General features: G+C 34.2%; 1 pseudogene; it reads right to left on the bottom strand.

Annotated features, from left to right (window-relative positions):
• Positions 1–6,427: 6,427 nt before the first annotated feature.
• LOC149565311 (uncharacterized) lies at positions 6,428–107,342 on the bottom strand (annotated as a pseudogene).
• Positions 107,343–144,179: the final 36,837 nt, after the last annotated feature.

The following is a 144,179-nucleotide window of genomic DNA, read 5'->3' on the forward strand; positions in this document are numbered from 1 at the left end:
TGAATGGGGAGCAGCAGTCGTCGAAAGGCTAAATGCAAAAGGAAGATATCCAGTGAAGACATTGCAACATATAGGGAAAGGGACAAAATGGAATACCAAAGAAAAATACAAGGTATGCTAAATATCAGTCAGGTTGACGATGAATTAGTCGAAGGTGAAATCATAGAGTCAAATAATGAATATGTACAATTGAGGAATGATAATGCGGAAATTGAAAATTTAGAATATGAAAATTTTGAGGACAAAATGCTACCAAGTCATAATCCAAATTGCATAATTGACCATGTCGAACATGACAATGCATAGGAACCTAATGCACAAGAACCTTACATATCTCCTAATTATAATCAAAATTAAGGTTCTAAAACACCAAAATGGATAATTGAAATTGATAGTGGTAGAGAAATTTCAGCTTTTCATGTACTTATTAAAAATGCAAAAGATGAGACTTATGATTTCCAAATTGAAGATTCGTGTCAATAAAAAGTTGGAAAAAAGTGCCATTATTGTGAAAAATCTTTTCAGTGCTCTCAATAGCATTGGAAAAAATAGCAGGGCGAAGGATAATAGAGCTACTCAAAGGCTTATTACAACCTCTTTGGTAAGTCATCATTTGAGCAAGGGTAGATATATGAGACAAACTTGTATTGATTTGAATCTAAATCGTATTACTTTGAGAAGAGAACTTAGTCGATGAGAGAAAATTGATGATCCTCGTCAAAATGAAATATGGGCATTTGGTGGGAGACTTCCATGTTTTGATAAGAAGCTATCTGATGATGTGAAGGAAGAAATTACACAATTTTGGTACTCTAACCCACGAGTATCACAAAATTTTGGCACTCTAACTCTTTTTTGTAATGGAGATTAATACTATCAAAATTTCATAATAAATACCTCTTTCGTCAATTTCTTGCATCGGTCAGGAGTCCTCTGGTATGCTCTTGGCAATGCTGGCACCTCTCTAATTGTGGATTGTATATGTTCAAATACTTTTGTTAGATGAATCTACAATTTAAACTATAACATTATAATTCATAGCATGCTAAATTTATAACATATTTAATCATGAATTCAAACTGCAACTTACTATTGTAGGCTCCTCCTCAAGAGTGAGTGGCTGCGTCATCAAATCTACGTAACTCTCTCGTTGAACCTCACGTGTACTAGGAGTCTCCTATGAGATACAAAATAGTAGTTTTTAATATCACAGAAATCAGTTTTGAATTTGTTTATAAAGATAAGGATAATAAAAAATAAATGATACTTATACATACAATGGGGCTCTTAGTGCGAATGGAAATCCTTGATGGTCTATGACGTAGAATCTGTACAGGCTCATCACTAGTAGCAATGCCTTATATACAATAAAGAATGTAATTAAATGGGATTACCACAAACATTTTACAAGAACACATCGATATGTAATCAAATAGAAAGCACCTAATTACCTTTCCTTTGTCAATGTGTGCTGGCTCACCCCCCGCACTTTGTCCCCCTGGGACAGGTGCTACCTATAATATAAAAGAAATATTAGCAACCATATATGCTACAATATCAAATAGAAAAAAATGCGAACACAACATAATGTACCATAGATGTCTTAAGGCCAAATGAAATGGCTGAGAGCATGGCATCACCAATCTGTCTGAGCTCCTCCTCGGTCATCAACTAAACGTGAATGAAGATCACATACATATAAAAATCAATATGGCTTAAAAATTAAAATTACTTTATTATAAAAATTAACTTTAAATCACATATGTCATAACAAAAACATATATACACATACCGACACCAAAGGAGTCCATGCCTTTGCATTCCCCTCCTGTCTCGCATCAGGGTCTATAGCCTCTGCACGTGTGTCTAGTATATCCTCGTCTAATACAAAATGATACTCAGGAAGATCACCTATGGGACCCAGGCAAATATTCTTGCAAATAATGCAAGTGTGAGGCACACAGATGTGTGATGAGCTAGGTGATGATGAACTGGCACCAACATCATCAACATGAGGAGCCAGGATTGACTTAGCTTGAGATATCATTAGGCTACTCAGCCTATGAATGGCTCTGATGGTTTGAGATCTAGTCTCTATCATAATATATGAATGCTGCACTTGAGGAGGAGGGGAGATATCAGTGGGGGGACAAAAGCGCCAGCTTTCTTCCGCTGGGAAGAGGGTCTATCCTAAGGAGCTCCTAGTCTTAAGCCCATTTTGGGCTTCATGCTCCAATAGTTCACTTTAAGTTTCAACAAAAATTCAGCATATAATTTTCTAAGGAAATAAAATGGTATGTCTAAATTGCCATGTGGAGAGATATCAAAGACCATCCATGAATGATCCCAAAAGTTTGCACGTATGGTGTCATTTGTGCACCATTTAATCGATAGTTTGGATTTTTTTGGGTCAACTAGTAAACCTGTTTTTGGGTTTGCAAAAGGGCTGGCCAAATCATCTTTGCTTATGTTGAGGGCCGTAACCTCATCATAATCCAAACCATCATCAAACATCTTGTGCATTTGATCACGCTAATGAAGAGCGACATTTTGTTAGTTTGTAAGGGTTTTAATGTTATCCACTATGGTGTTTAACATGGATAACATAGGAGCTAATGCAGGTACATTATTATATGTTCTATGCAAACCTCTTAACTTGATGAGATTTTCATTTATCAAATCCTCGATTCGAGGAAGGTTTTGAGGGGGTAGAGGATTGTTTGGTGGATGGTTTTGTGGGGGTACTGGATCATTTGGTGGGGGGTTACGAGGAATATTATTTTCTGCCTCAGTGTCATCATTTTGATCAACCATTCCTATTGAATTGCAAAACGTAATATATATTTTAAAAAAACCTTAATTTTAACCTTTTGTTTCAAAAAAACCTTAGATTCAACTAAAACAAACAAAATCATGCTAAAATCTATTGAATTTAGATTTAAAATGAGTTTTAAAATTTTAAAAAAACATACCTTAATATCTGATACCTGTTCCTATATTTGATATTTGATCGCGCGATATTAGATATCCGATATTATATAAATTGGATATCTGATCCATTGCATATCTTATATTTTGTATATAAGATATAACATATATTTTATATTTTATATGATATTTTATATATAAGATATTACATTATATTATATTTTATATTATAATATAATATTATTATTATATTATATTTTTATAATTTATAACATATTATACTTTTTTATTATATATTATATTATATTATATATATATATATTATATTACATTACTATATATTATAATATTAAATATTATATTATATTATATTATTATAATATTATCCATTATAATATAATAATATAATATTATTATAATATAATAATATTATTATAGTATAATTATTATTATAACATAATATTTTTATATTATTATAATATAATAATAATATTATATGATTATCGGATATCTGATATCAGATTGGATATCCGATAAGGCTCGACCTTTCCTTCTAGGTTTGGTACTTGGATAGGTGGAAAAAAGTCAGAGCAAATTTTGAAGCGCTTTTAGATGTGTTCAAACTCTATTTTTTTCACATCGCTACTTTTTGGCACACCATGATCCTGCACATACCCTCATGTTAGATTATATCATAATGGTTAATATCTTCTAATCAAAGATATCCTTAAAACTTGTCATTCTTGATCTTCTGACGAGGTTATATCTACTTTTGTGTTTATCCTCCCTAACTAAGAGGGAAAGTAGATGTTATTGTAGTTACAATTGGACAAACCCATTGAAGATCTCTCTCTCTCTCTCTCTCTCTCTCTCTCTCTCTCTTTATATATATATATATATATATATAAAAGTAATTCCTATTATATATTAATTAAATTGCATTTTAATAGAACCAACTGCATAATAATAATATGATCGACCCAGTAAGTCTATTATTTGACTGATGATATCATGAAAGTCTTAACAAATTATAATAGCGTGTACATTGGAAAGTCATGACCATGACGAGGTGTGATTCCACAATGGAGTCACAATCCATCGTGGACATGACTCATCCACCGATATATCACCACAAGGAACTTGTGATGATTTTACGATCATAAAACACATAAATTAATTATTCTTCAAATGCATGTGATCTAAATCAGAGTTCAATGTGAAAGTCAAACGATTACAGTGAAGATATGTATACTGTGAAATATATATAATATGAAATATCTATATTAGTTACTACAGTCTATAATTATACTTATAATTAAGATGAACAAAAGTGTATCAACTTTATATAGAAAATAATATATACTAATCTAATCATAAATTTAACACTAAATAAATGAGTAAAATAGATAGATCTAATCTATTTTAAACAAGATCTCTAAGAGAGCTTGAGTCCCTGCCTTGTGATATTAGCAATTCATATGTGAAAATAAAGATTGAGTAGAGGTTTTGGTTGCAAAAAGGCACACAATTATTTGTTTTATCATCTTTAATGGATTAATATAGGGAAAAAATATGTATTGAATTTGGTGGAGAGTGAAAAATAATATGATTATCTCTTGCTATTTAGAAAAAATATGTATTGAATTTGATGGAGGTTAAAATTAATATGATTATCTCCTGCAGTTTGCAAATTGCAAGAACAACTTCTTTGTTTAACTTAAAGATAAAAATAGAATTTTTTTTGATACAAATTCTATTATTTCTTGACAAAAGGACAATGTTGTTAGTTTAATTTTGTGTGTATTATTTGTCTAAATGTTTTTTCATCTATCATCTAGATTTTGAACAGTACAAGGAGTAGAAACATTGGATCACCTATGATAATAGATCAATCAGCATCACATTATGGTAACAAAATTATGGAATATGCCAAAAATTAACAATAAGAATCATTATGAATTGAAAAACACTACTAAATGTATAATTAATTAATTAATTATATATATATATATAATTAATTTAATTAATCCATGTACATGTGATTGTAACTTTAAAACAAATTTCAATACAAGAAGTCCTAAATATCACCCACAGAATAATCAAATTTATGATAAGTAGATTTAGGAAAAAGAGAAAAAGTCAACAATGTTTATACTACTAATAGAAATTATCTAATTAGACCAAAACATGTATTTATTAATTTAAAAAGTTCATAATTTTATATTTGATTAATAATTTTTTTTATTTTTTAAAATAAATTTTAATATGATTAATACAAAATTAATTTTTAAAGAAAGATAACAATCTTTGAACAAAGTTTATGAGCTGATTAATCAATTAATTTAACCAAAACTTAACTCTAGTTCATTTTTTTTCAAAATTACAAAGTAGAGTGTCATGGGCAGTGTGATGATCATTGCAACGCATAGGGGTTGGATGATTTCGGTTGCAGTGACAATGTGATGGTCACAGAAAACATGTTCCAATCCCCCTCTTGTATTTGGCAATCTCTCTAGGAAGACGAATCATCTAGTCGAATTTCACCAGACTAGTGTCTATTATGCGATACAAGACCATACCACATGGTATTAGTATGATAGTTGTGTTTCCCAAATTCATATCGCGTCTAATTATTAGAGCTCTTCCAATGCCACATTATTGCTTGCACAAATCTGTTTGTGTTGGCATTGCGATTTAGATTGTTGCAAATCATGTAGAATAACTGCTTAGCTTCGCCCTAAAGAGATGATGGATCAAATAAAACAAAATATGACCAGCTCCAACTTGGGATTCATGAGAAATTTGCAGGAGGAGGGATTTGACTGCTGTGGATGGCGATTGAATGTGCTAGTTTGTCACTAATCGATTTGGCTCTAAACTTAGTTCTACAGAATACAATGGACTTGTTCAGACCTAAGCTGAAGAAATAGTGTATGATGATGTCCTAAGGTTGGGCTTTGCTGCTGGTGCAATAAAAATTTGTTTAAAAAGACCATTTGTTACCGTGGTGACTTCATCTAAGAAGGGATTGAACCCATATGATTCATCTTTGCAATTAGGATAATCCAACTGAGAATCGAGGTTGCTAGGCTGCACATTTGTAAAGCAGCTTGAAATGTTAGATTTGTAATTGGAGTCAAACCTAGATACAAAACCAGATCCAAACCTACGGGTTCATTTGGCTATATGAATAAGAATATGGGAATAGGAATGCATATTTTGTAATTGTTAATTTAGAATAGAAAATAAGAATACATATTCTTATTCTTGTTTGGTTCAGTCAGAATTTGATGGGGAATTCATAGACCTAAAAATTAATGTTTTCTAGAATAAATAAAATAGGAATAGGAATATGTATTCCAATTCCATCTATTCAGGTGGAATTGTAAATGCTCATTTTTGGGCCAAAATTGGAATATGCATTCCTATTCACAATTCCAATTTGGTGCACCCAAACAGAGAATTTGGAATTTTAAGAATTTACATATGCCTATTATACTCATATTCCTGCTGCCAAACAAACCCTAAATGAATCTGAGTGTGGATGATATTTGTTAGAGGTTGGTAATCCTTGCATATTGTTAGAAATCTCACTTTGGAGTCCATGAGAATTCTGTTTACCTAGAGTTGTCAATGGGGATGGAAATTTGTATACTTCACTATGAAATTTATCATTGTCAGCATATGATACATTGTAAGAAGCCATGTTGATATTGCACTTTGATGGTGAAATGACATGTCATAAAACCAGACCATTCTTGGGCTTAGTAGACTCATATGAGTAAGGAGCTTGACCATCTAGTTCACAAATGCATAGATTTTGTAATATTTTGGGTTACAATAGACCAAGGATCGAATCTCTTCCTAAGCTTAGCATACGAGGCTAAAAATTGAACTCGATAGAGCATTTTGAATCCATGTCATGTCATTCTTGGTCAAATCTTGAATACTATTTTTATTGGAAACATGCATATCTTTGAGCTTTGAATTGATGCTCTTGTGGTGTACACCTTTACGGTCCAATTTCTTGCTCCAATGAATATTCTAGAAGTTCTATCGTGGGAAGCTTACAGAACCAGAGGAAGCTTCTAGATGAAGGTAGAAGTATTTTTTAAATTTTTTTATGTGATCAAAAGCTAAATATATCCTTAGCTAAATTAGAAACAACCAATAAGAAAAAAGAAATTAATGTTAAGAAATTAATTAAAAAATAAATTAGTTTCTAAATTTTAGAATTTAATGATTTTGATTGAAAAAATTAATAGTCAATGGTCTAATGAAAACATTAGTTCCCTCCCTATATATAGGCAGGGACTAACAAAACAAATTTGCCTTCTCAAAATACTAGAACCCTTATGCATATTTCCTTACTAATTCAGAAAGGAGAGCCTCATATAACTAACTTTATAAATGCATAGGCTAAATAATTTGTTATATTTGGACAATGTGAGTAGTGTGATGGATGGATTCAAATTTTCTTTTACTTGTTTCATTGAATATGTTGTGGTCTCTATGGCAAGAATTTTTTGAGAGTAAATTCACTAATAATGTCCCCTCTTTAGATTGAAGAATGGAACAGTAAATTCCATCATACTCAAGAATTTTGTTGACTCAAGAGAACAATGACATCTTTAGGACTATGCTTGAGAGATTATATATGGCGAAGGGCAGACACATGCATGATATCACTAGCCAATCTTTATTAAATCTCATTCATATGGCTCTCTCAAGTGCAAAAGATCTAAGAAAAGAAAATATGAAACTAACTCTTTTCTAGTAAAGGCCTGGTTCAATCGAGAATGCAAAGTGGCTAGGAGAAAGCTAAGGGAGTCTAATAAAACTAGCCTTGACATTAACGTTTACGAGAGTATCCTAAAGAAGAAGAAAAATGATTTTATGGTCACAAGTGTTAGAGTAAATAATTAATTAATTATTAATTATTTATTCTATTTACTTAAGCTTACTTAGGTTAATTCATTTATTTAATATTTAGTATTTAATTCATGTAGTGATGAATTGTTGACAACACGGGAGTTTGTTCCTTTCTAGCATGTTCCACTTTTTTGGATGCTTGGTTGTCAACCTTATCTTCTACCTCCTTCCAGCTTGGTCTACAAGCTTCCTTGAGGCCTTTATAAGCGGTCTCTCTCTCATTGTAAATTCCATTTTCACATAGCAATTCTAATTTACTATTGTGAATTATTCTTGTGCGGCTTTTGCTTCAAGCTCTTTGCTCTCTAGGTTTCTCTTCAGCAAGCTATTTGCATTGCAGGTGATCTTGGCGCATTATTGGAGTCAAATTCTCAACTCTTGCATGGTATCAGAGCCTCCCTGCTGCTTCTTGTGTCGAAAGATCTTGAAGCCATAATTTGGAGTCACAAACCCTAGTTTGTTTGTGCAATTTTTCTTCAAATCAGGGGTAGAGCAAATTTTTGGAGCACTTTCACCGCAAACAGACACCACCATTGGATTCAGAAGGCTGTTTGCAGTCAAGATTCATATAAAGCTTTTCAATTTTGTACACAGGGAATTTTGGAAATTTTTTTGAAGCCTCCAGGTCATTGTCGTACGGACTGTACGAGCGAAAAAGAAAATTTTTTTTATAAAAAAACTGCCATCGTAGTAGCGCCGAAGCGCCACCCAGTGGCCACCTAACAACTTTCCCACCATTGAGGACTTCTTGATGAAGTTCAAATCTCTGCGTACACTTTTACAGGGATGTGGGAAAACCAAGACAGATGATGAGTGTATCTTTTTGATACTCTCAAAGTTGAGGGGACAGTATCAAATCTTCTCTTCCACTTTCTACTCCACTATGGATGCCTTGGGTGATAGACATAGGATGCCTTCATTTGAGATATTTTGTGATCGGTTAACCCATGATAAATCCAAGATTACTCAAATGGATTCACTTTCAGGTTCACAGTCACATGCATTGCTTACACAAGAGTAGAAGTTAAAGCAAATATCAGATCCCTCTTCTGTTGGTTCATCATCTTCTAAGAAGAAGGAGAAAAAGAAGACTGAGACTCCTACCTGTTCCTACTATGGGAAAGGATCTCATGATGAGGCACATTGTTTTCAGAAGAGATTTGATGGCTATGAGAAACAAATTGCAGATTTGCAAGCTCTTCTTCAGAAGAACATTGTTTCTTTTCCATCCACTTCTACCTCACAGGGGTCTTCCTTTTAGTCCTCTTCCACATCTTCGCCATCTACATTGGATCTTGGAAAGGGTCATGCATTATAGGCTACCATTACATCTCCTTCACAAGTTCCTTGGATACTGGATTCAGGTGCTTCTCACCATATGACATCTTCTCAAGGTGTCTTCTCTACTCTTGAGGCTTCTCCTATTCCTCATATTCTCATGGGGAATAACACTGCACTACCTGTCTAAGGGAAAGGTTTAGTTCACATCTAGGATGGTATATTCAATGATGTATTGTATGTTCCATCTTTGTTTGCCAACCTTCTCTCGATTTCTCATATTACAAGAGTGGATCAGGGAAGACAGTTGAGTTCACTACTGATTCAGTCTTCATTCAAGATCGTGCTATAGGAGATCTTATTGCTATAGGGGCAATTGATCCTTCCACTCTCCTCTACACCTTCTTGCACTTTGGTCCACCATCTCCATTGTTGGAGCACACTACTTCTCTTTCATAGGAGCATCATGTGGTGCAGTCAAGATACTTGAACCTTTGTATTGTTCTTGAGATCCCTATTTTGGCTGCTACACCACATCCAGTTGAGGGCTTTTATCCTCTGTAGGATTCTTCTTCTGCTCTACCTAATCCTCCAACTTCATTCATTGAGACTCCAGGTACACTTGTTGCAGATACTATAGTGGACATTCATGACAGTGTCATCACACCTGCCTTGGGGATTCCCTTTCTAGTTCCTCATACATTCTCCTCTGGGCATCAACTAGGCTTTCTAGTTTTGCCTCTCATTTAGGGATTCCCTTGTTATGTACCCTTGTTTCTTCCACATTGGAGTTGCATTGGTTCAATCATTTTTACAGGAGCTCCATCATTCTGGGGGGGCTTTGGTGTCTATTCTCATAGGGGGGCTGGTTGTACTTATGGTTTTGAGAGAGTCTCTTGAAACATTTTCGGTGGAACTTGTCCTTGGGGGGTCTTGTTGAGGCCTTCCTTCCTTTCTTCCTTTCTTTATTTTTCAGCATGTTTGTACTTACCTCTTTTTGGGGGAGGGTTTTTCCCACATGGTTTTCTCTCTTTCCCCATTTATAGAGGTTGCATCTTCTTGCATTGTACATGGGTACCTAACATGGCCTTGTTGCCAGGACCCATTCTGCATTTTCATCTTAGTTTTGCGAACTTAAGGCATTCCCCTAAGTTGCAATTAAATAATTAATTATTTATTTATTATTTATTCTATTTACTTAAGCTTACTTAGGTTAATGCATTTATTTAATATTTAGTATTTAATGCATGTAGTGATGAGTTGTTGACAACATGGGAGTTTGTTCCCTTCTAGCATGTTCCACTTTTTTGGATGCTTGGTTGTCAACCTTATCTTCTACCTCCTTCCATCTTGGTCTACAAGCTTCTTTGAGGCCTTTATAAGCGGTCTCTCTCTCATTGTAAATTCCATTTTCACATAGCAATTCTAATTTCCTATTATGAATTATTCTTGTGCGGCTTTTGCTTCAAGCTCTTTGCTCTCTAGGTTTCTCTTCAACAAGCTATTTGCATTGCAGGTGATCTTGGCGCATTATCGGAGTCAAATTCTCAACTCCTACAACAAGGAGAGAAGAGTTAATCTTTCTTAGCAAAAATAACAACAAACTTTTTTGGAGAGCACTTTTGCCACAAAAGAAACAAACTAAAAATAATATCACTGTCGCTCAATATTTTGAGTATGCCAAACAACTTTATAAGAAGGATGATGACATGGACCCATCACCTTTGGTAAACAACACAAAAAACCTTTTTATTATGCAAGAGGTTGAAAGGAGTATTAAGAAGTTAGGCCCCAGTAAGGCAAAAGACATGGAGGAACTTCAAGTGGAGTATCTCAAGTGGGGAACAAAAACACTTTCACCCCTCATTATGAGAATTTTTAACATTATCAGTCAACACATATTTCCTTGTGATTGGACGATTAGCCTCACTATACCTCCATACAAGAGCAGTGATGTTAATAGCCCCTCTAATTACAGGACCATAATGATCAACCCTCTATTTGCAAAAATTTTTGGCAGCTTGATAGGAAACAAAATTAGCAAATGGACAAAAGTTGCTACCTTCATAAGGCCAAGGGTGTTAGCCATGCCTATGTTCTTTGAATTATTCATTTATTGCCATGCAAGCATCATAAGGATACGTAAAAACCTTATTCATTTCTTTTATATTCCTAAGTCTTTAAATTCTTCATATTGCATGACATATCCTCAAGATTTCAAGTCATGATCATACAACTATCTTTCATCACCTTGTCACTTCAGTTTAACGCTTAACCATCAGATGAGTTGCAAAGGTGTGACACAATCTAGATAATCATCAATATGATTTCATAGCTATTAGTTTTAGCATTCGATTTCATGTTGTGAAAGAGAGAGAGCTATGATTGCATGATCGCACAACATTTCTGCCTTAAGGGATTTTATGTTGTGAAGCTACAATGGAGAGCAACCGTTAAGTTAAATGGTTGTCGCATCTTCACACACACTCAAGGTCAACCCAGAGTTAAGGTGGTGACGATGAAAAATGTTTTGGTTGCACTTTTGTAGGGTTAAATGCTAAACCCTAGTTCAGGTAATGAGGAAGTGATGAGTTAACACCTGTCTTAGTGAGCCCCTCTATGTTTTCCAAGCAATATAAATTGATGCATCTTCCCAACCGTCAGATTAGAAGTAGATCAATGGATGTCACTTTCTTTCTTTTCAAAGATGCATGAAGAATAGCCCTAGTGGGAAAATGATGTAGTGGTACATGACTTTGTGGGCCTAATTCTTATGAGATCCTCATGGCATCATCATAGGGGTGTTTAGGAGACAACTAATATGATCAGTTTTAAAAGAGTTGTTCATTAAATGAAAGTAGATTAATTGAGTCGATACCACTCCATTGAAAAGCTTTAGTGATTTAAGTTGTGATGATGCAACTCTAAACAACTATAGTCAAGTTACGGGGCTTCATATCTTCACACGTGGTTGAGGTTAACCAAGGGTCAATATGGCAAGGTTGTACATTTTATTGTTCGCACTGTCACAAAAAGTTAAAAGTGAACCTGATTAAAGTTGCGAAGTTGTGAATTCTTTTGTTTTCACTATTGTAGGGTTACTTATAGGGTTAGTGAACTAGGGTGCAAAGGTGCGATAGCAGTTAGTCAGACAATTATCATCATTTTGTAGCAGTTAGTGGAAAGAAGATGCAAGAATTTGCGATAGTGCAATCGATAGTTAAAAATGCTCTTCACAGCTTCACAAGTATTTACTCGCAGTTATAGTTTTTAGTTGCAAAGCTGTGAAATAAGAGGTGGAAATCATCAAAAAAGTGATTGTGACATCACATGACATCAGGGTGTTTCATGTTTGGCAGTTCTGATGAAGCGACAAAGGCAAGGATGATTGCAGCGTAGCTTTGCACAGTTAAAGGGTTGTTAAGTCCAAATTGCGATGAGGCAGTGCATTTTATGTTGTTTACAAGGTTGCAACAGTTTATGTGCTAAACTGTTTTCAAGCTATGAAGCAGTGATAAAGGTATAAAATTCACATTGCAGTTTTGCATGGTTAAACAATTAAAGAGGAAAATTGGTTGCGAAACCATAAATAGAGGTAATCAATAGGTCAACAGTTATGTAACGACATTGTAATCGATATGTTATAATCATGAGAATAGTCTGTCCATGCCATTCATAATTGATGGTTTATGAAATTAATATTGTTCAACATTTAATTTTATGCATGCATGCATGCGCTCATGCACACACACACAACCATTCACCCTTGGACTGTCATGTCCCCTATTCAAATAATTAAAAAAAAAAAAACTTTGTTAAGGTAGGCAGGCTCCAAAAAGGTGAAATTTTGGAAAAAGAGGCTAATCTTTGGAAACCAATAGACTAATAAATAAAAATTACTATTAAATTATATTTTATTAACCCCTCTTGGACGTGAGTTAGGGTTATGCCCTCTTTAAAAGGGGTTTGGAGGCATTTTGGGCTCATTCTACAACTTGATTCTTGCTAATTTTCTTGTTGTTCTTCAAAGGCTGCCAAACCTATGGAGAAGGAGACCCAAGAACGAGAGTTTTCAGGTTTCCAGGAAGGCTAAGGATGGGAGTTTGAAGCCATTCCATGTGCATGCTCATACAGAGTTTGCCTTTGTGCTGAATAGTGCCGATTTGGGTGTTTTCGGGGTTGTTTTTGGTTTGAGTTTGGGTTTTCAGTTGAGTGTTTCATATCAGTTTGGTTTGCTGCTGTATTTCAGACTTTATGATGTTAAAATAGAGCTGAATATATGTATGGGGTTGTGATTAAACTTCTGAGATAGTTTATGAGTGTTTTTGTGGTATTTTCGGGCATTTTTGTGTTAATTTCGGGAGCCCGATTGAGCATAGTTTTGCCCTACATTTGTGAGCTGTTGTGTAAAGGCTATACGGATCTGAAAATGTCAATTTGTAGGCTGTTATGCCACTGAAAGTTCTGTAAAAATTTCTATTTTCAGATTTATTAATAATTTGTGAAGTTGTGAAGTTTTTGGCACTAATTTGGACATACCCGATTTGGGTTTTATTGGGAAATTGGCAGATCTTTATAATATTGGTTGTTTGATTTTAAAGTTCTGATTTGAGGCTGGAAATATTATACAAAATCAGTAAAGGGACATTTCAGTGGTATCAGAGCCATGATCTTGCCAGCCTGAGGGTTTGTAGAAGTTGCATGTCAGTTTTAACAACTACCCAGATCTTGCATGTCAAGTTTTGACAACTACCCAGATCTTGCATGTCATATTTTATGATTGCATGCAACTAAGTGAAAGAGAAAAAAGATATTTGCAGCGAGAAAAGAATAAAGAAATTTTGATCAAACCCCCAGTTGAAAGCAAAAGTACAAAATCCAAGGAAGAAAAAAGTATGGCTGATCCAGATGAGATGGCAAAGAAATTCTTCCAAGACATCCAAAATACTCAGAAGCAAACAGTGGATGGTTTGGCGAAAACTAGAGAGGCTTTGCGAATATTGATAGAAAAATTACAAGGAATTGCATCTATTAATGAGAAAGGGAGCACTTCAGAGGAGCCAAGAAATGGGAGATCCACACTATCTAAATCAACCAAATCTATTTTCTTGCCTGCAGATGAGCCACCAGTACCAAATCCAGCCATTAATCCAGTGGAAGAGGTTACAGGTAATTTGATTACATTAAGAGCTACTTACAATGGCTTAGATGATGACTTTCATAGTTCAGTTCCTTTTAGAGAATATGTGGATATGATGAACGCTTTGATGCCCAAGAAAGAGAATAGGAGGGACCATGACACAAGTGGAAGAGAGCTCAAAAATAAAATAAGCAAGTTTACAGCACCTACTTTTGATGGAACAAATAAAATTTCAGCTAGAGCATGGCTACAAAAATTACAAACTTTCTTCACACTTAACCCCATAAAAGAGAGTGATGCTATTCAATTTGCAAGTCTACACTTGGAAGATGCAGCCTATGATTGGTGGTATCATGGAATGACTACTCAAAGTCATGATCAGGTAACTACATTTGAAGATTTTAGTCAAAGAGTGATAGATAGATTTGACCTCAAAGATGATGAAGAGTACTTTAAAGAATTGTCAAAGTTGAAGCAAACCAAATCAGTTAATGAGTATATAGAAGAATTTCAAAAAGTGGCTGTTATGGTACCTGATATGAGTGAAAAGAGGATCGTTTATCTTTTTCTTGATGGTTTAGAAGATTCTGTTAAGGGTTTGGTTAAGGCTTTCTCACCCTCAACCTTACAGGAAGCTATCAAAAGAAGCTTGCAACTTGAAACTTGCGTGCCTATGAAATCAATCACTAATCAAAAACCCCCAAATCTTTGGCAACATAAGAGAAATTTTCAGAAAAAGACTTTCCCAACACTACCACCAAAAGATGTGACAAATGTGGCAAAAAAGAAGGTAGATGAAGAGACTAGGAGTGAATTATGAAGGAAAAAGCTTTGTTTTACTTGTAGAGAACCATGGGTTCCAGGAGACAGATGTTTGGGGAAAGGTCAAGTGCACTATATTGAAGTTGCTTCAGAATCTGATTCAGATGAGCATGAGGAATTTCATGATACTAAGGAGGAGGTAGAAGAAGAGAAAGTAAAAGAAATCAGCAAGGATGGCACTTTAGCAGCATTATCAGGAGTCCCAAGATACCATCCCTTCCAAATTCGAGGGGTACTAGCAGGGCAAAGGTTGACTATTCTTCTTGATAGTGGGGCAACTCACAATTTTATTGATGAGGGATTTGTCATGAAAAGAGGGCTTAAACCAGAAGATTTTGAGGGATTCAATGTTACTGTAGCTGATGGATTCACTATGCCTTGCACACAGGTGGTGAAACAACTCAAGATGACCTTAAGAGATTATGAGTTATGTGATGACTTCTATGTGGTTGGTATTGGGGAGACAGATCTTGTATTGGGTGTTCAATGGTTGCACTCTATCAGAGGCTATTACATGAACCATCAAACTATGGAGTTTAAATTTCATTCCAATGGGAAAGAAGTCATATTGAGAGGGTTATCGAATGGAGCACCTAAGGTGGTCTCTGCAAAGAGGATGGAGAGGACTTTTCGAAGAGGACAAGTAACATGGGCAACAGGAGTCATAATCCAACCAATAAGCTCTCCAAAGAATCAAGGTAATTTCCATTTTGAAATTCAAAATATTCTTGATAAGCATAGTATAGTTTTCAATGATTTGCCTCCAGGATTACCACCAGATAGAGGTTTTGAGCATGTTATAGAGTTAGAACAGGGTGCCAAACTAGTTATAACAACCCCATACCGCCATCCAAGAGGTTATAAGGAAGAAATTGAAAAAACTATTAAAGAACTCCTGGACATGGGATTCATAAGGCCTAGCTCTAGTCCATTTGCATCATCTGTGGTACTTGTCAAGAAAAAGGATGGTACAATGAGAATGTGTATAGACTACAGGGCTCTAAACAAGAAGACCATAAAAAATAGGTATCCCATACCATGCATAGATGAACTCATTGATGAATTACATGGTGCTGTATATTTCTCAAAAATTGACTTAAGATCAGGCTACCATCAAATCCGAATGAGGAGTGAAGATGTGGAAAAGACTGCTTTCTGATGTCACTATGGGCACTTTGAATTTCTTCTTATGCCGTTTGGACTCACTAATGCACCTAAAACATTCCAATCTTGTATGAATAAGGTATTCAGTCAGCATCTTCGAAAATTTGTTTTGGTATTTTTCGATGATATCTTGATATACAGTAAAACATGGGAAGAGCATCTAAAGCACATAGACACTGTTTTGGGAATCTTGGAGCAGCAATCCTTCTATGCTAAGCTATCTAAATGTGAGTTTGGTTTGACAAAGATCCTATATTTGGGACATATTATAAGCTCTAAAGGAGTACAGGTTGTTGATGAATTGATTTATTACAAGAACAGGATCTTCTTAGTGCCGGGGTCAAAAACTAAGGAGAGGATATTGAGGGCCTTTCATGACACACCTTTGGCTGGTCACCAGGGATACTTCAAGACATACAGGCAAATTCGAGAGAGGTTTTCATGGAAGGGTATGAAGGAGGATGTCCTTAAACACATTAAGGAATGTATGGTATGCCAACAAAGCAAGAGTGAGCAAAATTTTCCTGCAGGGTTGTTGTAGCCACTTCCTATTCCCGAACAAAAATGGGAAAGTATTTCCATGGATTTCGTCACTGGGTTGCCCAAGGTTCAAGGTAAGGATTGCATATATGTGGTGGTAGATAGACTAACTAAGTATGCACATTTCTTTCCTATCACATCTGATTTCAAGGCATCACAAGTGGCCGAATTGTTCTTCAAGGAAATTTTTAGATTACATGGTTTGCCTAGAAACATTGTTAGTGACCGGGACAGTAGATTCCTCAGCTCTTTTTGGAAGGAGCTCTTTCATTTGGCAGGAACTGAACTCACTCCCAGTACTAGCTATCACCCTCAAACAGATGGACAAACAAAGATAGTTAATTAAAGGAATGAAGGATATTTGAGGAACTATGTTTCAAATCAACAACATGCTTGGGTGAAATGGTTACACCTAGGGGAGTATTGTTACAATACATCTCATCACATGTCTATTGGTATGCCTCCTTTTCATGCTCTTTATGGTTATGATGCCCTTTCCTTTGTTGATCTAATACTTTTCGATAGCAGAGTACCCGCAGCAAGTGATTTCATCAAGCAAAGCCAAGACATAATAAGGTCCCTCAAGGATAATCTACAACATGCACAAAACCAACAAAAGATATATGCTAACAGGAAAAGGATTGAAAGATCTTTTGAGGTGGGAGATTTGGTATTTGTTAGGTTGCAGCCATATAAGCAAAGCACCTTGAAGAGGAGTGGGGCAGAGAAACTCAAGCCAAGGTTCTATGGGCCTTATAAAATCATCAAGAAGGTAGGAGAGGTAGCTTATGAATTGGAGCTCCCACCAAACAGCAAAATACATAATATTTTTCATGTATCTTGCTTAAAGAAGGTTCCAGGCCAGAAAACCATAGTATCTACAGAATTACCACCTCTTGATGATGAAGGGAAATTAGTTTTGATACCAGAAGAGATTTTGGATAGAAGAGAGAAAAGGTTGAGAAATAGGAGCATCATAGAGCATTTGGTCAAATGGAAAGGATTACCACTAGAGGATGCAACTTGGGAAGGAGAACATATTCTTGAGAATTCCAACCTTCATTTCTTGAGGAAAAGCAATATTTGGGAGGGGAGGACTTGTCATGTCCCCTATTCAAATAATTAAAAAAAAAAAACTTTGTTAAGGCAGGCAGGCTCCAAAAAGGTGAAATTTTGGAAAAAGAGGCTAATCTTTGGAAACCAATAGACTAATAAATAAAAATTATTATTAAATTATATTTTATTAATCCCTCTTGGACGTGAGTTAGGGTTATGCCCTCTTTAAAAGGGGTTTGGAGGCATTTTGGGCTCATTCTACAACTTGATTCTTGCTAATTTTCTTGTTGTTCTTCAGAGGCTGCCAAACCTGTGGAGAAGGAGACCCAAGAACAAGAGTTTGCAGGTTTCTAGGAAGGCTAAGGATGGGAGTTTGAAGCCATTCCATGTGCATGCTCATACAGAGTTTTCCTTTGTGCTGAATAGTGCCGATTTGGGTGTTTTCGGGGTTGTTTTTGGTTTGAGTTTGGGTTTTCAGTTGAGTGTTTCATATCAGTTTGGTTTGCTGCTGTATTTCAGACTTTATGATGTTAAAATAGAGTTGAATATATGTATGGGGTTGTGATTAAACTTCTGAGATAGTTTATGAGTGTTTTTGTGGTGTTTCCGGGCATTTTTGTGTTAATTTCGGGAGCCCGATTGAGCATAGTTTTGCCCTACATTTGTGAGCTGTTGTGTAAAGGCTATACGGATCTGGAAATGTCAATTTGTAGGCTTTTATGCTGCTGAAAGTTCTGTAAAAATTTCCATTTTCAGATTTATTAATAATTTGTGAAGTTGTGAAGTTTTTGGCACTAATTTGGACATACCCGATTTGGGTTTTATTGGGAAATTGGCAGATCTTTATAATATTGGTTGTTTGATTTTAAAGTTATGATTTGAGGCTGGAAATATCATACAAAATCAGTAAAGGGAAATTTCATGGACATTTGTATTCTCAATATGTAAAACATGCTCAATTAGTTCTTTGCAAGATTCATAACTTTTGACATATGCACAATTTTGTATTGCCACTGAATCGTGCCTTCTATTCATCAAGTTTGGACATATCTTATGACCACATGTTGTCATGTTTCTTTTGTAATTATTGTCATTGAAGGAGTTTTTAGTCATATCTTCTAGATTCATTAACATACCTCTTAGTGAGTCCTCTTACATTGTGTCATTAGATATACAACTCCCTACTTCACAAGATGCATCCTGCTGAAAATCATCTTCCTTCCTATCAGATTTGTAATTGCTTTTACCAAGATTGCTTCTTGAACACCTCTTTTGTATAGTGTATCTTTCAACTTCAGCTTGGATATCATTTGTTTTACCAACAATAAGTAATTTAACTTTGTAGGACATCTACTCATAGTTTTGAGAGATATTATTGTCTAGATGATCTAAAAAATCTGGAATATGATAATCTAGGACAATGTTTTCTTCATCAAACATTATTTGGTCATGCATTGATATAGTAGATTATCCACACTATAATATTAACGAAAATATATGGCCATTTTTCTTAATGCTTTTCTAGTATTCAATGTCCAGTAGGTCTGAAATTTCATCTTTACTAGGGGAGTCATCCTTTTTACTTATTAATTTATCAAAATTCATATTGATATAGCCTTGGATGGGTTTTTCTTTAATCTAGTTTTGTACTTTGTTAAGGTTATGTTTCTCCTTCATGGAATCTTCCCTGTACACATCTTCTTGTATCATTGCACCTTGCAAATAGTCAATGAAAATCATTAACTTAACATCTCCAACAATATTTAATTCATGACTTTTGTTCAAATATTCATTATGTTTGACCTTCATATCTAAGGGTATTTCATGATAAACCTTTTCTATTCTCACATGTAAGTGGACTGTAGATTCTCCTTCATTTCTTTTCATATTAAAAAATGCATACAAAGGAGATATGTATGATTCTCTTTCCATGAGGTAATTTTGACTATCCTCTTGTTCATAATATATACTTTCCCCACACTCTCCATTATTATGAAAAGCATAAAGAAACTATTTTTCAAATTGCATCCAAGATGAAGGGCTTCCTAAAAGTAATGATTCATATTCTTTCCTTACATTACCTTTGAGAGTCTTGACAAAAAGTCTCATCACACAATCTTCTACACATACTTGATTTTCATCCATAAAAGTGTAAAAATTATCCAAATGGTGATGTATTGATTCCTCCTACCTTCCATAGAACTTAGGCACAAGATTGAAAAGCTTTGAGCATACCTTATTAGGTTTGCAATTAAATATTTTGAGATCTAATGGCCTGATGACATTTGGAGTAAAAGATCTCCTTTGAAATCATTGAGTCATCTTATAAGACAAAATTTTCTTCCTTTTCTAAAGGGAAAGATATCATATCCTTATGAGTCTTCTCCCTCAGTAGTATCGCTGATCATTATTTGAATATAGTTGCCACCTCATTCAAAGAATATCTTGATTGTTGGGTCATTTGGGCTCTTCCCTCCAACAAAGTGCAAATATTTTCTAATTTTGGTTTGATTTGCTAAACTGGAATCTCCAGGTAACTTCACAATAGAAATTATGAGAAAATTTCCCTATTAGAGTTGCCAATCTGTTGGTGCCCAAATTGACTAGTTATCCTATGAGCTTTCCTACTAAATGCTAGGATCTTCCAACTCAATTTGGTCAACTAACACAAATGATCCTAAACCATCAAATTCCTTGACACTTCAGGCTTTGCAAGACCTAGGTAGATAAACCTACACCTTTCCTTCAATCACTTGGGTAAATGATTTTTATAGAAGATAGTTTTAAGAGAAAACTTTATGAATGCTCTCAAGATGGCAAGAGATTCTCAGGAAAGACCAAAATTGTGAATTTGAATCTTTAAAGTGAAATGAATATAAGAAAATTAAGTCTAGATGAGTAGAAGATGAGTAAGGCAATGAACTTGACAAACTACAAAAGTATATCAACCCAAATAAAGTAAGTATTTCAAGAGCAGTCCCTTGTTCTAATCTTGGGTGAATAGAGTCAAGATGACCCCATTTTTTTTAATCATCAAACCCTCTAGAGACAATCATGCATAAACCTTCAACTACTGTATGAAGAACTTAAAACACAAACCCTAGTATGATTGAATTTAACTTCAACAAGGAAGACCAATCTAGACAAAAATTACATAAAAGATTTACATATGCAACTTTGATGATCAAGAATCATGTACTAAGTTCAATCTATCAAACAATAGTAACAAATCCAAGAGGGAAATACTGATGAAGGTACTAGAACATTAAATTCTCCAAATTAGAATAGAAAACAATATCTTTGATATTAATTTTAAAAAGAGGACATACAATTGAGTTGTATTTCAAGTGCACATGCCTACTCAAAACAACAAAATAATCTATCTTATCATTGTATATTTTCTACTGTATATCCTATAAGGTCTTGGTACCCTTTCTTATAGAAAATGAAAGGGTAAAAGAAAGCTTCAAACCTTTTCATAATTATAACTAACCTAAAAGTAATGCAATAGAAACATAATTTAATTACAATCAAAAGATTTATAATGCTAACACACTATTAAATTATCCTAATATCTATAAGAAGATCTAGGACCTAATTTTTTCCTTTGCAATTTCCTCTTCCCAATATGTTAACCATCTCCCAAAGCTATACTCCATCTTCTTCCTTTTCAATTTCCATGCAATTGCTCTAAAGTTTGGCAAAGCTTTTGTGTAACTTCTAGACTATCACATATAAACTATTCATTATATCAAGTTGATCCTCCTGCATGCCCATTAAGTCTAGCTATGCTACTAGCCTTGGTTCTTCACTTGCTAGATGATTCTAGATAGGTAGCCCCATGTATGTAAATTCTTTAAAAAAATGTGGTTTGCTAATTGAAATATTTCAAATTCTATGCTTTGATGCATATATTGGCAACAATTTTGGGCTACTTTGTGTTAATATAAAAGATGCATTAAATACCCATTAAATTCAAATATTTTTTTGACAATGTTCCTTGTACGTAAGATCTTTTCGTAGCCTAATCTTGTTACATTTATTCTAGCAATTACTTATTACCTTTTATACTTTTAAGACATTTTAACAGAACATTAAATCACCATTTTGTATCCTTTAAAGTCTACTAACTACAAAGTAGCAAAAAATGTGTCTTCACATCTTAATGTTAAACCTTTTCATTGATTCCCACCCTTCATTCTTCCTACCAACGATCCTACAAAAAAATGCTATTTCATAGGTCCCTTTTGAGTTAAGGCTACTAAATAGAGGAATATTAGAATTTTCTAACTTATCTTGTTTCTTCTTGCAAATTGGTGAAATATCACCAATTCATGGGATCTTGTTGCATTGTAGGAGAAACAAAAACATACCTTAACATCTACTATAGATCATTGAATAGGGTTTCATTCTCAAAAGAGTGTCTAAAATTCTCTAACTAGGCCACTCCAAATAGGATATAAGGCTTTAATAGGTCTCCAAGGAAATCCCTTAAGCATGTATCATTCAACAATGCTTTTGTAACCCTTAACTAGGCATGATCCTAGCCAAGTGTATTCCAGAAGAGTATAAGTATTTGTGGGAACCAATATCACACCATGATTTTCACCCTAATTAGGTTTCCATGAGATAAATACTAGTGTTATTATTGTGTGAATGTTTTAAATGCGTTGCATTGATGTAGGAGCATCCTAGGGTAGGTGGAAATATTGTTTGTTGGAGTGGCTTTTGATCCTGGAGTTGGTGAACTTAGTTGAAATTTGGTGATGCTCGGTCACTTAGTGGAGGTTCTCAATTGGAAGATGTGGCTTCAACTATGAACTTGGTGACTGAATGGACTTAGTGATCTAGTTGATGCTCGGTTGGTGTTATGCTCAGTGGAATTTGTGATTAGTGACCATGAAACTTGATGGATGAACTTTCTCAGTATGTTTAGTGTATACTTGACATAATTAGATGTTGTTGCTATTGCTCAGTGCTTTGGTTCACCGACCAGGCATTCTTGATTTTTTGACCAGCCAACTTATGCATTTCATTTGTGTTGCATTTGATCGTGATATAGATTGATCATGGAATATGTGAGAACATAATTTTAGTCTTGGTTCTTTCTCCTTGTTGTATTTAATGATTTTTTTAAGCCAAATTAAGGGATATTGAGTTGCTATGAATTCTAGAAGTTTCCATTTATAATAGGCCAACTTGTGGCCGTGCATGTATAAAAGAAGACTTTGGGGTAGTGGGGTAGTGTTGGAAAGGGGAAATGAGTCATCTAGAGAGGAGTAGATATAAGGAGAGAAGTTTAGGAGAAGTAGTAGCTAAGTGTGAGCTTAGGAAAATAAGAAGGTTACTTGGTGGCTTGTGAGCATGAGTTTAGATCTTTCTTGGGGTTTCTACTAGATTGTTACGGTATTATAGATCTGGGCTATCTAGGGTGTGCTTAGATCTTGTAGAATTATTGCTATGATTGCTTATGTATTTGGTCATAATCAAGAAGGCCTTACAATCTGAAACATTGCATGTAATCAATTATTGATGAATAAAGAGTTGGATTTCTATCAAATCTTGTGTTGTCTTGTTATTCCACTAAGATTGTTTAGCAACTTGGCTAGATAGTCTATTTTCAAACCCTCCAACCTAGTGGGTGTTGTATCATGAATGAATGTTTTCATAACCAATAATGTTGTTATAGGTTAAATAAGCTTTAACCAGTAAAAATGTTTTAGGAAGAATTGGGACAATCAATTTATTTAGGTTGGTGATTAGTGATTCACCCCCTCCCTCTTAGTAATCTTTCTTACACTTACATGTTACATTTGGTATCTTAACTATGGATTATGTGCTAGGGATTTGAGTTTGCTAAATTAAGCTATGAAATTTGATTGCATGAATAACTAATCAAATAATGCTTAGTACATGTGTTCATGAGTAATTGGGAATTGAGTTATAAGTTGAATAATTCTTGATCAACTTGTTTAGCAATAGAGAGATCCTCCTACCTTTTTTTAGGTATGACATGGAGAGAAGGTGTACCTCATGAATCCCTTATTAGAAGTGACAATAAATTCTTTTATATATATATATACAATTGTGACTACTTGATTTCTATTAATTTTTTTAGCTTAAAAAATAGTTAGAATTTTGAAGTGCTTGGTTATAATTGTGCTCATTATTGATTGGTATTATCACACAACTTTGTTATAAAGTGAATTTGCATAGATGATGATTTAAAAATATTAATTAGTGTATCATCTTAAAATGAAAGCGCCATCATTTTAGACCTTTTAGCTCCCCCACTTTAATGATTTTATGGAACATGAATGCATTTGTGCTCAATTAGCTTTTTCTCCCACCTAGTTTAGATTCATTTCCATTTTTTCAGTGTGGTTTCAAAGACCTCAATGTTGCCTCTTCTTAGGATAACCTTGGTATAGATCGATCTAGTTGACCTATATTGGTATAGGTTTGCTAGGTCAACCTGTACCTTAGACAATATTGGTCCCAGGCCATTTTTTCTCAAGAATTCAAATTTGAAAATCAGGCGACCCCATCAACTTTCTTTGATTTCAAGCCCAAAAAATAGTATAAAAGGAAGCTTTGGAACCTCATTACTACATGAACTAGATATATACAAGAAATCATAAGGCTTGCATTCACATAAATTCAAGGTTTTTTTACAACAAGCAAAGATATTCAAGGCAATTTGCATCAAGTATTCAAGGAATTTTCAAGATTCAAGGATCCTTCATGAGAATTTACTCTTCAATATCTCGCATTTTGTTTGCCATCAATCTAGGAAGAATATATATGGATAACATTACTATTAGAAGAACTCATAGACTCATGAGATATTTTGACATGATTCCTCTTTCTTTCCTAGGACCCACGTAATAAAACAAACATTTTCACTTCTGACCTTAATCCTACCATGAAAAATAACCCTTTTCAATCTTCCTATGATGAAGATGAAGTCACAATGGTTATTCTTTGTAATGTCCCCTTTCTAGCATTCATAGCATGATATTGTCATTAGCCTATTTCCCCACAGTCCCGTAGGCTAACTAGGACATTAAAGGGGCTTAGAGGCCATTTGGCCTAGATAGTTTCAGTTGCAGGTCTTTCTGAGGGGTTTTGGGGCAACTTTGGGCATACTTACTATTTATAGTAAGTCATCTTGGACATGGCCGGACATTCAGTCATAGTGGTATGTCAATGGTAATTGTTTAAAATCGACAGGAAAACTTATTTATCATTGATAAGATTTGTTATGCATTGATAAAGCCATTTTATAAAGTTAAATTTAAATATTTAACTTTATTAATGCATAGACTATAGTTTGTGGGAAATATTTAAATTAAAAGAGTTCCCTTTATTTTTATAACACATTGGAGACATAAGGTACTGTTAGGAACCTGTGTGTTCCTTCTGTTTATTTTGTTACAGTAGAGTTGTTGGACGCATATGCTTTGTAAGTCGTCCCGTGAGTTTATTTTATTATCCCACATGCATAGGTAGTATTACTTTTCTAGATCGTACCCAGTATATAAGAATAGGTTGAGGCCCTTGATGGGCACGGACGAATTTATTGTATTGAGCTTGCTCAAAGGAGGTTACCCCCTCGAAGTGGCCTGCGATCAGTAGATTTATTCTGAGTTCTGCTATCACTTTGTATTCTGTTATTTCGAGCATTCTCACGATATTGCTATAAGGAGGTTCTTCTCATTTGGTATCAGAGCACTCTCTTGGGCTCGCTGGGTGGAAATTACATCAAATTTTTTTTTCTGTCGTGGCCTTCAGGTTCCTCTCACTTCTAATATCTCTTGTTATTGCAATAACTCTTTTCCGTTGCTCTGTCTGTGAGTGAATTTTTCTAAGTCGACAGTTCAAAAAAAAAAAAAAAAAAAAAAAAAAAAAAGAGTAAAAATTTTTCTGTTTTTTAGTCGTAGCTTCCTTGTTTGCTTTCTGTTTCTGCTCATACTTCCGCAGAACGTCTGCAATATCATTTCGCATACTTCCTTCCTTGGCGACCCAACCCCAAATTTTACATATCAAAGCCCTAAATCCCTCATTTATCTAATTTTAGGGTTTGCCCTATCTTTTTCACCTCTCATCCAATCGCCACCAAACTGAGCCACAAGATTCAATTCCTCATTTTGCTCCCTTATCCCTCTTGGACTGTTCGCCTCATTTCGCCTCCCTACCCTTGAAACCCTCATTTTTCTTTTCCCCTTGTCCCCAGATAGTCTCCCACCACCCGTCGAACACCCATTTCCTATATGAGTTTTACCCAAATCCAAGTTTGCCGTAACTAAAAAAGTTTTTGTTTCTCGTCTTCTACCCATTTCAAAAAAAAAAAAAAAAAAAAAAACCTTGTTTTATGGTTGTTACGCGTACAGGAGCAAAAATCATGGAAGAGGAAATTGCATCCCTCAAAACCAAACTTCAAGATCTGGATGACAAAATTCTGGGTCTTAACTTTCAGCAGTCAGCCATGAGTCGAAACCATTCAGGAGATACTGGGTCCTCTTTTGGCAATTTCCATGGACCAAAGCTTGATTTTCCACGCTTCGATGGTTCTTATCCGACTGGATGGATCTATAGGGCAGAGCAGTATTTCAGCTTGCATAATGCTTTGGATAACCACAAAGTCTCCCTTGCATCTTTTCATTTGGAACATGAAGCTCTTCAATGGTTCCGTTGGTACATCAAGGCTAATGTAGGCCCAACGTGGAGCGAATTGTGCACCCTCATTTTGGAGCGCTTTGGCCCTAGTTCCTTTGATGATTTCACAGGAGCACTCACTAAACTGCGTCAAACAGGCACTGTAAGAGAATACCAGACAGAGTTTGAAAAATTAGCTAATCACACAGAGGGCTTGTCTGATGAATTCTTCCGTAGTTGTTTTGTCAGTGGTCTGAAGGATGCACTTCGCTCAGAAGTCAAAATGTTTCGACCTACTACAATGATGGAAGCCCTTGGGTTGGCTAAGTTAGCGGAAGACAAGATTAGTGCTCTACAACGCTCCAGATCTAATTTTGTTCCATTCAGAAATACAGGTTCTCACAACCCTCCAGCCATACCAGCTCCCAGAACTACTCCGATCAAGCACTTGTCTGAAACAGAGATGCGAGTTAGGCGAGACAAAGGGCTTTGTTATAATTGTGATGAGAAATGGTCTCGGGGCCATAGATGTGTTCAGCAAAAGCTCTATCTCTTGGATGTGGATTCTCCACCGGAACTGGAAGAATATGTAGATGCTCAGGAAACAGTGGATGCTGAGGTTGAGCCTCACCAGCCTGAACCTCCTTCCCCAGAAGCTCCACCAGAGATATCTGTCCATGCTTTGGCAGGAGTCACTACTCCACAAACCATGCGGGTCCAGGGTTTCTTCAAGAAGATCCCTCTTACTATACTCATTGATTCTGGTAGCACTCATAACTTCATTGATCCACGAATAGCCAAACAGGCTGATTGCTTTATCCATCCCTGCTCTAGCTTTGAAGTCATGATTGCCAATGGGGGCACTTTACCTTGTAAAGGGAAATGTCGCAATGTGCGTCTCTCTATTGGAGCTTATAACATGCGCTCTGACATGTTTGCCTTACCCTTAGGTGGTTGTGATGTGGTTTTGGGTGCCCAATGGTTACGCACTCTTGGCCCCATTCTCTGGGATTTTGCTGAACTTTGGATGCAGTTTTCAGCCGAGGGGCACCAACACACTTTGAAAGGCTTACAACCAGGGTCTCTTAGCATCATCAGTTCACACCGTATGGAAAAACTTCTTAAGAAGAATTCACATGGTGTCATCGCTCAGCTCCATTCCATTCAGATGCAGCCATCAGCAGTCTCTAGCACTCCTGCCGATCTCCAACACATTTTGGACAAGTATTCTGGTATATTTGTTGAACCTGTGGGATTACCTCCTTCTCGTCCAAAGGACCACCGTATTCAGCTCCTTCCTGGCAGTGTTCTGCCCAACATCAGGCCCTACCGCTACCCATTTCATCAGAAGACCGAAATCGAGATACTTGTCCGTGACTTACTGAAGCAAGGTATTATTCGCCCTAGTACCAGTTCCTTTTCTTCTCCAGTTCTGCTTGTTCGCAAAAAAGATGGGTCATGGTGACTCTGCATTGATTTCCGAGCACTTAATCATCTCACTATAAAGGACAAGTTTCCCATTCCAGTTGTTGATGAACTTCTTGATGAACTTCATGGGGCTCATTTTTTCTCCAAGTTAGATCTTCGTTCTGGGTATCATCAAATTCGGGTTAATGAGGAGGATATACCTAAAACTGCCTTCCGCACACATGATGGTCACTATGAATTTTTAGTCATGCCCTTTGGCCTCACGAATGCTCCTTCAACATTTCAGGCAGTGATGAATAACATATTTCGACCATACCTCCGGAAATTCATTCTGGTCTTCTTTGATGATATCCTCATATATAGCAAAACTTGGGCTGAGCATCTCCATCATCTGGAGCTTGTCTTGCAACTTCTCTCTGATCATCAACTCTGTGCAAAACTATCTAAATGTGTGTTTGGCCAGGAGGAAGTGGAGTATCTCGGGCATATTGTTGCACACCATGGAGTGCGGGTGGATCCTACAAAAATAGATGCCATGAAAACTTGGCCGCATCCTAAAACTCTCAAGAGCCTTCGGGGTTTTTTGGGGTTGACTGGCTACTACCGCAAGTTTGTCAAAGATTACGGGAAAATTGCAGCACCATTGACAACTCTGTTAAAAAAGGATGCCTTCTCCTGGACCCCTGTTGCTGAGACTGCATTTGAACAACTGAAACAGGCTATGTGCAGTACACCTGTTCTCGCGATGCCAGATTTTTCCAAACCCTTCACTATTGAGAGTGATGCTTGCGGTACTGGATTGGGTGCTGTTCTCCTGCAAGATGACCATCCTATTGCGTTCACTAGCAAAGCCCTCTCTGGTAAGAATCTAGCCCTCTCTACTTATGAAAAAGAAATGATGGCTATTTTGCATGCTGTACAGCAGTGGCGGCCATACCTCTTAGGGAGTCATTTTTGCATCAGAACCGATCACCAAAGTCTGAAATACTTCCTGGAACAACGGGTATCCTCTCCTACACAACAAAAATGGGTCAGCAAACTCATGGGGTATGATTATGAGATCACCTACAAGAAGGGTAAGGAGAATATTGTGGCAGATGCTCTTTCTCGCACATTTGATAATCAAGCTTCCCTTTCTGCTATTTCTAAGCCCATTCCCAATTGGTTAGCGTCTGTTCAGCAGGGCTATGACAGTGACTCTTCTTTATCTCAAATCATTCACCAGCTAGCCAATAATCCTTCTGCTATACCACATTACTCTTGGGATGGTGCTTCTCTTCGATACAAGGGTCGGCTAGTGCTTCCTCAGAACCCAGCTCTACATCAGGCTATTTTTTATGAACTCCATGCTTCTCCTTCAGCAGGGCACTCAGGCTTCCTCAAAACTTATGAGCGAGCAAGGAGAAACTTCTTTTGGAAAGGGATGAAACAGACGATTCAACAGATGGTGGTTGAATGTGATACTTGCCAACGCCACAAGGGTGAAACGACCCTCCTTCCTGGCTTGCTCGAACCATTGCCCATCCCTACACGGATTTGGACTGATATTTCTATGGATTTCATTGAAGGGCTTCCTAAATCCGGTGGCAAGACAGTGATCTTGGTTGTGGTTGATCGTCTCTCGAAATATAGTCATTTTTGTGCCCTCAGCCACCCCTATACTGCCTCCTCTGTTGCACAAATCTTCATGGACCAGATATTTCGTCTTCATGGACTCCCTTCTTCCATTGTCTCTGATCGTGATGCAACTTTTACCAGTCATTTTTGGACTGAACTGTTTCAGAAAACTGGCACCAAACTGAAGATGAGTTCGGGCTATCACCCACAAACTGATGGTCAAACGGAAATTGTCAATAAATGCTTGGAAACTTATCTTCGTTGCTTCACTTCCGAACAGCAACATCAGTGGGCCAAGTGGCTCCCTTTAGCTGAATGGTGGTACAATACCTCTTACCACACTACCTCTAAAATGACTCCATATGAAGCAGTCTATGGTCAAGCACCTCCAGTGCTCCTTCCCTACACTCCCAATAGCTCACCAGTCCAGGCAGTTGACATAGTTCTCCGCAGCAGGGATCAAATTCTTCGTACCTTACAGGATAATCTTCACATGGCCCGTAATCGGATGAAACAACAAGTAGATCAACACCGTTCTGAGCGCTCATTTCAAGTTGGGGATATGGTTTTTCTTCGTCTACAGCCATACAAACAATCCTCCCTAAAGCTGAAAGGGCGTCATAAGCTGGCCCCAAAATTTTATGGGCCTTATCAGGTTCTGCAGAAGATTGGTTCAGTTGCTTATAAACTGGAACTTCCTCCTTCTTCCCGCATTCATCCAGTCTTTCATGTTTCTTGTCTAAAGAAAGTTCTGGGTACCACTGTCAGAGCACAAACTACTCTCCCTGAAATGGATACGGAAGGATCCATTATCCTGGAGCCGGTGGCAATCATTGACCAGCGCACTCGCCAGCTTCGCTCTCGCTCCATCTCTGAGGTCTTGATTCAGTGGCATGGCATGCAACCAGAGGATGCTACCTGGGAACCCCTTCTTTAGATTCAACAACAATTTCCACACCTTAAGCTTTGAGGACAAAGCTTTTTTCTAAGGGAGAGGGGATGTTAGGAACCTGTGTGTTCCTTCTGTTTATTTTGTTACAGTAGAGTTGTTGGACGCATATGCTTTGTAAGTCGTCCCGTGAGTTTATTTTATTATCCCACATGCATAGGTAGTATTACTTTTCTAGATCGTACCCAGTATATAAGAATAGGTTGAGGCCCTTGATGGGCACAGACGAATTTATTGTATTGAGCTTGCTCAAAGGAGGTTACCCCCTCGAAGTGGCCTGCGATCAGTAGATTTATTCTGAGTTCTGCTATCACTTTGTATTCTGTTATTTCGAGCATTCTCACGATATTTCTATAAGGAGGTTCTTCTCAGGTACATAAAGGGAGTTATGTTTTATCCCACATTGAGAAAACGAAGGATTGAGCTCTTGTGAGAACACTATAAAAGAAATGGAAGAGCTTTTTTTTTGTATGCTTGGATGAAGATTAATGTTATGTTGCTGGATATCTGATTATCGGGCTTGGAGGATGGAATCCCTCTTTGCTAGCATTCTCTTCGCTGTTGGAAGACACAGTCAGGAGGATCAAGGTTGTTTTCACTTCAGGAAACACACTAGGTTTCATTTGGGGCGTTTGCATAAAGAAATTTACAAGGGTTTGAGGTGCAGATTTGAAGTTAGTTATTGCTATAGTGCTGCATGAACAGTATTTTGCTACAGTCGGCATGAACAGTATTTTGCTACAGTATGGCGTGAACAGTGTTGGTATCTAGTTTACTTGTTTTTTTGGCTGATTAGAAGTTTGGAGGGCTGGCCGACTACATCTGCAAAATACTACGGCAACTAATTCTAGGTTTCTTCTGTCAAATTTTGATATTTTGCATAATAATTGTTGAATACAAGTCTGAATAGTTGTTGCAGCCTTTAAGGCAGCTGTAAGTGCACATCTACATTTAAAAATCACCCTTTATTAGCAGATTGAAAGAGTTTCCAGATTTTTCATATACTATTGAATGTGTGCCAAGTGTTTGTGAAAATGTTATGATGTGTATTATGCATTTTAATGTCACTTCATAGTTGTTCGTAAATCTACTCATTGGAAAGCAATTTATTGAGGAAATCAGCTTTATGAGTTTGCATACAAAGTGTTTGACAATATTCCTTAAGTTAAATTTCTGCAAGTCAAAGTTCAAATCAGGGGAGGATATTACAGTGGTATCAGAGCTATAAGTCCTGCCATCCTGTGGAGGTCTTATAGGAAATTTGGAACTGGCGGATAGAGGGGAAAGTGTTTGATGAAATGTCAAAACACTAAAATCAGAGCATTTATGTTTCAGCATGTGACAAGGGCCTTATAATTTCTACAATACCAGAGCAAGACAAAGTAGGAGTTTAGACTTGCAAAGCAAACAGTCTAGTTCATCCATACAGGGGGGTATAGAATCCAGTCATATAGATACAACGGAGGTATTCTTTGATCAAGACAGCAATATGGGTGACCGAGATGACAGGAATACAAGATTAGGTGGAGGCGGGAATGCCGGTCCAGAGCTTGGAGAGGAAAGATTCTTACAGTTATTAGAGACCTTGGTATAGGGTCAGCGAGTAGCAGAACAAAGGGCACAAGAACAGAATCAGAGATTGGATCTTATGATGCAGATGATGGCTTGCCAAATGGGGTTGAATGCTAACATGGGTGGAGAAAATAATCAGAATGGTAACAATCAGAATGGAAATGATCAGGATGGGACACATAATGGCGATGAACAAGTTGGGAACAATTTCGATCATGCACCCCAGCGAGCTAGGACAGTGAGTTCAAGGCCCATGATTCCTACATTTCCTCCTAGAGCTCCAGAGCAGCTCGTACCAGAGCCCCAAATTGCTGATATACAGGACCAGTTGAGGAGAGATTGGGAAGTCGGAGGGCCAGATTTTACTGTTGCAATTACCTTTAGGGAGTATATGGATGTGCGGATGAAACATATGCCACGTGGACATGACAGGAACCAGAACTATGAGCTACAGAAGAAAGTAGGGAGACTTGAGTTACCATATTATGATGGCTCAGGAAAGTCTACAGCAAGAGCTTGGGTTCAAAAGCTTGACACATACTTTCAATTGAACCCTATGCCCGAGGAAGAAGCTATTAAGTATGCATCAATTCATCTGGATGGGTTAGCACACGAGTGGTGGCATCATGGTATGGTCACTATGGGACATGCACACATTACCTCATATGTGGAGTTTACAGAGAGGTTGATTGAACGTTTTGATAGGAAGGATCTAGAACTCCATTTCAAGGAGTTAGCTCAGCTTAAACAGTGGGGATCATTGGAAACATACATTTCAGAGTTTCAGAAACTTGGAGTGTTAGTAACAGATGTATCTGAACGGAGGATACTAGTTCTATTTATGGATGGGTTAGCTGATCCGTTGAGAGGGTGGATTAAAGCTCTCAACCCTCCCACTTTGCAAGAAGCCATTAAGAAAGCTCATGACATGGATTCCTCTTCATCTTCAAAAAATAAATTCTAGGCAAATAGTTTCCCTTCAAGGAAAGATAAGGACAGGAAACCTTTTCATAAAGAGGTTCAGGCAGCTAAGGAGGAAAGTAAGAGGTTGGACAATGAGACACTTAATGATCTCAGGAAGAAGAAGCTTTTTTTTCATTGCAGGGAGCCTTGGGATTTGTCACATAAGTGTCCATTGAAAGCAAAAGCTAAGCAAATGGAGTATTGTTCAGCCGAAGAGTCAGTAGATGGAGATTTAGAGCAGTCATCCGAATCAGATGGAGATGATGATAGTTCTTCACAGGAGGAAGCACGCAGTGATAGCACGATAGCTCAGTTGTCAAGTGTACAAGAGGCCGTCACTTTTAGAGTTAGGGGAACCTTGGATGGATAGAGAGTTATGGCACTCATTGATACAGGGGCGACACATAACTTCATTGATGAGAAGTTTGTGACACGCAAAGGGCTATATATAGAGGAGCATAGGGGATTTAAGGTGATGGTTGCCGATGGCTTCAAAATTGAATGTACCAAGAAAATCTCCAACTTGCAGCTTCATTTGGGAGATTATGACATGACAGGAGATTTCTTTGTGGTCAACATTGGTGATCAGGATATGGTGCTTGGGATGAACTAGATGAAGTCTCTGGTAGAGTTTACATTTAACCTTGAGAAAATGGAAATGAGGTTTGAGGAAAATGGTAAGAAGATAGTGCTCAGAGGTTTTTCAGATGGGAGACTTCGAGTGGTGTCACTCAAGCGGATGTAGAGTTTCTTTAGACATGATCAGGTGCAGTGGGCAGCAGAGTTTAGAGTAATGCCTGAGATGACAGAGCAACATAAACAAGAGTATCCACCTGATGTACAAAAAATAATAACCAAACATACTAAGGTGTTTCGTGAGATACCTCTAGGGAGACCCCTAGATAGGGGAATCGAGCATGTTATTGAATTAGAGGAAGGGGCTAAGCCAGTTATCATCACACCTTACCGCCATCCGAAGAGATGTAAGGATGAAATAGAAAAGGCAATTAAGGAGTTGATTGACATGGGGCACATATGGCCAAGAAAAAGTCCTTTCGCTTCTTCAGTAGTATTGGTGAAGAAGAAGGATGGTACAATGAGGATGTGCATTGATTATAGGGAGCTAAACAAGAAGACAATCAAGAACCGATACCCTATCCCGCGCATCGATGAGCTTATTGATGAATTGCATGGTGCATGCTACTTCTCCAAGATTGATTTGAGATTCGGCTACCATCAGATACGGGTTATAGAGGTGGATGTGGAGAAGAAAACTTTTAGATGCCAATATGGACATTTTGAGTTCTTAGTCATGCCCTTTGGGTTGACAAATGCCCCTGCCACTTTCCAGTCCTGTATGAATAGAGTGTTCAGAGATCAGTTGAGGAAGTTTGTGTTGATATTTTTTAATGATATACTGATACACAACCATACTTGGGAGGAACATTTGAAGCATATTGATACAGTGCTCAGTATTCTAGAGAGGGAGTCATTATATGCCAAGATGAGTAAATGTGAGTTTGGGATGACAGAGTTGCTCTATCTAGGGCATATTATTAGTGCAGGAAGTGTTCGGGTTGACCCAGATCAGGGCCATTCTGGATTGGCCACCACCGTGGAACACTTCACAACTCAAGGGATTTCTCGAGCTTTTTGGGTTCTACCACAGATTTGTGAAGGGATTTTCATAGATAGCAGCACCACTTATAGATTTGACACGAAAAGATAGTTTCAAGTGGTCAGAGAGGGCTCAAGATTGTTTTGACAGGTTTAAGGAGCTGATGAGTACATGTCCTATTTTAGCCATTCCAGATTTCACTAGGCCTTTTGAGCTGCAGTGTGATGCCTCGGGAGAGGGCATAGGAGCTGTTCTCATGCAAGACAAACATCCCATCATATCTGAGAGTAGAAAATTATGAGGCGTGGAGAGAACCTACAACATCTATGACAAAGAGATGCTAGCAATCATGCACGCGCTAGCTAAGTTCAGGCAGTACTTAGTGGGAAGCCGGTTCACAGTAAAAACAGATCATAATAGCTTGAAACATTTCCTTGGACAGAAGGACCTTAATGACAGGCAACAAAAATGGGTGAGTAAATTACAGGCCTATGATTTTGACATAGCCTATGTCAAAGGGAAGAAAAATATTGTTGCAGATGCTTTATCTAGAAGGCCTCATTTGCTTGCTGTTGGGATAGTCATGGATGATTGGAGAGAGATGATCTTGGCAGAATATGCTAAGGATAGTTGGGCATCTAGCATTATTGAGGGAGCTATTCAAGATAGTCGATACATTGTCGTAAATGATCTGATCATCTACAACGAAAGGATTTATTTAGTACTCGGGTCTGCTATGAAGCAGAAGATTTTGAGGGCATTTCATGATTCACCAATGGCAGGACATCCCAGATTCTTTAAGACATATCGGCAGGTGAGAGAGCGCTTCACTTGGAAAGGACTCAAATCAGAGGTGCTTCAGTTTGTGAGGGAATGCCCTGTGTGTCAGCAGAACAAACATGAACATTCTTTTTTGGGTGGTTTACTACAGCCCCTACCCATACCAGAGAAGAAGTGAGATAGCATTTCCATGGATTTTATCATAGGCCTCCCCAAGGCACAGGGTCGGGATTGTATCTTTGTTGTGGTAGACAAATTGACAAAATTTGCACATTTCTTTGCAATTTCGTCTACATATTCAGCAGCACAAATAGCAGAACTATTTTTTCGAGAGGTATTCAGAATACATGGGATACCACGGAGCATAGTCAGTGATAGAGACAGCAGATTTATGAGCCACTTTTGGTAGGAGTTATTCAGGTTATGTGGAACAGAGCTCACTCCGAGTACCAGCTACCACCCCCAAACTGATGGGCAGACAGAGATAGTGAACAAATGGGTTGAGGGGTACCTTCAAAACTACATTGCAAGAGAGCAGAAGGCTTGGGTGAAGTGGCTACATCTAGGGGAATATCTATTCAAATGTCCCCTTTTATGGCACTGTACGGGTATGATGCTCCTAATTTTTTGGATTTGTTATTTGGGGACAGCAGGGTGCCTAAGGCCAAGGATACTTTGCAGGAGTGCTAGGACATTATGCAATCCTTGAAGGAAAATTTGCAAAAAGCACAAAATCAGCAGAAGCAATATGCTGATCAACACAGGGTTGAGAGGTCTTTTGAGGTGGGAGATATTGTGTACCTCATGTTACAGCCATATAGACAGCCCTCTCTCAAGAAGAGTGGAGCAGAGAAATTGAAACCACGCTACTATGGACCGTTCAAAGTAATCAAGAGAGTGAGCAAAGTAGCTTATGAGTTGGAGTTGCCTGCAGACAGTAAAGTGCATAATGTGTTCCATGTGTCATGCCTTAAGAAGGCATTGGGTCACAATGTGGTGCCTTCAGTAGTATTGCCACCTCTTGATGATGAGGGAAAGCTTATCTTGGTTCCCGAGGCCATACTTGACTCCAGGGAGAGGTTGCTTCGCAGGAGGACTATCAGGGAGTATCTAGTGAAGTGGAGGAACCTACCTGTCAAGGATGCTACTTGGGAAAATGAGCAGATATTGCAGCATCCAGAGCTGAAATTGCTTGAGGACAAGAAATTTTGGGAAGGGCAGACTGTAATGTCCCCTTTCTAGCATTCATAGCATGATGTTGTCCTTAAAGGGGCTTAGAGGCCATTTGGCCTAGACAGTTTTAGTTGCAGGTCTTTCTGAGGGGTTCTGGGGCAACTTTGGGCATACTTACTATTTATAGTAAGTCATCTTGGACATGGCCGTACATTCAGTCATAGTGGTATGTCGATGGTAATTGTTTAAAATCGACAGGAAAACTTATTTATCATTGATAAGATTTGTTATGCATTGATAAAGCCATTTTATAAAGTTAAATTTAAATATTTAACTTTATTAATGCATAGACTATAGTTTGTGGGAAATATTTAAATTAAAAGAGTTCCCTTTATTTTTATAACACATTGGAGACATAAGGTACATAAAGGGAGTTATGTTTTATCCCACATTGAGAAAACAAAGGATTGAGCTCTTGTGAGAACACTATAAAAGAAATGGAAGAGCTTTTTTTTTGTATGCTTGGATGAAGATTAGTGTTATGTTGCTGGATATCTGATTATCGGGCTTGGAGGACGGAATCCCTCTTTGCTAGCATTCTCTTCGCTATTGGAAGACACAGTCAGGAGGATCAAGGGTGTTTTTACTTCAGGAAACACACTAGGTTTCATTTGGGGCGTTTGCATAAAGAAATTTACAAGGGTTTGAGGTGCAGATTTGAAGTTAGTTATTGCTATAGTGCCGCATGAACAGTATTTTGCTACAGTCGGCATGAACAATATTTTGCTACAGTATGGCATGAACAGTGTTGGTATCAAGTTTACTTGTTTTTTCGGCTGATAAGAAGTTTGGAGGGCTGGCCGACTACATCTGCAAAATACTACGACAACTAATTCCAGGTTTCTTCTGTCAAATTTTGATATTTTGCATAATAATTGTTGAATACAAGTCTGAATAGTTGTTGCAGCCTTTAAGGCAGCTATAAATGCACATCTACATTTAAAAATCACCCTTTATTAGTAGATTGAAAGAGTTTCTAGATTTTTCATATACTATTGAATGTGTGCCAAGTGTTTGTGAAAATGTTATGATGTGTATTATGCATTTTAATGTCACTTCATATTGTTTGTAAATCTACTCATTGGAAAGCAATTTATTGAGGAAATCAGCTTTATGAGTTTGCATACAAAGTGTTTGACAATATTCTTTAAGTTAAATTTTTGCAAGTCAAAGTTCAAATCAGGGGAGGATATTACATTCTTTCCCAATTTGAAAACCTCACTCATAAATTTGACAATATAGAGATTGGCTTCTGCAACAGAATCAAAATCTGAATAGTATTGTTACAATTGAAGCTATAAAGAAACTTCTCAATCATAATGACAATAAAATTAATATTTTGAGTGGCATATCTCACCTTGTTAGTACTCATGCTAAGCCTTTGATGGAATGTTCTCAAGAGTTAGGATGCAATCCTCCTTCTACAATTGTTGAATCTTTCATTCCCACTTTTGATTTTCGTTCCTATCATTCCCACTTATGTGCCACCTCTTATGGTGACTTATACACAAGTCTATCATCGACTAAGTTTTGGTTTTCCTAAATGCACACTTCCCACATTTATTCCTCCTACTTCTATAGCTTCTTCATTTTCTTCATGGAATGACATGTCTTTTACATATTCCAATACTAGTTGATGAGACTAGGAAATAGTATAAGTTTATGGGTCATATAGTTATTTGCAGGGTCTCTTGTTCTTAAAAGTTCAAAGAGTTTTTAATATACATTATGTATAAACCTATAATAACTTTAATTTTCTATGGCTGAAGACATCATACGGTTTTATGGATATAATGATATAATGGATATAATAGATATAATGATACTTTCTTCCTTTAGACTTTTAATGGGTGGGTTCCTACAACCAAGTACCATGAGCATAGAATAGTCTATGTGTGCATTTAATATTTTCTATGAGTTATTGAAATGAATATGAGTTTCAATGTATTACATGTGTACTACTTTGTTGCAGGAACAAGTCAAAGAAAATTATAAGGAAGAGCACAAGCAAGTGAAGTAATGGCAAGATCATGCAACTGCCTTATACGAACAGTCAATTAAAGATCAAGTCAACACAACTGATAACTATTAACTTCTTGTGCACAAATCCAAATATTATGGTATGCTATATTTGATGAAGACCCGTTCAAATAAGAATATTGTGTTTTACGTTCATGTAACTTATTTATGATGCTACTAGATCCTCGATTGTTGAGGCTAGATTTAAGAGGTTGATTTCTTTCAGATGTTATAAATAAAGATATGAAATCACACCTCATATAGTAGAAGATAGATTGTAACATGTAACAATGTTCAATATATAGTTGTTATTTCCAGTTTGTACTATTGATGATTTTACGTCAAGAAAGATGAAACTATTATTTCTCAGCACTTCATTCTGAGTTCATAGTTGTTTACTCAACCAAGGGGGCTCACTTGGTGGAGAAAATTTTGTTAGTAGGTGAATAGAGGTAAAAATGTGTAAGGAGAAATATGATACAAGGGGGACTATAAGATCTATCCTTAACCAAAATTCCCAAAAGGAATGATCTAAATTGATTAACCACAAGGAAGTGATCAATTTACAAATGAATCAAACTATAGAGAATATGAAGAAAGGAGGAAATCCTATAATTTGATATAGAAAATAAGTACTTGAAACCTTAAATGAATAAAAGAAAAATACCAACCTCAAAGTAGGGTTAATCTGGAAAATGCTGATTTTTGATGTTTGTGTATAGTTTTGGGAAATTTTGCAACTTTCTCCGGATTGAAAATGTCGAGATGGAGAAAACCCAATTTTTTTTTGTCCTTTTGAAGGTAGGTTGACCTTGACCTAGATAGCAGGGAACAATTTTATCTAGGGCACAATCTTACCTCAGGGCACAATTGCACCTCAAAAAATTGATGTTGACCTGCATAGCTTTGACAAGAATTCTGCTCATGGATCCCGTAAGTTTGGTGAAAAGGGTATCTAAGTCTGTACTTTAATTCACTATCCTATACCTTTACCTACAAGAAAAATGATTTTTTTATTTAGATGGGGGGTTTACCTTGGTCAAACTCCAATTTTGAATCAACCTTGAAATATAATTGAAATTGCAATATGTAGAAACAAAGTAAATGGAACAATTCACCTTGCTTATATTGAAATCCTTGTGTAGGATTCAAATCCTTTGAATCCACAAGTACAAATGCTCCAAATGAATGTAGGAATGAATATGGGATACCTCAAATCAATGATATGAGATCTTCAACACCAATCTTGACTGGATCTTTGCATAGGAAAAGGCTTGAATGAATGTGGATGTGAATGAAGAAATCCTCAACAAGAGGGTTCCATAGAGATTGAATCCTTCAATGGCTAACAATGGATCTCTTTGATGAATTGAATTCTTGGATACTTGAACACTTGAATACTTAATAGATAGTAGATTTTCACTTCATAGAAAAACTGCTTATCCGATATCTCTTGTGTGTGTCAAATGAAAGAGGAAGGCTTCCTTATATAGAGATCTAGGGCACAAAATTCTAGAGAAGGACGACATTGGAGAATTAAATCCCAATTAATCTTAATCTCTAGAAATAGACCTAGATTAAATTAAATTTAAGAGTCTACCATTCTAAAACCTGAAACAACCGACTTGGAAGTGGGAAAATGAAACTTTCCAAAGCTCGATATCTTGAAATGATTAGAAGTTAAAAATTGGACTTGGGGTTAGGGATGAGGTTGTGTCATGCCCAAAATATAGGGCAAAAACACACAACAATTTTTTTTTTTTTTTTTTTAAAAATAATTTAATAATGAGGTTCACTAAGATTTAAGAGTTGATTTGCAAAAATAGATTTACTATGCTCATCTTAAGTTTATAACCATGAGAAGAAGTACATTGATAAAGTTAAATTCTCGTTATTAAATTGGTATCAACATTTGTTCGTTATTACATTAAGATTTCAACGATTTATTGAAATTATTTGAACAACAATTTAATTTGTCTTAAATTTAACTACGCAAAACAAATTACATTATCTCAATAGTCTAACATAACTTGTTATGTTTACAAAAATAATGATTAACTTTCTTGACAAATAAACTAAATTTACATTTAACCAAAATTTTACTAAACATTAATTAAGAGTGTAACATTTATCGGTTTGCAAAAAGAATATCACTAACTACATTTTACTAATATAATCATAATGCTAATAAATAAAAAAACATTAAAATTACTACCAAGATAAAACTTAATTAAACTTAAAACCTTAACTAAATTAATAAAAAAAACTAACTAATATACTTCAAGATTAAAAAGATATATATTAAAATTCTAACAAATTTAAAAAAACTTAAATTACTTGAAACATAACTTAATTAATTTAACATCATAAACAAAGTCACTAACATATAGATACCTAACTATCCTAACAAACACTAAACTAACCCACTAATCCAACATTAGCTACTAAACTATTACCAAACTTAACTAGATTAAACTAGACTATAAAAAAAACTAAACTATCCATCTATCTGTCTACACCACACCCCCCCCCCCCCCCACCACATGTCATGCGCATCCCAAGGGCATTCATGCTGCCCAAGCATTGATAGGTGTACCATTGGCAGCACTGTTCCCCCCCCACTGTGCACGACAACGCCCATCATTGACTAGGCGCTTAAGGGAATAAGGGGGAATGTTTAAAAAAACAAGTTTTCAAATCCCATCAACCAACAGTCCCATCCCAAATTAATATATGATGCCATGCACCCATTTAGCAAGAGTAAAAGGTGGGGTGATGTCACCCAATAAAAGTGTTTTCTTTTGACTTTATTTTAAAACTTTCACATGCCCTGCCTAAGAGCTGGTGCCAAGGGAAACAAGGAGTTAATGCATAAAGTAAATTTGGTAAGATAGATATTTGCTTTATGCTTTAATATTAATTAATTAATTTTTTTATTTATTTAGTTATTCAAAGTAAGTTTATTTAGTTATTCAAAGGATAATTAAAGATTCCTTTAAGATTCTTTGTCACAAGGGGGGGAGAATTTAATTTGTTTCCCATACAAAAGCCAGAGATTTTTTGCTCTCTTGGGGCAATTTTTTTTTCTTCCAAGTGTTAAAATTGCTAATAATAGAATTTGCCAATGGGGATATATATTTTTCAAATTAATCTAATAGGACTTGTTACAACCTAGATAAACCAAGATTTTGAATGATTCATTTTAACAACAATGCAAGATTGGTTTTTGTTTTAAATAATCACGAAAATGAATCTACGATCATAACATAATTTTCATCTCAACATATATGAAAATTGAATTTTTCCTAATTAAGCATCATAATTTCATATTATTTTTGATATATAGTCATATAACTGAAAAATATGAAAATCTCATGAGAAGAAATATTACTCAATCACTATTTTATTGACAACCTGATTCAAAGGCTCCGCCGGGAAAGAACTAGGAAGAAAACCCGGTGTCATTGCTATTACAACAAAGTTTTAAAATACAATTTACACAGGATTTTAATCCCAAAATTTCAACCATCAAATTTAAACTTCCTTCATGGCCCTTAACAAGGGACCCATTTCATTTTTTGTAATACATTGCTAAGGTCGTGGAGGGAATGAAAATTGACCAGGTGACAAACAAACATAACAAGGAGACAAAATCAGACATTCATATTTATACTAGGTTTTCACAATAGGATTCAACATTGAATCAAAACTAGGGAAAGGTGGATTTTTCCAATAGGAGATGTCAGACACAACACCAAAATAGGTGCCCAATCGAGGCTATAACTCAAGAACTTCTGTTCTTCCATTCTTACATGCCAAAACTCATATGTGGTTTGTGTTGACAGGTAGGGGCCCATAACACCCTACCCTCTCTCCCTCTTCTTGTCCTAAGAAGAGACTCTACACTGTTGGAGTCCAACTGAATACCTTTCCTGAAATTGGCCACTTCTTCCCTATCCAAGGGTGAGTAATGCCAAAACACCCATACAAGAAAACTTCAAAAATCAAGCAAAAAACATGAAGGGAAAAGAATTCAAGGAAAACATGTTTCAATCCTACCCAAGCATATCCAACATACATACAAGCATACCAATGAACAACATAATAACATAAGTATGAAGCAAGCAATGAAACAACATGAGCAACATGAACAACATGAACAAAGGAGATGAAAAACTCCTACCTTCACAAAGAGGTTATGGTAAAATGAGAAAATTGAGAAGAGCTTTTCCTTCCTTGCCTTCAATCTTCCAAGACTTCTCTCTAAAAGTAGAGATTGGGTAACAACCAAAAGTACTCAAAAAGGCCTCTAAATAAGATCCAAACTCAACCACCTAAAAAGGGCAATAACTTCCCCCACTTGCCTAAAAATCTAGAGGTTTCTAACTCAACCAAACCTAAGGTTAACCTCTAAGTGGAGTTTAAGTTATTCAACCCATGGTAACAACTTTCAATTTTCGCACTAAGGCAAAAGTAGACTTTTTGAGTGACCATAAAAGTCAACAAAAGGGGCTAAGGGGGTGGAAAATGCCCCCAACCCATACCCATACCCCTTGGGTATTAAGATTTCATGACTTTTAAGCCTTAAAAATTGATTTGGGACCAAACAAATGCTAGGAATATTTATGACCATCTAACAAGTCCAAAATGCAGATTAAGCACTAATTTGGATTAGGGGTAACTAAACTTGATTAAAAATAGATTAGCAAAAAGGGCACTAACATAGTCTGACTTAGGTCCATAGGTTACACAATAAACCCTAACTAGCATGCTGAAATGTAGAAACAATTCACGAGTGTCAAGCGACACTTTAAAAATACTATTACGAAACGTTAACATTTACTAAATTACAGAAAGATACATTCATACATCTCACAATACAATTAAGATATGAACAACAAGGTTTCCATAAATGGCACAAAGGGATTAGTTTCATTCCTTCGTGCACACTCATTGCACACATCAATAGCCCCATAAAATCACATGCACATATGCATATACGTATCAAGGAATCACATAAATTAAAACATACATCTTTCAATCAATCAGGGTTTCTCTTGTCCTACTCATATTCTTAATCATTACAATTTCATAATCAAAGTGTTAATCCTGCATTTACTTACTTCATCAACATACATGTTCATAAAGCATTAAGTGACGAACTCAAATATCTGAAAGTAAACATCACACAACATGAAATAATATAATATGTTCAAAGCATTAGATAGTGTCTTGACATCTCGAGTCATGAGTATCAAAATAATAACGTGTCACTATGATACGATGGGTCAGGGTGAGGCCTCACAGGTTGACCCTGCCCTAGTTTAGGGTCAAGGTTATCCTTGACCTAGGTCAAGTTCAAGGTCGACCTTGACCCTTTAGGTCATCCTTGACCCATAAAGTCAAAGTCTTTAGTTTCATAGAGAAAATTATCAAAAAGAGGTTGGAAATAGGGAGAAAGAAGCATAACAAGAGGGAAACAATGAGATCCATGCGAAGACCTATTCAAGGTGCTTGCCATGATCCCATACCACTTACTTGGAGGGATAAACACTCTTAACATGGGAGTGCTTCCATTTTAAGATGATACATTAAGCCCCCACTTTAGCAAGAGTATGGACTCGATGCAAACTCTTGGTAAAGTATATCATAATGAAAAATAATCTAATTAAAATCAAAGGGACAAAGAGATCCTCAAACCCATAGAGACTCAAGTCTTTGTCAAATCTAGGATCAGAATAAGAGAGGCATCCCTAGAAAAAGAAAAAGAGAGAAAGAGTGTGATTATCTCACCCAATGAGAACTTATGTCCCATTGCAAACCACATAAGAAAACAATGTAACTAGAAAGATTAAATTGAACTTCCTAGTGAATGTGGCTACTCACTAGTCAACCCATCAAGGATTCAACCTCAAGAATATTCTATTCCATAAGAGTAAACCCAAAACAAAAGAGATCCAGTCTTAAGGAAAACTTTGACCTTAAGGGATTAAAATTTTTGAGACTAGAGGGATCAAGATATCCTAAAATATAAATCCATGGTTTATGGATTAGTCACTAATCCAAAAAGGGAGGAAAGATATCTTGAAAATAATATATATGTATCAAAAAGTGCATGTCTGCAATAAGTGAGCAGAGTGTATGCCTCCACATTAATGTTATTACCGACACTTTAATAGGAGCAATGACTTTAACGAAAACATAAATAACTCCACTAATTATTTTTCCACTACGAGATGCCCCTAGAAAAAGACAAATCAAGGAAAATATCATATAAACATACAAACATACATAGAACACAAAAGGGATCTACCTCCTGTGGGGTCAGTATGATCATAAGATAATATATATGATATTATTGCAAATGAATTGACTTCATACCCCAAAGAAAGTAGAACTACAATAAAAAAGGAGGAAACATCACATAAGAGATATGAAGAAGAATTTTTTTGGACCATGACCTGGAGACCAAAAAGAATCAGTGCTATCAAGTTGGGAATCCAAGAAGATTACACAAGGAAACATGTACAAAAAATAACACAAGTATAACATAACATAAAACAACATATGTAAGAATAAAGATACATATAGAGGAATAGTACAATAGGTTTGATTCCTTTATCACCTTGCACCAATAGAGTAACAAGGATTGTATAAAAGAATCTAATAACAAAACACATTATAGGAGAAACACAATACAATAGACAAACAGACAAAAGGCTACAATGAAGGAGTAGCCAATCAAGCATGCTGCCTACTCTCCCAATATCATTCTATATCATTTAGGGAAGCTAGGTAACTCACAAGAGAGACTATATCCAACATAGTAGGAATGATAGCCAGTTCCAAACAAGGATCCTCTTGAGAATCATAATGTTCGGTACTAGATGTAATTGTCAATTGTGAGGAAAGTATATGAGTAAATCAATGTCAATTTCAATAGTTTCATATTCATCATTAACATCATCAAAAATCATCAAGAGTATCTTCTTCATCTAAATTAATCAAAATAGGATCTAAGATGCAAATGGAATCATCAAAATCATGTAGCTTAACATCATTATTAGCAACAACTTCTTCTAACACATCATGCATAGTTGTATCCAAAGAAGGTAAAGATTTTTGAAAAACAAAATTACAAGCTTTAGCTTGAGCATGATGCTTCTTATGTCATTCATTAGTAGATCAATTATTTTTTGTCTTGCTTGAAATGTGTTGAGAACTAGGAGGAGCAATTATTGGATCCTTCACAAGTTCTACAGGAGGATTATTAGATTATTAGCACACTGACAAGCCATAGGAGGAGCTTGATTAATAGATGTAGAAGCTGTAGATAAAGGAGGTATGGAAGGTGTAGGTAAAAGACCATGATTAAGATTTTTAGGAGGTAAACTTAACTCAATAATCTTATGATTCTTATAAGCTTGATATGAATAGAAAAGATGATCAGGCTGAGAAGAACATGAATTAGGTAATGAAGGCCTAAAGAAGTCGAGTTTAGCACAATCCTTGGGGCTAGAAGTGTGATATAAAATATGATTAACCGTCTTCACTTCTTCATCATGAATAAATTTAATAAATTTATGAATAGGTGAAGCAAAAACATGCATGTAATTTAACCATGGAAAACCGAGCTTAACTTAAAACTGATTAGAAGTAGGAACAACAAAAAAGGTAGTGTTCACATTTTTCCACAAAGTTTAACTACCAATTCAATAGAACCAAATTATGGATAAAGAAAACCATTACTCATTTGAATCCATACATCAGATGTAACATAAAAAATTGCATTACAATCTTTTCATAATTTTTTTTCTTTAGTAATAACATTGACTAAGGATGTAGGATCAACAAGACAACCACGAGTAGGTATATGAGAAACCCTAGAAATAATATAAAGGTGACCATCAGGGGCTTCAATAGTCTCAAAATTATAAAAGGTAATTAAAATTTTCGGAGGTCTTTTATGCTTAGGTTGTTGTTGAGGTTTAGGTTGAGGCTTCAATTTAGGCTTAGGTTTCAGCTAAGATTAAAATAAAAATCAAGATTGAATCTAAGGTTGAGGTTGAGGTGGAGATATATTTTGAACAACATGATGCACTTAATTAACAACATGATCAACATCATCCATCTTTGATGCTGGAACAATTGATTAATTATGTATTGTCTTTGATGTTACACAAAATGTCATATCATTGCTAGTTAGTGTATACCGAGCTCACTCAAGCATTGAAGATAGTTTTCTATGTCTACTAAGTATTCTAAAGTTTGCCTAGTTTAGAAGACATTATCTACTGAGTTTACTTAGATGTCAAAGGAAAGTTTGTGAAAGTTTAGTGTTAACCAAGCTCACTCAGTTAATGAAGGAAATATTGGATGGAACTAGTGTTAACTACGCTCACTTAGTTAACAAAGGAACATTGCAAATATGTAGTGTTAACCAAGTTCACTTGGTTAACACAAGAAAATCATTTTTGAGTCGGTGTCTACTGAGTAGGGTCAGCTAACAAAAGATTTTCTTATTTTGGCATATTAAGTTCAATTGAATTGTCTGTTGGTTCTAGCCAACTAAGGAGATGAATATTTCTTATTCTAAGTTATAATCTAGTAAGCTTGACAATATGAAAGATATAAACATAAGGTCAAGTTGAGAATCAAAAAAATGAATGGAAGGAAGATTAATGGAGGATTTAATGATGCTAAGAGGAATCAAATTAGAATGATAAGCAGAATATCCTTGTGGAGATGAAAAGATACATTTGATCAAGAAGGATTAAGTATACAAGTCAGAATTGAGATTTGTAATCAAAAATTTAGTTGCATCCAAAATTAGGTCATCTCATTGTTACTCTCTAACCATTGTCGTAGTGATCTAAATCACTTAATAGAGTTGTCTTAACAACTATTTTTAAATCTCTAACAAGGTGACATTTCTATTGAATTGTCCAAAGAACTCTAACAAGGCCACTCCTAACAAGGTGATTAAAACCTCTAATAGAGTCACACCTAATAGTCTGTTCTATAACCTTTAACAGGGTTGTCTCCTAATAGGACTCACTTTATAAGGGTGAAAATTAGTAACAAGTTGCAATTGTTGGTTTTTCCAAAATTGAGTTTCTACATTAAATCTTGCTATCAAATATGTTCATGCTATTTCTCTTATGTGTTTGCACCTAAGTTAAAGTAATAGTAATCTCAGATAACATCTTAAGTTTTTCATGTTAAGCATTTGCCAAACATTTTTAGTGTTTACTAAGTTACAACATTTTTTCGTGTGTTTTCCAAGCATCAACAGAGTTTAGTTTTTAGAGTTTACTTTGTACTAACATCTAAGGGATTTGGGATTTATTTTAGTGGTAACTGATTCAACCCTCCCATATTAGTTACTGATCTTATATTTAGAACAATTTGTATTAGATCTTTTGGTGCTTGTAGAGAAGGTTTAAAGGACCTAAGCTAAAGATCATGATCTCTTATAGAAGAGAGATTCCCAAGTTAAAGTGAGACAACTTTACAACATGGCAAGGACTTATGAGGTTACATCTGACAACTATCAATGATTCAAGTTGTAAGTATCTTGATACTGAATACAATACTCCCACTAGAACATTATCAGTTGAAGATAATGCTAAAAAGAAAAATTGTGCATCATGATGATTGACATTGCATTTGTTCTTAATTATGCTAAATTTGATGAAGTCAAAAGCTGTACTACAAATTATGATATGTGGATCAAACTAACAACTATCTATGGAGAAGATGAAATTTGAAGAAGAGCCAAAGTAGAAAGTCTTAGAGGAAAATTTGATTAGATGAAGATGAGAGATGATAAAAACATTGCAAAATATGTGGAAAGAATCAAAGAAAATGTGAGTGCAATCAAAGCATCTGGAGGAGACATTGATGATAAAATAGTTGTAAGAAAGGTACTCATAACACTTCTTCCTATCTATGTAATTAAAGTGTCTACAATTCAAGAGATGAGATGTGATCCAAATAGAAATATAACTTTGGATGCTCTAGTTGGAAGATTGACAACTTTTGAGTTGGATAACTATGACAACTATGTTCCTAGTTCCAAAAGTATTGAGTCTGTATTTGAAGCCAAGCTTTCACTCAAGAAAAGAGGTAACAAATCAAAGGAAAATTAATCAGGAAGTGAAGAAGAAGAAGAAGAAAATTCAGACAATGATCTTGAAGTTTGTGAAGCCCTACTTGCAAGGAAATATTCCAAAGGTAGAGGAAAGTAGAAAGGTAAGATTCCTCTAATTTTCTTTTCTTGTGAAGAAGTTGGTCACATTACTGCAAGGTGTCCAGACAGAGAAAACAAGGATGAAGAAAAAAAAAAAAGTACAAATGCAAGAAGGAATTCAAAAACTACAAGGACTACAAGGAGAAAGGTAAGAAATCTTGTTTTATGGCTAAAGATTCTGATAACAGTGAAGATGAAATGGTATATATTGCTGTAAAAGATGAATATGATGATGAAGGAGATAAGATGGCACTTATCTCTTATATTAGCAAAAATGATACATGGATTATTGACAGTGGCTGCTCACATCATATTACTAGAGACAAATCAAAGTTTGAACAAATGGAACATTATGATGGTGGTAGTGTGAGATTTGGAAACAATGAACTTTTTTGTATAAAAGGAAAAAGATGTATCTCATTGACCAATGAACTTATATGTAATAATGCCTATTGTGTTGAAGGACCAAAGCACAATCTACTGAGTGTGGTACAATTTAATAACATTGGATTCAAGGTAGGTTTATGAATGAGAAGGCCAAACTACTAGATGGAAAAGGAAATCTAGTTGGATCTGGAAAAAAAAAAGAAGTAACCTATTCTATCTAGATCTCAGTGAAAATTCATATTTTATTGCTCATGTAGAAGAAAGCTGGTTATGGCACAAGATTATGCCATGTAAACTTTGATAATTTGGTTAAAATAAGGAAAAAAAAAAGAATAAGAGGTATTCCTAGCTTGAGGAAACTTAATATGGGCCTATGCAAAAACTATCAAATTGGTAAGATGGAAAAAATAAGTTTCAAAAGCAAGAACTACCATTCTGAAGAAGTATCAGAGCTTGTGCATACATACTTATGTGGACCTATTGGAATAGAGAGTTACAATGGAGATAATTTTTTCATTCTTTTTGTTGATGTCTATTCTAGAATGATGACAGTAATGTATCTAAAAGAAAAATTTGAAGCTTTTGAAAAATTCAAGTGGTATCTAACAAGAGTAGAAATATAAATTGGAAAGAAGTTGAAATGTTTAAGATTAGATAGAGGTGGTAAATTCATCTCCAATTAATTCAAGGGTTTCTACATTGAAAAAGGAATTAAAAGACAACTATCAACCCCTAGTACACCTCAGTAGAATGGTATAGCTAAAAGAAGAAACAAATCCATCATGGATTATGCAAGAACACTAATGATAGAGAATAATGTTGTAATCAAATACTAGAAGGAAGTAATCAACACGGTAGTGCATACCTTGAACAAAGTACAATTGAAGAAAGACTCAAATCAAACTCCTTATAAACTATGGTATGGCTACAAACCTAATGTAAGTTACTTGAAAATATTTGGCATCAAATGTTATATCTTGAAAGAATCTAGGAAAGGTGAATTTGATGTTAAAGGTGATGAAGGCATATTCCTAAGATACTCCTACAGAAGTAAAGCATACAAATGTTTTAATTTATCTACTCGTAAAATCATAGAAATTGCACATGTAAGAATTGATAAGTTTGTATAAAAGAGTGAAGAAGAAAGCAACAAAGAGCCTAAGGATTACAAAAGATTTGTTTACTATAAACCTGATACCATACCAAATCTATCTGGTAGCTATGAGGCTTCACCTCCCGAGTTCCCAAAATCTCTAATAGCTACCAAGTTGCAATCTATGCAACCCAAGTCACAGTCAGAGGCTACCGAGCTATTACTAGAGAAAATTGAGTCTGATGGACCTAAGTCATAGATAGTGGGACCCAATATTAATACTAAAATTCATGCAAAAATTAGTAAAACAAACTCCAAATCCAAAGAACCTATGCTAGCAAGATATGTCAAAAGACATCATGCACTTAACCAGATCATTGGAGATAAATTAGATGGAACAATGAAAAGAAATAAATTGAAAGGTACATGTCTACTTATTGAATTTGAACCTAGAAATATTAAAGCCGCTTTGGGTAATGAAAGTTGGATTGCAATGAATGAGGAAATAGAAAAAATAGAGAAGACCAAATTCTAGACTCTTGTTCCTAGACCCAAGGATAAAAATGTAATTGGCACAAAGTGGATATTCAGAAATAAGCTAAATGAAGATGGAAAAAATTTCGGAAACAAAGCAAGGTTAGTATGTAAAGGCTATTCTCAAGAAGAAGGTATTGATTATGGTGAAACTTTTGCTCATGTTGCAAGATTAGAAGGTGTTAGAACTTTACTAGCATATGTAGCTCATAGAGGTTTCAAAGTTTATCAAATGGATGTAAAAGCTGCATTCTTGAATGTAATTCTTGATGAGGAAGTCTACATTAAACAAATTGAAAGTTTTGTAGATCCTATCAAAAGAGACATGGTCTACAAATTACACAAGGCATTATATGGTCTCAAGAAAGCTCCCAAAGCTTGGTATGAAATATTTCATAACTACTTGGTATAGATTGGTTTTCAAAGGAGAAATGGTAATAGTAGTCCATATATCAAAGAAGGTCTAGATAAAAAGATTGTGTTGGTAGAAATATTTGTGGATGAAACTCTAATCACAAGAAATGATGACTTGTGCAAGGCATTTTCTAAATAAATGAGAAAAGAATTTGATTGTTTATGTTTGGAGAGATAAAATTCTTTGTTGGATGGTAGATCTAGCAGAAGAAAGATGGTATCTACATTACTCAATCTAAATATATCAAGGAGATACTAAAAAAATTTGGAATGGAAGATTCAAGACCAGTTGGAACCCTTATGTCTACTAGACATAAAATTTCCAAAAATGATGATTCAAAGGAGGTATATCAGACCACATATATAACAATGATTGGAAAATTTTAGTATGTAGTGCATACAAGGCTTAATTTTGCATTAGCAGTTGGTATGGTGGCAAGATTCTTAGCAAATCCCAAAGAAATCACATGATGGAAATCAAAAGAATCATGAGATATCTGAAAGGTACTAAAGAACATGGTTTATGGTATAAAATAGGAGGCAACCTAGATTTAAAAGTATTCATAGATGTTGATTGGGCAGAAAGTATTGATGATAGAAAAAGCGCTAGTGGTGGAGCATTCTTTCTTGATAAAAGACTAGTGTCTTGGACAAGCAATAAATAGAATTGTATCTCTCAATCCATAGCAGAGGCAATATGTGGTGGTAGCAGTCAATTATTCTAATATTATTTGGTTCAAACAACTTTTGGTAGGTATGAAAATACAGATCAAGGATCTAGTAGTTATATACTGTGATAACACCAGTGCAATCAATATATCAAAGAATCTAGTGATACATACCAAAACAAAACACATTGGTATAAAATATCATTTCTTCAGAGAATCAGTACAAGATGAAAAAGTAAGATTGGAATATGTGAATACAAAAGAAAAAATTGTAGACATTCACCAAGCCATTACCTAAGGATGCATTTCTATATCTAAGAGGTAAGCTAGGGGTCATTCCCCTATATGAAGCTCACTAAATGAAGTTTAGTAATACATCAACTAGAGCATGTTGAAGATCAATTTGTTGGTGTAGTATTGACAAGGGCATATTAAAAATGAATCAGTACTTGAGGTACATTGATATTCACTGAATATCATCTTTGGCATGAGATGTGAAAGAGGGAGAAGTTTGCTATCATATCTCATAGAAATTTTGTAAAAAAAAAGAGAAAGAGATGTAAAAAGGGAGAGTGAACTTGGTTTGATATCAAAGGCAGAATTTGCTATCAAAAGAAGTTGTAGCAGATAAAATTTTTTTGACAGAGGGAGAAATTGAAGGTAGAAAGAGTTCATCGAAACTAAGGATAATTCCTTATTTTATTATTGCTCTAAAAATTTCATTGCATTATGAAATGTTGTGTTGCCAACAATGCCAAAGAGAGAGATTGTTGGAACAATTGATTAATTGTGTATAATCTTTGATGTTACACAAAATGTTATATCATTTCCAATTAGTGTATACTGAGCTCACTCAAGCATTGAAGGACATTTTCTATGTCTACTAAGCATTCCAGATTTTGCCTAGTTCAAAAGATAGTATCTATTGAGTTCAATTGAGTGTCAAAGGAAAGTTTATGAAAGTTGAGTGTCAACCAAGCTCACTTGATTAATGAAGGAAATATTGAATGGAACCAATGTTAACTGAGCTCACTTAGTTAACAAAGGAACTTTGTGAATATGCAACGTTGACCAAGTTCACTTGGTTAACATAGGAAAATCATTTCTAAGTTGGTGTCTACCAAGCAAGATCGACTAATGGATGATTTTCTTGTTTTGGCATATTAAGTTTAATTGAATTGTTTGTTGGTTCTAGCCAAGAGATGAATATTAATTATTCTATGTTATATTCTAGTTGACTTGACAATATCAAGGATATAAATATAAGGTCAAGTTAAGAATGAAAAAGATGAATGGATGGAAGATAATTGAAGATTTAATGATGCTAAGAGGAAGAAATTTAGAAGGATAAGTAGAATAGCCTTGTGGATCTGAAAAGATACATTTGATCAAGAAGGATTAAGTATACAAGCCAGAATTGAGATTTGTAGTCAGCAATTCAGTTGCATATGAAATTAGGTCATCTCATTGTTACTCTTTAACCATTGTAGCTGTGATTTATTTCTCTTAACAGAGTTGGCTTAATAACTATTTGTAAATCCTCTAACAAGGTGGAATTTATATTGAATTGTCCAAAGACCTCTAACAAGGCCACTCCTAATAGGGTGATTAAATCCTCTAACAGAGTCACACCTAACAGTGTATTTTTTAACCTTTAATAGGGTTGGCTCCTAACAGGGCTCACTTTAGAAGAGTGAAAATCAGTAACTAGTTGCAATTGGTGGTTTTTTCAAATTAGGTTTTCACATTAAATCTTGTTGTCAAATATATTCATGCTATTTCTCTTATGTGTTTTCACCTAAGTTAAAGTAATAGTAATCTTAGATAACATCTTAAGTTTTTCATGTTAAGTATTTGCCGAGCATTTTCAGTGTTTACCGACTTACAACATTTTTTTGTGTATTTTTTGAGCATCAACAAAGTTTAGCTTTTAGAGTTTATTTTGTACTGATATCTAAGGGATCAAGGATTTATTTTAGTGGTAACTGATTCACCCCTCTCCTCTCTATTACTCCGCTTATATTTCCAACACTTTGAATCATAAAAAATATCCATAGAAGATGGCTGAGCAATAGTATTAGTATCATGTTGTGGTAAAGGACTCGTATAGATTTGCAAATTTTGATTAGGAGGAGAAACAAATTTATTCCCACTACCATCAAAATTATCAATAGATAAAGCATTAGAGTTAATTAAACCCTAAACCTTATGTTTTAATGCAATCATAAATGGGAAAAGAGGTCAAATAGGAGGTAAATTAATCATATTAGAAATTAACAACCTCTTCATAATAGAGTGTAAGGATTCTAAAAGAGGAGTAAATGTATGATTTAATTGAAAAGTAGTGGATGCAGAAGTGACATTATGAGATGTAACAACAACTTGATCAACAATTGCATTTGAAAGTTTGTTTATCTTGAAATAGTTATTGAATTTTTGAGATTTATTTGGATTAGGAGCAACATCACTTTTATCAATAGGAATAGGAACCATTGGAGTGTTTTACTCAAATTGACTCACTTGTAATTGATAATGATGAAGCATTGCACACAGTTGTTGAAAAGAGGTAAATTTAGTAAGTAGAATCTTATCGAGCTAATATCCTTTTGAAAATTTGAAATAAAAATAAATTGAGTATTAATATCAGGAACAAGATAGGAAATATGAGCATGTAAATGCTTAAATCTGTCAATAAATTCAGTCAATTTTTCCTTTGAACTTTGTTTACAATACATCAAATCAGTCAAAGATACTTGTGAGCCAATGTTGTTTTGAAATTGTTAAATAAAAGAATTGGCAAGTTGTGGAAATGAATAAATAGAATAAGGAGGCAAGGAACAAAACCATTGTAAAGACTTGTCGCAAAAGGTTCTAGCAAACAACTTGGCTAAAATTTTATGGTCATAAGCATAATCACTACAAAGGATTTGAAATGTTTTAACATGATGAACAAGGTCTCCCATACCTCTGTAATTTTCAAGATGAGGCATATTGGCTTGTTGAGGAATGAGAGTATGAATGATATCTTGAGACAAAGGACTTCCCATGTCACATACTAGAATACTAAACTTGTTTTGAGTCAAGGATGCAAGTTGTTGTTGTAAAGATAACACAGTTTGAGCCAAACTAATAAGTGTTGAATCATTAGAGGAAATAGGAGGAATAATGACATTAAAAACACTAGGTAAACTGTATGAAGCTATAGAAACAAAAGACACAATGGGAGAAACATTGGGAACTATAGTTGGCAAAGGATTAGAATAAGTAAAAGGAACATTATAATAAGAAGGTTGTGATATAGGAAGGGACACATGAGGAACACTCATAGAGGGAACCATTGCAATCACCAAAGAAGGAGTATAGGTAGGCATACCAAGTAAAGGAATAGAAGAAGGTTCTACACTATTGAGAGGAGGACTCAACCCTAAATCTTAAGCTTCTTGAGCTAAATGTTTAACATTTGAATGCACAAAGTGAGTAATACCATGCAAGAGATTAACACGTTGATTACTATTACAAAGGACTTTCTTTAGAGCCTCTATAGCTTGAATTGAATTGTGTTTATAGTTTTCTTGAATAAGCTAATTACCCATTTGATAAAGTTTAGTTGAAAGTTTTTGGACTTGTTTAGGAGGAACTATTAAAGCATCATCCTCATCATGAGATGAGTGAGAAGAGTTTTTCTCCATAATAGGATTGAAATTAGGAAGAAGCAAATTCTTATACGGGATCCTAAGGAAAGGAGAAGAAGACTTAGGATAAAAGAGTACCCATAAGTCTATGACTTCATCTAACTAGAAGATTAGAAGTATGACTAGAAGTAATAAAGCTCATAAACCAATACAATGCAAATGAACTAAACTAAGAAAACATAAAGCATGATTTTTTTTTAAAAAGATTTTACAATTTTTTTTCGCATTTTTGAAATAAGAAATCTAATTAACATGCAAGATTTAACATAAAAGACAAATATAACACCAACAAGATAAGATAAAAGGAAATCTAGCACTAAAAAACACAATAGGACATCTAATTCCACAAAAGAAAAGAGGGTAAGCATGTCGGGTTCATTAAAATGAATAGAAGGTAAAAATGTGTAGGGGGGAATATAGGATCTATCCTTAACCCGAATTCCCAAAAAGAATGATCTAAATTGATTAATCACAAGGAAGTGATCAATGCACAAATGAATTAAACAATAGAGAATATGAAAAAAGAAGAAAATCCTATAATCTACTATAGAAAGTAAGCACTTGAAATCTTGAATGAATAAAAGACAAATACTAAAAGTAGGGTGAATTTGGAAAATGCTGATTTCTAGTGTCTATGCATAGTTTTGGAAAATTTTGCAACCTACTCCAGACTACAAATGTTGAGACAGATAAAACCTACAAAAATTTTGTCCTTTTGAAGGTAGGTCAACCTTGACCTAGATAGCAGGGCATAATCTTACCTTGGGGCACAATTGTACATGAAAAAGTTGACCTTGACTTACATAGCTCTAAGAAAAATTATGTTCAAGGATCTTGCAAGTTTGAAAAAAAGGATATCCAAATTTACACTTTAATTTACTATCTTTACCCATACCTATAATAAAAATAGTTTTTTTGTTTGGACGAGGGGTTTGCCTTGGTCAAACCCCAATTTGGAATCAACCTTGAAATATAATTGAAATTGCAATATGTATAAACAAAGTAAATGGAATAATTCACCTTGCTTATATATTGAAATCCTTGTGGAGGATTCAAATCCTTTGAATCCACAAGTACAGATGCTCCAAATGAATGTAGGAATGAATATAGGATGTCTGAAATCAATCTCATTAGATCTTCAACACCAATCTTGAATAGATTTTTGCATAGGAAAAGACTTGAATGAATATGGATGTGGATGGATAAATCTTCAACAAGAGGGCTCCATAAAGATTGAATCCTTCAATGGCTAACAATGGATCTCCTTGATGAATTGAATGCTTGAATACTTGAAATCTTGAATGCTTGAACACTTAATAGATAGTAGATCTTTATGTCATAGAAAAATCATTCATTTAATATCTCTTGTGTGTGTCAAATGAGAGAGGAATCTTCCTTATATACAGATATAGGGCACAAACTTCTAAAGAAGGCCGACATTGGAGAACTAATTCCCAATTAACCTTAACCCCTAGAAATGGATCTAGATTAAATTCAATTTAAGAGTCTACCATTCTAAAACCTGAAATAACTAACCTGAAAGTGGGAAAATGAAACTTTCTAAAGCCTGATACCCCAAAACCTCTTGAAATTAAAAATTAGACTTTAGGTCAAGGACAAGATCAACTTCCTTGATGTAAGTTAGGGTCAAGGTTGACCTTGAACCTTTAGATCATCCTTGACCCAAAAAGTTAAAGTCTTTAGTTTCATAGATAAAATTATCAGAAAAAGGCTAGAAATAGGGAGAGAGAAGCAAAATAGGAGGGAAACAACCAGATCCATGCAAAGACCTATTCAAGGTGCTTGACATGACCCCATACCACTTACTTGGAGGAATAAACACTTTTAACATGGAAGTGCTTCCATTTTAAAATAATATAGTAGGATTAGTTTTCATTGTTCTTAAGGTTAGATAGAACTCTATTGATCTTGCAACCATTTGTAACAAAACCATTAGTTGTTCCTATAACAAAGTAAAACAATGTAGAATCCTTTTTTTAATTCAATTTTTGTATTCTAGATTAAGTTATTTAAATCTACACTTAGAAATATAATCTCTATTCAAGATTTCTTGTCTGCATAGATTAGAATGGAAATTAAGAGGGTTTAGAGCATGTAGTTTGTAGACATAATTTCAAGTCTATGTCCTTGGTTGACAATTAAATGAGTTCAATAAAACATTTGGATGCTACTTTGGGTGCCCAATTCATGAGCATAAAGCTCTAGTTTCTAGACCAATCATTTGACCCAACATTTTTTGCGTCGTTGCTAGGGATGGTGTCAATCTAAACCTTTTTCAAGGGTCATCTTTCATATTTCAAAAGTTACCAGTTCTGTTTCTATCTTCTTTGTATGTATAGAAGAAGACACCATCTTGGGAGATTTCTTCCTTAGAATGAACCCCTAGAAATAGAAGAAATTGTGTATCCTAAGCCAGAAGACCCACAACCTAAGAACCAAGAAGAAGAAGAACCCTTTGAAGTACACCAACCTATTGTAGAAGAACCACCATTTGAAAATCCTTTTGCAACCTATCATGTAAATCTTCATTCATCATCATTTGATGAATCATTAGGTTTAAATAACCTTTTTTTGCCCCTAAATACCAAGATAATCCTTTTACTCTTGTCATCTATCAACTAGGAAAATGAGTACCACCACTCTTGCCTAGGATGACACAACCTACATTTGCATTTCCTATTCCTAACCTTCAAGGTAGTAATAATTTGAAGAATATTCCTGCCTCTACACTCCTAAAGGTTCTATGGCTTAATCACTAAAGACCATGAGACTTTTCTTTTTGAATTGACATCCTTTGTAGGAGTTATGACTATACAATAGATGCCCACAAGCTAAAGTTATTTCCATCTACTCTTAAGGAGGCAACCTTAAAATGGTTTATGGGGTTAGGGGAAAATGTTGCAAGAGATTAAGATGCAATGAAAAACTTGCTTCTTACAAATTACAAGGAGCATTGCAGAGGGTATGATATGAAAGATGATGCCATTTTTAAAATATCACAACAAGATGATGAAATACTATAAGGCTATGTCTCTAGGATTATGTTCAATCTACAAAGGAACAACCAACATTAGTTGAATGAAGAGTCACAATACCATCTTTTTCTTAGAGGTTTTAGTGACAAGAGTATGGAAGCATTAGACCTCATGGTGGGAGACAATATAACTCAAAGAACCTAGGAAGATATTAAGAAAATTTGCCTTAATTATTCAAGGTCAACTATCAAGAAAGGAAGAGGCATTAGGTCTATGCCTAGTAAGCTGAATGGTATTGGAGTATCTAAAGTAGAGCTTTCCAATCTACTATCATATTTCAAGAAGGATATTATCAATAATTTTTGTACAAAATTGGATACAATGCAAGCAAAAAGAAATCATGATGAAAATGAAGCAATGCTCACAAAATATTGTCCATACTATAGAGAGAAAAGAGGAGTTGCAAGTGCAAAAGTATGGCCAATTTGGAAGCATATCCAATGCTAACTGAATTCAAATCCATGGTTGAGAATAACAATGTCCTTTATGCTTCTCAATGATGACCTTGGGCCCAAAGACAAGGTATGCCTCAAGACCCTACACATAATTATAGTTATAATAAAGTCAGTGGCAAAACCAAAATTTTCCAACCTCGGACCTCAAGGTTCTAATTGGAATAGTAATTTCTCTAGTTAGTCTCAACATCATTGGAATAACCAATGGAAACAACCCAATTTTAACCAACAATGACAACCACGTTCTCAAAATCTGTAGAATAATCAATGACAACAACCTTCTCAAAATTGGCAATAGCCTTAGCAAACTTGGCAGCAATCCAATCAATGGTAGCCTACACAAGGTAATTGGAAAAAATCACTTTAGTGGGAATTAATCATCCTAACTAGCAAGCCATACTACCACCACCTCAGCAACATGCTATACTTCCTCCTCTTGTAGCTGATGCAAATCATCCCAAGAAAAATCAACTTCCTACCTAGCCTAATCCTAGCAGTAACCAACCTAATTAGCAATAGACCTATTTCATTACCCTTAATGATATTCACCTATGGATAGGAACAATTGTTCTTGTACCAAAGGGTCTTTTCATTACAAAGATTACTTTTCATCATTTATTTTCTAAAAAAAAGGATGAACCTATTCCAATAGATACTCCTATAGAAACTAATCCTTTTCCAAAAACTCCACCATTTCCTCAAAGGCTTGTTAACCCAACTATTCTTATTGATAATCCAGATATCATAAACCTCCTTAATTCCCTAAAGCAAATGACTATTACAATTCCATTAATGGATGCTATTAAATAAGTACTTGCATATACAAAGGCCATCAAAGAATATTATATTAAAAAACATGGTAGGAAGAAGAAAGACCCAAAACTGGTACATGTCATGGGTCAATTTCCAGATTTAATGTTAGATAAGTTGTTAATTCACAAGTATACAAATCTTGGAAGTCAAGTAGTTTCTATGTTCATTAATGGAATTCAAATTCAAAATGAATTAGTTGACTTAGGAGCATCCATCAATGTCATGATGAGGGAAGTTTTGTCTCACATTAATATCATTGGCCTTAGACAAACTCCTACAATCCTTCAACTTGATAACAAATCTACCCTAAAACCTAATGGAATGATTGAAGATATCATGGCTGTATTGAATTCCTATGAATATTTGGTTGAATATTTCATTTTATCTCCCAAGGCTACCTTAGGAGGTTATCTTATTATCCTAGGAAGGCCATGGTTTTCCACCACTGATGCTTATCTAGCTTGTAGATCTAGAAAAATGATGATCTCCAATAGGATGAACACAAAGAAATTAACTTTGTATTCCCTTACTCAATCACTCCTAGAGGATGAAAAAGCTATATGACCCAAGTTAGGGGAAAATGGAATAGACATCAACTTCATCAGTCAACTTATGGTAATTGAGATAAATCCTTTTATGGTTTAACAAGAAGATGATGATATTATAGTATCCATTTTGGCTAATGAATATGGCATTGACTCTCCCCCATGTTAAGAAATAAATTATTCCTTGCAAACCATTCTTCCACCTCCACATTTACCTCTTTATTATGAGACATCTCAATATCTTTATACATTTCTTCCCCATGAGATTCACCCATCTACCTTTTTTGACATGGCTATTTTAGATATCTAAGGTTGAAATCAATCTAGGAAGAGAATCGAATATTTGCAAAAACCTTTCCTTAGATCATCAACAAGGTCTTCTCATATTTCTATAGGAAAACCAATAGACATTTTCATGGGATTACACTAATATGAAAGTACTTGATCCTAACCTTTGTACTCATAGAATTTACATTAGTCATGAATACAAACCAGTTAGGCAACCTCAAAGAAGGATTAACCTAGTCTTAAGAGATATAGTTAAAATGGAACTACAAAAGTTGTTAAATGTAGGATTCATTTATCAAATATCTAACATTCAAAATATTTCTTCTTTAGTAATAGTTCCTAAAAGGGGAGGTAAATATAGGGATTTTTTTGATTATAGAGAACTAAATTCAGCAACTAAGAAGGACCATTTCCCTTTACCTTTCATTGGTGAAGTTTTTGATACCTTAGTTTGCAAAAAGTATTTCTCCTTCTTGCATAGTTTTAGTAGTTATAATTAGATCAAAATAACACCAAAGGATCAAGATAATACAATATTTACTTGCCCCTGGGGAAATTTTTCTTATTCAGTGCTACCATTTGGTTTATGCAATGCACCTGCAACTTTTCAAAGAGTTGTTATTAGTATATTTTCTTATATATCTATTGATTGCATAAAAATATATATGGATGATTTTACTATATATGGTTGCAATTTTAAGAAGGCTCAAGCTAACTTAGAAAAAGTTCTCAAAGATGTCAAGATTATAATATTTCTTTGAATAGTGAAAAACCTACATGATGATGGAAGGAGTTGTTTTAGGGCATTATATTTCATCAATCTCATTAGATTTCCACAATCCATTAGAAATATGATTTTTGCTTCTAGATTTGATTGTGTGTATTTTTTTTAGCATCAAATCTAGAAGAAAAAATTATATTATATTTCATCTTTGGAGATTCAAGCTAATCCAACAAAAAATGAAGTGATAAGTAATTTTCCAAGTCCTAAAAAATAGAAAGATGTTAGTTCACTTCCTTGGACGTGTTGGTTATTATAGGAGATTATTCAAAGACTTCAGACAACTTGCAACTCTATTATACAATTTTTTGAAGAAAGATGATGAATTTTCATGGGATACATAATGTGACAAGTCCTTCAAATAGTTGAAAGAAGTTTGAACTAAAACCCCTATTCTACAAGGTCCTAATTAGAATCTCCCATTCCATATCCATACATATGCTTCTGATTATGCTTTAAGAGCTATCTTAGGCAAAAAATGAGTTATTGAAGATGCCATCTACTATGTCAATAAGAACTTGTAGGGATCATAACTCAATTACAGTATCACTAAAAAAGAGTTGCTCACAGTGATCTATATCCTTAATAAATTTAAGCATTACATAACTGGGTATGAGATATTTGTATATAGAAATCATTTAGCTATTAATTATTTGATGAGTAAACATGTTATTTTTGGAATATTGGCTTGTTGGTTGTTACTTATAAAAGAATTTTATTTAACCATAATTAAAAAATCAAGGAAAGCCAACATGGTAGCTGATTTTGTATCCCGTCTGCACATTCTAGAAGATCCTACAACAATTGATGATAATTTTTCAGATGAGTATTTATTTTCCATCTCTATAAAAAATCCATGGTATGCTAATATTGTTAACTACCTTACTAAAGGAAGAACACCTATTCAGTCCTCCCCAAAGGAGCACAGGTTGTTAGCAAAGAAAAGTTTTAACTTTTCTTGGATTGCTGGTTGTATGTTCTACACTGGACTGGACCAAGTAATGAGAAGATGTGTTAGAGAGGATGAGACATATGATATCTTAAGAGCATAACACTACTGGCCTACATTATAGAGAGATTAAACAAGGCATACTAAAAAGTGTAGTGATATATGTTAATGAATTGGTAGGCCCACAATGTATAATGAAATACTCCTGCAACCACATGTAATTGTTACACCTTTTGATAAATGAGGCATATATTTTGTTAGACCCATATAAAATTCCTCAAATGGTAAATATTATATCTTAGTTTTTTTTAATTATGTCACTAAGTGGGTAGAAGAAAAAGTTATGAAACATGCTAGGGATAACAATGTTGTTGAATTCTTGTATGAAGCAATAATAACTAGGTTTGGTGTCCCTAGGGAGCTAGTAACTAATCAAGGTGCTCAATTTACCTCCAATTTGATAAGAGCAGTCATAAATGAATACAAAATCAGTCATGGAACATCTTCACCTTACCACCCACAAGCCAATGGTCAAGCCGAGATTACAAAAAGGGAAATTGAAGCCATTTTGACTAAAACCATAGCTATCCATAAGGACTAGGCATTCCATCTACTTGAAGCCATTTGGGCTTATAGACTACATGGAAGATTACAATTGACTTCACTCCATTTTAATTAGTCTATGATAAACAAGCTATGATGCTTGTTGAATTTGAGAATAAAAAATTGAATTGAACATGGGCATCACTAAAGCACAATGAGAGAGAATTTTACACTTGAATGGACTAAATGAATATTGAAAGTTTTCATTACACAACATCAAAATTATCTAGAAGTAGAGAAAAACATGGCATGATAAGTTCATAAAAGATAAGTAATTTAAAGTTGGTAACTAGGCATTGCTTTATGAATCATGTTATCAACAAAGTTTGGGAAAATTCCAAACAAGGCAGTTAAGGCCATATGGAATAATCTTAGTATTTGATAATGGTGCAATATAAATTTCTATAGTTGATCTTGTATGTTTCAAATTCTTGGTCAATTTTCACAAGCTTAAACTCTATCATAAACTTCAAAGAAAGGAGGAGTTCTTGCAACATTTCAATTTTGAGGAACCTCCTGCAACTACTACAACTAAGTCTCCTACTTAGTCTGCCTTATGTCTTTAACTTTGATCAAAGTCCCTTATAAATCACTTCATTTTTCTCCATAATAAATTCAATTCACCTTCTTTTCTTTACCACATTCCACCTCATCCTCACTTAAGGAGTACAATGTGTAGTAGCGATTACTTTATCAATTACACATCTAGGTTAGTAATATGCATTTATACACATTATTCTTTCTATTAATTTCATAGTTAATATTTTTATGCCACTAGTGTTCCTGCTCACAAGTGCATTGTGGGACCCATGCTCCACTTTAAGTTGGGGGGGAGTATATTTATCTATTCAATTTGTCTACATTTTATTTTGACATCACATAAAGATTATTTTTAATGCCTTGGCCTTTTATCATTAAAAATATATGCTATATCATATGTTTAAATTATTAATTTGTTGTGCCAATCATTCATATGAGTGGAGGGTTCAAGCAAGAATTCATTTATTGACATGAGTAAATTTCATGATGAAAATACATTATGATATGGCATGCCATCATTTTGTGCTTTTTCTTCCATCGCTTTCAAGGAAAAATTGAATAAAGTGCTCTAAAAATTTCTGCAAGCTAATTCTATTCCAAATTATGTTGTTTATCTTCTAGGTAGTAGCTTTAACTATGGCATTTTGAGGGTATAACCATGGGTGGTGAGCTGATTTGACATGAACAAATGATTCATAGCATTATTCTTGAAGATGATGTTTGTCATCCTCTATTTGAGAATCGAGGGTGGTTACAATATTTTCTAAGACTCACAGCTTGGGATGATGAAGTTGCATTCTAATTCATGAATTCTTCACAAAATGAGGTAGCCATGGTGAAGGGGCTTAGGATGGAGTACAATGATACCATCATCACTGAAGTTAATACAGGGTTTCCATAGGAAGGGAAAATGTTTGAAGAAGATTTGGATCCACATTTAACAAGGGCTCAAATTGCCTTGCATATAGATGGGCCACTACAAATAGAAAAAAAGAAAGTCACATGAAGGATATATGTGCAAGAACCCTATGATCAATGTGCTCTCTACATCATGAAGAAAATTACCTACAAAGATAGGCATCAATGAATGCATGGCATTCATTTCAAACTTTTTAGCTGCCTACGACATGAAAACAAACCAATAAATCTTTAACATTTTCTATTTAGCTTGTTGGAGAAATGAGCTACTTATGTTCAAGGAGGTATTCCCAATTCAATATCAAATCACCATTTGATTAATTTATTAGTTGAAAGGGCTTTGAATCAAAATTCTATTGTGTCATGGGAGAATTTTGTATTAATGGATGAGTGCTTCTCTAAGTTTAGAGGACCTAAAGGATTAGAAATAGGGATAAGGGCTCCCACATCATCTAGTACTATGAAAATTGTTGAATGAGCCATGCCCTCAATTGCTAAAAACCCTAGGTTGTGTAGTAAAAAGAAGAAGAAAATGGTAAAAAAATCACCATCCATTTCTACCAAAAAGAAAGGGAAGGAAACATTTATTCTTGAAGATAATCCTACAACCCTTTAACCTAAAATTGATATTTGAACTAGATCATCCTCCAAAAGAGTTGAGAGGGAGTTAGCCTAGGATCTAGGAAGAGAAAATTTGGATCAACCAAAGGATTTAGGGGATGCCAAGTGTATATTTGTCACCTCCTCACCTCCTTCTACAAGAAAGAAATCTCAAAAAGACAATCATGTAACTTCTATTGAAGGAGAATCTTTAGAGAAGAAAAAGATGTCTAAAACTTTGTTTGACACACCTATGAAGAGAATTTGATGAATAGATAAGAATCCTATTATGGCAGATACCCTTATAGAAAAAATTGATCCCATAGATACCCTTATGGTTTATGCAAAATTCCTGAAACATGAATGACAGGAAAAGATTAAGAAAATGTTCAACAAAATTTTGGTCAATATTAAAAAGATGAAAATGTTATTCACATTGAAGAGGATCATAGTCATGATGATTCCAATAAAGTTAATGGGAATGAATTTGATAATGAATAAGGAATTATGGAAAATGACATAATTTTTGTGTTTGGAAATGAACAAGAGGTACCCCTAAATACTGATCCCAAAAATCTTGATGAAGACTATCCTATAGTCAATGAAAATATTGTTAATCAGGTTATGGAATAAATGGTTAATGAGGGGTTCAAAACGTTGGCTCCAAAAGCTCAATAAATGGAAGCCAAAAATCCACCACAACAACCAACATGCGATAACCTTGAAAGAGCCTTTGTTATATGGAAAAATAATCCATTTGATGGATCTCAAGAAGATGCATCTAAAGGAGTTGAATCACATGACACTGATTGGAATGACATTAATAGTCAAGGAACAATACCTCCAACAAATTTCTCTACACCTTTGGTAGTAGGACTAATTTTATATCAACACTTTTTGATTGAGAATTCTATGTGACTAGAGGAGAAAAGGAAGATGCAACAAATTATTAACAATTAACAAAGAGTATTATTAGATCAAGAGGAAAATATTTCACTCCTTAAGGATAAGGTCACACTAATAACTACCTTAATACCCTAAATTCTTCAATGAAGTCCTCCAACACGAGTATATACTCTATTTCTTAGAAAAAAAATGTTAAATTAAAAGGTGACTGGAATTGTCCAAGGCCTTAGTCCTTCTTTGACTACACCTCATGAGTTTTACCATGCATTTGTACAATCTCTTGCAGTAATTAAGAATTTATTGTGTAAATTATACATGCACAATTTGGCTATTCTAGATAATAGGGATGTTGATATATGATTGAAAATATCATTTGAATAGAAAGATTTCTGAAAGAAGACTGTGTATCTTCAATCATTGTTTTGCCACTGATGTCAAACCTGCTACATGCTAGTAAGACAATTGCTTATATGTATTAAGCACTATTATTTAGTTGATTGACGAGGAGGTTTTGATCAACAAGATGTAACAAAAATACTTAGAGGAAAGGTTGAGTTATAATTATGTATTGGAGTGTAAGAATCAGTTAAGATAGTGAAAACATAATGTATTGACGATCTACTTTGAGGTTATGAAATGATTGGCTACACTTAGAAAGTTCAGAAGAATAAGGTCAAACAAAGTTTATTTTCTAAGCTTGACCAAGTTGATAGAAGGTGCCAAGAAAAGTTAGTGCAAGTTGAGAAAAAAGTTAATTGGAGCCGAGTGAAAGTAAATTCTAGTGGATGCCGAGCAAGGTAGTAGGTGCCAAACAAGTTAGTAGATGCCGAATGATTTTCAATTGATGCCAATCACCAGTAAAATCTAGTTGATGCCAAGTGATTTTACAATAGATGCTAAGTAATATAGTATGTGCCTACCATCAGTAAATTGATAATGCTAAGCTACTGCATTATGAAAAAGATCAAAGATTCACCAAATAAAAGCCGACAAATTTGTTTTATTAGAACTTGTAAATTAGGAGGAAGATAAGATTGATGAGGTGGAGGCATAGAATCTTATGAAAACCATTTTGGAGGTAAATTCAAATGGATTCTAGGAGAAGTTTCTAGAGAAGACAAGATATGGGGTAGATACATTGTATCCTACCTAATCCATCGAAAACCCTAATTTTTGAGATGGATAATGAGTAGGAAATAAAGTTCTAATTTCCTATATGTAGGGATGTTTGGTCATGAAGAAAAGAGATTAGAGGTTGGAGATTTTTGAATGCAAAAATTTGACAAGGAGAAGGAAGAGTGTTTGCTTCATCAAGTGACCCAAGAGAAGAAGTTTGCAATGGCAAACTAAGCAAGAAAGCTTAAAGAGGATGAATGCTTGATGGGTGAACAAGCTATTAGAACTACAAAGTTTGGAAGCCAAGTAGAGTTGAGGACTGAATAGTGATCTTAATCTGCAAATAAGGTTGTAAGTTGTATCATATTGAAGCTCTACTATTACTTTCTAACAATTGTATTAGATTAGGGTAAATCCTTTGGAGAAAGGATAACTTAACAATCATTGGAAAATCCTTTAATAGGGTGGCATTCTAAGTGAATGGCTTAAAGTCCTCTAACAAGGCTCACTTTTAATAAGGTGATTGAAATCCCTTAATCGGGTCACATTTAACAGTGTGTGTTGTAACCTTTAGCAGGGTTGGTCTTTAACAGGGCATCACTTTAGAAGAGTGAAAAAGGAGTAGCATGTTACTAGTGGTTTTTTCCAAATTGGGTTTCCACATTAAATTATTGTGTCAAGTGTGATGATGGATATGTTGTGTTTTATGCTTTACACTTCTACATGTTAACATTACAGTAACATATTAGTTTTAGTTAACAGACAATGAATTCATATTGCATGGTTAAGAATGTTTTATGGGTTTATTGAATTGTGAAAAGTTTTATTTGTACATCTGGACCTTGAATAACTGATTCACACATGCCGCCACCCCACCTTGCCCCCCCCGCGCCCCCCCCCAGTTATTCTAAAATAATTCCAACAATTGGTATTAGAGCGTAGTTGCTTAAGAGGATTAGTTTTAAGGTACTAAAAGCACAAAGTTTAAGATGTCAAAAAGAGAGGTACCCAAGCTCAACAGAGCTAATTTTCTTGCATGGAAAAGTTTGATGAAGCTACACTTTGGAGGACTTGGAGATTATGCACAATCTTTCATTTTAGTAGCACATGTTGATCTAGTAGGAGCCCTAATTGCTGAAGATTTGAAGAAAAAGAAAGAGCACAATTAGGCTATGTTGGAGATTGCCTCAGCCCTAACCTATGCTAAGTTTGATGATATCAAAGACCTTAAAAGTGAAAAGAAGATGAGGGATGTGCTAGACACCATCTATAGAGAAGACAAAAATGTTCAAAGAGCCAAGTCAGAGAGCCTCAGAGGTAAGTTTGATGACATGAGAATGGAAGAAGGTGAAAAAATTGCTCAATATGTTGCTAGAACAAAAGAAGTTGTTAGTGCAATAAAAGGTGCAACTGGTAAAATAGATGATGATACTGTGCTAAGTAAAGTCTTGAGAATATTGTTGCCTATATATGCCATTAGAATATCTACAATCCAAGAGTTAAGATGTATGTTAGGAAATGATCTAACCCTTGAAGGACTGGTAGGAAGACTCACTACTTTTTGAGTTATCTAATTTTGACAACTACAGACCAAAGAGTATTGAATTAACTTTCAAAGAAAAATTGTTACTGAAGGATTTTGAGGAGGTAAAGCCAAAGAAGAAGAAAAGAAAGATAAAATATGCATTCAGTGATAGTAGTATAGATGAGGAAGACATTGAACAGTTGGAAGCATTGCTAGCTAGAAGATTCCACAAAGAAAATGGTAAATTAAAAGGTAAGCTGCCTATCATCTATTTTAATTGCAATGAAGTTGATCATATTGCAGCAAGATGTACACAGAAGAAGAACTTTAGAGAAGGAAACAAGCACAAAAATAGAAGAGAAGATGATTGAAGAGACTACATAGATAAAGGCAAGAAGTCATGCTACATTTTTTATGAACAAAACTCTGATGAAAATGATGATAAAGTGGTATATGTTGCAATCAAGGATGAATTAGATGAGGATGAGGCTACTACACTCATGACTTGTGTGAACAAGAATGAAAAATGGATGATTGATAGTGGATGCTCACATCACATGACTAGAGATAAAAGTAAGTTCATTACCTTAACCTATTATGATGGAAATAGTGTAAGATTTGGTAATGATGCACCATGCTTGATAAAAGGAAAAGGGTCTACCAAAGTCACATACAAGATTTCATGTGATAATGCTTATTATATTGAAGGATTGAATTATAACTTGTTAAGTGTGTCACAATTGAATAATTTGGGATGCAAAGTTGAGTTTGAAAACAAATCAGCCAAGATATATGATACAAATGGAAACTTGGTTGGAAAAGGAGATCAAACTAGGAGTAATCTGTTCTATTTGGACATAGATGATGCTACTTGTCTCATTGCAAAATTTGATGATGTATGGCTTTGGCATAAGAGATTATGTCATGTTAACTTTGATAATTTGATTAGTATCAGCAACATGAAAAGAGTTAGAGGCCTGCCTAAGTTGAAGAAACTAGAAAATATAATGTGCGAACAATGTTAGCTAGGCAAGATGACAAAGTCAAGCTTTAAAAGTAAAGCTTATACCTCTAAGGAAATACTTGAAATTGTTCATATTGACTTGTGTGGATCCATTGAAGTGAAAAGCTACAAAGGAGATAGGTATATAATGCTGCTTGTTAATGATTACTCTAGAATGATGACAATAATGTTTCTAAGACAAAAATTTGGTTCTTTTCAAATGTTTAAATGGTACTTGGCAAGAGTTGAGAAAGAAACAAGGAAGAGCTTGAAATGCTTGAGATCAGACAGAGGAGGTGAATTCACTTCACATGTGTTTGAGATGTTCTGTAATGATAGAGGAATCAAGAGATAGACATCAACACCTAGTACCCCTCCACAAAATGGAATTGTTGAAAGAAGAAATAGATCTATAATGGACTGTGCCAAAACACTCATGATGGAGAAAAATGTTGCTCTAAAATACTAGAGAGAAGTTGTAAGTACTATTGTATACACCTTGAACCATGTGTAAGTAAAGAAAGGTACTCACTCAACACCTTTTGAACTATGGTATGGTCATCCACCTAATGTGAAATATTTTAAGGTATTTGGAAGAAAATGCTATATTCTTAAAGATGTTAGAAGTGGAAAGTTTGATGCAAAGAGCGAAGAAGGTATATTCCTTAGTTACTCCATAAGAAGTAAAGCTTATAAGTGTTTAAATACTAACACTAAGAAAATTGTGGAAAGTGAAAATGTGAATTTTGATGAGTTTACAAAGGCACATGAAGCTAAACCTACAAAAGAACCATAAGATTACAAGACATTTGTATACTATTATGAAGGAATGCCTACTAAAGAGTTATAGAATGAGGAAAATGCACAATTTGACTTTGAGATTGGCACATATGAAAGAGATGCTGAAACACTTGATAGAGATGCACATAGTGATACTAAAGCTGAGAGACAGAATGCAACCACAAGAACTAAGCCTAGACTATCCAAATATGTCAAGAGACACCATCCTATAGATGAAATTATTGGAGACAAAGATGCAATGCCAATGACAAGAAATAGGTTGAGAAGTGAATCATGTTTGTTAAGCATGAAGGAATCTAAGATAGTAAGAGATGCATTGGAAGATGATGATTGGTACAAGGCTATGAAAGAAAAAATTCAACAAATAGAAAAGAACAAGACTTGGAGCCTAGTTCCTAGACTAGAAGACAAGAATGTGATTGGCACAAAATGGGTATTCAGAAATAAGCTAGATGAGAATGGTGAAGTGACAATAAACAAAGCAAGACTAGTTTGCAAAGGATATGCACAAGAAGAAGGAATTGAATATGGTAAAACATTTGCCCCTATTGTAAGAATGGAAGGAGTAAGAATTATGCTTTCATATGCTGCATATAAAGGTCACAAAGTTTATTAGATGGATGTTAAGTCTACATTTCTAAATGGCATATTAGAAGAAGTGGTCTATATAGAATAGATAGAAGGATTTGTGGATAAAAATAATAAGAACATGGTATGTAGACTGCATAAAGCCATGTATAGATTGAAACAAGCACCAAGAGTATGGTATGAGAGACTTCATACTTATCTTGTTAAGATTGGATTTGAAAGGATAGATGATAACAATAATTTGTACATAAAGACAGATAAAGAAGAAGGTATACTATTATCTAAACTATTTGTTTATGACATAATATTTGGAGGACAAGATGATTTGTGTAAAGATTTTGCAAATCAGATGAAGCAAGAGTTTGAAATGTCAATGTTTGGTGAGATCAAATTCTTTGTAGGATTACAAGTCTATCAAATGAAGTATGGTGTATATATCACTCAATCAAAATATGTCAAGGAGATATTGAAGACATTTGGACTTGAGGATTCAAAACAAGTAAGTACACCTATGGTGACAACAATCAAGCTATCAAAGAATGATGATTCAACTGAGGTCAATCAAACATTATATAGATCCATGATTGGAAAATTGCAATATGTAGTACATAGTAGACCTGATATTGCATTAGCAATGGGGATAGCTACTAGATTCTCTACTAATCCTAGAGAGAATCACTTGATGGCTATGAAAAGGATAATGAGATACTTGAAAGGAACAAAAGAGTATGGTTTATACTATAAGAAGAATGAAAAGTCTAAACTGAAAGCCTACACTGATGCTAATTGGGCTAGAAATATTGATGATAGAAAGAGCACCAGTGGAGGAGCATTCTTCTTAAGTAGAAGACTTGTTACATGGACAAGAAAGAAGTAGAGTTGTACTTCCCAATCTACTGCTAAAGCAGAGTATGTTGCTACTGTTATTAATTGTACAAACATTGTATGGATCAAACAATTACTTAAGAGAATGAAGGAAGAGATCACTGAACCAATGACACTTTATTGTGATAATATAAGTGCTATAAATATATCAAAGAATCCTATAATGCATACAAAGACAAAGAAAATTGCAATAAAGTCTCATTATGTAAGGGAGTTGGTTCAAGACAAAGAGGTGAAGATGGAATATATTAACATAAAGGAGCAAATTGTTGATATATTCACCAAAGCATTACCTTAAGATGCTTATGATTATTTGAGAGGTAAATTAGGGGTGATACCCCTATCAAAGGCTATGTAAAAGATAGAGGGAGTACCCTGCATCAAACAAGCTAACACTCATTTTATACAAATTGATGTAGTGGATCTTACTTTAGAAAATTGCCTAAAGTAATTACAGAGCTAGAATTACAAATCAGTCACAAACAAGGTCACAAAGGGAGAAAATTGAAGAGCCTGCAAAAGCCTATGTCTACATATATTGAAGATGCCAAGTGTTGAGTATATTTCTTTAGCATTGTTGTCAAAGAGGGAGATGATCAAAGCCGAAATGATGATCAAAGAAGAAAATCAAGGGAGAAAGTACATTAAACTAATCAAAAGACCGAAAGAAAGAAAGATGGAGATAGTAGAAAAAAAAAGAGGGAGTTATATTTTGTTACCCAAGACGGAGTTGTTGATAGAGGGAGAAGCTTTATTCACAAACTTTCTTTTTGGTATTGCCTTACTATTTTGACCTAGCTAGTTTGATAGAACAAGATGTTTATCTTTGTTTGACTAGTTGATTAGTTTGGTTTTCCATCAATGCCAAAGAGGGAGATTGTTGATATATGATTGAAAAGATCATTTGAATAGAAAGATTGCTGAAAGAAGACTGTGTGTTTTCAATCATTGTTTTATCATTGATGTCAAACCTGCTACATGCTAGTAAGATAATTACTTATATGTTTCAAGCACTATCACTTAGTTGATTGATGAGGAGGTTTTGATCAACAAGATGTAACAAAAGTACTTAGAGGAAAGGTTGAGTTATGATTACGTATTGAAGTGCAAGAATTAGTTAAGACACTGATAACATAATGTATTGATGATCTACTCTGAGGTTACAAAATGATTGGCTAAACTTAAAAAGTTTAGAAGAATAAGGTTTAACAAAGTTCATTTTCTAAGCTTGACCAAGTTGATTAAGGTGCCGAGCAAAGTTAGTTGGAGCTGAGCAAAAAGTTAGTTGGAGCTGAGTGAAAGTAAATTCTAGTGGATGCTGAGCAATTTAGTCGGTGCTGAGCAAGTTAGTAGATACCTAGTGATTTTTAGTTGATGCCGACCACTAGTAAATCTAGTTGATGTTGAGTGATTTTATAATAGATGCCGAGTAACAAAATATGTGTCGAGCATCAATAAATTGATAATGCCGAGCTGTTGCATTATGAAGAAGATCTAAGATTTTCCAAATAAAAGTTGACAAGTTTGTTTTCCTGAAACTTGTAAATCAGGAGGAAGATAAGATTGATGAGCTAGAGGCACAAAATCTTATGTAAACTATTTTGGAGGAAAATTCAAATGGATTCTAGGAGAAGTTTTTAGAGAAGACATGATATGGGGTAGATACATTATATCCTACCTAATCCATCAGAAACCCTAATTTTTGAGATGAATAATGAGAGGCAAAAGGAGTTCTAATTTCCTATATGTAGGGATGTTCGATCATAAAGCAAAGAGGTTAGAGGTTGGAGACTTTTGAATGCAAAAAATTGACAAGGAAAAGGAAGAGGGTTTGCTTCATCACGTGACCCAAGAGAAGAAGTCTGCAATGGCAAACTAAGAAAGAAGGCTTAAAGAGGATGAATGCTTGATGGGTGAACAAGCTGTCAAAATTGAAAAGTTTGGAAGCCAAACAGAGTTGATGACTAAATAGTGAGCTGCAATATACAGTAAGGTTGAAAGTTGTATAAGATCAAAGCTCTAATGTTACTTTCTAACAATTGTATTAGATTAGGGTAAATCCTTTGGAGAAAGGTTGAATTAACAGTCATTGGAAAATCCTTTAACATGGTGGCATTCCAAGTGAATGGCCTAAAGTCCTCTAAAAAGGCTCACTTTTAATAGGGTGATTGAAATCCCTTAATCGGATCACATCAGTGTGTGTTGTAACCTTTAATAGGGCATCACTTCAAACGAGTGAAAAAGGAGTAGCATGTTATTAGTGGTTTTTCCCAAATTGGGTTTCCACGTTAAATTATTATGTCAAGTGTGCTAATGGATATGTTGTTTTTTATACTTTATACTTCTGCATGTTAATGTTACGATAAGATATCAATTTTAGTTAACACACAATGAATGCATGCATGGTTAAGAATGTTTTATGGGTTTACTAAATTATGAAAAGTTTTATTTGTACATTTGGACCTTGAATAACTAATTCAATCCCTTCCCCCCCCAAACCATCACTATTATTCTAAAAGGATTCCAACAAGGGATTGGAATCCTTTGATGTTTATTGGTGACATTCATCTTAGAGCATTCATGTCTTGGGCTCAAAATGAAATTACTAGAGAAACTCAAGATAGGCCATACAAGGAAGAAAAAGAGATGACTCCATTGTATCTAAGGTCCAAAGGAAGAGATCCCAAGACTTACTACTATGATTTTATGAAAATAGAACTTAGTGATAAAGGAAAATCAAATATTAAGCTTCTCAAGAAAGTAACATATGAAAAACTTGAAGAGTTAAAAAAAAGATTTGAGAGAAGCAAAAAGATAAGTTATTTAGAGATGGATAAGACTTCCCCATGACTTATAGGTTCGAGAGCCTCCTTCCCCACATAATTTTTTTATGGAAAGAAGAAGGGCTCCTTGGTATGTAATGTTAGGGAAAACTACAAGAAGTTTTTGGGTTTCATTTAGATTCCAACCTCCTTTATTCATGCATCCACTCTTAGGTGTTCATGAAGATGTGGATGAGCATGATTGTCAGAATGATTTAGAATAACTAAGGTTGGGGGGGGGGGGGGGGGGGGGAATTGGTTATCCTCAGGTCCAGATATATTAATTGAACTTTTAATGGCTTCAAATACATCAAATATAAATATTTATTAGCTTGTTCTCTATAGAAAATAATTATTAAGATAAACTTACCATCCATTATCTTAATAGTATCAAATTTGTTGAATGTAAAACATTAACAGTAAAACATCTTAGATAACACCCACACAAGTATGACTAGGATTTAATGTGGAAACCCAATTTGGAGAAAACCACTAGTAATATGTCACAGTTATTCACTCTTCTAAAGTGAGCTCTGTTAGGATCCAACCTTATTAAAGGTTACAAAACAGATTGTCAAATGCGACCTTGTTAAAGGATTTAATCACCTTGTTAGGAGTGACCTTGTTAGAGGGCTTAAGAACATTCCATTAGAATGCCACCTTGATTAAAGGATTTACATATGATTATTATGTCAACCTTGGTCTGAAGAAATCATAAGGGATGAGGTTGGGATCACGCCCTAGGAAAATTTGGCAGTGTGGATGTCCTTGGCTCTTAGCTAAAGAGGTTTTAGGCATGTGTGGGCCTGTATCAGTTACCTAAAACTTGTTTGTGGATGACCTCCATCAAAATAAAAATCTTGGTTAAAAGATTTCAATACTAATACAATGGTTAGAAAGTAACAACAGGTTGATGTAAAAAATACAACTCACTTTGCAAATACAAATCACAATTTGGTCCAACATTTGATTGGTCCCCACCAACATCTCCATCACTGATTCACTTGGGAATCCTTCAAGAAGTCATTCTTCACCTCATCACTTAATTATTTAGCCTTCTACTCAAGTTTGCCAACCAAAAAAATCAACAATTGCTCCAACCTTGTTAAGGTCTTCACTAGCTCTGCTAACCCTTTTAACTTTAGCCCTTGTACCTCCTTAAATAGGCAATTCTAATCATTTTTTTTTGAACATCACCATAGATCTTAGGGTTTTGATCAAATTAAACACATATAATGAATCTTTCCACCTTTTTATTTCTACTTTTCTCTTCTATAAACTTCTCCAAACTTCTCTTTGAATTCAATCATAGAAACATGCAAACATGGTTTCCCTTGAATTAAATACTCAAGGTCATCCATCCTTATCTTCAATAAGCTATCTATATCCGAAGCATTAAATCATGTCATCTAGAAATCATGATTTCCTCATAATCTATCAAATACTAACCCTTAGCCAACACAAGGTTATGTTGCTCATTCATCACAAAATTACTCAGTCACTACTAACTGTTCTATCCAACATACTTTTTGATACTTAGTCAATGCTAATGCTCAGTCGACACTATATTTTTCTTGACTTAAACTATTGCTCGATCAACTCTAGCATCACTCTATTGTGATGTGGAGCCTAATTAAACTTGAAAGTTTATTTGGTGTAGTTTTCATCGTAATGATTTCTATGGGGGTTTGGGGGCAATACCCCATGTGCACTCCCTCTCATAGTACATGGTGAGGTTGAGGGAAAATGCCCTCGCAGGTGTTTTTGGGGGCAACACCCCCAAAGCCAAAAATGACCTTATATTGTAAAAGGTGTCAGCCACTATTTTTCTATTAGATGACTTATTCTAGCCCTAATTTTGTAAGAAAAAAAAAGCTTGTATAAAATGGCTTAGGGTTAGGGAATCTAAAATGTATGGTGATATTATAGCTTCTTGCAGCAGTATTATGCTGTAAGGGATTGTAGATTGTAATAACTGGATAATAATAATATTGGACTTTCTATTGGTGGATGTAGCCTAGGGATTGGGTGAACCACGTTAAATATTTCTCTCTTGTGTTCTCTTATGTGTAATCTCTTATTTTTTGATATTGGTTATATTTGCATGTAACTATTATTTTTGTCTGTAGTTAATCCTAACAAGTGTTATCAGAGCTAGAATGGTATTAGAGTTGATGCAAACCCTAGCAATGTTGTATGAAAAGTCCTACACTTCAAGTAAGGTATTTCTCATGAAGGATTTATTTACTTTGAAGATGACAGAAGGTGGATTTGTTGAGAATCATTTAAATGTGTTTAATACTATTACTAGTTAGTTATCTTCTATGAATGCAAATTTTGATGAATAAATTAGGGCTTTCTTGATTTTGTGTTGTTTGCCTAAAAGCTAGAATAGCTTGGTAATGGTTGTGAGTAATTCTATTTCTGAATCTAATACCCTAAAATATGATAATGTGATTGGTGTTATTGTAAGTGAGGAAACTCATAGGAAAACCTTAGGTGGATCTACATCATGAATTTCTTTGAACATACAAAGAAAAGGTAGAATGATTGAGTGTGGAAGTAATTCTAGGAATGATGGGAAATCAAGAGGAAAATCAAAGATGAAGAGGTCTCAATCTAGAGGACCTAGAGATTGTTGGTATTGTGGGAAACCAGGGCATAAGAAGAAATATTGTTGGACTTGAAAGAACAATTGAGTTAAACCCAAAGGGAACAAGGAGGCAAATGTGGTAAGTAACAAATCTAAAGAGGATGCTTTGCTTCTTTCTTCAGAAAGTGTTCACAATTCTTGAGTTTTATATTTTGGGGTTTCATTCCGTGATACACCCCATAGAGGTTATTTTGTTGATTATGTTCAAGGGGATTTTGGGCTTATTTATTTGGGGAAAAATGAACCCTATTAGATTTTTAGAAAGTGAAAAGTTAAGATTAAGTTGAAGAATGAGAATCATTGGCTACTACATGAGATAAGACATGTTCCAACGCTGAGTAGGAATTTAATTTTAGTAGGAAAACTTAGTGATGAGGGTTGTGTAGTTACTTTTAATGATAAAAATTGGAAGGTTTCAAAAGGTTCCCTTGTAGTAGAAAAAGCTGTGAAAGTAGGCACCTTATATCTTTATATAGGTCATACTGTTGCTTCTACTTTAATTATTTCAGAGAAAAATGAATGTTAAGGAACAATTACTATAGTTGAGTAGGAAGAACAAACAATTGATGTAGATTATGGTACAATGCCATGGTACAATAGACTTGGACACATGAGTGAGAAAGGTATGAAATTATTGTTGACCTTTTTGCCCCCACCCTTTTTTTCCAAATAGTGCCAGATCATATGAAAACTAGGGATATCCGTATCCATGTCCTTTGAAGTATTGATTAATTGCCATGCATGATAGAGATACATAAAAACTCTATTCTTTTCTTTTATATTCCTTAGTTTTAATCTCTTACCAATTTATGGCTTTTTCTTATGAATATTCCAAGTTGCAACCACGCAACTACCTTTCATCACTTGGTCACTATAGTTTATGGCTTAACCATTAGTTGGATCATCAAGGTGTGACATAGATAAGTCTCCAGCTAGCATGACTTCGTAGTGTTTCATGATAGCATCTAGTTTTGGGTTACAATGGAGCAATTAACCTTCAATCATGTCATTGCAAGTGAATAAATAGTTCATTGAATGAGGGATGACCAATTCAACTGATATGTACTCCATTGAAGATCCTTAGAGTTTTAATTCATGAGTGTACAAAAGGTAAAAGGGCTCAGACAATTTAGTACATCACACTATCATGGAATATTAAGCTTAACTCAAAGTTAGGGCAGTAAAGTGATGACCTTCTTATTCACAACATCACTAATAGTTAATGCTAAAACTTGGTTAGAGTGGCGACATCATGATCTTTTTTTTTCTTGCATAGTTGTAGGAGGATATGGATTGACCATGGTTTAGGTTGAAAAGAAATGATTCCCCCTTGTTTGCACTATTGTATGGAGTCAAAGGAAAACCATGGTTAAGGTAGTGATGGTGCAAATGTTTTGTTTGCTTGGTTGTGTGGTTAAGTTAAGTATCCAATTCTTAGACCATGACTGAGAAAAAAGGTTGAGAAAGTGTTAAATCATGTAGTTGTGATGTTAGCTAAGTAGTAAGAGTAATAACTTACGACTCAAAAATCATTGCCTTAAAGTGTATAAGATGTATATTCACCTAGTCGAGTTATAAAAAAGGATGAGAGATATGAGGTGAATGACCTGACAAAATAGTTAGCATAAAGGAAGGATAAAATGATCGCTCATTTGTGATGCAAGAAGAAGAAAATTAAATCACATCATGACTATGCGATGCAATTAGAATAAAAGAAAAATATGGTGATAATTTAGTCGTGATGTTAAAGGAAAGTTAGTAATGACAAGTTATGATGCTATGAAGCCCTAAACAAGTTATGAAGGCCCTTTGATCATAGGGTTGCAAGCATTTTTTGCTAGCTAATAAATTTATGCTACGAAGTAGCGATCAACAGAAAATGAGGCAGTTGTTGGGTCATTGTAGTTAAGGAGATAAAGAGGAGGTGAGCTATGACACAACAATCAAACATGAAATGAAGATGGTCAGAGCTTTGTAGGGTCAAACAATTAATAAGAAAATTAGGGTTGTGAAATACTTCAAGGAAATTGGGCCATGTGGCAAGGCTTGAGGATTGACTTTAGTTGACTTGCTGATTTATCTAACTTGGCATGTTGAGAACAAAGAGAAATGGCTCATTAATGGAAATAAGATCCATTTGTTCATCTGTAACCACTCTTTGGTGTTCTCCATGCTTATCCAATGAAAATTTTATCCTCTTGCTAGTATGCTTTTCCTTCTACCTAATCAAGTGATAATGGCTGCCACTTTTGTCTGTTCGAGCCAGATTTGCATGCAAAGATCAAATCTACTATATGGAAAGGGTCATCTGATTACAATTTTCTCTGATCAATAGTTATTACTCCTCTGCAATCTCAAGTCTACCTAGTTAGAGTATGAACTCAATGTAATATTAGAGTTATGCCTGAACTCTATAAAAGGTAGTTGTAAATATGTTTTAAGGGTTCTTCCCTATCTGTATGTTGCAACAACATTATGCTCTATGATATTTCCTTACATTAACAAAATGTTTCTATTCTTACTTGTTCTTTCCATTTAATAATATGTGCATGTTATTGCCTTGTTTTGAATGTTTCTTTCCATCTTCTCAGATCTATGTGTTCTATCAAGTCTACTCATAGTTGTTGTCTAGTGAAACCCCTTTCCTTTCAGCACTTTGACCAATTCTAAACCTACATATGGTTTCTTAGAAAGTAGAATAGAGTTAAGATTAGTGTAGTTGGGTATTTCATTGATGTATAGTGCATCTACATGCAGAGTCAAAACCATTTAATCTAGGTGCATCACCCCCTTTAGATTAGGTTAGGTAGTTTGCTTTCTTCCATCTCCTTCTCCCTTTTCCTTCAAAGTGTAGTTAGGTGCATCCTGATTGTAAGGAAGCTAACCTTCTCAACCTCAGAGTGCAAGCCCCACACTTGGAGGTCATTTCCATGTTACATGAAATTTCTTGAGGGTCATACCTCAAGAAAAGGTGCAGACTTTTGTATCAACAATTTTTGGCACGCCTGATGGGACACAAAGATTCAGCTACACAAGTCCATTGGTAGCCATTACAATCTCATTCATTAAATATTTGGGTCTTATTCTTAGTGCCATCAACCTTTGGATACATTCAACCAAACACCATGAAAAATTTAGTACACATCTACTAGTTTCAAGATGAAGTAGTGCTGGTATGTTAAGACCATTCTTGATCTTTTTGTGATTTTTAGGTTTTTTATGAAAGTGTAGTTTTTATGAAACTCTAACCATGGACCCATTTCATAGAAATAACTACTATTCTCCCCATTATCATGAAAATACTACTCCTTAACCCTCATATTACCAATTCCAATCTTAGCCCCAAGTTGGCTAAACCCATTTGCTCAAAACTATTACTCTCCTCCTACTCTTTCTCCACAAATCCCAATGTCCCCATATGAAGGAATTAAAGATATGATGTTGGAGTTCCAAAGGAAGATGGATTGGAAGCTTTATGAATGATATAAGTACTTGCTAGCCTAGGATAGGTAACTTAAGGAGATTAATAAGCTAATTGATGAGGTTCCCAGGTGACAAGAGATAGAGAGATAGCAAGAGGAGATGGCATACTAAGCCTATCTCCAACAAGAAGAGGAAGAGAGGGAGAGACAAAGAAATTTTGAGGATAATCTTGCAAGGTAATTTGTTGCAACAAGAGAGGAGGAAATGAGGCTCTAGTTGGCTCATCTTCAAACCAAGGAAGTAGATGCAACCCCTTCTCCAAAATATATCATCCCAAGCTTTAAGAAGCCCCACACCCCCTCACCCCCATTACAAGATACTATTGTTGTAACCCCTACACCCCCTATGCAAGAAAATTGGCTAGGTCATGAACCTCCCAGACCTATCACCATTTCACTCTTTTAGGGTGGACTGGTTGTATGGACTCCTGATGGTCCAAATATGTAGTTATGGAGAAGTGAAATAAAGTCAAAAATGCCATGAGAATGGTTACAACCTACCAAGGAAAGTAAGGAGGTAGAAATTGATAGGAAGGAAGAGGATCCAATCCTCTTATCTAAAGAGCTTTCCTCCTTTGTTAAAGAAGAAGAAGAAGAAAAGGTTGTTCGTATTCCTGGGGAACAAGATTTAGCTTCAGAGCCTTTCAAAGAGCTTGAGGACCTACTAGATGAGGATAAGAAGAGAAAGACCACTAGCTACAACAAGATGTCTTCCATGATATGATAGAGGAGGAAGAAGCATTCCCTTTTCTACCCCAAGTTTAAGAGGTATTAGTTGCTGCCCATGAACCATCACACACTTTAGAGGGAGAAACTTTATTGTAGCAACTAGAGGTACAATAGGTACAACTTGGGGTAGATCTTTCAAGGGAACTTGAGGTAAAATTTACGACGAGGCCAGAGGCCCAACAAGAAGAGCATGAAGTAATTCTTGCAAGGGAGTTGGTTGCACAAAAGGAATGGTGTGAGAAAGAACTACAAGTGATGAGAATGTTGCCTACCAAAATAGAGATGTCAAAGGAGACACAATCATCCCACCCTCCCACATCACAAGAGCCTATACAAGTGCAAGAGGTGTAGCCCCTTGTTTGTAAGGATTCAAATGGGCAAGAGGAGAATATACTACTAGCCATACCATCAAAGCTAGCCTTAGATAGCCAAGAGGATTCAAAGGTCATAGAGCACAACAATGAGGTAAAGGATGATTCCTTTGACCCTGTATCATCAAGAGGATGCCGCATCAGGCATCTAGCTCTACAGTAGTGAAATTTTCCCCTATTCATGCTCATTCTAGAGCATGAGGAAGGTTTTCACAAAGAGGAGCAAGTATGTTTTGCTCCACAAGGCAATATCACAATGCTAGAGAGCTTCATTGTCTTCAACATTGGGAAAGAGTTTTTTCATGTAGCAACATGTTTGTTATGCTTGCTGCCATTTTTAGCTGCCCATATGCATAGGAGAAGAAATTAGCCAGTGAGGAAGGGAAGCTACTTCAACAAATCAGTCAATGAAATTTTTTAACTTCTCATCTATGTAAATCCATGTGCATAGTAGATTAGGTTTTTTTTTCTATTTTTCAAGAAGTGCACAAACACAAGCTATCTCTCTGTGAGATAGTAAAGTTTTGAAGTTTTTCTAGTTGTAAAGGTTGTATTTTTTTTGGTTATTTGCAAAGTAGGATCATTTTTTATGACTCTATAGCCCAATGGATTGCTTAAAGGTCACTGATCCATGCTTAGCAGGAAAGCATCCCCTCTGAATTGCTAGAAATGTTGACCATTCCTGCCCCCCCATAATTTCCCAAATAGTGCTAGATATTATAAAAACCAAGGTGATAGCCATGTCCACATTCTTTGAAGTATTATTAATTTCCATGCATGATAGGGATATGTAAATACTCTAATCTTTGCTTTTATATCCCTAAGTTTTAACCTCTTAGCAGTTTATGGATTTTTCTTATGAATATTCCAAGTTGTGACCATGAGACTACCTTTCATTACGTGGTCACTATAGTTTATGGCTTAACTATCAGTAGGACTATGAGGGTGTGAAACAACTAAGTTCACAGTCAGTGTGGCTTTGCAATATTTCATGCTAGCATCCAATTCTAGGTTACAATGGAGCCATTAACCTTTAGTCATGTCATTGCATGTGAAAAAATAGTTCATTGAATGAGAGCTAACCAATTCAACTAATATACACTCCATCAAAGATCCTCAGAGGTTTAAGTCCTGATTGTGTGAAAGGTAAAAGGGCTCAGTCAATTCAGTGTATCACATCATCATGGATGATTAAGTTTAACTTAGAGTTAGGATAGTGAAGTGGTGACCCTCTTATTCATAATGTCATTAGGAGTTAATGCTAAACCTTGGTTAGAGTGGCGATGTTGTGATCTCTCCTTTTTTGCACAGTCATAGGAGGATATGAAATGACCATGGTTTAGGATGTGAAGCAACAATTCCCCCTTTCTTGCACAATCACATGGAGTCAATGAAAAATTGTAGTTAAGGCAATGATGGTGTGAATGCTTTGTTTTCTTGGTTGCGTAGTTAAGTATCTAGTTCCCAGATTGCGACTATGCAAAAAGGTTAAGAAAGTGTTAAATTCCATAGTCATGGTGTTAGATAAGTAGTAAGAGTAATAAGTTGTAACCCAATGATCATTGTCATAAGGTGTATAGGATTTTTATTTTCCTATTCATACTATCAAAAAGGATGAGATCTATGAGGTCAATGACCTGGAGATATAGTTAGCATAAAGGAAGGATAGAATGATTGCTTAGTCATGATGTTAAGAAGAAGAAAATCAAACTGCATTGCAACTATGTGATGCAATCAGAATGAAAGCAGAATATGGTGATCACTCAGTCATGATGTTAAAGGAAATTTTGTAAGGACAAGATAAAATTATCAAAGCCCTCAATAGGTTATGAAGGCCCTTTGATTGAAGGGTCATGAGTATTTTATGCCAACCAAGAAATTTAGGCCACGAAGAAGTGATCAACATACAATGAGGTAGTTGTTGGGTTGCTGCAATTAAGGAGATAAAAAGGAGGCAAGTTGAAACACAACAATAAAACATGAAATGAAGATGGTCATAGATTCATAGGGTCAAAAAATTAATAAGAAAATTAGGGTGGCAAAATATTTCAAGGATATTGGGCCACATGGCAAGGTTCGAGGATTGACTTCAGTTAATTTTTTGATTTATTTGACTTGGCATGTTGAGAACAAAGAGAAACAACTTGTTAATGGCAATCGAATCTATTTAATCATTTGTAACCACTCTTTGGTCTTCTCCATGCTTATTCAATGTAGATTTTATCCTCTTGCTGCTATGCTTGTCCTTCTACCCAATCAAGTGATAATGACCCCCACTTCTATCTGTTCAAGATAGATTTACATGTAAAGATTAGATCTTCTATATGGAAAGGTGCATCTGATCGTGATTTTCTCTTATCAACACTTATTGCTCCTCTACAATTTCAACTCTACCTAGTTAGAATATGAACTCAATGTAATATCAAACTAATGCCTAAAGGCAATTGTAAACATGTTTTAAGGGTTCTTCCCTATTTGTATGTTACAACAACATTATGCTTTACAATATTGCCTTTCATTAATGAAGTATTTCTGTTCTTATCTCTTCTTGCCATTCATTAATCTGTGCATGTTATTGCCTTATTTTGAATGTTTCTTTTCATCTTCTTAGATCTATATGTTGTGCCAAGTCTTCTAGTGGTTGTTGTATAGTGAAATCCCTTTCCTTTCAATGGTTCAACTAGTTCTAAACTTGCATATGGTTTCTTAGAAGGTAGAATAGGGTTAAGATTAGTGTAGTTGGGTATTTTGTTAATGTGTAGTGCATCTACATGTAGCTCGTTGAAACCATTCAATCTAGGTGCATCACCCCCTTTAGATTAGATTAGGGAGTTATCTTTATTGCATCTGCTTCTCCTTCTTCCTTTTCCTTCAAAGTCTAGTTAGGTGCATCCTAATTGTAAGGAAGCTGGCCTTCTTTAAAGATTTGACCTCAGAGCACAAGTCCCACACTTGGAGGTCATTTCAATATTACACGAGGTCGTTTGAGGGTCATACCTCAAGAAAGGGTGCAAGCTTTTATGTTTACAATTACTTCATTTAAAGAAAGTTTTACCAGGTTTGAAATGTGTTAATATGGACCTCTATGAAAGTTATGTGTATGGAAAACAAAAGAGAGTGAGTTTTGTGAAGAGATGGAAGGAAAAGAAAAATGAGAAATTAGAGCTTGTGCATAGGGATGTATGGGGACTAGTTCAGGTATCTTCCCTTGGTGGCTCTCACTATTATGTTACATTTATTGATGATGTAACTAGAAAAGTATGGGGTTATTTTTGTAGATATAAATATGTTGTATTTCAAATTTTAATTAAGAAATGGAAATCCTTAGTTAAAAATGAGACTGGTAAGAGATTAAAATATCTCATATATGATAATCATGGTGAGTATTGTAGTCACGAATTTGAAGATTATTGCTCCACTAATAGTATTTGTAGACAAAAAATTGCTTCAAAGATTCCACAAGAAAATGGAGTGGCTAAACACATGAACACGACAATAATGGAACATGCAAGGAGTATGAGGTTGCATGTTGGGTTGTCCTTAAACATCTGGGTGGAGATAGTCAATACTACTATAAATTTGATTATTAGAGGCCCCTCTACTCTTTTGGGATGTGATATTCTAGAGGAAGCATGGACTAGTAAGAAGCTGAGTTATTCTTTTCTCAAAACCTTCGATTGTGAAGCAATTTCACATATAGATTTTGAAAGTAGAACCAAGCTAGAAGCTAAGTCAAAGAAATATATATTTTTTGGATATGGTGTTGATGAATTTGGTTATAGGCTTTGGGATATTAAAAATCATAAAATTATAAGAAGTAGGGATGTCATATTCAATGACAAAAGTGTTGTACAAAGATTTGTTGCAACAACATGAGAAGAAAGAAAATTATTATGTAGTGTTGGATAATACTCCAAAAGATGATGTTTCAACGGTTCCTCATTATCTGCAACAACTACAACAATAAATACCACATACCCTAGTGAATGTTAAACATTCAATAAGGCTAAGTAGACCTCCAAAAATATTTTCTCCCTTTTTGTACTCTATTTTACAATCTGATATTGGTGAACTTGAATGTTATGATGAAGTTGTGCAAGTGGATACAAATATTTAGTGGGAGTCTATAATGAAAGAAGAAATGGACTCTTTGCTGAAAAATAAGAATTGAGATTTATGTAAGTTACCTACAGGTAAAAGGGATTATAGAATAAATGGGTTTACAGGTTGAAATAGGAGGATGGAGGTAAGAAAATATTTAAAGTTAGGTTAGTTGTAAAAGGATTTGCATAGAAAAAGGGCATTGATTTTGATGAGATATTTTCTCTTGGTGTTAAAATGACTTCTATTCACACCATTTTAAGTATTGTGGTTACTAAAGATTTGCATTTGGAGCATCTTGATGTTAAAAAAACCTTTCTTCATGGTGATATTGGATGAAGAGATATACATATCACAACAACAAGGATTTGAGGTCAAAGGTAAGGAGAACTTAGTGTGCAGATTGTAGAAAAGTTTATATGGCTTAAGGCAAGCACCTCGGCAATGGTATTTGAAATTTGATAGTTTTATGCATGAGCATGGATATAGTAAGTGTCATTTAGATCATTGTGTTTATTTTAAGAGTTTGGATGATGAAAACAACATTATTTTATGTTTATATGTTGATGATATTCTTGTAGCCAAGTATAACATGGATCACATTAAGGGTTTAAAAAAATAGTTAGCACATTCATTTACTATGAAAGATTTGGGGGGGTAGAAAAAAAATCTTTGGTATGAAAATTTGCAGAGATAGGAAGAATGAAAAATTGACATTATCTCTAGTTGATTATATTGAGAAGCTGTTGCAACATTTCTCTATGGAGAATGCTAAAGCTATCATAACACCTTTACCTGATCATTTGAAATTGACTAAGGAGATGTGTCCAAAGATATAGGTAGAGGAGGATAATATGTCCAAGGTACCTTATGCTTCAGTTGTAGAAATCTTGAAGTATGCTATAATATGTACAAGGCTAGATATTACACATGCAATGGGAGTTGTTAGTAGGTATATGAGTCATCCTAGAATTGAGAATTGGAATATAGTCAAATGAATTCTCAAATATTTGAGAGGAACATTTAGTAAGTGTTTACGCTTTGGGGGCTATACTACTGATGTACATAGCTATGTTGACTTAGATTTCATATGGGATATTGATACCAAATGAAGTACAATAGGTTATGTATTTACTATTGATGGGACAACTATGAGCTGTGTTTCTTGATTACAAAAAGTTAATGCCTTATCCACTATAGAGGTAGAGTATGTTGCTGCTACAAAGGAAACTAGGGAGATGATATGGCTTTAGTTCTTCATGGAAGAATTGGGACACCCATAGAGGGATAATTATTTGTTTACATATAGCTGGACTGATATTCATCTTGCAAAGAATTATTCTCTACATTCAAAGACAAAACACATTCAACTATGGTACCATTTCATTCGATTAGTTTTGGATGATGGACAAGCAAAGCTGGAGAAGATACATATAGATGATAATCCAACAGATATGTTTACCAAGACAATAAAAAGGGAGATGTTGTACTCCTCTTCAAATTTGGTTGATCTTCTAGGTTGAATAGAATAAAATAATATCTAGGGTGGTTTGATATTCTAATGGGAGCTATATATTTTTCTATTCTATGATCACTCTCCAAGTGGGAGGTTATTATTATGGAGTCTGACCAGTTTCCAAGTGGGAGATTATTGTGATGTTGAACCTAATTAGAATCAAAGGTTTATTCAGTCCAATTTTCCCCCTAGATTATTTCTATAGGGGTTTGGGAGTAGTGCCCTAGGTGCAATCCATGTCACAATATAGGGTGGGTTTGAGGGACAATTCCCCCATGGGGGTTTTCAGGGGTAGTACCCTCTAATAACAAAGTTAACTTATATTGTAAAAGGTGTTGGCTACTATTTTTCTATTGAATGTCTTATTCTAGCCCTAATTTTATAAGTGACAAAAAAACTTGTATAAAATGGATTAGGGTTAGGAATTTCAAAATGTATGATGATATTGTAGCTTCTTGCGATGGTATTGAACTGTCAGAGATTATGGATTGTAACCACTAGATAATAATAATATTTGACTTGTTGTTGGTGGACGTAGCCCCAGAATTGGATGAACCACATTAAATCTATTGAGATAATGGGTGTTGCACACATTGCATAATATTGTTATACTTTATTATTTTATCTTATTATGTAACATTGTATCTAGGAGCACCTAGATGGACATGCAACATGTAGAGATTCCCATGGGATATATTTGATAAGTTGTACATTGTGATAATATTTCATGTGATTATTTAATATTAGGGAAAATAATTAAATGTCCAATATTAAATGTGAGGTCAATGAGTTAGGTAGCGCATGGTTTATGTAATACCACTTGGTGGTTTTGTGGGACTTGCTACTATATAAGCAACCACAAGGGTAGTTGTTGGTGTGTGAAGATAGAAGGCAAAAAGGAAAGAGTCGAGTGGGACAAGTCTTGATAGGTTAGCCAAGGGAGCATTTGTGAAGGTTGGAAGCATGGCATGGGATGTGTGTATTCATGCTTATTCACATGGATTGGTCAATTGTGGTTATGACTTTGAAGGCTTCTAAGGTTGTATTGCAATGGTATCTTTCGCTAAATAATACATGGTGATTGATGCTTTTGGAGGCTATGTTTTTTCCCTCAATGAGGGTTTCCTAGGGTATATCTTGGGTCACATTTTTGTGGGTATGTTGTCTATTCTCTTGCATGATTTCAATTACATGTTTATTTCAAATCTATTATGGGTTATGTGGAAATGATTATATTCTTTATTGCAAGTTTTCTTACAAGTGGTATCAGAGCTATGGTTTTATTATTGTAACCTTAGATTGAATCCATGGAAATGCATGAGATGATAAAAGAAATGGAAAGATATATGAGATGTTTCATTTAAATGAGGTTTTTAGGGTGAAGCTTGTAGAAAGGACCTCCTAGGTAAAAATAGATATCACCATTGGATCTGAGTCAATGTTTCTATAAATTTTGATATATAATATGCCCTAGCTTGGCCATATTCAGAGGAAATGAAAGGGTTTTTTAGTTTTAGCCCATGATGGTCATCAAATTTAGTCCCGTTAGAATTTTTGTCACAAAAAAAAATTGCAGTAAAAATGGTAAAAATACTGTCTTAGTAAAATAGCCATAACATTCTCTCAGGCTATTGAATTTTAGACTTCTTGTAGGGATTGGAAAGATAATTCAGAGCACTACAACTTGGTGTAGGTTTGATTCTATGATTTTGATATTTTTCTAGGTTTTAAGAGACTAAAAGTTATAAGATCTTTATTTTGAGCACATGTTAGGGCATAACTTGGGCATACAGAGTTAGATTTTAGACTTTGAGTAGTAAAAAAAAAGCTTTTGGAGAGTCCTACACATTGCTTTATATTTGGTGCAAGTTTGGCATGGTTTATTTGGTAATATATTAATTTGAATGATTTATAATATATATTGACTATGGTAACATTATGAGTCTATGACATTGTATGTTTGGAGATTTGGATTTGATGTCATCGTATACTCAGTTCATAATTCAGATTGATCTCATGATAATATGATTATCAATATTTGGTTTGGATATGTATGATGACTCATTGGTTCTACAAGTTGTGCAATGTTGTAAGTGGTCTATACTTATAGGTTACATTTATAGCTTGGCTTTGGATTGTTTATGCCCTAAGTCACATGATTCTTTGAAATTTCTTCAAGTAGAAGGGATGATATGTTGTTACTAGGTATAGTCGTAGTGGACGACTATGGTTGACTATTTTATGTTGACACATTGGACATATTGATAGTCAGATGCTCAGTTAATGGATGTGATCATGGTGCCATGGATTTTGGCATGACATGATTGGCTATAGAGGTAGATCCTTGATGTTCATTGGTTTGGATTCCTAATTTGATTATGGTGGTTTATCTTCTTAGTTGAGGATCATGGTTGTTTGGTTTCATCTTGAGGACTAATGGGGTTCTTGGTAAAGGTGTGGTTTATGCTTTCATTTGACATGTTATCCTTGGTGTTAGGATGGTTTTATTATTATATCATAGTATACTCTTGATACACATTTAGAGTTTTGACATGTTATAGTATGTTCATATGGAGCATGTTATCTCTTTGGTTGAGATGGTTTAGATCATGTTGTCATGTTTATGTTCCTGAGGCCATGGTTGGAACTTTGACATTGATCTTGGTTTAGTTTCTTGGTATTGAGTACATTGATCATAAGCTAGATACTTCATGATATTGCTATGTTGAATTTGGAGTTGGCATGGATTGATTGGTTAGAGGTGCTCATGGATACTTAGAGACAATGGTGATGTTGATTTCTCTTGGATTAGAGAAGTATTTTTTGGGACAGGTGATGGTTTCAGTAGGAATTATGAGAGGCATTCAACTAATATGGACTTCAGAGGAGATTGTTCTTATATGAGTCTTGGTTGGAGACTTGGATATTTTCATGAGCATTCTCATTCCCCACTCTTGGTCTACTCAGCGGTTCATTACTTGAGAGGTATAGCCCATTTTTTTCTCAGGCACATTATGTTTATGCTTGTCTTTCATCGATATGGATCTTGAGCTATAGTACATGAGTTAGTTCTAGAGGGTTTATTTGAGAGATGGTTTAGCATTGGTTATCTTCATTTTCATATGTTGTTATGCTAGTTGAGTTTGGGAGATGGTTTTATATTAGTCATATTCCTTGGATTAGGAATGGTTTATGAGTTTGATCTTCTTATAAGAGGCTTACATCCATGATTAGTTATATGGTATGGTTTGGGTGTTGTTGAGGCTTCTTGTTGGGGTTTTATGGATGATATCATACTTACACAATTTACATCTAGAGGTGTGTGTAGAAGGACATGATACTAGTTATAATTTGCATGGTTTCTCTTTGGTCTTGGTTATCATCCTAGATGTTCAAATTTTTCCTAGATTGGATTTGAGATTGATTAGAGATTGTGATCATTGGTTTGTGCTCATGTATGTCATGTGAGAGATGACATGGTTATTCATTTATCTCTTTTCGCTGTTGGTTGTGGAAAGCTTGGGAGACTATTGGAGATTTTTTGTGAGAGTTGTTCTCGCAGGTTATTGGTTTATGTGTTGTGGTAGTCTCACTTCTTTGAAATGTTGTGAGTGAATTGGTTATAGATTTAACATTATCTTTTGTAGTGGGAGCTTCTTGGTATATATGTGGTAGGTATTTCTCTTGAGGCTTGTGATTGCAGGTTATAGATTGGATATGTTGATGATGTGAGATTCACTTGGTATACCTCTGGAGGTATGGATAGTTGGATGGGTTTGACACTTTATCGTGGGTGTTATTTTACCTTTGGATATTTTGAGAACTATGGATACATGTGATTACCTTTGGATTAGGTTTTTTGTGCTTTGTATTTTAGTTGGTATAGGATTTTATGATCTTCTAATGTGATAGATTGGGTAGCTTTCTCTTTGGATGACTTCTATGTATGTTTAGTGGTAGTGGCATAATAGGAGGTGAGATCATTCATGTTTGAGATGTTGGATACTTTGATATTGTTGTGGGTATCAAGATGGATACAAGGGTAGTTGTTGGTGTGTGAAGACAAAAGAAAAAAAAAGGTAAGAGTCAAGCAGGACAAGGCTTGATAGGTTAGCCAAGGGAACATTTTTGAAGGTTGGAAGCATGGCATGGGATGTGTGGATTCATGCTTGTTCACATGGATTGCTCAGTTGTGGCTATGCCTTTGAAGGCTTCCATGGTTTTATTGAAATGGTATTTTTTGTTGAATAATACATGGTGATGGATGCTTTTGGAGGCTATGTTTTTTCCCCTCAATGATGGTTTCCTAGGGTATATCTTGTGTCACATTTTTTGTGGGTATGTTGTCTATTCTCTTGCCTGTGGATTTCAATTGCATGTTTATTTCAGATCTATTATGGGTTATGTGAAAACAATTATGTTCTTTGCTGCAAGTTTCCTTACTAAATCTTTGTGTTTTGTGTTCTCTTCTGTGTGATCTATTATTTTATGATATTGGTTATATTTGCATGTAACTATTATTTATATCCATGGTTAATCCTAACACACTCAACATAAATTCAAGTTCCTTAATCTTCTGATCTTTTGCTCAGTTATTTGGTCTTTCTTTGATCACTTCTTTTAGGCTTTAGTACAACTATCTACTTTATTTATGTTATGATTAAACAATCATATTATCTTGGAAAAGTCTAATTGATCAAGTGCCATTATAGTTCCTCATAACTCAACCTTTCGTCTAGGTCCTTTTGTTATGTCCTTTTCAATTTTTCTTCATCAATCATCTTGATATGACTCTACTCAAACAAAAATTGTATTACCAATAAGGTTTAACATCAATGACAACATAACAACTATTTCAAAGTAGTTTCCAACAATTTCCCTCTTTGCCATTGATGGAAACACCTTTAGTTACCATACAATTCAAAACATGTAATTGCTTCAAGAATCTCCCTCTATGTTTAGTATTAGATCATCATTAATATCCTTGGTTTCATCTTGATTCTCATCCATGTAGCTTTGATATTCAACACATAGACTCCCTCTATCATATCATATCATGAAATCAATCAACTCCCTCTTGGTTAATATATTCTCCCTCTTTGACAAAAATGCCAAAAAAAACTTCATCTTTCTCATACATCTTTACAATGTAGATATCTTCATGTTAGTAATTATAAATATTATTCTCCATCTATCATCTATTCTTATGACTAATACAAAATTTTGTTCTTCTCTCTTCACCACTTTAGATTGCACCTAAAGTACAACTTTCTACATCAACTTGTAAGATATTTTGATCAATACATTTGATGTAGAGCTCTATCTCATCTTAAGTAGCCTTAGCTAGGGGAATCGCCCCTATTTTACCTCTTAGATACTCATGTGCAACCTTGGGTAAAGTCTTAGTGAAAATATCAACTATTTTCTCTTTGTTGTTCACATGTTCCAATCTTACTTCTTTATCTTGAACCAACTCTCTCAAATAACGATACTTGACAAAAATATGCTTGGTCTTTATGTACATTATATTTGATATATTTATAAAACTTGTGTTATCACAATAGATAATAATAGGATCAATGATCTCTTCCTTCATTCCTTTCAATAATTACTTGATCCATACAATATTAGAAAAATTCAGTGCTACTGCCACATTTAGGTCTAGCTGTTGATTGTGAAATATAGTTATGCTTCTTTCTTGTCCATGAGACTAATCTTTTTTCTAGAAAGAAAACTCCACCACTTGTACTATTTCTATCATCAACATTGCCTACCCAATCAACATTTGTGTATACAGTTCAAACTTTTCTTTCTTCTTGTAAGATAAGCCATAATCCTCTATTCCTTTTAGATATCTTAGTATCCTTTTTACTTCCATCATATGATTCTCCTTAGGATTTTAAAAAACTCTTGCAAAAATTCTAACTGCCAAGGCAATATAAGGTTTGTTGTGAACAACATATTATAGTTTCCCAACCAATTATTTGTACAATGTCTGGTTCACATTAGTGGAATCATCATTCTTAGATAGCTTATGTCCAATAGCCATAGGTGGTCTAAATGGTCTTGATGCAGGAGCATCTGAGGTCTTTTCTATTTACCCTAGTAGAAAAATGTAGGGGCATCCTTGGTCTCTTAACTTTCCTACTCTTTTTAGGCTATAGTTGTTGAGTGATAGTTTTGACTGAGTTCATGCATTGACATAGCTTGTAGTTACAACTAAGTTTCCTTCTTTGACTGAGTGTCTTCAATTTCCAAATTGGTTGGTAATATGTTTACCAATTTACAATGTTCATTGAGGTTCAATCGAGTTGCAGACAATGTTGCATTCCAGCTTTAACCGAGTTCCAGTTCTGATTGAGTTTCTTTGGTGATCGAACTCTTTCATGTGCTAAGTATTTTGATGATCCTTCTAATGGTTGGTTGTGTCATGGTCCTTTATTGAATGAGTTTATTGTGTTTGGTTCTAATTAGAGCTAACCTTTGTATTTAATTTTGTGATAGGTATTTCATATTTGTTGAGAGTTGACTTGTACCTTGGTTACTCATTTAGTGTAAGGGTTTATTTAGTTGGTAGTTTGTAACAGGATGACTTGTGGTTATATAAGTATTTAAGGGGGAATTGGGTAGATTCTTAGGCATTATTATTCAATGATGAAGATGTAGTAGGAGTATTAACATGGAGCAACTTGGGGGTACAAGTTCACATTTGAGTCTGGAGATCTATTCTTCTTTTAAAGATGTATTCTTCTTTGTAATGGTCATAACTTGAAAGAGTGAACAACTAGGCATGTTGGATGTAAACTTCTTGATTCAAATATATGGAATTTTGTCTCTCTAGATTTAAATCTCGTTCCTCTTGTTCATTTTCCATAGTGTGTTTTTTTGTTGGTTTTTGGATCACCTCATTTTGGGGTACATCCAGTTTCTTACTACATTAGATGGTATTAGAGCATAGTGTTCCTGAGTGTGCAAACAAATGACCAAAGTGTGAGGTAATTTGTACCAAGACCTTGATTAGGAGAAATTTTATTTGAGGATATTTTTGTTTTAGAAGTCATAGCTCATTAGTGATTTTGGTGTAGGGTGGCAGATCTACAAATTTGGCCTTCACTTGTAGAGGACTTGTCATTTAATTATTATTTATATGTCAAAAGATGGTTCATGGAAGGAGAGATTTTGATCTAGAGTTATTTGACATGTTGAGGAAAATGGAAACCAGAGGAGAAGCTATTCATTTAGTACAAGACCATGAAATACATCTTGATGATGAGTATGCTTCCTTTTGGGATGAATTACATGAAAGGGCTGATGATTTGGAAAAATGTGATATTAGTTGGCATCTAACAATTAGAAAGAAGATTGTTTGGCTGGTTAAAAATATTATGAAGAGAAGAAGACACATTGTGGAAGTGCATGATGATTTTGTTGAAATTGATGAGGTATCTTTTGGTTTTCATGAGCAGATGGATAGATCTAACATGGAAATTATAGGGCATCTTGTTGTGTGTAATGAGATTGTTGAAGAGGAGAGATTCACTTATGTTGATGAGAAATTGGATATTGCTATTGATCATGATGATGTTGAAATGGATTTCATTGGGGACTTATTTGTTGCTACTATTGGTGATCTAGAGTTATATGTTCATTATGTTATGGATGTTATTGATCTAGATGTTACTTCTCATAAGAAGATGGATTTACCCATTGATAATGTGGTTGAGGGTTTTATACATGTTATTGAGGTGGATTTATATGATGTTGTTGTTTTTGTTATTGATTTGAGTTCATATGTTGTTGCTAGTTGGTTTGTGATTTGGATATTATTGCAATTTGGTTTTCATATATCAGGATGTTATTTTGGCTGTTTGTGATGATAAGTTGTAGAAATTACTTGTGGACCATTATGGTTTTAAGTTAATTCCTATGAGTGAGTATGTTGATTAGTTGGATGAGATTCTAATTTTTGGATGGACGAAGCATAGATGTTGATTTTCATATTTGATCTTTTATCCTTGATGGAGTCGAAACCTTTGGTGAAGATGATGATTAGAGAAATTTTTTCTTTTGTAATCAAAATGTGGGATACATTTTTCTATTTTCTTGGGGAGTCTAATGTAGGAGCATCTGAGGTCTCTATTATTTACCCTAGTAGAATGATGTAGGGGTATCCTTGGCCTCTTAACCTTCCTAGTCTTTTTAGGCTATGGTTTCCAAGTGATAGTTTTGATCGAGTTCATGTATCAAATGAGCTTGTAGTTTCAACTAGGTTTCCTTCTTTGACTAAGTATCTTCAATTTCCTAGTTGGTTGATAATCTTTTTTTTGACTTAAAATATTCCTCGAGTTCTGACTAAGTTGCAAATGATGCCAAGTTCCAAATTCTAACTTAACTAAGTTTCTTTGGTGGCCAAGCTCTTTCATGTTTTGAGTAGTCTGATGATCCTTCTGATGGTTAGTTGTGTCTTGGTCGTTCATTGACCGACTTGCCTATGTTCAGTTCTCGTTGGAGCTAATATTTTCATTTAATTTTGTGATAAGTATTTAATATTTTTTGAGAGCTGACTTATGGCTTGGTCATGCATTTAATGTAAGGGTCTATTTAGTTGGTAGTTTGGAATAGGCCAACTTGTGGCCATGCAAGTATTTAAGGGGGTATTGGGTAGAGTCTTGGACATTATTATTCAATGAGGAAGATGTAGTAGAAGTGTTAGCATGGAGCATCTTGGAGGTAGAAGTTCACATTTGAGTCTAGAGATTTATTCTTCTTTTAAAGATGTATTCTTCTTTGTAATGGTCGTAACTTAGAAGACTGAACAAATGGGCATGTTGGAAGTAAACTTCTTGATTCAAATATATGGAATTTTGTCTCTCTAGATCTAGATCTCTTCCTCTTGTTCATTTTACACTATGTTTTTGTTTGATAGTTTTTGGATCACCTCATTTTGGGGTACATCTAGATTCTTATTGCATCAAGTCTTGAGTCTTCCATGCCAAAAAATTTAGTATCTCCTTGATGTATTTTTATTGAGTAATATAGACACCTTGCTTCATCTAATATAATTATAAACCAAAAAATAATTTGATTTCCTCAAATATAGACATTTCAAATTCCTTCTGCATCTCATCTACAAATGATTTGTATAATGCATCTTGTCCTCCAAATATGACATGATCAACAAATAGTTCAGCTAACAATATTCCTTTACCACCTTTAGTCTTTAAGTACAAATTACTGTTAGCATTAGTTCTTGCAAAGCCAATTTTTCCCAAATAATTTTTTAACCTTTCATAACATGCGTTGGGATCTTGTTTCAATCCATATGGTGCTTTGTGTAGTTTAGATACCATGTTCTTCTTGCTAGGATCAACAAATCATTTTGATTGTTCAATGTAAACCTCTTCTTCTAGTATTCCTTTCAAAAAGGCATATTTGACATCCATTTGATATACTTTAAATCCTTTATAAGAAGAATATCCAAGTAGTGTTCTAACTCTTTCCAATCTTGCAATTGGGGAAAATTGTTTCCCCATAGTCAATACCTTCTTCTCGTGCATATCCTTTGCATACCAATCTAGATTTATTCCTTGTGATTTCTCCTTTCTCATTAAACTTGTTCTTGAATACTCACTTGGTTCCAATAATATTCTTGTCCTTTGGTCTAGGTACAATTGACCAGGTTTTGTTCTTATCTATTTATTCAATCTCTTCATTCATTCCTTGAATACAATCTTCATTGTCCAAAGAATCCTTCACTAATTTAGGATCAAATTCAAAAAGTAAAAAAATGTATCACTTCTAAATTTTTTCCTTATCTCAAGAGTCTTTTTTTCCAATGATTTTCTCAAGTGCATAATGTCTTCTCACGTACTTTTCCAGTGTAGGTTCATTTTGTATTTTTGCTTCTAGTTCTAGTTGCTTGACATTGTCTTCCTAGTGTTTGACACGTTCTTCATGTATCTCAACATCAATCTGTTGATCCTTGACACCTACAGTCTATTTCTTGGTTACCTGTTGCTGTAGCTTGGTAATCACATTTTTCTATTGCTCGGTAGCCTTATTCTCTAGTTTAGCTAAGGTACAGGGAACACCTTCATTGAAATATATGAATGTGTTTTAGTCTCCAGGTTCTAATTTGTCTTCAACTTTATTTCTTTCTACATATTCATCAACTTTCACAATTACACTTTCCACAACTTTTTTATTGTTAGAGTTAAAACACTTATAAGTTTTTATCTTAGTGGAATATCCTAGGAATATGACTTTATCCCTTTTAGCATCAAGTTTTCCATTCCTATTATCCTTCATCAGTATATTAAATGTGCTTTCAAAGAATTTAAAATATTTCAAATGAGGTGCATACCCATACCATAACTCAAAGGGTGTAATATTTGTACCTTAATTGACTTGGACTCATTTCAAAGTATAGAGTGCTATACTTATAACTTCTCTCTAGTATTTCTATGACACTTTCTTCTCTATCATCAGTATTCTAGTGCAATCCATGATTGATCTATTTCTCCTTTTAACTATTCCATTTTTGGGAGGGGTCCTAGGTACTAACATTTGCCTTTTGATTTCTCTATCATTATAGAATATATTGAATTTATTAGAGACAAACTCTCCCCCTCTATAAAATCTCAAGAACTTTAGACTTTTACCCATTTCCTTTTCAATTCTGGCCAAATATCACTTAAATTTTTTTTTTTTTTGAAAAATTACAATCATCATTCTAGAGTAGTCATCAACAAACAAAATGAAATATTTATCTCCACAGTAACTTTTCACTCCAATAGGTCTACAAAGGTCAGTATGAATCAATTCCAAAATATTATTAGATGTATAGGTTTTGCTCTTGAAAATAGACTTTATCATTTTTCCCATTTGACATTGTTTACACATAGCATTATTAGGTTTCTTCAATCTTGGTAATCCTTTTACTTTTTTCATCTTACTAATGCTTACCAAATTATCAAAGTTCACATGACACAACCTCTTATTGCATAACCATATATCATCATATTGTGCAAACAAGAATGTCTCACCAGATAAATTTAGATAGAACAAGTTACCTTTGTCTATTCTCCACTTCTAATTAGTTCACCAGTAGAATCAAACATCTCGGCCTTTCTATGATGAAATTCAATTTTATACCCTAATTTTTTTAACTTTAAAACACTCAACAAATTATAATTAAGTCCTTCAACCCAATAAACATTGTCACACTTGATCTTATCAGTCAATTGTATTGATCCTTTACCTTTCAAAAGACATGGTGCATCATTACCAAACTTAACACAAGTACCTTTGTATTGTTCCATGGTTTTGAACTTACTTTTATCACCAATCATGTGATGTGAGAAACCACTATCAATTATTAATCTATCACCTTTACTCACATATGAGATTAATGTAGTTTTCTCATCTTCATTAGAATCTTCTTTCATAGCAATATAGAAAACTTCTTCATCATTACTATCATATTCATTATCAATCTCTTCTTTAGAAATGTAACAAGATTTCTTAACATTATCTTTGTAGTCCTTGTTTCTCCTATTTTTTTGGTCATCTCTTTTTCATTTGTACTTGCTTTCCCTTCTATCATTCTTGTCTTCTCTACTAGGACATATTGTAGAAACATGACCAACTTTTTTACATGAAAAACATTATTTGGAAGTTTACCTTTGTATTCTCCTCTACCTCTTGGAAGTCTTCTAGTTGTCAATGCTCCAAGCTCATCAGGTCATCATCAAAGACATCATTGTCACTATTCACATATTTTCCTTTTCCTTTCTTACTAAGAACCAATCTATATTTGAAAATAGATTCAATAGCAGTAGGAGTAAAATTATCAAAGTTTGACGATTTAAAAAAAATAAGGCTACTAACTAATCCTTCCAAATTAGATTGTTACCAGGTGTATATCTTAGTTCTTGGATACCACAAACTCTAATAGCATAAATAGAAAGTAGGGTTCTCAATGCCTTGTTGATCATATTTTCATCATCAATATTTCCTTTTTATTCTCTTATAATATTTACCACTTCTTTGACTCGTCCACAATATCGAGCAATGGTCTCACCTTCTATCATTCTCATCTCATCAAATTTTCCTCTCAAACTTTATGATTTTTCTCTCAATTTTTTTTTTGTCTCCTCCATAGATAGTTTGCAATGTATCCCATATTTTCTTTGCAATAGTGTATTCCTTTATGTCATCAAACTAACTTTAGTTTAGGGCTGATGTAATCTCCAACATAGCCTGATTTTGTTCTTGCTTCTCTTTCATCTCCTGAGTAGTCAAAGGTCTTGGAATCTCTACATATACATTTTCCACATAGTGCATGGCTCCATCTCCATTTTTTTCCAGATACAACTTCAACAAACTTTGCTATCTAGGGAGGATCTCTTTGTTCAACCTTGGCACATCCTCTTTGTACATCTTGATCTTTAGCTTCAAGTATCTTTACAATTTTCTCTACAAGCACCACTGCTCTGATACCAATTGTTAGAATGATTTAGAATAACTAAGAGGGGAGTGAATCAATTATCCTTAGGTTTAGATGTACCAATTTAAATTTTAATCACTTCAAATACTTTATAACTAAACATTTAATAGCTCAGTCTTTATAGAAAATAATTAGTAACATCAAATTGCAGTCCACTATCCTAATAGTAAAAAACTTGCAAAATGTAAAACATTAATAATAACACATCTCATATAACATCCACACAAGTATGACACTAGGATTTAATGTGGAAATCAAATTTGGGAAAAACCACTAGTAACATGTCATCAATTTTTCACTATTTTGAAGTGAGCTCTATTAAGAGCCAAACCTATTAAAGGTTACAAAATACACTATTAAATGTGACCTTGTTAAAGGATTTAATCACCCTATTAGGAGTGACCTTGTTAGATGGATTAGGAAAATTCCATTAGAATGCTACCTTGATTAAAGGATTTACATATGACTATTAGGTCAACCTTGACTAAAGGATTTCAATAGTGATACAATGGTTGGAAAGTAACAATGGGTTGATATGAAAAATACAACTCACTTTGAAAATATAGATCATAATTTGGTCCAAAAGTTGACTTATTGATTGACATCCATCTATTGGAAATGTAGTATATACTAGGTGACTAAGAGGGGCAGGGTGGGGGCGAGGGGGGGGGGGGGTGGTGGTGAATTAGGAACCAATAAAACTTATACTTTAATTCACCAATTAAACCTTCACAATATAATATGATTTAATTACATGCATGAAAGATTGAAAGAAATACAACATTCATAACACTTGACACAATATTTGGTAATCCATAAAGCTTCCAAATAGAGAGTAAAATTGGGGTGGGGATGATACCCGCAAGCTTTAGTACTGCAGCATAAAGTTAGCCTATTAAAGCTTACAATTGATCACTTCTGAAGATATGCCCTATTAGGAGCAATAAGGACTATTAGGTCCACCTTGTGAAAGGATTTACAACATTTAATGAATTATGCACTCATTTAGGAGATTTAGAATAAGACTGTTAAGTCCACCTTGCTAGAGGATTTGACTAATGCACCTATTAGGATGAACCAGTAGTCAATATCTGATCTGCAACTTAGTTTGAGAAATGAAATTTCTTTGAAATACAATGATCACCTTGTTGTGATAGATAAGACTATTTTTCCTTATACTACTTGTAGCCTTCTTTTAATTTGCACTCACAATACTTCTTACTTGCTACACATTGATGCATTAGATATGAAAAGATGTATTAAATATATACCAATCTAATAAATTACCTTCTAGAGTTGGCTATAACACAAAATTCAATAATCTTCACTAAGTCAACTTACTACTGCAACTCAAGTTTTGAAGACCACTCAAATGATATTTTGACACTCAACAACACTGTCAACTCAAAAAACTCTGGCATTCATCTAACACTAGTTCTCAATCCACATTGATCACTCTGGAGTAGCATGAACTTAGTTAGCATTGGGTGACTTGGAAAACACTGAAGAATTTGATAGATACTTTAAGGCTTGGTTGACATTATAGCTTGGTCAACACTACCTTCATTCTACTTCATTAACACTACTAGCTCAGTGGACATTGATAAGCTCGGTTAACACTACATATCTCTATTAACATTACATTCTACATGGTTTTTATTGATGAGCTTGGTAGACTCTGTGAAGATTGACATACACTGCTAGTTCTATGAGAAGCTTGGTAGCAACTATAGAGCTCTGTAGGAATGTAGACAATTAATCTAATTGAGTGTTTAGTCACTAACTAACAAATTATTTGACCATAAGGTAAAAAATCCCCCCCTTTGGCATTACTAACAAAAACACTTATCATACCAAAATATTGAATACTAAAAAATATAAGTCAAAACTCCCCCTATCAACATGTCTAGGTCTACAAGTTAGTTTTGACTATTGTTTGTTGCTCGGTAAACTCTGACTCTATTTTTAAAAAAATTTCTAAATTAGTTTTGTTGTTGGAATTCCTTTTAGAATAATTGATGGGGAGTGAGTCAGTTATTCAAGGTCTAGATGTTCAAACAAAACTTTTCACAATTCAGTGAACACATAAAACATTCATACCTATGCACGCATTCATTGTGTATCAACTAAAACTTATATATTACTATCAAATCAACTTGCAAAAATGTAAAGCATGAAGCAAAACACATCCATCAACGCATTTGACACAATGATTTAATGTGGAAACCCAATTTGAGAAAAACCACCTTTAACATGCTACTCTTTTTCACTCTTTTGAAGTGATGCCCTAGTAAAGGCCAACCCTATTAAAGGTTACAATACACACTGTTAAATGTGATCCAGTTAAGGGATTTTAGTCACCCTATTAAAAGTGAGCCTTGTTAAAGGACTTTAGGCCATTCACTTGGAATGCCACTCTATTAAAGGATTTTCCAATGACTCTTAAGTCAAACTTACTCCAAAGGATTTACCCTAGACTGATACAATAGTTAGAAATTAATAGTAGAGCTTTGATGTGATACAAATTACAACCTCACTTGCAGATTAGAAATCTCTGTTCATTCCTCAACTCTTCTTGGCTTCCATTCTTTGCAGCTCTAACAACTTGTTCATCCTTCAAGCATTCATCTTCTTAAGCCTTCTTGCTTAGTATGCCATTACAGACTCCTCTCTTTGGTCACTTGATGAAGAAAAACCCCTTTCTCCTTCTCCTTATTAGATTCTCACATCAAACTCTCTAACTCTTTTACTTCATGACAGACATTCCTATATATAGGAAATTAGAACATTTTCCCACTCATTATCCATCATCTAAATTAGGGTTTTAGATGGATTAGTTGGGGTACTATGTATCTACCCCATATCTTGTCTTCTCTAGAAACTTCTTTTAGAATCCATTTGAATTTGCCTCCAAAATAGTTTACATAAGATTTTGTGCCACCAAATCATCAATCTTATCTTCCTCCTAATTCACAAGATCTAAGAAAACAAAGTTGTCAGCTTTTATTTGGTTAATCTTTGATCTTTTTCATAATGTAGTAGCTTGACATTATCAATCTTCTAACACTCGGTACATATTGCATCACTCAACATCAACTATAAAATTACTTGGCATCAATTGGATTTTATTGGTTCTTAGCATCAACTAAAAATTACTTAGCATCTACTAACTTTGCTCGGCATCTACTAGAATTTGTTTTCACTCAGCTCCAATTGAATTTTTGCTCAGCTTGAACTAACTTTGCTTGACACCCACTATCCACTTGGTCAAGCTTGGCAAATGAACTTTGTTTAACTTATTCTTCTAAACTTTCTAAGTGTAGCCAACCATTTTTAAACCTCAAGTAGATCATCAATACATTATGTTATCACTGTCTTAACTAATCCTTGTACTTCATTACATAATCATAACTCAACCTTTCCTCTAGGTACTTTTGTTACATCTTGTTTATAAAATCTTCCTCATCAATCAACTAAGTGATAGTACTTGAAACATATAAGCAACTGTCTTACCAAAAAATAGCATGTTTGACATTAGTGACAAAACAATGATTGAAACACATAGTCTTCTTCAACAATCTTTCTAATCAATGATCTTTTCAATTAGATATCAACATTTGTGTACATATTTTCTTATTTGTTTATACATATTCCTTTCTATATATATATATATTTTTCCTCCTTGTCTATATATCTTTTGTATGATATAACCTAATTTCCCCTTTTTTTGATACAAATGCCAAAAAAATGCATAGTTACAAGGTAATGCCAAAATTTCAAAGGAAATCACTACGTACCTTCAAAATTATGGACATAGATTTTTTTGAATTCTTATGCAAAAATTTTGAAGTGTGTAATACTATCTACACTTTAGCTAATAGTTTCATCATGTGATCAACAATTAAGAAGTTGTTGTCATGGATCAATGTTTTAGCATGAGAAATATGTTTTTGCATTTTATCCATGTTGGGAATTATCATACTCTGTATGTCTATAAGTGTAGCCCTTATCTTGACTTCTTCCCTCAATAACTATGACTGTAAATCTATCAAATATGTGATCTTCACAAAATTTGCAAAACTAGTGCTAGGATCAAGTGACAACTAGTGTGCACTCTCCTTCAAATTAGTATCTATTTTTGATAGCTTATCCTTTATTTCCTTTATAAATTTGGATGTGTCACTTAACTTCATGAATAACAAAATAACATTATTTACCAAATTTTCAAAGGAAACAAGAATGGTGACAATTTCACTTGAGGAATGACAATTTTCTATGCCACATTCTCCAAAACTTTGTTCTCAAATTTTATTTCTGCCCTCTACAAAAGTTTTTCTTGTCCACTCAATTCATCATTAAATTTGTGAACAATGTCAACAAGTTGATCCAAAATAGGTTGCTTATCATCAACCTTAATACTTAGTGCATCAATAAAGACACCTTTAATGTCTTCAAGCACTTGATTTTTCTTCTTCTTTTCTTCTCTGAACTTTTGCTATCTTTCCCTTTTCTTCCATAACTCACCAAGGGTATCTATTTTATTAGGATTTAGATTGGAAATATCCCAATCTAGTATGACTATTTCCTCCTCTTTTCCTCATTAGAGGTTTCTACCTCTTGACCCTTTTCTTTATGTACATAAGAAGGAATAATTTCCTTTCCTTTGCTCAAATCTTTATTGCTCAGTTGAGGCTTAACCTCAACTATCATTGCACTTGCAACAATAGAAGAAATATAGAAACAATATCAATTATAGGAGAAACAAAACTAATAGTAGGAATATTTGAAATACCTTTGTGAGGCTCGACCTAGCCTATTGTTGAGATGATTGGAACATGTTGTTTAGTAGATGAAGTGATGGTAACAACATTCATCATTGTACTCAATAGAGTTGCTTTAATAGTCAATTGGGTGCTTGGTAAAATAGTGTTTACCTCAATTGATTCAGTAGTAGCCTTCTTTGAGCTAGATGGCACTAAGTCTTTTCTAGGAGAGAGTGGAAGTGAGGTCATTACCTCTACTGCTATCTTCTTAGGATTTTACTCTTGAATACTTTTCATTTTAAGAATATTTCTACTTGCTTCTTGATCCTCTTGATCCTTTTCATCATCTCCTTCTACATTTTCTATCTCCTCATCATCTTTCTCCACATCCTTTTTCTCAACATATTATTTCTCCTCATAATCCTTATCATATATTTGAGCAACCTCTTTAGTAGGATTATGTAATCTATAGATACTTTTCCATGCAATTACATTTGACTTTACAATTGATTTGATATCTTTTGATAGAATCAGGAATGCATTGAACCTGGGGGTCAACTTTTGTTCATTCTTCTTTAGCAATTCATTCACTTCCTTGTCAGAAAGATTTGGCATAACTTGTCTTAAGGTTTGAACTCTAATGTCCTTGGAAACATTGATTACATCATTCCATTAATGTAAAATAGTATTTAGTAGGATATCAAGAACTTGCTTTGTCATTTCCTCAGGAGAGTACTTCCACTTAGCCATCTTAGCCACTAAGGTTTCTTCAATTTATTTTTTCTCTTCCTTAGTCCTTGTATCATATGATAAAAACTTGAAATCAGACATACCTCCACCATCTTGTAGTCTTTTTAGTCTTTGTTCAAAGGTAAAAGTAGTATTTTTGAATGTAACTTGTTGATCTTATTCTTCATCATAATCATCATCATCGTGCAATTTGAGCTTCTTCCTAGATTTTGCAAGCCTTCTTGTGAATACTAGTGGGAGTACTTTGTAGCCCTTGTGATTGTAACCTTCCTCTTCTTCTAAGTCATCTCCCTTGTCTTCTATTAGTAGGAGAGGGGAGCTAGATGACTTGTTGTCCTTTAGAATTTTCTCCACCTTTTTTCTTCCTCTCTTCATGGGTTGAGGAAACTTGATTTCTAAAGAAATCTTGTCCTTAGCCTCTTCATAGGTACCAAAGTATGATGCCTTGGGGTCCACTAGCTCATTGACAAGAGCCTCAATTATGTCTCTTGTATCATCAATATTCACCTCATATCCAAGAGGTTTTACCCATACTACCCTTGGCCTAACTACCTATATATGAACCTTGTCATAGTCCACAAGGAAGCATATATCTTGCTCATAATTATTAGTTGTTTGGGTATCTTGAATCTACCCTAAATTATCTCCCTAAATGTCTCAAAGTATGCATCCATGATGCCTTCAAAATTCTCTAACATTTTGACTATGAACTCATTTATCTAATATACAATAAGTATATCCTTCTTCCATGCCACAGTGCCTTTGGAAGGGAAGAAATTATGAAAATAAAATAATAGATAGGTTAATAGTGACCCAAAATTACAAGGATTTATCTGTGATGACTAGATGTTCTCCATATTTTTTCTAAGTTGACTCAACTACAACTTAGCAAGGTCAAAAGATAGGTTATTCTTGACCACTTTGAATACTAGGTCAATAGCTTCACATAGAATGTTATTTAATCTTCTTGAACTGTACATTTTGTTGGCAATCACATGTATCCAAAATTTGATTTCCATGTTTGTGAATCTATTCAACTTCATATCTATGTTGTCTCACTCTATAAGAGTTTTCTTTACAAGTTTGACTTGATCTAGGGTTTTAGTAATTTTCTCCTTGTTAAGCATAGGTAACTCTGTGATTGTGTGTATCATCTTGTTTGTGCTTTGAATGGGTTGATCAAGCCATAGATGCATGTCATGGACTTGGCTAAGAAGAAACCTAATCCATTTTCCTTGAAGGATATGGGTCAAAAAAATTTCTTCCAAATTCTTGTGCTTGAGTTTTAAACTTCCATCCACACACAATTTGTCATATGCCTAGTTTAACTCTAGGGTTTCTAATTCCTAGATTGAACAATGATAAAATGACCAAATGTCATGAATTAGGAGTACCTTTGGAGGGATTTGAGATTGTCCTCCAATTGGATCAAGTTCTTCTACAACTTCCAGACTCAATTTGAATGTTGGGGCTTTGCAATCAACACCTCGAACCAACATTTCTAAACCTTTCTTTACTTTGCTACTAGAAGATGCCATTACGCTTGGTGATGCTTTAAATGCATGAATAAACTTTGACAAATCTGCTCTAAATTTCTTAGGGGCTCAAAGATACTCTTCACTCTTTGCTCTAAAATTTTTTAGTGAAATAATAAGCTTTGATTTCTTTCTTTTAACCAAATTCAGTCTTAAAATTGCTATTAATTTGTCATACAATAGTTAGCTCGGTGATAGGCTGTCCAACTTGGCTAAGTATTCAATACTCAAAAGATACCTTTGACTCCATAAGCTTGAGCTTGGTTAAGTCTTTTAATTAGGTAGTCTCCAACTCGGTAGAGTCTTCAACTTAGTAAAGTCTTCAACCTGGTAGAGTCTTCAATTTGATACTACACCCAAACTCAGTTAGGTTATGCAACCCAACCTTTCTCAGTAAGGTCTTGTGACCTAACCTTGCTCAGTAAGGTCTAAGACATCACTTCAACTATCATCTTAACTTAGTTATCCTAGTGCATTTGAAATGCTGATATAGATCTTCTTGCTAACTCAAACTAATATTAAATATTTTCTTAGAATAATAGTTCTAGTAATCTCCATAGGTAACTATTTTGAGATGGTTAAGTCACCCAATTCATTGACTTGGGTGTCAACACTTTCATGACTTTGGCTTGCATTTTATGGATATTTCTTTACCCATTTATTCCTCATTTGAATTTTGATATTTTTAGCTTTTGCTTTCTTTTCATCTTCAAGTTTACCTCAGGTTATGCAGTTTCTAGCTAGATGTCCAAGTTATGTGCATATAAAACATCTCTTTGTAGGGTCTTTCTTCCTCATGTGAGCCCTTATGCAATTTTCTCCAATGTGCCCATATTCACCATAATAGTGACATCTACACCATGTGTTATAATCCCAACCAACTATATCTTTGAAAATTTGTTCTGCTGGGTTCCATTTCTTGGTCTTGCATTCTGAAGATTTATGCCCTTGTTTGTTGTAATTGAAACACTTTCCTTCAAACTTAGATTTCTCTATAAACTCACTTGCTCTCTTTCCATGCTTGTTACAACTATAACACTTTCCATTTAATCTTTTTTTTCCATTGCTCCAACACTTGTTTGATGTATGCCCTATTTTTTCACAATGATTACACGTAGGCCTTTTATTCTTTTGAGCTCCTTGCTAAGATGATTTACCTTCTTCTATGTATCCTAATCCAACTTTTCCTTTGTGTTTGAATTGATTTTTCTCATTCAACTGATTCATGCTTTGTTAAGATTTTATCATCCTCTCATTGGTTTTCTTTTCTATGCTGAGATCATTCTATAAAATTGCATTTTATATGCTCAAGTTGATAAGATCCTGATTTGCATCATTGAGTTGATCAATCAAATCTTCTTGCTGAAGAGATAGTTGATGAATTTCATTGTCCTTTTCTTCTATCTTTTTAGTTAGAAATCATTTCTCAAGTTTTAGATTTTTCCCTTTGTTCCATGTCTTCACACATTTTGACTAATTGAATTTCTTATCCTCTTCTTAGTTTTCTGACTTGTTAATGAAGAGTAAGATTTTTTTCAAGTACATTTTTGATTGCTAAATTAACTTAACCTGAACTTCTATCATAGAAAATGTCTTCAATTCTTTCTTCAATGTAGAGATTGTCATTCATTTGTGTTGCAAGACATTTTCTTATTTTTAGGGATTGAGATATTTGCTCCTTCATTTTCTTGAATTGATCCATGGCTAATTGTAGATCCAAATTTTCATTTTCAATAGCTTTCTCTAGTCTGTATACTTCCATTGCCTCAAATCTTTTCTCAAACTGCTAAACTTCTGATGTAAGAACCAAAAACTTTGATACCAATTGTTGGAAATGTAGAATGGAGTAGATGACTCGGGGGGGTGGTGAATTAGGAACCAATAAAACTTATAATTTAATTAACCAATTAAACCTTCACAATATAATCCAATCTAATTGCATGCATGAAAGATTGAAAGCAATAAAACATTCATAACACTTGACACAATATTTGGTAACCCACAAACCTTCCAAATAGAAAGTAAAACTAGGGTGAGGGTGATAGCCACAAGCTTTAGTACTATAGTATAAATTTATCCTATTAAAGCTTACAATTGATCACTTCTAGTGATCTGCCTTGTTAGGAGTAATAAGGACTATTAGTTCCACCTTGTGAATGGATTTACAACATAAAATGAAGTATGCACTCAATTAGGAGATTTAGCATAAGATTGTTTAGTCCACCTTGTTAGACGATTTGACTGATGCACCTATTAGGTTGAACAAGTAGCTGATCTCTAATTTGCAACTCAATTTTTTGAATGAAATTCCTTTGAAATACAATGATCACCTTGCTATGATAGATAAGACTCTACTTTTCCTTATACTACATGCAACCTTCTTCTAATTCACATTCATACTTCTTCTTACTTGTTACACATTGATGCATTGGATATGATAAGATGAACTACATATATATCAATCCAATAAATTACCTTCTAGAGTTGGCTATAATACCAAATTCAATAATCTTCACTAAGTTGGCTCAGTGCTATAACTCGGGTTCTAAAAACCACTCAGGTGATATTCTGACACTCAACAATACTATTGACTTAGAAAATTTTGCATTCATTTGACACTAGTACTCGGTCCACATTGATCACTCTAGAGTAGCATGAACTCAATTAGCATTGGGTGACTCAAGAAATATTGAAGAACTTGATAGATACTGAAAGGCTCAGTTGACACTACAAATCAGTTAACACTACCTTCATTCTACTTCATTAACACTGCTATCTCAATAGATACAAATGATATTGGTCAACACTAAAGAGCTCATTTAACATTAATTTTTTGCATGGTTTGCACTGATGAGCTGTGTAGCTGTATGAGAATCTTGACATACAGTGCTACCTGTATGAGAAGCTCAATAGAAACTATAGAGCTCAGTAGCATTGTAGAAAATAATCTAATTAAGAATTTAGTCACTAACTAAAAATGATTTTACCATAGGGTCAACACCATCAACATCTCCATCATTGATTCAATTGACAATTCTTTAAGAAATCACTCTTCACCTCATCACTTAATTGTTCAACCTTCTACTCAAATTTTTCAATCAACAAAATCAACAACTGCTCCAAACTTGTTAAGGTCTTCACTAGCTCTTCTAACCTTTTTGAGTTTAACCCTTGTACCTCCTTAAATAGGTAATTTTGATATTTTTTTCTTGAACACAATTGAAGATGTTAGTGTTTCAATCAGATTAATCACATACAATGAATTTGGTCACATTTTCATTTCCTCTTTTCTCTTATGGAAACTTCTCCAAACTTCTCATTGAATTCATGCATAGAAACACACAAATATCATTTCCCTTGAAATAAATGTTCTAGGTCATCCATCCTTATCTTCAACATCATTTCCATATCCCAAGAATTCAATTGTGTCAGCTGGAAATCAAGATTTCTTCATAATCTATCAAATGCTGACACTCAGCCAATACTAATTCCTAACGCTCGATCATCACTAAATTAATCGATCACTACTAACTATTTTTTCCAACCCACTTTTTGATACTCAGTCAATAATGATACTTGGTCAATTTTATCTTATCAAAGTCTAACTAATCAAGTGCCCATTGTAGTTCCTCATAACTCAACCTTTCCTCTAGGTCATTTTGTTATGTCCTTCTCAAATCCTCTTCATTAATCATCTTGATGTGGCACTCTACTTAGATTGAAATTATCTTACCAATAAGGTTTGACAACAATGAAAACATAACAATTGTTTCAATTATAGTTTTCAATAATTATGGATGCTAAAGTATAGATTTGGGAGAAGATGAAAGATTCTAAAGGATACTATTGGGATTGGCAGAAAGGGGGCACATGAGCTAGCATTGCAATAGATTTCAGGGTGAGAGATAGGGTCAGAAACCACATACTTATTTGAGGACCATCAAGATAAGTTGGGGAGAATTATGAGACTAGGAAATAGTATAACTTTTATGGGTTATATAGTTATTCACAGGGTCTTTTGCTTTTAAAAATTTAAAGAATTTTTACTATATATTCTGTATAAACCTATAATAACTCTACTTTTCTATGGTTGAAGATATCATTTGGTTTTATGGATATAATGATATAATCAAAACTTATATGTGATAAATGAAATCCTATGTGCATGTTGGTAGATACAATACTTTATTCCTTTATAATTTTAAAGGGTAGGTTGTTGTAGCCAAGTACCATGACCAAGAAATAGTCTATGTGTGCATTTAATATTTTCTATGAGTTATTGGAATGAATATGTGTTTTGATATATTTCATGTGTACTAATTTTTTGTAGGAACAAGTCAAAGAAAATTATAAGGAAGAGTATGAGAAAGTGAAGTAATGGCAAGATCATGCAACCACTTTATACCTAAGGTTAGCTAAAGATCAGGTCAACACAAATAATAATTTTTAACTTCTTCTACATAAATCTAGATATTATGGTACACTTCAATTTTTGAAGACCTGTTCAAATAAGAAGAATGGTTTCATGTTCATGTAACTTATTTATGAAACTACTAAATCCTTGATTGTTGAGGCTAAATTTTGGAAGTTAGTTTCTTTCAAAATAAATAAACTTGTGAACTAACACCTCATATAGTAGAGGAAGAATTGTAACATGTAACAACATTCAATATATAGTTGTTATTTCCAGTTTGTATTGTTGATGATTTTACGTCAAGAAAGATGACACTATCATTTTCAATACTTTATTCCGAGTTCATAGTCATTCACTTATCCAAGGGTGCCTACTCGTAGGAGTGAATTTGGTTAGGAGGATTAGTTTTCATTGTTCTTAAGGTTAGATAAAACTTTGTTTCTCTTGCAACCATTGGTAATAGAACCATTGTTTGTTCTTGCAACAAAGGAAAACAATGTACGATCCTATTTTGTAATTCAATTATTGTATTCTAGATTAAGATCATTTAAACTTGCACTTAGAAATAGAATCTCTGTTAAAACATTCTTGTCTCCATAGATTAGAAATGAAAATTAAGAGGTTTTATAGCATATACTTTGCAGACATCATTTCAAGTCTACGTCCCTGGTTGATAATTAAATGAGTTCAATGAAACATTTGGATATTGCTTTGGATGCCCAATCCATGATCATGAAGCTCTAGTTTCTAGACCAATCATTTGACCAAACACTCTTCCCACTTCTTCCAATCTTCCTCTCAATTATTTTCATATTCCCTTTTCTTCTTATAATAAAATTTGCTAATAAATATAATGTTTCTATGCTTACTATTACATTTTCCAATCCTACCACTAGTATCTTACTTCATATTTGCAGCAATAAGTAGCTAAATTCACTAAATCTAAGTACAACATTCTTGAATTTGGTATTTTTAATCTCATTTCTCTATATAATCTTCATGTTGTCATGCCACAACATGTTGAGATATCTCATCTTGGGACATGCCATGGAAAGGGTGATCTTGTGATTCATGTTGGGACTTTCCAAACTACATACAACTATTGTTCTCATGACTAAGTTGTTCACATGGAACTTTAGGGGAAAATATTTTTTATGGTATTTCTCTTTACCCCCTTATTCTATTGACTATTTTAAAAATCATTCCACAACTTGAATTCAACAACTTAAAAATGTAACATTGGTCCTCAAATTTCTTTAACTAATTTGATGCATTTCAAATGAAATTTTAAGGAAAAGGGTAGTGACTTTATTGGTAGATTTAAACATTTTTATTCTCAAATATCTATCCTTTATCCATTAATGATAATCAAAGTAGTTTTATTTATAATTTTCATAAATACATTAGAGATAATATTCTCCTTAGTGAGTATACATCCTTTTCACTCTTTGTCTAGTTCTTCACCATTACAAGTTGCAAGTGACCCATATTGAGAGCACTAATCCAATGGCCTTTGTTACTGTTGATAAGAGTTACACTACCATTCATTAAAAAAGATTTCTAAACTTGAAAACTACATCATAATCAACAAGAAAACAAACACAATAGATGATAAAGTTGCTACCACATATAAAGATACTACTACTTTTTCTTCTATGTATCATCATAATCATAAATGCACTACTTTCTTTGAACCTTTGCATGTGGTGATATCAAAATTAATTAATGCTACTATTATTAAACTTTCTTCTATCCTCCCTATTGAAACTACAAAACCCATGTCCATATCATTTGATCAAAATATTTTTTGTCATTATCATCATCAACCCAGCCATGATACTCAAAGGTGTAATGCTTTGAATATGATATTAAAGATCTTATTGATTCGAACAATATATAGGTTAATGATGAGTTTAATAGTATAAATAAATATGTTATACATACTAATCAAAACTCATAAATTTACACCAATACTTTACCTTCACATTCTTGACAAATGTCATTAATCACCCTTCTCCTTCTCTTACAAACATCACTTATGATTACAAGGTAGAAGAATCTAATCATGTGGTTAATCATGTTGAATCTCAATCTCAACCTCCTATTTTTTCTCCATCTAAACTTCAACCTCCCCTTTGTATTATATTTGATCATTTTGAGTTGATTAAAGCACCTAATGATCCTCTTTGCAACACTTCTAAGATTTCTCATGTCTCTTACAATGGTTTTACAATTGATTCCTCTTCCATAGTTAATGCTATCATTGAAGATAATTTTTTAGCAAAAAAGTGCATAAGAATACCAATGACATATTTGAAGTATGTATTCAAATTTGTAATGGTTTACTTTATCACCCTCGAGGTTCTATATATCTTCTAGTGGCCCTTTATGATAAATTTGTGGATACTACCTTTGTTTTCATCCATAATTTCAATAAATTTTTAGGTTATCTTGGTATTCCATGCAAGATATAGCTTCTCCTATACATAGATACATTAAATTTCCTCATAATAGAGAAATTTTCACTATAAATCATTCTCTTTATCACCATTCCCTCCCTCAAGATTGTTCTAAAATATATTTCTTTTGGTCTTATCTACCTCAAAAAGCACCTAATCATCCTAACCACCTTTATAGATCTTATGGAAATAAAGAGAAGAAACATTCTTGAGCTTAATCTTCCTAAGATTGATCCTTTTGTAGTCATATTAATTACTTTATCTGTTTCTCCTTCACATAACATTTCTCAACTTATAGTTGTTCCATCTTTGGACCCTATATTAGTTGATCCTTCAAATTTATCTAATAAGGGAAAGGATTATGCTCTTGCTTATTAAACTACTTCCTCTTCTCAACATGTTCCTTCCTTAGATTAACCCATGCTTGAGCCCTTGAAGAAATTTAATCATAATTATAATATACAAATAGATAAAAATGATGAATCTATTTGTATCTCAGATTTTATTATGATTAATCTTGATTAGGAAGATGCTCTTGATGATTCTCTTATTGATTCTAATGATAATGTAGATGTTAGTGATGATTATTATGAGAGTATAGATGTTATTGATGATTATATGGATCATGATTTTACTAACATTATTTCTAAATATTTAATGCTTTCTCTTGGTATTAAGGACACTGACTCCCACCAAAGTCCTTTCTTGGATTTGGTTGTTGTTCTAACTATGTTGGATGTTGATCCTCTTATGAGTTTCCCACCTTTTCCTAATGATACAAACTGACATGGGGGAGGAGCGGGTGAGGCACCATACTTTAAGTGGAATTTTCTAACATGGTAGTCTTTATCTATTTTGTGTTGTATTTCCCCCTACTATGGTGCATGTTATTTGTTTTGTCTAGCTTGATTTAGATGATCCTTGTTGCTCTATAGGTACAAGTTAATAAAGTAATAAAAAATGTGTATACAAAGTATTCTATTTGTATCCATTTTCATCTATGTGTCATTACATTTTGTGTTTATATATCCTATTGTTCATGTATTTCCCCTTGTGTAGTCTACTTGGATGCTTGTGACATGGTAGAATTGATTCTTTTTGTTTTTTGCATTTCCAACCCAAAAATACTATTCTTCGTATCTCTTACATGTTTTTCCTCAATTTTTTGTAGTTATACTTCATTTGGGGAATGATGAAATCCCATACTCAATATAATATTACACGTTATCATATGATAATATTGAACCTAAGTTTGGTAGACCCCTCCTTTGTTCTCTCTTTTTGTCACATGTTTATCTCCCTTGAAGTGTTCTCTCTTGGTGGTATTTCATAGTTGAAACATATCTAGTGGATTCATGGATGCTTCCATTAAATCCACTACTCTCATTGGGGAATTTACAATCTCTTTAATGTGGGGGCGTATACTTTTCTCATTTGTGCACATGTGTGCATCGATAGTTAGTTGTTCATAGATTTTTTTTTGGATCTCTCTATCAAACTATTAACAGTTCTCAAGGCTTAATCCTTGGTTTGGATCCCTCTATCAAACTATTAATAGTTCAAGAGGTCAAACCCTTTGTTTTGACCCCTCTTTGGAATAATAATATTCTAGGAAGCCTAATCTTATTTTTGATCCCTTAAGGACACACACATCCTTATGTGAGAACCATTTTGGATTCCTCCTTTTGGGACATGGAGTTTCCTTGAGGATTAACCTTTGATGGATTGAAAAGCATGTCACAGACAATTGTAATACCATCCATCTTACATGTGATGGGATAACTAGCACAATACACATACTTGCTAGGCCACTTTTTGTAATTTTTATTGCAGTGTTCCTTTTTGTATTACTCACAATAAGGAACAAAAAGCTTAATAGACAAGTAAAATACTATTTTTGTCTTGTTAGTAACATATCTCTTCCTATGGTTTTGGATATGATGAATATTCAAGCCTTTTGGGGAATCATTAGTTTCTGTATCTCCTTATTCATGATGAGATCAACTCTTTTTTTTTATCTAATTTACCATATGTATGAGGTATCCCACACTACCAATAAAGTGGGGCTAAATGTACCATATTAAAATGGTCACACCCATCATTTAAGACCTTTTAGTTCCCACCTTAGTTATTTTATGGACCATGGATGTATTTTTTCTCAATCAAATTTTTTTCTTGCTCAATTTCTTCTTTTCCAATTTTGTTAATGGAGTTTCAAAGACCTCAGGGGCACTCCCTCTTAGGAAAACTCTACTATAAGTTGACCCAATTGAACTATACTAGTATAGGTTGGCCCAACCAACCTATATTAGTATAGGTCAACTAGGTTGACCTGTACCCCAAGAAATTTTGGCCCTAGGTCCAATTTTTTCTTGGGGATTCAAATATGAAAAATAGGGTGATCTCATTTGTTTGATTTATTTTCTAGCAAAAAAGTAGCATAAAAGGAAACTTGGGAACCTAATTTTCACATGGAATAGAGATACTCAAGCATGCATAAGGCCTCTATGCATTTGAATTATTTAAGAACTTTTATAGAAAGGAAATATATTCAAGGAAATTATCATTAAGTATTCAAGGTATTTTCAAGATTAAAGGATCCTTTGTATGCATCTCCTCTTCAAGATCCAGCATATTTTCGCCATCAAGGGAGGAGATATATATTATGGAATTCATATTCTTCTTTATTTGCACACATCTACATTCATTGATCCATGATTTAGTATTAGATCTATTGCATTTGTGGAGATTCCTACATCCTTCATTGAAGATTCAACATCAACAAGATTTAACCATTGCAATATCCTTATTGGCAAGTGTTTCATCAAGTAGTCTGAATATTTACATTTTATTACTTATAAACATGATTTATCATACTTATATCTTTCAAGTTTAATTCCTAAACAAGGGCTTGACCAAGAGAAGACCCTTCCCCACAATTTTTTTCTTATTATGTGTGGGAATAGGTTATCAAAATTGTGAATTTAGATACAAAAACTATTAGTTGAGGGATTAAAGAAAAATCTAGGTCAACATTGTTTCTATGCTTTGAGAACATGTTCATCATCCCATAAACCTAATAGTATATCTCACCCAAATTGACTTGTATTTGGAGGTCTAATATTTTTAGGGTTTTCTAATTTTTCTTTACTGAGCACATATTTGTAGTCAATTTTTTAGTAGTTGCAAATCCAAAGTTTTCAAATAAAAAAATATACTTTCCCTTTTAAATTTTGAGGTCATTTTTCTATCTCTCCTTTTTATCTCATTTCATAGATCTATTTTCCTATTTTAATTGGATAGATTACATACATATATCTCATAGATATACTTTGTCTTTGTCATTTAATCAATTGGATAAATTTACATTTCACATTGCACATTTAAAATCAATGAGTATTGCATGAAAGAGGACTTTCTTGCATAATTCCTTGATGTAATTTGGGTTTAGTATTGGCTTCCCTTCATCTTATTATTTTGATTTTGCTAATCTATCTTGAGTTATATTGAGAGTTATGTTTTAAAGCCCCTTTTTTCTCTTATATTGAATGGATTAGGGTGAATATGTTTAGGAGATGATCTTATCTCATATAGTTTACATTTTTTAATTTATTGATGCAATTTGCCCTACTTATAATTATATTGTGTGAATTATGTGCCAAAAAAAAGATTAGTTTCTATTCTTTTCATGATATGCAAAATAAGATGCTATGAATGAAACTTCAACTAATATGTATAGGTATACTATTAACAAGTGAGATGCCAAGAACAAATTTATATAATATAGCATTTGAGAAAAGGAGCATAGTTCAAAATTGTATTGGTTTATTTGATAAAGAACCTAACATATCATATGCATGAAATGAAAAAACATGAGATATTGTAAACATATCTATATGTTTCATCTTTCATGACACTATATTAATTAGATATAAATAAAAAATAATTGACATATCAAGGTTCACGTTAAATGATAAAAATATTTATTATTATTTCATATTAAAATATTATCACAATGCAATAAGGCTATACAAATATTTACAATTGAGTTTAAATTACCTATGTTGTCATTGCATAGTGACAAATTCTTCAAGACTAAAATTTGACCATATGTTTGGGCACATTTTCTAGTATACTTTGAACAAGGTCTAGTTTCTACTCACCCCATGTGGTCAACGTTAGCCACTTAGTTTATTTGTAATTTGTTTGCCAAGTCGATAATTTATTGAATAGTTATTCATGAATTTGAAATTGTTATAAGGGTAAAATTTTAGATTTCAAATATTATTGTAATAAACTAGCTACACAACTTTTTCTATTTGTATATTTTAATATTGAAGGACGCTCATTAATTTTGGTTCATTTTTGTTATTTTTTGCAACTTTGATTTAAAATTTGCGAACTTCATTTTGATATTTCTTCTACATTCATGATATGGCTAGGCTACACACTTTATGTTTCTAGAGTTCCCAATGTATTATTAATGTCATTTAGAATATTTATAGTGAACACTAATGAATGTTTAAGGGACCCTTCAAGACCTAATAACCTTTCTTCTCTTTTGGATGCTAACATATTATTAGAAAGTGTCTTTATCAAGGAAAGCTAGTGGACTAGGATGGTAATGAAGAACAAAACAAAGTATAAAATTGATGCTGGAAAAGGTGAAAATGATGTACCACTCTGCAAGGAAAATGACCCACTATCCAAAGGATAGTTGAAGGGCAACCTTGTCAACTTAGCTACTAATGGATGTCACTTTGGGGAGATCAAAGTATAATTGACCTAGTTGGAGAGGGTTCAAGAAATCCTTTTTGGTCCTATATCAAAGTTTATATAATGGTTAGAATACTTTCTTGGAATCTTAGAGGGTTGAATAGTCACTTGAAATAGCATATGTTGAAGAGTGCTCTTCAGTATCTCAAAGTGAATATTATCGTCATTTAGGAAACTAATATGAATAGAGATAGTATGGAAAAAGTAGTGAAATTTGTGTGGCCTGATGCCTCTGGGCTTTTCTAGGATTCTCCAACTACTTTGAGAGGTCTAGTGGTCATTTGGAATGTGAGTAAGATGCCAAGTACTCTCATATTCTCTTCCAGTAACTTTATTATTTCTAATTTCCAAGACACTACCTCTAGTAGCTCTTGGAATCTAGTTAATGTTTATGCCTCAAATAACCAAGGAAAAAAGAAACTCCTATGGAACAATCTAGCCAATATTATTGATAATAGAAATTCTAAATGGATATTTATGGATGATTTCAACTCCCCCCTTCATCCTTCTAAGAATTTTGGGGGCACTGAAGACTTCTTAGGAAGTATGAGAGACTTAGGGGAATTATTCATAGACTCTAAGCCTCATTGATATAGAACTAAGGGGGGATAATTTTAATTGGACTAACAAATGAAAAAGATCTAGTCTCATCTAAGTTATACTTGATAGGGAAATTGTTTCTTCTAACTAAACTAATATAGATGATTTTTTGTTGGAAGCTAAACCACAAACTAGATCAGATCACAATGCTCTTCTCCTTGAGTGGAAAGGTGGAAAAAAAGTAGTTAACCCATTTAGATTTGAGAATATGTGGATTTCTAATCATAGCCTAAGAGATTAGATGCAATCTTGGTGGAACAGGTCTGCTCAATCTTCCACTCTAATCAACATTGAGATGAAGTTGAGAGTAGTTAGGGACAAAGTCAAAAAGTGGAATAAGGTTTCATTCAAAAACATCTTTAATACTAAAGAAACCTTAGAGAATAATCTTGCAAAGGTTCAAGGGCTATTGGAAGATAATTATTTTGATCCTATTCTTTGCATTCAAGAAAGCTCCCTTAGAGATCAATGGATCTCTTCTTCCATCTAGGAAGAGACTTTCTCGAAACAAAAGTACCATATTGAATGGATAAAGGAGGGGGATAACAACACTAGTTTTTTCCACAAAACTATTCTGAAAAAAAGGAGAAAAAATTGAATTAGATCTCTAATGTACATTAATGGAGTGTAGGTAAAAGAAGAGGATGATATCAATAGTGAATTTTAAAAAAAAATTATTCAGAATGGGCCTACAGATCATGGTTTGGATGATCATAATGACCTCTTGGGATGTATCCCCCTTTCACTGCTAGAGGAAGAAAACATTTTGCTGATTTCTAGAGTTAGTAGAGAAGAAGTAAGAGATGATACATTTTATTTTTAGGCTTTCAAATCCCCAGGCACATAGGGGTTTCCTCCTCATTCTTTCAAGAGTATTGGGGTGTTGTTGGGGAAGATGTTTTGAAGGTTATTTTCTACTTCTTCATAACAAGTCTTATGTCATAGTTAACCAACCTGGCTTATATAACCATCATTCCTAAAACTAGAAACCCCTCTTCCATGAGTGACTTTAGACTGAGTTACTTTTGTAACACTACATATAAGATTATTGCTAAAGTCATGGTGAACATAGTGAAACCTTTTCTAGATAAAATGGTCTTGAAAAACCAAAAAGGATTTTTGGGAGGTGGGAATATAATGGATGCTATTATGACTACTCATGAAATAATTCGCTATATGAATTCTAACAAGAGGGCTATGATGATACCTAAGGTGGACATTTCCAAAGCTTGCAATAGATTCAAGTGGGCCTTCCTGGATAAAGTTGTTTCTAGATTTGGGCTCAAAGGGAAATTCCATAAAATGATCATGAGTTGTGGTACCACTAATAAATATTCTATCCTGATTAATGGTAAGCCTAAAAGGTTCTTCTCTATGGGTAAAGGGTTGAGGAAAGGAGATCCCCTATTTCCTTATCTTTTTATATTGGTTGCTGAAGTTTTAGACATTTACTAGAATTTGTAAACGCGTGCTATCTTAGGTGTTAAAATGGCCTATATACTCCCCCAATCTACTCATCAATAGTTTGTGGATGACATAGTGCTCTTTAGAGAAGCATTTATATTAGAAGCTTCGACTTGGAAAACCTTGCTCAATGATTATGCTACTATCTCGAGACAAAATATTAACTTCAATAAAAGTAAATTCTTCTTCTTCTCCACTAGAAATGAGGTCCAACTAAGCATCTCAAGACTTCTAGGATGCAATATTGATACTATGTTGGACACTTATCTTGGTCTCCCATTGTCCTTGATTAAATTGTGCCAGTCTTACTAGAATAACATTATTGAGAAATTCCAAAGAAAATTAGCTAGATGGAAAGATAAACTTCTAAGTCTAGGTGGTAAACTTCCACTTCTTAAAGATTTCCTACAAATAATTCTAGTTTACTTTATGAAATTCTCCCTTATGCTGACTAAGGTGGCTGAAGCCATTGAAAGGATCCAAAAATAAATCTTTTGGTATGGAACTGAAGATAAAAGGAAAATGTCCCTTGTCAATTGGAATCAAGTTTGTAAACCTAAGAAGGGAGAAGGACTAGGGGTTAGAAATTTCAAGAAGATGAATAAAGCCTTACTTGCTAAGTTGGTCTAGATGGTGTTGGAAGGTGCTAAAGATTGGACAAAGATTATTAGAGCTAAATATTTGGATAATGGCCCCCTTGCCTCAAACTATTAGTGAACTCTATTAATGGGACTTCTGATTTGTGGAAGAACTTAATGAAAGTTAGAGGTATTGTTAAGAGAAGAGACAATAAAATTATTGTGAATGGAAGAAACACTCTATTTTGGAATGAAGCTTGGGCTACTAATGTTCCACTCCAAGAGATGACTATTAAATAGGATATCTACTATAGGTATTAAAGTGGAAAAATACCTTATTTTCAAGAACCAAAAAGGTGAATGGATTGACCTATATAGCCTATGGTTGAGACAAAGGGAGGGTAGGAGAATTATAGGTATTAGAAGAGAGGAACTGTCCACTCTTAAAGGTTGACTTCCTGATTGTTCTCTATTTAGTATTATATAAGAAGATAAATGGATTTGGAAACATAATAGTAATGGTCTCTTCTTGGTAAACTATTCTTATGACATGATGGAGCCAATGGGAGAAGATACTAATTTATGCAAAGAGGTTTGGATCTCTAACCTCCCCCCTAAAATTAATTGCTTTTGGCGAGCAATTGCTCATGAGAAAATATTGACTTTAGATAATCTCAACAAAAGATGATTAAGTGTTGCTAACATGTCTTTTATGTGAGACACTAAAACTATAAACCATTTATTTATTCACCACTCCTTCATTAGAGATCTATGGATCCTTGTGTTATAGGAGAAAAAGATTAATATCGTGATTTCAATATTGATCAAACTTCAATTAGAGTGGGGTTGTTGTTGCACCAAAAGATCGATCTATTAATGCTCGATACAACCACATAACAAATACTACAGAGGAGGTGGTTAAGCCCTTGTCATGAATCCCAAGGGGAGCATTGAATAAATTCCCAACAATCACCCCCTTAGTGTTACCTAAGGGTCTAAGGATTCAAACCCATGACCAAGCTCTGATACCACTTGTTAGAGTGGGGTTGTCATTGCACAAAAGATTGATATGTCAATGCCTGATACAACCACACAACTTATAGTACATAGGAGGTAGTTAAGCCCTTGTCACAAATCCCAAGGGGAGTACTGAACAAATTTCCAACAAATTCTTATATATATCAATAGAGAAAATCTTCTAAACTCCACCCTATCCTTAAGAACCTTTGGCTCCTTATTCTCCCCACTATTGTCTAGTCTATATGGAAGGAAAGAAACAACATAATCTTTAGAGAAGAGAAAAAGGAAATCCTTCCTATTATTTGTATTACTAAGAGAATTATTAGGGAGAACATCAATAATGTCTGCTTCCCTAAAGGGACATTATATCTTGGACTGATATGTATTAGAATCAAACAAAATTAGAAAGTCACACAAATATTGATCAATTTAAACTTGAATAACATATGGAAAAGAAACTAATGTAAATAGAATCCTCCTAAAGAAAATTGGTTTAAGTGTAATGTGGATGGATGTTCAAAAGGAAATCTGAGCATGTTGAGAGCATGTAGTATCATAAGAAACAACAAAGGTCTTATTGTCATGTGATTTTCTAAGAACATTGGAGTTAACTCTAACAATTTTTTTGAGGCAGTTGCTATGTGGTATGGAGTTAAATTGTTACAAGATTACGAAGCTGAAAATATAGTGTTGGAAGGAGACTCAAAAATTATAACTGATATCCTTCTTAATAAAGCTAGGTGTCCATGGTGCATTAAAATTCTTATGGATGACAATAAAAGATGCCTCTAGTCCTTCCAAAATGTTAAAATAAGACACACCTTAAGTGAAGGAAATGAAGCTTATGATTTTATGGTTGATTGGGGTTTTCTTGCTCAAAATTGGAGACATGTTTATGATTTTGAATGTTTAGAGGAGTTAAAAACTATAATGTTAAATGATCAAATACATGCTTAATTCTAGAAAAATATTGAATGGAAAAGAGTACTCTTTTGTATTAAGTTTGTAGCTTCAGTTGGATTGATTCGATCATGAGATACATGGTTGAAGGTAAATCAACATTTAGACAAATATTCTTAAATATATAATATATTAGATATTATATATAATATAATATACATATGGTTATTTATCTTATTAATATATTAGTATTATCGAAATGATGATTAACCATAGAGACATGTCTCCTCCTCTCATATTTATAAGTCTTCAAATATGCATTTGGAACACACCAATAACAATGACAATGTTATTACATTTTTAGAAGATGATCGTTAAAAGTCAACATGGTATCATAGCCACATTGTAAATGTAAGGAAACAAGTTGTTTTACATGAAGAAGACATTGACTGATAGAGATAACACCTACAATAGTAGTATTTAGGAAGAATCATTTCCAAGATTAAAGAAGAAAGAGTGATTTAGAATAGAATAGGAGAATAAGAATATCCTATGCACACTCTCCTTATAAATGAACATCATTGTATCTTATGATTCTCTCAATTTGCACATATCATATCAATCAAGGGATACACTTACATTATTGATACTTGTGACATCCGATTATGACCGAGACATGAAAAAAAAGGAAAAAATAGATGTAGTTTCAATTGAAAATAAATCCATGGACAAATTTAGTGCTAATTGGTAGTTGGATGAACTTGGTGCTAATTGATTGTGAAAGATGACTCTCTGAGAGAAGGAAGCAAACTACAATCACTCGTAGAAAGTGATCAATTTATCCAAGTAGTTGAATATCTATGTCAAAGAAGATTTATGTATGTACTAAATTACAAGAATTAATGATAGAGAATTATAATGGGCATCGATTAAATATGGTGAACTAGAGAAAAGCAATTCCATTAAGCACAATGTTGGGAAGCTACATATTTTACAGGAAGTATATTACTCTAGAAAGACAACATAAAAAAAAAAAAAAATTATTATTATTAGTTAATTCCAAAAGAAAACAAATAGTCCAAAGCTCTTAGTGGTGGTAGACCTTATGAATTGGCAGATCCATTAATATCAATGTACGTATTCATCAACGATCTCTTAGAGACAAGCACTACTAAACAATAATAAAAAACAAAGATGATAGTTACACTTCAAACATCACACAAAGGAGATAATCTAGTAGTCAAATAATAGAAGTAAATATTTTTCAATTAATGGAAATCAATTTTAAATTCCTTAGATTTGGAAAGGAAACATATTGTCTATGAATCTAATAAGCTAAGTTGTGCAAAAGTTAGCAATCCAAGACCATGGAAACATAAGACATCGATAAGGACTGCAAATTGCTTATGTTCTTGATCAAGTTCTATCAAAACTCCCTGATAATATAATAATCAGATTTAATGAAATCCTATGGTGGATAATATAAGATTAACTAGTTCATATGTTGAAGACTCTCACCCATATCTATAGAAGATGAAACTATGAACAAATCAAAAGATTGAAGACCTCTATTGTTGTAGAAATATTTTCTAATGCTATAAGGAACTATTGATTACTCTATACCCAAATATTGAATCTGAATCCATACCTAAATTACTGGTCAAAGGAAACTATGAAGGAGCCTTCATCTAGTGATCAGGTTGGATAAAGAAATGAAGGAGCTTAGAAGATTAATACTCAAAGGGAGTATAAAAATAAACGTGTGTGACTTTGATGGGCCTAACCTTGGGCACATCATGAGGAAATAACAACTTATTGCTAGAAAGTTAGAGGATTGGTGTCAAATCTAGAGGGAGTTTGATGATAATCCTTGGGCAAAGAGAGCCTCTAAGAGAGTAACTATGAGACCTGACTTCCTAGGATCATTATTTAGAGGGATAATTTTGTAGTGCAATCCTTTGTGAATGATATCTTTTCTATGAGGGATAAGTTGAGGAGAAAGCCTTATTTCCACCCTCTAATGTGGTTCATGGTGGTTACTATTTTGCATATATGGATTATGTCATGAAAGGTGACAATATAAATGTGTGTGTGTGTGTGTGTGTGTGTGTACATATTTATGTATGTATATAGAAGGTAGCTATTATGAGGTGATGATCTTATCAAAATTTTGACCTATTCTCATGATAGACTTCATTAATTTGTTGTCCTAGAGTGCCAAAAATTAGATAACTCATATCCTACTAGGATATAACATATTCTTTTGGTAACCATCAAGGATTTGATGCTAGTGCACATACCAAAATAATATAAATATGATGAATATCATATGATTGATATTTCTTGTTGAATCATACTTTGGATTATTTTGAATGATAACATCTAAGTTGATGGATATATGTTGATATCCTTAATATGCAATTCCAAAAATATCATACTAAGATGATATCTCTTCATATACTTGAGAGCATAATGTGTTCTATAAAAATTCTCCCTAGCTAAAAGGGAATGTTAAATTTGTAGCTTCAATCAGATTGATTCGATCATGAGATACATGGTTGATGGTAAATCATCATTTAGACAAATATTATTATATATAATATATAATATATATGGTTATTTATCTTATTAACATATTATTATCTAAATGATGATTAGCCATAGAGACTTGTCTTCTCTTATATTTATAAGTCTTCAAATATGCATTTGGAATACACCAATAACAATGGCAATGTTATTAAATTTGTAAAAAATGATCTTTAAAACTCAAAATTTTGCCATAAATAAAAATGTTAAGGAGAAAAAAGGTTTGTTGTCTTCAGTTAATTTCTCAATATCTCAAGGAAGTGAAAATTAGTTACAAGGCATAATAAATTGTTGAGCGGGAAAATTGGCGAGATTTCTTTTTTTCTACCTACCAAGCTTTATAAAGTTTGCACTGCTAAATTTAGAGGAGATAACTTTTGGATTTTAATCATAAAACTTCTGAGGCAAAATGTTCTAATAAGGTAGACTATGACACATGATATTGTAATCATTTCCAAAGCTAAGGAGATCTTGATGAATAATCAAGAGTACAAACCCTATTTATAGAATGGGGAATGTGGCCTAATGCATCATAATGACCACTATCATTTCAAAGGTCTGAGAGTTGTGATTTTTTATGTCGAGGCTTTCTTGAGTATTGTGGTAGCTTTTGTGGAAAGTAATTTCCTTTTAAAAATGATTAAAAAGTTAAATTTTGTAACACTTCTCATTTTTCTCTTCAGCTCTCTTCTATCATTAACTATTATTGCTTGGTTTTAGGAGGTTTGAGGAGAAGAATTAAAATGCATAAAAACATTGAGAGTTAGGGAATTGTTAGGTTTAATACTACTCTTTTTGAAGAAGCTCATGCTTTTAAAAAGGCTTATATTATGGTAGGTCCTCCAACATGGGTTGAGCCATGATGTTGTAAGGATTTGTTATAGGATGAGGAAATACAGAACTATTTTAAAGGGCAGTGTTATGTAGTTACATTATAGTGATGTAAGGTCATAACTCCAAGCTTTCTAGTAAGTTTTCCAATTCTTGGTACAAAGGTGAGGTCACCATAGGTAGTGTTAAGTTCGTGGTGACTACCCAATTGATTGGCAAGGCGACAAGCTTGAGATGCGAAGGGGAGAACATGAAGAGGAAATGGATAGGAGATTAGAAAAAATTCAAGTGCAATTTTTTTTGAAGGTATTGAACAAACAACAAGGATTAAGTTTGGTAATGGGTCGGATCACACTTCTCTCCCTCACCCCTTTCCAATTGCTTTCCTTTGGGTTATGAGTTATTTTACCTTAGAAGGGTGGTTTACCACTTATCATGGCTACCACTTCCTTATCCTAAACATGTTAAGACATGGTGAAAAGATTCACATTTCTTTCTTTTTGTTTTCTGCTTTGGACAATAGTATTAAAAAATGGGGATAATCCACCCATTCACCAAGGTTTGATTTTTGTTCTCTACCACCACATGTTTTCCCATCACCCAAGTTTAGGTACGTGTCTTAGTGGTAAAGAGAGATTTTTTAAACCCCCTAGAAACTCTATTGTTATTGAAGAAATTGAGCCATATAATGAACTAGAATCCTCTTCCATTGAGCATAGAGAGAAAATTAATCCCAAGAAAAAATCTAAAAACCCTAAGGGAAAAAACAAAACCCTTGAAGAATCCTGTCTACTAGGAATCCCATCTAATGTAAAAATTTCATCAAATCAAGTCTTGTTGGCACCCCTAAGAAAAGTAAAGTCCTTAGAGACATTATTGAGTTGGATAAATAGGTTTCAAAAGATTCTAATGGGAAAGATGCAGATAAGAATTTGAAGACTCAAGGATTTTGCATTGAGACTAGCTCTAAACAAAGGAGCTCAAAGAGACTAAGGTTTAAAGATGGCAATAATTACAAGGAGGAAAGTAGAGAGGAAACCTAGGATAAAAATGAGGAGGAAACCTATGATACTAAGGTCAAAGAAACACCTAAGAAAGTGAAGAATAATGTCATTGAAGAAGAATTTGAAGCTGAAGCTGATGGCAAAGACTCAAACAAGATTGAGTAGGACTCCTAGGAATCTTGTATTGAGGTTGTTTTAGGGTCTTATGTTGAAATCTCAAGGTTGGAAACCAAATTGAGGAAAAAATTAAAACCCCAAATATTATTAACACTAATGAGGAAGGAAATGTTGAAAATATTAAAAAGGATTGGAAGACCAGATTAAGGCCCTTACTAAAAAAGTGGTGTCTTTGAACAACAAGTTTGATAATGCCATCATTGGCATTGAAATGGGTGTGTCCATCTCAACTTTATGTTGGGTCTAGAAAGAGATGATGTGAAAGACCATCTTTGGTACTGTTACTGGACATAGAAAATTTTAAAAGGTTGGAATGTAGAAGACCAATGTTTGGGTGGAAATGAAAAGAATGGAGGATGTTCAGAGCTAGACTAAAGATCTTAGGTACCTAGTCAAGGACTAGGAGAATATTGAGAAGGCTTATCTTTCTTATCTTGGGGTTTCCCATGCTCTTTGTTTTTTTTATGTTTTGTTTGTTCTCTTTAGCTTTGGTGTGGGTTATTGTGCTTCTGATTGTAATTTTGGGATACAATATTAATATTGTTATGTTTAAACTAAATTATGTTTATTCGTAATCCTCTATGACTCAATTTTTTATTTTTTATTTTGTGATTATCAACAATGTTTCGACTAATAAGCTAATCTCCAGTATTAGTAGTTATAACTCTAGTTTTTGACTAAGATTTTTTCAGTGGTGATTATCTAATAGTTTGTGTTACTGATTGTCTTATCTGTGACTTGGCTATAATGGCCTTGTGCAAAAATATTCTCTATTTTTTTTGTTCGCTAGGTTCAAGACCCTTTTCCTACCTCTTATAAAAAACATTGTGGTAATTTTAAGTTGACAAAGAAATTGAAAGGAAAAGATCTTAGAAGAAAGTGGAGAGTAAAATAAAACATATGGAGAAAATTTAAAACAAAAAATGAAAGCATAGAGAGAATTCAAAGGGGGTTCACCTTAGGGTTTGAAGACACAAAAATTGGAACAAGTAAATGAATAAAGAGAAGTTGAATGGTATTTGTTAGAGTAAAGCGTTAATTTAATTTAATTTATTAAATTACCTTTACTCCCTTTTTAAGATTTAACTTTATGCACTTTTCATTTCCATTTAATAATTAATTAGTAATTATTAAATCTCATTTTCCTCTTAGGGTTTCCCTTTTAGGTTTTTGATCTCCTTCTATAAGGATTGATCTTTTATAATTATCTCTCATCTTTTTAGTCTAATAGTTCTCATATTTTCAGAGCAAAACCCTTTCCTCTTCTTTGTCTTTTCTTCTCTATGATGAATTCTTGCATGCACATGGTATTCGGGTTTTGTGGATTTGTATTTCTCAAATCCTTCATGGTATTAGAGCCTAACCTATAGCAGCTTGTCAGTATTTGGAGAAAAAAGAGAATGAGGGTTTTACAAAATAGATCTGGCATTTTTTGGGTATTTTATGTGAAAATAGGGGGGCTTTGATGTTTGAAGCACTTTGAGGCCAAAGAGACCTCACACTTTGATTCAAAAGGCATCAAATACCTCCATTTTCATATAAAATTTGTCAAATTAGGATACAATTGGAATTTGAGCCAAAATAATAGTGCTTCTAGATTGGGCACATTTTCTGAGGCAGTGACTTTCTAATTTTCAGCTCTCAAATTAAAAAAATTTGGCTCAAAAATTTAGATTTCTTGGTATGCAAATTGAAAATTTTCAGCTTGAAATTCAAGATTTTTTGGCACACAAATTGATAGTTTTGGTTCAAAAATTAAGATTTTTGGCACACATATCAAGATTTTGGCACATAAATCAATATTTTTTGGCATGCAAATTGATATTTTTGCATGAGAATCAAGTTTTTTTGGTACAAAAAAATTTTGGCACATAAATTGAGGTATTTTTGCATGAAAGTCAATGCACTTTGATACAAATCTTGAGGTGTTTGGTACCTAACTTTTTCTTGAAATTAGATGATCCTTTTTATCCTTGGGGGGCAATCACTTGCTCATTTTAGCTCCGTTTTTTGATCTAAAAGAAGCATCATAAATCTCTTCTCTAGCCCTATCCAGACTCATTGTTATTTTCATTAGAATTTCTCAAAGGTACATGTGTTTCTCAAAATGAAGTGTTTTTTCTCTCTTCTTGTTAACGCATTCCTACTAGCAGCTAGGGTTCAATTTTTAGCATCATGAGGGATGTTTTTGTTAGGGTAAATAATTAATTATTATTACACTTTACTTGAGTTTACTTAGGTTAATGCACTATTATATTAGTTTTCATATAGACACCTAGGAGTATGCATAGTCATATGAGTTGTCTTCATGTTGACAACATAGGAGTTTACATATTCAACTGAGTTGTCATGTAGACAACATAGTTGTTCACACTCCAATTGAGCACATGGTGTCTACAACATCTCTTCATAAGATATACCTATGTGAGCTTATCCTCTCATCATTTCACAAACTCCCGTGCTCAATGGAGGATAATCCACTCTTGGTGGACACGTGCTTAGTTGTGAGGCTTATCACTTTGCTGACTCCTAGTCATTCTAGATGCCTTTATATACAAACACTTCTAATGTGTATTCATATGATATTCACACTCATTATTTCTATTATGATCACACATTATTGGTCCATATTGTGCTAAGCGCTTAAGCCTCTTGATCTTGGTGTCATTTTTCCCTAAGGAAAATTCTCACATGATATTAGAGTGTAGGGAGCTTCATTTCATTGCCATTGGAGACCATTTTTGCTTCACCTCTCGTACGGCCACTATTCAAATCTAGAGTATCTGCAGTTATTAGGAACATCTAGAGCCAAAGAAAGCCTCGCCATTGCATTCAAAGCATTGATTTGCTGAATTTTGACTATAAATTTTCCTACCCTAGGCCATAGTCAAAATTAAGGAAAATTTTTTTGCAAATCAAAACCTGAAGGCCCAATTTGTGAAATTGGTATGATCTCTTTAGATCCGTGCAATTGATTTTCAAAGCTACATTTCTTTTGCATCTCTGCATTTTTTTTAATAAAAAAATTGGCCTTTAGGCTAGTAGGAGAGCAATTTTTATTGCAGGAAGGCTAGGTGATCAAACCTAGCTATTTGCAATTTGACATAGTCTACAAATCGACTTCCAAAAAAACTAATAGACTTTATATCATAACCAAAAATTGGCAACAACCTAACAATGACATTCAACAATATCGACAATCTTAACATTGACTTAACTTTCGTGGCCTCATGGTTTTATACAATATTGTTTTCAATAACATCACAGATGTGGGGTTTAGCATCCCCCACCTGCCAATGTTCACTATCCCTGCTTGCAACTTCGGCTCTACTACTGGCCACTAAACTTTGATGGCCACTCTGCCAACCTCCTGCCAGTGACCTTGGCAACCTCCTCTATTGGCAATGAACTCCTAGAAAATGCACCGTTGGGTAAACATCTCCCAGCCCCGCCAAGATTTTTGAATCTATGACATTCACATCCCACGCAACTACCATGTCAAGTGACTCAACCTACTAGGTCAACACTTCTAACCATGTCAACTACCCAACATGTCATATGTATAACTCTGCCATGTCATTAGACCATACTACCATGTAAGCCATTTGGCTATCTTTTTGATAACATCACCATTTCACAAGCCTAAAATTGATGGCCATTTGACCGTCAGAAGAAGGCCATATTGCATTGCTGTGACGGTTGTTTGGATGTCAAATATAATCCAACAATTTTTTGACATCACCAGGACCCCTCACTATATACAGTTTTGATTTGACGGTCCAACTTTGAGAGGCCTTATCTCAGTCATATGGACTCCAAATCAAGTGTAATTTTTTTATATTTGGGCTAGAATTTCTTGAAATTTTTAGTAGTGCTATTATTTTCTAGTTTTGATGTATGAATTTGTCAAAAAATTCAGTTTTTGGTGACTATACTATCCAATCCAACATTTTGCAACATCAAATGTTTCATATGGGCTCATCTGGAAACATAATCAAGTTCCATTTTTTTTGGAAGTTCATAATTTTTTTCTACTTTCTAGATCTACAATCAGATTATAGGCTTGTGTGGACAAAAATACCACTTTTAGAAATAGGTCCTTTTTGCATTTTATTTCTTTGATCAAACTTCAAATTTGTTATATATCTGAGCTACATTGCTAAGTACCAAATTTGAACTCTAAGAGGAGGTTGTAAATAGAAAAATTAGAACTCCACTTAGGCCTTAAATTGGCAAGTGGCTATTGTAATTGCACTAAGTATAAAGTGCCTAAAGCATTCATTTTGGCGGGGGGGGGGGGGGGTGGGTGGGTTTGATTGAGTGAAAAGGGGGGTGTCTCTTGGTGTTGTGTATCTTTTTTCTTGTTGTTATCTTTCTTTCCTTGCATTATGGGAAATATTAAGATTCCAAAATTAACACCACATAACTATGCCACATGGTCAGTTAAAAAATAGTGTGAATTGATGAATGAAGAAGTTTCTCAATATGAAAATGGATCTTTTCTAAACCAACAGGTGATCAAGTACCTTAAAGTGAAATTTGTGCTTGGGAATTAGTAGAAAGAAAACCCCTATGTATCATTAGGTTAGGAGTTGATGACAAAATCCTCTATTATATCATAAAATATAATACATCCAAGGAAACTTGGGATGCCCTTAAAAATCTATATGGGAAAGTGATTGAGGAGGATGTCTACAAGATTGAAGATAAACTTATCTCCCTAGATCCTAAGAACTTTGATTCCATCTAGGATTTTATCATTAAGGTGAATCATTTGAGAAAAAAACTTAATGATTGTGGTAGTCCCATTAAATATGATAGGTTGATTTATCTAATTTAGATTAAGCTGCTATCAAAATACTCTACATTTGTCTCTTCTTTCAACACCACAAAGGCTACCATTGTGGCTTCCTATCAAAAAATCACTTTTGATGACTATGCCTAGTTGTTAGAGGATGAACAAGCTAAGTTGATAACAATGGGGATTCTCAAGTCTTCAAAGTCTAAGGCATTGGTGGCTGACAATGAGAGCTCCAAAAATCCAACTAGTCAAAGTTCAAATAAAGGAAAGGGCAAAAAGAAGAAGTGGAAAGATAAAAAAAAAGGGGACATAGAAAAGTCAACACCTAAATCAAATCAACAACAAGGAAAGTCTTCTCCTAATACCAACAACAATGGGGATAATAATTAGGAAAAGAAGAAGTGTGCCTATTGCAAATGAATTGGTCATGATGAACATTAGTGTTATCACAAATAGATTGATAAATTAAAACATGTCATGAAGAAGTACAATGTTCCATTTCCTAATGCTTATAAGGAAAAGGGGTCTTCATCTTTAGAATCTAAGAGCAAAAAGTAAGCTTTAATCACAAACACTGTCAGTTAGGGAGAATGGATTATTGACTTAGGTGCCACACATCACATGGGTGCTTCAAAGAAAGATTTGTATTCAATGACACCTCTAGAGGTACCTCACATCTTTGTAGGGGATGATGCTAAAGTGGAAGTTGAAGGAAAAGGGGAAGTTGAGATGGAAAGTGGAGTATTCAAGGATGTTCTCTATGTTCCTAATCTTACCTCCAACCTTCTTTTAGTCAACCAAATCACTCACTATGGAGGTGGAAAAAGGTTGAATGTCTTCTAGATTTAGTTGTTGTGAAAAGCATCAAAGATAATTCTATTATTGCAATAGGTGAAGCTAAACATGATTCAAGGCTTTAAACTTTCTCTTCCTTTATGCCTAAATCTAATGTGCAAGCCTTGTTAATGCATTCAAATACAAAAAGAAAACTATGGCGTGAGAGATTTGGACATCTCAACTATATGTACCTTCAACAACTTAGCAGGAAGAAATTTTTTCATGGTCTACCCCAAGTCCAATTCTTAGATGGTGTTTGTTTAGGTTGCACACTTGGGAAGTATGTAGAAAAAATCCTTGATAACGAGAAGTCTTGGAGAGCACAATGTGTTCTTGAACTAGTTTGTAGTGATGTAGCAGGCCCATTTCCAGTGCCATCATTTGGAAAGTCTTTCTATGCACTCACCTTCATTGATGACTACTCTCTCTATACTTTGGTATTCTTCATGGCTCATAAGAGTGAAGTGTTTGAATGATTTCTCACCTTCAAGACTCAAGCAGAAAAGTAGTTTGAGAAAGCCATCAAGATCAGAGAATGGAAGGGAGTATGTGGACTCAAGACTTATAGACTTTTATGAACAAGAGGGAATTGATCTTCAATATTTAGTACCATGCACTCCATAGTAGAATGGTGTTGCCAAAAGGAAGAACAAAACCCTCAAGGAGATGACCACTTGCATGCTACTACATAAGTCACTTGATCATTTTTTTTGGGCTGAAGCAATGAATTCTGAAAACTACATCCAAAATAGGAGTCTTCATAAAGCTTTAGATGGTGTAACTCCTTTTGAAGCTTGGACTAGAAGGAAACCTTTTGTAAAGAACTTTAGAGTCTTTGGTTGCCCAACATGGGCACAAATACCTCCATAGAAATGCAAGGCATTGGAACTTCAAAGTAAACCTTGCATCTTTGTTGGTTATGTGGACTCTCATAAAGGATACAAATTGATGGATCCAAAGACACATGAAATTTTCTATGAGAGGAGTGTACACTTTGAAGAAATTTGTCCAAGATTTACTTCTTCAACTCCTCCTTCTTCTCCCTTCATTGAAGAGAGTGACAGTGATGATAGTGACTTGGAAGATGTCTATCCACAACCAAAATAGAAGCATTAGATAGATGAGGTTAAGGAAATTTCTTCTACTTCTACATCTTCTTCCACTAGACCTAAATGGGCTCAATAGACATTGGATGCAACAGGACCATTGGCAAGGAATCCTTTAGATACTAGGAGGACAAGATCATAATACAACTCACTCCCTCATGTTTATATTGCAGTTGCCTTCGATCCTCAAACATTCAAAGAAGCTTCAGGAATTCCATAATGGGATAAAGAAATGGAGGAAGAATACAATTCTCTTATGAGAAACAACACATGGTACATAGTCTCTCTTTCTAAGGGAAGAAAATTGGTTCAGTATAAGTGGATCTATCAAACCAAGTTTGTAGTGAATGGAAGTGTGGATAAGTATAAGGCAAGACTTGTTACAAAAGTTTTCTCTCAAGTTCTTGGTATTGGCTATACTAAGACCTTTGCCCCAATTGCAAAAATGAACTCCATTTGTTTGACACTAGCTATAGCTACAATTCAGAGATGGGTTGTTAATCAGATGGATGTAAAGAGTGCATTTGTGAATAGTGGTCTTTGTGAGGAGATTTATATGGAGCAGCCAAAAGGTTTCATTCAAGATTCTACTTTGGTTTGAAAGTTGAAAATTTTTATCTATGGACTAAAACAAGCTCCAAGAGCTTGGTATGCCAAGATAGATTGTTTCCTTCTATTAGTAGGGTTCACCAGATGTCATTTAGATTTGAATATCTACATTCTTTAATGGGATGATCTTCACTTACAACTTGTGCTTTATGTTGATGACTTAATCATTATAGAGAGTACAACATCCATCATTGATAGTTTAAAGTCTACTTTGTAGGAAAGAATTTCCATGACTAACATGGGTCTACTTCATTACTTCCTTGGTATTGAGATACAATAGTCTTCATTAGGGATCACATGTGCAACCTAAGAATGCTCTTGATCTACTTGCTTGACTTCACATGAGTGATTGAAAGGTTGCATCTACTCCATTTCTTTCAGGTGTTAAGTTAAAAGCAAAGTGTTCCACTCCACTTGTTGATGGTACTTTGTATAGACGGTTGGAAGTCTCATCTACTTGACACGTACACACCCTAGCATATCCTTTGTATTTGGCATGGTTTCTCGCTTTACACAAGAGCCACATGAACTTCATGAGAAGGCAGCCAAATACATCTTACACTATATCCAGCATACACATACATAGGGGATATGTTATGCAACTAGTACTAGACTATAGTTAGTGGGTTATACAGACTCAAACTATGTAGGGATCTTGATTCTCATAAATGCACTTCATGATACATGTTTCATCTTAGTTTTGGCACCAGTTGTTGGCAAAGTAAAAATCAAAACACTATTGCTCTTTCATCGACTCAGGTTGAGTATTGAGAAGCTATAATTGTGGCTACATAAGCTATTTGGTTACAACATATTCTAGAGGAGTTTAGTTTTGACATACCTAGACCCACAGTCATACATTGTGATAATTAGAGTTCCATTGAAATCTCAAAACATATAGTGCAACATCAATGCACAAAACACATTGAGGTTCATATGCACTACATCAGAGAGCTAATTCATGAGCAAGTCATTGCATTGTAGTATTTTCCTATAGAATAATAGATTTTAGATATCTTCACCAAGCCCTTCACTGAGGTCAAGTATCTTCATTTTCAAGATCTCTTAGGGGTGTGGGATTTTTCACCAAGGGGGGTCATATGACTCTTCTCTTCTTTATTGTACTTATCTATCTTTTTGGGGGAGGGTTTTCCCATGAGGTTTTCCATATTTCTCCATTTTTAGAGAGATTGCATTGCATTGTATGTAGAACATTGTATTTGTACATGGGTACCTAACATGGCCTAGTATCTAGGACCTATCATGCATTTCATCATATCTTTTGTGAGCTTAAGTGCATTCCCCTAAGTTGCACTTAATGGGGGTGTTAGTGTAAATAATTATTTATTATTACACTTTACTTAATTTTACTTAGGTTAATGAATTATTATGTTAATTTTTGTATAGACACCTAGGAGTATGCATAGTCATATGAGTTGTCTTGTTGACAACATAGGAATTTGCATATTCAACTAAGTTGTCATGTAAACAACATAGTTGTTCGCACTCCAATTAAGCACATGGTGTCTATAACATCTCCTTATGAGATACACCTATGTAATCTTATCCTCTCATCATCACACAAACTCATGTGTTTAATGGAGGATAATCCATTCTTGGTGGACATGTGCTTAGTTATGAGGTTTATCACTTTGCTAACTCCTAGTCATTCTAGATGCCTTTATATATAGGCACTTCTAGTGTGTATTCATATGATATTCACTCTCATTATTGTTATTATGATCATATATTATTGGTTCATATTGTGCTAAGTGCTTGAGCTTCTTGATCTTGGCATCATTTTTCCCTAAGGAAAATTCTTATAGTTTTGTATTATTATTTATATTATTTACATTAGTAAACTAGAACTTTTTCAAAAAATAAAATTCAACACCTTCTAAAACAATGGTCAAGACCTCTTCTTGTCTAGAACTTCTGACCCCTCATAACTATCACACATGAAAGATCTTGATGACACAACTTCTCTAGTCAAAAGGGTCGTGGTCTTGTTTAGATGCAGTACAACCAATTTTATAGAGGCCTTTTGAGGTCATGCAACATAGGAAAAAGATGGATGAGGAAATGAGATTGATTTCTTTATAGGTATCTGATAGTCTATAATTTCATCTTGATGGGTGCAATAGCCCTCTAGTTATGTGGTCCAATCTTGATGGCTTGTTTGATATAGTAAATGAGTTTAGGGCACTTTAGATCAAGACAAAGTTTACCTCTCTTGTACCAAATTCTTTTCCTTCCATTGAGAACTTTTTGATGAAGTTCAAACAACATAGAAATTTATTATAGGGTTGTGGGAAAACTAAGACTAACATTGAGTACATTTACCTAATTCTTTCTAAGCTTCATGGAAACTTTCAAATTTTTCTCCTATCTTCTATTCCACCAAAGATTCTTTGGGTAATAGATTTAGAATGCCATCCTTTGAGGTTTTTTTGTGATTATTTGAGCTTAGAGAAAGCTAAGCTCTCTTATTTGGAATCACTCTTAGGCTCACAGACTTATGCATTGGTACCTCAACCATCATCTAGGATAAAGTAGAAGATGTAGAAATCACATTCTATAGAGTCTCAAATTGATTCTAGCCCTCATAGTTCATCAGGGTCACCTCCTCCTAAAGAGGGTAGACCAAAGCTAGAAACATCAAAGTGTGCTTATTGTAATAAGCATAATCATGATGAGTCACATTATTGTGAGAATAAGTTAGATAGCTATGCCAAACAGGTGTCAGATTTGACTACTCTCCTTCAAAAGAGAAACACTTATATTCCTTCTACTTCTTATATATCATCTTCTTCAACATCATTTTCGTCAAAAGGTAAAGATATAGGAAAGGGTAATGCACTATGTGCAACTACTACTCCACATTCTTCTATATGGTTAGTAGATTCAGGTGCTTGACACCATATGGCATCTTCTCAAGAGTTATTATTTCTTTTGAGGCTTCTCCTATTCCAACACATTTTGATGGGGCACAACACAATTATAACTTTATGTGCGAAATCTTATATTGGCATTGATTATGGCACATTTCATGATGTACTTTGTGTTCCATTTTTGTCCTCTAACCTTCTTTGTATTTATCAGATTACACATAGCAGGACAAAGAAGGAAATTGAGTTAGCACAAGACTTAGTGCACATTAGAGATGGTGAGATAGGAAATATTGTTGCTATAGGGATTGTTGATCACTCTTCCCACCTATATTATTTCTCATATTTTGGTGCACCATATCCACTATCAAAGACTCACTCTCCTTCTTCACAAGAGACTACTGAGATGATGTCAGGTCGCTTGAACTTATGTGTTGCTCTTGAGACTAGTGTTGTGGCTTCTATAGCTCCACCTCTTATTTAGATTCCATTTATTGCATAGGATTACTCTTCAACATCACTACTATTCTAGCTCCAATCATTGAGCCACCTGCTATAGTTGTTGAGGATATATCAAAGGACACACATCTATACTCTTAGATGATAGATTCAAAACACTTGTTATTCCACCTCCATTGGAGAATTCATTTTAGGATTCTCATGCATTCTTCTTTGAGCATTAGCTAGAAAATCTATCTTCACCTTGCATTCAGGGGTTTTACCCTCCTTGTCAATTACCTTTGTTTCTTTTAGATTGGAGCCACATTGGTATGTTCATCAACATAGGAGTTCTGCCATTCTAAGGGTCTATAGAGTCTCAAGCTTCTATAATAGGAGGTTTTATTGTAGTTATGGTCTTGAGAGAGTCTCTTGAGATATTTCATTTGTGTATCCTTTTCTATCTCTTTTTAGAGTAGGGTTTTTCCCATTGGGTTTTCTCTATTTCTCTATTTCATAGAGATTTGTTTGTGATTGGATACCTCATTAGGCCTTGTTGCCAAGGCCCAATTTTTCTTTTAGCATTGCATTATAGTTTCCTTTCTTTTTCTACATTGTTTGTAGCTACATTATTGCTCATCTTGCGGGGGGTGGGGTGTTAGAGTAAAGCATTAATTTAATTTAATTTATTAAATTACCTTTACTCCCTTCTTAAGATTTTACTTTATGCACTTTTTATTTCCATTTAATAATTAATTAGTAATTATTAAATATCATTTATTGATCTTAGATTGGTTTTGATAAGTGAGTGTCAACACACAAGCCATTTACTTAGTTCATGTTGAACTAGTAATACATGCCAAGCACAACATGTAAATATTAGACCATGTTGAGTTGCAATGAGTGCCAAGTCACTCATGTGCTAAGCAAATAGACCATGCTAAGTGATTTAGATGATGATTAAACAATGAATGTGAAGCAATATAGGTGATGAGTTAGAAGCAAAAATACAGTGTAGGCTGAGCATCAGAGACTTCATATGTTGAGTGACATAGTTTGGACATATTTGTTCTAAATGACACAAAGAACTATGTAAACCATTTTTGAGCCTACTTAAGGATATATTATGATCTTTTGGAGATAAGGATGAATATATATGTGGATTCTCTATGAAATAAAATGTTTCCAATTAGAAAATGGGAAGGTTTAAGTGGAAAAATGGATGAATCTTAGCTGTACATTCATACCTACCCCTAAGCCACCTAAGTCTTCTTAAGGAGGATGAAGCCCTAAATTCTTTATGAGTATAAAAGGGGAAATGATTGAATTGGAAGAGTGAATAGGACAGTTTGTAGAGCATTTAGGGTGACTTAGTAGTAAGAGTAAATTACAAAATCAATTAGAGAAGAACAAAGGATAGAGAAGGATACAACATTGATACATCAGATTGAGAAGGATCAATCAGACATTATGCAGAGGTGATTTGTTATTAGGCAAGTAAGTGCCAACCACAGGATATATGCTAAGACATTTGAACAAGCGATTTCAGTTAAATCTTTTAATAGAGTATTTCTAATAGGCTCTATGAAATCCTTTAACATGGAGCTTACTTAATTGTAAGTTGAAGCCCTCTAACCAGGCACACTTTTAATAGGGTGTTGAAATCCTCTAACAAGGTGGGACTTAACAGACTTTGTAAGCCTTTAATAGGGTAGGCCTTTCATTGGGAAGATCGTGATTCATGGTCAAACCATTGTAACCTTAATTAGATACACTTTATTGCTGTAGTAGTGAAGATTTGTGGGTATCATCCCCACCCTAGTTTCTTGGAGGGTTTCTGGGTAATCATATATGGTGTTATGTGTGAGTTTGATTATATGTTTACATGATTGATGCATATGCTTTACATGTTATTTTAGTATATTAATGCATGTGATGTATGAATGATGAAATTTTTATGGGTCCAGGTTTTAACTCCTGACTCAACACCCCCCCCACCCCAAAAAAAAAAAAAATTTTAAAAATTTACTCTCTTCCCACTTGTAATTCTAAGAATTGGTATCAAAGCCTAGTTCTCTAAAAGAGAAGCTTTGCAACTTTGAGGAAAGATCTTGAAATGGAAGTCTACAAGCTAGGAAATACTATTGAGAACCAAGAGATTGAAATACATATCATACTACATCAATTGAATGAGGCAAGAGAGGAACTAAAGAAATCCTTACAGAGAAGGAAATGGATTGCTATTGTAGAGAATGCCACACTATACAAAGAAATAGACACCACCAAGCTATTTATAGATGGTAACTCTAATGAATTTGATGCAGTAGTTGTAGATCTAATGGAAAAGAACAAAATCCAAGCTGAGGAAATTAGAAATCTCAAACTAGAGCAAGAATCACAAGCTATACTACTATGTGAGGTGACTGAACAAAAGAAGAAATCCATAGAAGACAAAGCCATGATTGAAGAAGACAAAATAATTTTGTCAAACAGACTGGAAGAGAATTAAACAAAGTTAACCAAGATCTCCAACATGCAATTGGATACTCTAAGTCAAATGATGAATGCCAACTATGAACTGAATGTCAAGGACATTAAGATAAATACATTGAAGTTTTAGAATGACCTAAAAAGAGAAAATCAATTTGTTGAAAGTCTGAACAAGCCAAATGAAGCCATCAAATAATTTGAGCAATTATTTGAGATCTCCTAGATCCAACAATGGTACATTCAGATTGGGCTACACAAGCACTGAAGAAGGAGAGTCATCCATAATTGCTGAAGAAAGGAACATCAAAGGTAAGAACTTCAAACCTACTAGTGATAACTATGGTAAGAAAGGACATACTACTAATGTGTGCAACAAAAAGAATGAAAATAAGAATGTCAAGCCTAAGAACATGACTCATTGTCATAAGTGCAACAAGTAAAGTCATCAAGCACATGAATGTAGAACCAAGACCATGCATAAAAAAATATTTGAAGGATATTGCTACAACTATTAGAAGTATGGACATAGAGCCTTTCAATGTAGATCCAAATCCATGTGGTCATCAAAAAAGCTAGCAAAAGTAAAAAGCTATGGAAACCTTTATAACTAGGATTATAATACAAGATATAGCTATCACTATTGCCAAGAATATGGACATGTCCTTGAGAATTGTATTAGGACACACTTCAGTGTTAACTACAAAAGGTGGTTGAGTCAAACTACATGTTTTAGCTATTTGAAGACTAGTCTCATCAGTAAGCATTGTCCAACTAGGTCAAAGGCACCAACTTGTGAATTTGATAAAGGAAAAGGCAAGATAGATGTTGAACACATCAGAGATGAGATGAACAAAACATAGAAAAAGAAGAATGATTGCAACACATCAAATGGAGAAGGGATCACTTCACCCAATGGGTCAAGTGATCACACCTCAACAAATTGAACAATTAAGAGATATGTATGACTGATATTTAAGTGTTATATCATACATCAATTCCAAAAGAGATAGTACTAAAAAGGCTATATTAGCATGAATAAAGATGTAAGATGTTTCAAATTCAAGCTAAATCTTTAAGTTTTTCATGATATTACCGAGCATGAAATGTTTCATACGTATGATGAGTGGAATGCTAGTAGATGTTGAGCTACCAGACTATCTAGTTGATGTCGAACTCATAGTAGCTATCTAGTGATGTTAATATCAAAAAATGTTGAGTGATTCTAAAATCAAGTTGATGTAGAGCTTATAGTTGTACAAGCACTAAGCATTAAATGCAAGGATCTTGAAGGATATAGGATCATTTTTTGCTCATTATTCATCATTTCAAAATTGAGCAAGAGCAAGTAGAGTGAAAGGTGATTTAGGAACCTATCCAAAGCACTTGTAGAAAATCTAGTAGCAATCTCAAACCAACATATAGATTTCACAAGGTATTTATCATAAGCCAAGCTACATAATTTTCTTTTGCATAAACCCTAGTTTGATAGAATGACATCTACCTCAAAAAATGTAGAAGGGAAAGAGGTTTTGAATGTTTAGCTTGTCAGTAATGGAGTCAAACAACCTGTGTTCAAGGTCATTCTTGAAATAGCTTACAAACAAGGTCCTTCTGGCACTTTATCCATGATCCCACCAAATGTAATAATGGTGCAAGATGTAAGGAGATGTTATAATTGTAAAATTGGTAGTATTGGGAACTTAGAAACTAGAGAAGCATATGATAGGTTATGTGAAAATGGTGTTCTAAAGGAAGAGTATAAAATTGTTGAGAAGAAGGGTTTAACACATGCCCTAGATTTTCTTAGTGTATTTATAACTGAATGGATTAGAATCATGTTGAGCCAAATACATGATGGATCTTTATGGCGGGAGGGTGGACCAATTAAGATTACCAAAAGAATAATTCACAGGGTTATTGGCTATCCAACCCTAGATTGGCCCAAGACTCTAAGAAGTGATTCCAAGGAAGTAATAGAGAAGAACACTAGAGAAAAATGGAATAAGAGAGGCATGACAATAGATACTATTGCTAATCCATTGTTGAACTTTTTTGTAAGGGTAATTTCTCATAGATTCGATCAATTAAGTAGATTGAATAGTGTACCCTATATTGTTGTGGATGTTGGTTATAAGATTGTGAAGAAAGATGATACTTATGATCTAGCTGAGCTTCAACTACAACAACTAATGGAAAATCTTGGAGCTATTAGAAAGTCCAAGAGTGCCCAAATTTTGGTACTATAGGTTGGAAAAAAAATAGGTCAATTGTAGTACAAATCAACAAGTTTATTGAATAGACAAGAAAAAACTTTGAGACATTGATGACAAGTTATTTTAAAGATTTTAAGAAATCAATAAAAGTTTTCATTGGTTGAGCAACATTATAATGATATATGCTTTCTAGTTGATGCTAATTACACCATTGTGCAAGTTGCCACACCAAGGGTTAGATGGTTAAGGCCACTTGGGTATCAAATTAATGTTGATGAAGCTTTAGCAACCATCACAACACTCTTAGAAAAGGAGTAGAAAAAAGTGCAAAGATATTTGGCAACTATGAAATGGTAAGTCAAAGATTACCATGGAGTTGAAAACTACTTCCACACTCAAGAAGCAAGATAAGTTGGTCAAGAAGCTAAAGGCCAAATTTGGAGAAGGTGCAGATGAAGAAGAAGAGGAAGAACAAGCACAAGCATAAGAACCTCTTGCACTAACTAAAAGCATGGGAGAGGATAAGGAAGAGGAGGAAATAGAAGGTGCCAAGGGAGAAGAAGCCAAGGAAGAACCTACTCATGCCAAGTCAATGAAGAGAAAGGCTAAGACACAACCAATGGCAAAGGAAAAGAAAATTGTCAAACCA

The sequence above is a fragment of the Cupressus sempervirens genome, chromosome 3 (genome assembly GCF_028749045.1).
Source record: "Cupressus sempervirens isolate cs-2001-9-10 chromosome 3, ASM2874904v1, whole genome shotgun sequence".
Classification (NCBI taxonomy): domain Eukaryota; kingdom Viridiplantae; phylum Streptophyta; class Pinopsida; order Cupressales; family Cupressaceae; genus Cupressus; species Cupressus sempervirens.